The sequence below is a fragment of the Saccopteryx bilineata genome, chromosome 8 (assembly GCF_036850765.1).
Source record: "Saccopteryx bilineata isolate mSacBil1 chromosome 8, mSacBil1_pri_phased_curated, whole genome shotgun sequence".
NCBI lineage: Eukaryota > Metazoa > Chordata > Mammalia > Chiroptera > Emballonuridae > Saccopteryx > Saccopteryx bilineata.
The window spans coordinates 4024238-4168416 of NC_089497.1; the positions used below are offsets into that span (position 1 = coordinate 4024238).

Below are 144179 nucleotides of genomic sequence, written 5' to 3' on the forward strand. Positions count from 1 at the left end.
TAAGCATTTCTAGAATGTGTTGGTTACTTTCTGTTTAGCCACCACCATCACCCGATCCTAGCACCTACCCCACCTCCACCACATAGACCTGTGAACACTCACCACCCACCCATTCTGAACAGCTGGGAGAATGGGGCAGGGTGTCTCCCGGTAGCCTGGCCAGACTCCGGTGGGAACCGGGACACTGGGCGGCTCTATAGGCTCTCGCATCAGCTGAATTCCACCTGTTCTGTTCTCCCTCTTCCAACGGCTTCCGTATTTCTCACCTCGTATCCAACCCTTCAGTTTCCCATCATCACAATTACAGCTAGAGGAAAAAATTCCTCAGCATCCCATCTGCTTCTTACTATAACTTTTTCTTTTTTGAGAGAGAGACAGACAGAAAGAGAGATGAGAAGCATCAACTCATAGTTGCGACACGTTAGTTGTTCATTGATTGCTTTCTCATATGTGCCTTGACAAGGAGGCTCCAGCCGAGCCAGTGACCCCTTGCTCAAGTCAGCAACCTTGGGGTCATGTCTATGACCCCACACTCAAGCTGGCGACACCACACTTAAGCTGGATGAGCCTGCGCTCAAGCCAGCGACCTCAGGGTTTTGAAGTTGGGTCCTCAGCATCCCAGGTCAATGATCTATCCCCTGCACCACTGACTGGTCAGGTGCTTCTTATTATACCTTCTTTATGAAGTTTGTTTCTTCCTTTAAAAAATGGTACTGATGGTTATCTCGAGATGTGGTTGGGGGAGGTAAGTAACATATTTTCAAGCAAAAATAATTTTTATTTTATGCAATGTTTAGCTTTGTGCTACAGTGACATACTTGCTTTATCCTTGCTGAGGGACAGAGGACTGCCTTTCCACTTGTCTTCTTGAACACCTAGCACAGTGACAGACACACGTTAGGACTCCTGTCATTCCGTCAGCAAATATCTGTTGCACGTTGTTAACCTACCACTCTCCTGGGCTCCCTGTCTACTGTCATAAACAACCAATCCCGAGGTCACTTGATAAAATTTGGCTAAATTGACCTTCCAGTTGTATTTACCATGCCTTCAGCTTTCAGACAAGACTGGAAAATGCATCTTATACACCGTCAGCCATGCCGGGAAGTACACCCAGGCACGTGATACAACGAGCCAACGTAAACTGTCTGATTCAACGGGACAGAAATATATCATAACGCACCTGAGATGGCGCTAGTGACACGGCCTCTACTGAATGTGCTGACACCTCCCTGAGCACACGTGTCTATCATGGACCTCCACGATGTGAATTTTGTTTGTTTACACATCTGCCTCATTCATTAGCCTGTGAGCCCGAGATGTGCAAGTTTGTATTTTTAAATTCAGTGTCGGAATTCAGTGGCTGCTCAATAATGTAATTATTGATGGAGTGGGCTGGTGGAGAAGACAGTAAACATTTAAACTGGCTGCTATAACAAATATTGCAAAAATGTATCTGTAGACCATATTGTTCTTCACCAGGTGGAAGAGACAGAGCAAATGAATGCCTGCCATGCGATCCTATCCACCCTGCTCAGTACATGGTTACATTCATCATGTAACAAACCTACTAGGCTACCTCGCTTGACATGACATATGCTTGTGTTTCTCTTTTCTGGGATTAGGGACAAATGGGAAATGCGCTTCTGTGTAGGTAAATCAAGTTAAGTAATATTTTTCAAATTCTTATTTATTGATTTTAAAGAGAGAGGGAGGGAGAGAAACATTGGTTTGCCCTTCCACTTACTTATGTCTTCACAGGTGGATTCTTGTTCGTGCCCTGACTTGGGATCGAACCTGCAACCTTGGTGTATCAGGTTGATGCTCCACGCAACTACTCAGCCACTCAGCCGCAGGGCTGGGCAGGATGGCCCCACAGCTCTCCAGGGCCGGGGTTCTGAACCCCGAGGCTCTCACATAGAGTCCTGTGTGTTTTTTTTAAATCCAGGCAGCAGCAGCCGTGACCCCCTTCTCTTTGCACGCTGCCCACAGTGGAGAAAGGGCCACAGGGACACAGCCGAAGTCTGCTGCTTGCAGCTTGGAGTAGCGGCTGAAGCCTGTGCCACATCAGGGCCCAGCACAGCCCATCTAGGGTGGTGGAACAGCCTGGTGCTCGAGTGCAGAGAGCAGAAACCCCCCCCCCCGCCGTGATGCAGCTCCAGGCAGCATGCAGGGGGCCCCTGGATGCTGGTGGCCCCGCCACGAACTGCCCTGACTGCCAGACCCCTGCACTGGGGCCTGCAATGTGAGTGGCAGCTCTGTTGGTTACTATGTTGCCTTCTGGGTCATTTTTCCATCGTCTTGCAGAAGAGAGCGCCTGGCTTCCCTGGAGAACACTGATCTACACTAATTGTCTCGGCCACACCCTCAGCGTTGTCACGATTTACAAACAAGATAGTCTGAGTGTTTACCAAATCATTTATTTATTTGTTTGTTTGGTTATTTATTTATTTTTTGAGATTGATAAGAGAGAGAGAGACGGGAAGGGAGATGAGAAGCATCAACTTGCAGTTGCATCACTTTAGTCGTTCATTAATTGGTTCTCATATGTGCCTTGATGGGGGTCGGCGGGTCTGAAGCCCAGCCAGTGACCCCTTGCTCAAGCCGGTGACCTTGGGCTTCAAGCCAGCAACCTCTGTGTTCAAGCCAGCGACCTAAGGTTCTGAACCTGTAACTTCAGCTTTCCAGGTTGATGTTCTTTCCACTGGGCCACCACCAGTCAGGCGAATTTGCCAAATCTTTAAATTCTGCTTCCTTTTTGCTTAGCCCCGTCTGTAAGCCACTTCTCTCTGCTTGCATTTTACTAGGAGCAGTCAGGGGAGCCAAGCAGCACCCCCAACATTTTGCTAAGAAGTTGCTTCAGCTAAATATCTAGTTTCACTACTTGCAAGTTTGAACTGGCACAAAAGAATAGAACACGAGCACAACTCAGCCAAGTTCTTTGCTACTTAATAACAAGGACTGCATCTCCTCCCATTTCCAATACTCTGTTTCTTTTTATTTTTCTAAGACTTTACTTATTGATTTTTTTAGAGGGGAGAAAGAGAGAGAGAGAAGCAGGAAGCATGAACTAGTAGTTGCTTCTCGTATATGGCTTGACCGGGTAAGCCCGGGGATTCCAACCAGCGACCTCAGTGTTCCAGGTCAACGCTTTATCCACTGCGCCAGCACAGGCCAGGCCAGTAACCTGTTTCTCATTTCCACCTGAGCCCTCATCAGAATAGCCCTCACCGCCCACATTCCTACCTGCCGAGACCAGCTCAGCGTGGGCGTGCACGACAGGAAGGCGTCGCAGGACTTAAGAAAACACACACACAAGACACAACATACAGAAAAGATGGGTCCAGGGGACTCTGGGCCTCTAGGACTGAGAGCCCAGATCTCTGCAGCCTCGTCATGTTTATTGGTCTCTCTGCTCATTAACCAATTTAGCAGAGCCTGGGTTCAGGTGCAGAGAAGGGTCATTAACTAATATTTTTCAGGAATGTAAGGAAAAGGCCATAGGGATCAGCTGTTTTCCTTTAAACAATCTCACCAGCGCTTGCCGGGCAGCGTTCTGCCCTCGCAGGACTTGGCGTCCAAAGTCCGTACCAAAGACTTGTCTCAGGACCCCAGTCTAACTCCTAGCCGTTTCCCCACACTGACCCGCCTCCTGTTCTCGGTGACTCAGGTGCGCTCTCAGAAGACAGGATCCAGCGAGGGCTCTCTTCTTTCTGAGGTCTCACCGGAATCATCCTTAAAAGTCTGCTCGCGGCCACCTAGGCCTCCTGCAGAACGCACCTGCGAGCTCTTCCATTCTCCGCCCGTCCCCCAGCTCCACAGCCACGCCCACACGGGAGGTGTTTGTTCCAGCAGAACCTCCCTTCTCAGCAGGTACCAACTTCTGTCTTAATCACCCTGGGGCCACTCTAAGGAAAAGACCATCGACCGGTGGCTCAGCCCACAGACTTCTATTTCTCACAGTTCTGGAGGCCGGTGAAGTCCAAGGTCAAGGTGCTGGCAGGATATCAGGGCACTAATCTCATTCACGAGGGCCCCACTCACCTGACCAATTACTCCCCCCGAGGGCCTACCTCCGAACACCATCATGTCGGGCTCATTCATGCATTTTGGAGGGAATGCAGACATTCGGTCCACGGCACAGACTCAGCAACCAGTCAAAGAATAAAACAGCATTTTATTATAAGCCATAGTATATTTATCTAAAAGCCAAAAGCAATATGATGAAGCATGAAAACACACAGATTTCAGAGAACTCTTTATTTTTTTAAATTAAGCTGAACTATTTTACGCAATCAAACACTACTAGTAAGAGATATAAAAGGTATCCTATGAACTGCAGTATAAAAATATGGCACATGGTATGGTTGTTAAAGAAAGAGAAGTTGTAACTGTAAGAGACATGTTAATACCACAAAAGACTTTATAAATGAAAATTTAAACTATCATAGGCTAGCAATAATTTTGTCTTCGTTTAATGCAGCAGCAGGTCACGGAATGGGAACACGGGCAAGCAAGAGTGAAAAGTTTATATAAATTTTCCAAAAACTCTTTGTCTGAACCACAAACAGTCAGACGCCGTGAGAAGGAATAATAGCATATATATGCCTAAGAGTGCGAATGCAATTTGAAACATAAGGTAATTAGGATTTTAGAAAGCAGCCGCTTTTACACTTTATTTAAAAAGAGAAAAAAAGCTAGTCGTCGTGCATAAAAATGAGCGTTACAAGAAACTAAGTCAACAGCTTTTGCCGCACAAAGATGGCTGTGACTAAAACAGCGAGGAACCTTTCACTTCCACAGGAACGGTGGCGGAAGGCCCTCACGTCAGAACAGCCGCATCTAAGAACGCTCAGGCATGCTTCTTTTAATAAGGAGCAGAAGAACAAACACTATGTTCTACTCTTCATACCTGGCTGTAGCCAAAGAACACAGTCCGTGTCCACACAGAAGCAAGGCGGCTCTATCAGAATGCAGTCCCTAACGCACTACGCTGTGAACTAGTCAACAGAAACCAGTACAGTGCATGCTTTCGCTACGTTGAGCCTATATAATCCGTACTGATGCTGTATGATCTGTAGAATGATAACCTTTGCAGAGACACCGATTTATCTGTTATTTAAAAAGAGGCAGAGCAATAATACTAAGCAGGGTCAGAAATTGAAGCACTTGCTTTTCCAAAGTGCTACACAGACGGGTCACGTTGCAAAACTCGAGAACAGACACCCAGCTCTCGCCATGACAACAGCACAGCAATGATCAGGGATCCTCTCGAAAGAAAAAAGCATTTTCTCCTCTGCGTCACATCACACGAGACCCGAAGGTTCGGAGGTTACATGCATTAAATGCAAGCTTTTGATAAGGGCACCGATGTCCCTAACTTTCTAAGACATCTAGAGTGTCTGTGGCCCTGGTCATTTTTTTTCTCCTGACCGTCTCACCCAGAAGGGGACAGGCACGAACATCTTCTAAACCGATCAAAAAAAGAAAGTTTTACTTTCTTGATTTTGTAATAAAATCGAGTTTTCCATGGAAACCTTTAGAGATTTTGCAAAATGACGCTTTGACACAGGTGCACAAGTGACACGTTCCTTGTGCAATAAAATGTCATCGTTCTGCCTGCTTTCTTTAAAAAAAAAAAAAAAGATGAAAAGCCTCATTCTTTTCCCCTTGCATCAAATGCGTCTTTGGTAAGAGGCGATGTGGAGGGACGTGACCTATTAAAATGCGAACGCTCTGGGGACCCGTGTGGCCCTCTCTCAGGGTCAGGTGCCTGCATGCTCTCTCTCTCTCTCCCCCCCCCCTCTCTCTCTCCACTTGATTAGTGAATGAGTCAGAGCATGTCCAGGATGCACTGCGGGACCACCAGGCGGCCCAGGAGACGGATCCTCAGTTGACATGCTCGTTAGACTGTGTTCTCGCACGCTCGGCCTCCCTGTCAAAGTGAACATCAGGGGAAAATAATCTGCAAAAGCAGATCAAGATATTTTCAAATAATGAAGGGCTGACTGTAAACCCAACTTTTCAACAACAAAAAAATTTTTTTAAACCGTATGGCCGATTTGCTGGATTCCTTCCTCTAGCTGGATGCACGCTGGGGTGGAGCTCTTTCAAAGTACATGAAGTCCTGAAATTGGAAAAGGAATTTATATGTGTGTATATATATATATATATGGAGAGAGACAGAGAATGTATGCATGTACATAGCTAAGTAATTTGCTGTCAGGCATAAAATATTATCCTTTACAATTTATCTGGCAATCCTCCCGTGCCTGTTAAGAATAAAGCAATCTAATAAATCCTTATGTAGAGGACCTAATATATAGAGTGCTGTTACCAACTTGGGAACATTGGTAGCCAAGGCGTCGTCTATTGGGGATATGAATTAACTAAGTTTTTATTACTAAAAGGAAGAAAAACATGATAATCTATATACACTAGGTTAACTATACCATTGCAATGTGTTAATTCAGTTATTAGGGTAAATAGTATCAGTTTTATTTCTATACTTCACTTATGGCTATTAACCAGTAATCAGTCAGCAGCACAGCAGCGGGGGTGGCACCTGACAACTGTAAGGATGGAGTGATATTCGGAGTACAGGGGAGAAGGGGCAAGAAGACAGGGGGGAAGGGCAGCAATGTCTAAGTTACTTCATTTCTTTTTGTGTGTGACAGAGACAGAGAGAGACAGAGAGAGGGACAGACAGACAGGAAGGGAGAGAGATGAGAAGCATCAATTTTTTTTTTTTGTATTTTTCTGAAGCTGGAAATGGGGAGAGACAGTCAGACAGACTCCCGCATGCGCCCGACCAGGACCCACCCAGCACGCCCACCAGGGGGCGACACTCTGCCCACCACGGGGCGATGCTCTGCCCCTCTGGGGCATTGCTCTGTTGCGACCAGAGCCACTCTAGCGCCTGGGGCAGAGGCCAAGGAGCCATCCCCAGCACCCGGGCCATCTTTGCTCCAATGGATCCTAGGCTGTGGGAGGGGAAGAGACAGAGAGGAAGGAGAGGGGGAGGGATGGAGAAGCAGATGGGCGCTTCTCCTGTGTGCCCTGGCTGGGAATTGAACCCGGGACTTCTGCACGCCAGGCCGATGCTCTACCACTGAGCCAACAGGCCAGGGCCAAGAAGCATCAATTTTTGTTGCGGCACCTTAGTTGTTCATTGATTGCTTCCTCATAGGTGCCTTGATGCAGGGGTGGGGGGGCTACAGCAGACATAGTAACCCCTTGCTCAACCAGCGACCTTGGGTCCAAGCTGGTGAGCTTTGCTCAAACCAGATGAGCCCACGCTCAAAGCCGGCGACCTTGGGGTTTCGAACCTGGGTCCTCCACGTCCCAGTCCGATGCTCCATCCACTGCGCCACCGCCTGGTCAGGCAAGTTACTTCATTTCATTAAGAGGTCATCAGACAGGCATTATTTAAGCAGTGAGAGTAATCAGCAACACGTAAGGATGACAATTACACCCATTGGACGCCTAATACTCTTCCGGGCACCCTTCTGCCCCTTTGTTATTCATGGGATAGTTAATATTTACATTTATAACCTTAAAGTATCAGTATTTTTGTCTCTATTTATGGATGAGGAGGCTGAGGCTGGCAAGTGTTAAAACACTTGACAAAACATGTGAAAACTAGTCAGTGGCAGAGGCAGGCATTGGTCTAGCTGCAGTCGTTACGGCCCTTCGACTACACTGCTTCTCATCAGGGAGGGCAGTTCTCCCAAGATCACGCAACATCAAACGGCTTACCAGGAGGAAGCAGGCTCCGAAAATCATGGCTTTCATCTTCACATCCAGGTCCAGTGGGAAGCGAATGTCAAAGTGGTCAGCGTCGCCCATGGCCGACATCACACCGTTCCACTTCCGGATCACACGGCCGACGCTGGACACACCATCGAGGGCTGTGACCTGGGAAGGTGAGAGTCTGACCTTAGGGTGACTGGAACCTATGATCATCCGTGTTTTAGTCTTCCAGTTAGAAACAGGTTCTCTGAGCATAAATACAGCGCAGAAAATGAATGTATTAACAACACAGTTTCACGTAGGGAATTATGGCCGGGGAGGATTAAACGCCTTGCAACCTGTGAATAACTGAACCGGAACACTGGATATCTTACACGGTGCTGGCCAGTACTGCTTCTCCATCCTCAAATGAGCCATTAGGGAGGGGTGATTCGAAATGATCCAGAAGTTCTCCTCCAGAGAGCAAAGGGTGGGAACTGGGGATTGGAGGGGAATTTCTTCTCGTCTAGGGAAACACATCAGCAAACGCAAGGAGGCCCGGTTCTGTGCACGTCACGTGTGCCGTACAACCATGTGAGCTCTGATGTGCCCAACAGATCCACCCTGTCTTTCTAGATTATGCCAGGATCCCAAAGGACTTCGGTTTCTCCAGGGGGGAACCCTGGCACTTGTCAGAGGGAAAATGCTGGGATACAGATGTGGGGATCACAATGATCCCACACATCACCTGGCCTGTGGTGATGCCGGAGAAAGACCTGGAACACTGAGGCCGCCGGTTCAAAACCTTGGGCTTGCCTGGTCACTACTATGACCCCACATACCCTGTCCTTGAAATTTGGCTTATCCATAATTTCTGTTTGTCTACGCGGTCTTTTTTTGTATAAAAGTAAGCCACGCTCGATGACATGGGGATGTACCAGAAGAACTAAGGTAAGTTTATTGGGCGTCACGGGAAACACTGGAATGAGCAACAGTAGATGACCAGCCTTGCGAATCACAAGGTGCTCAGGAGGGGCGCTAAGGAGCGCAGGAAGTACACCTAGGACTCTCCTCTGTCCGAGTCCGAGAGATTATAAGCAACCATGTTGTATCCCTTGAGAAAATGGCACAACAGTTTTTATTTTCCTGGGAAAATACACTGCTCATGAAACGAGGGGACCAGGGAACGGGCAGATACTCCAGGACTCTCAGCCTTGTGTAGGGCGCATGTGCACCAATGAAATCAAAGTTGGTTTTGCATCTCATCTGCATAATCAAACCACTTTTTTTTGACTTGTTGTTTGCTTTTCTGATGGTCTTGTTTAATAAAAAGAAATCAAATGCTTCTCTTTTTCATCACTTCATGTTCATTTTGAAAAATCCCCTAATTTTTGTGAGCAATATATTATAATCTATTGTGTTATCCACATTATCAATATTGTTTTTGTTTTTGTTTTTTTTGTTTTTGTTTTTTTTTTGAGGGTTTTTTTGCCAGAGAGAGAGAGGGAGGAAAGGGAGGAAGGGAGAGAGCTGAAAAGCATCAACTTGTACTTGTGACACTTTAGCTGTTCATTGATTGCTTCTCATATGTGCCTTGACCAGGGGCTGAGCCACTGACCCCTTGCTCAAGGCAGTGACCTTGGGCTCAAGCCAGTGACCTTGGGCTCATGCCAGCAACCATGGGATCATGTGGAATGATCCCACGCTCAAGCCGGCGACTTCCAGGTTTCGACTCTGGGTTCTCAGTGTCCCAGGTCGACGCTTTATCCACTGCACCACCACAGGTCAGGCAGTTGTCCTATTTCTTGAGGACACAGACTTCTACCTGCACACGAGCAACGTGCACACCTGGTTCTGCCAGGCGGTGGGCCCGTGCCATGCTCCGGACTTATTCTGAACCTGGAAGTGGTTCATGAAATGCAACCCAAAATACAATGAATAGTTTAGGCCAGGCTGCTTACTTATTCTCAGGACTCATATTTTACTGGTTTCTCTTATTTTTGTCCAACACTAAAATCATTAAAAAAAAAAAAAGAGCTCACTGATTGGAAAACAGTGAGCAGCAAGCACCCCACTAACAGCAGTTTGAAGGCCCTATGACGTCAACCAGGTCAACCCCTCAGACGACTCCATTCACTGATGGGAAAAATCATCTCAACCAAATCCTTCTCATTCTGATGTCTGTCCATCCATGAAGAAGAGAAAGAGAGAGAGAGAAAAGAAGGAGGAGGAGGAGGAGGAGGAGGAGGAGGAGGAGGAGGAGGAAGGAAGGAAGGAAGAAGGAAGAGAAGGAGAGAAAAAGAGGAAGAAGGAAGGAGGAAGGGGAGGAGGGAAAGAAGGAGGAGGAGGAGGAGAAGGAGGAAGGGGAGGAAGAGGAGGAGGAGGAGGAGGAGGAGGAGGAGGAGGGGGAGGGGGAGGAGGAGGAGGAGGAGGAGGGAAAAAGGAAGAAGGAAGAAGAAACGTTCTTTTTTACATGAGTTCACCTCGAACACAGAGTCCGCCCCGCAGCCGTAGGTGGAGCACGGCCCGCGCATGCGCAGCACGTTCTCTTTCCTCTCGTTCTGGATGCTGTACACGGCCCGGCAGAGGTTCCAGTGGTCCCTGACAAAGCCGATGGGGACGCCCGGGGGACACTGCACCTGCATCTGCAAGTGAAGCAGGACAGAGGGGCGGGGGTGGGGCGCGTTGCAGACACCCCCCCACACACACACCCCCACACACCGCCTGGACGGGCCGCTCCTCCCGTGGAAAACGGGGGAGTTGTTCCCGGCCGTGGCTCAGAGACCTGTGTGTTTCAGAGGCAAATGAAGTCCTGCTTGTCCCTCTGGGGACAAAGTGACTACGTGTGATGGAACGGCCACTTCTCCAAGCTGCCGGTGTTCCTCGGCTGTCCCTGCAGCATCTCTGGGCTCCTCCAAGTCAACCCAGGAGAGCTTGGGGGGGGGGGGGGGGGGGCGAGGGGACCCACATACACATGCGTGGGGTTGGGCGGCTTTCTGTGCCGCAGCCACGATCCCCATGTGTGCTAGCTAGGTGTCTCCCATCTCCCCGCGCAGCCCACAACAACCATAACAAACAGACTTCCTCCATTTAAATCCCGGGCGTGACAGCTCTGACAGAACACAGAACAGGAGAGCAACGTTCTGAAAACCGCATGTGGGGAAACTCAACGGAATGTGTTTGACACTATGGTCCACTGCGCTCTTTCCACTCGTAATCTCTACAGCAGGCCTTTGGGAAGAAACTAAGATCTTCATGGGTCATAGTAACGAACAACTCACCAAATTATTTGGGAAAAGACCAAACTAAAAGTTCTAGTGACGATTCTCCTGGTGTCATCTATACGTTCCTAAGAATTTTGGGTCCCCTGAATCTCATCATGGGGCAAGGCTACACAGTTTCATGAATTATTATTCATAGATATTGTTCATAGATGTACCACCACACACATACACCGACATGGACATTTGATAGTTTCCTAGGACCAGGGTTTCGGGTAAGTTTTGGCTTGAAATTAAAAAAAAAGTCAAAACTGTATACAAATAAATTAGTTTTAAAAGAATTCAGTCATATCATTCATCATATTTATATTATCATATTCATATCATTCAGTCATAAAAAGAAATGAACTATTGATACGTGTCACAACTTTTGTTGCATCTCAAGGTCAAGTAGATTGAAAAACTGAAAAAAAAAAAAAAAAAAGCCAGTGCTGAAATGTCCCATACTATCTGTCTCTGTTTCTGTGCATTCTTGAAATGACAGTTACAGAGATGGAGAATGAGTGAGTAGTTGCTAGGGTTAGAGATGAAGAGAGAGGCGGGAGGGACATATGGTTATAAAAGAGGGGTTTTATTGTGGTGATGAAACTGGTGTTTGAGTTGTGGTGGTGGACACAGGAGTCTGCACGCTGATAGAACAGCATAGAACTAAGTACATGCCCCCCACACACACACAAAACAAACACAAACACAAGTCAAACTGGAGAAATCAGAGAAACATCCGGACAATGTTGTGGAACAGGAGTTCTGTGCACTGGACTAAGGCTGTAATATTGATTTGCTTTACTCTGCCCTGGATAACTGACCTTGGAAGGCTGCACTTCCAGCCTTTGATTTACGAAGCCCAATTCATAAATACAAAAAAATAAAAATGCTTCCTAAACAAAAGCATCAAGGATACGATTTGAAAACTCACCTCCAATATAAGGGTGCACATCCTCTCCCCCCCACACACAAAGAACAATAAAGGAGTGAGATGTCTGACCATAGCTAGTATCCACTGAACGCCGTACTGTGTGACGGGCACTCTGCTAGATGGAAGTGATTTCCTCCTTCATCCTCAACACAGTCGTCCTAGGAGACGGGGCTGTGAACACCTCCTTTCCACGGGGGAATAGATGAAGGTGCAGGAAGGGCTATGCGTGAGCTTACGACGGCACATGCCGCGCTTGTCAACCCAACACCCGGTCATCGAGGGGGCACTGCTCTGCTCGGTGTGCCACCCTGAGGCTCGAGGACCTTAAATACATTGTCCAAATGTAAGCAGGTGGCCTATCAGGAATTCAGATTCCCTCGGGCCTCTCTCGAAGCTGCTTTTCCTGTCCCTGTAGCGAGTGGCTTTCCTGGGGCTACGCAGCCTGGGACACGGTAACAAGACTGTCACTCAGAGCATCTGCTCCCCGGGCCCAGCACTGCCCTCGGCCAGGGGTCACACCTTCAGCAGAGGGCAGTGCACCTGCTGTCTTTGTCTGTAGCAAAGGTGTGAGCAGCAATGGGCAGAGCACAGGCATCTCAGGTCCCTGTCCATTCTAACCATGTTTACATTCAGCACACCTGACGGGGGGGGGGGGCGATTGGATAAATGCCTATGACTCCTGTTCTATGTGATAGGTACCATAATTTTCGCTCCATAAAATGCACTTTTCCCCCCCTCTCAAAAGTGGAGGAGAAAATGCCCGTGCATCTTATAGAGCAAAAAAATATGGTATTTTATTAACTATTTTGACACACACCATTTGGTTTAGAATATTTTTTTTTCTTATTTTTCTCCTTAAAACCCTAGGTGTGTCTTATGGTCAGGTGCGTCTTATGGAGCAAAAGATATGGTAAATTTCTAACCCAGTAGCACAACTCATAGAATTCTGGTCACTGAATTCATGCTTTGGCTCGATCCACCCATTATCAACTGAAGAACACAACAGTGTGGCCACTAGCTTGTTGCATTCTGACCGGCAGCACCTGGGAGAACCCCCCCCCCATGTCGTTTGGGAAAAGGTGCGCAGCCACGTGTGAAGAGTGGGGTCCGGAAGAAACAAGGGTGCAGACCCCCACCCTCTGACCTCTTGCCGGGTGGAGGGGCAGCAGAGGCAACAGCAGGTGCATCTGAAGGGCCGGTGCATCGTCATGACTTCTCGGCCCCGGAAGTCGGTGACCCGGAGGACGAAGGGCCTCAGCGTCCGGTAAGCATTCTTGGTGAAGTCGCCTGCGTCTTCCGTTACCGTGTAAACCATCTGGTCCAGGTTGTTCTTGATGTCGTACTTGTTATGAGTGTCCACGCCTGTCATCACAAAAAAGTAAAGCAAGAAACTCGTCTTCAATTAGAAGGAGTGAAAGTGGGCCCCTAACTGGGGAACGACAGGTGTATACCTCCAGTTATTAAACATGGAAAAAAGTGGCCTTGGCCAGCTGGCTCAGCGGTAGAGCATTAACCCAGCGTGTGGAAGTCCCGGGTTCATCTCCCCACCAGGACACACAGGAGAAGCGCCCATCTGCTTCTCTACCCTTCCCCCTCTCCTTTTTCTCTCTCTCTTCCCCTCCCACAACCAAGGCTCCATTGGAGCAAAGTTGGCCCCGGGCGCTGAGGATGGCTCTATGGCCTCCACCTCAGGTGCTAGAATGGCTCCGGTTACAACAGAGCGATGCCCCAGATGGGCAGAGCATCGCCCCCTGGTGGGCATGCCGGGTGGAACCCAGTTGGGCACATGTGGGAGTCTGTTTCTCTGCCTCCCTGCTACTCACTTCAAAAAAGGCCAACAAAAACCCCCCAAAAAACAAAAACGGAAAAAGTCACGGGCATGTAGGCTACAGCGTAAGGAAAGTAGTTAACATAGCATAACTTTGTGGGAGGACAGAAGGTTACTAGGCTTATTCTCGTGTTCACATCATAAAGGATATAAAGGTTGCCTCACTATGTTATCCAGTTGAAACTAATATAACATTGTATGTCAACTGTACTTGAATAAATAATAAAAAGTAGGTAAAAAAAAAGTCCTTCCGGGGGCTTAAATCAAAATAACTTTTATAAAATTTCATGAAAATATATACAATTGATTAGAATATTAAAATAATTTGTTTGCCTTATAAGTATTTAATCAGTTGAAATTTTTTAAAACCTTTCTTTCAAGAAGTTGAGTGTAAAATGAGTCTTAAAACTCTTCAGCATAAAAGCCAAGACTGGAACCACCTTTCCTAGACTACCTGAACTCCGAAAGCAGCTCTACAAACCACAGAAATGAAACTACGTAACCGACCGTAAGTTAATCGGCTCCAGAAGTATGCTGGGACGACTAGGGTCCGTACTCACTGCAAATAAGAAAAAGAACAGAGACGAGGCCAAGGCCCTAGGGGCTGGTTAAAGGAATGTGCAGGTCCGGCACAGTGAGGGTCAGGCATCTTGGGAGAACGGAATGAGAGAGAGCACACAGGTGTTCCTACTACGGGATTTCCTCCTCATTCCGAAACACGGGCTCTGGACCCGAGCTCAGCAGACGTCCGTCTCTGCCACAGATGAGCCAGCTGTGGGTCTCCTGACTGACTGGTCTAGACCCTGAGTACTCCTGTTTCTCACCCACGAGAAGTTCCTACGAAGGGGGCGGGGTGGGCAAAGGGTGGGGCAGTTCTCCCAATACAGTGTCCATCTTTTTCACATCTCAGAGTTTCTATCTGATGTCAAAACAGATGAAATTATACAAAATCTTTCCCCTTACTAACTGTCCTGAAAAGAGGACCCCATGTTTTTCTCTTTGAACCACTAAGAAGCGATCGATCCGAACAAGGAACGAGGTATTGGATAGGGCGGATTTCCACCTGGTTTCCAACCCTGCTGCGAGCTACCCAGTGAGACACGTACTCTCCAGAGGCTCAAAGTGCTGCAGAACATGGATGTTGTCCAACTGTTGGGGATAAAACAACATAATTAGGAGAGAGAGAAGGAACAGAATGAAACCAAGTCCGCATCAAGAAAAGGAACCGATCCGACTGGGTATGGAAATGTATCCATGAATACCAACGTATCTTTTTGAAACTGAATGGAATGAAAACATTTTTTTGACCAAGTGGAATCAGCTTTCCCTGCACCTGATTGGTCTGCTTATCAGAGCTGTCAAGATAGAGTAAACAGACGTTCCCCCAGTTCCACTGCAGAAGAGTAAAACGCCTGTCGACAGTGTCAGAAAACCATAGCCTCCACAGTTTACAGCCTCTAGAAGCGGCTGGGCTGACGCGGGCTCTCCCTCCCTCGCTTGGTCCCTGTCTCTGAAATGTCACCCACAGCCTGCAGGTGCGCAGGAACTGCTGGTCAGTTTCACAGGGACCAGCCCCAGAGGAAGGAGTCTTCTCTCAGTGTCTAGGGAGAGTGAATCGGCTCCGGGGGTGGGGTGGGGGGATTCTACGCGGGAGTGTCCAACTCTGTATCATTTCCCAGGCGCTTCTGAGAGGTTCACATACTGACTTCCATTCGCTTGAGCTGCCCATCGCCAAAACCTTCCTGAGGGGCACACTGAGTGGGCGGGAAGCAGAAAAACAGGATGAGGGCAAAGAGGGCAGCACCTTCTGGGGGGGACCCCTTCCAAAGGGAGGTTGGGGATACCGTTCGAGCACGTCTGACTCCCCTTAGGAACCGCTCTAGAGAGCCGGTTCAACGGGCCCGTTACCTGTGACACTGAGAATGTTCTAGCGGAAGAGGACGCCCTCGCTGAGGACAGAGGACCATGTCTGCATCATGTTAGGTCACAGAGATTAGATCACTCCTACCCCCTGAGCCCAGAGACACTGCCTGCAATGCCACATTTCACCAATGACTTGCTGAATGCGTTAATTAATGAAAAATACACGAATGCGTGTTAACGCTGCCCCGAAGCAACGGCACCCTGATTAGCATCTCTGATAGCTTTTCCTACATCCGTATTCTTATTTCTAAATGGCCTCCGACAGGGCAGCGTGAATGTCTTAAAATTCAGCGTGTGCACCCTTTATAAAAACCATGCCCCTGCCACCAAACACACGCCCCCTGCCCTTCGACCTCCTCCCGCATTTCTGTCAGTAGTACCATCGCCCTCACACTCCCACAGGCCAGCTCTCTGTCCTCCCTGACCCATCGCCGTGTCCACCCCGTTCAGCCCTCTATCTCCTGCTGGACGGCCAGTTGTCCTTCCTCGGAAAACAGACCCGGGCCCCGGGCGACGTACCTGGGTTAAGTACTCCAGCCCCGGAGGGCAGTTCGGCACGGGAGCCGGCACTGGCATCCATGTTATCGGAGCAGACTGATCCGGCACTGGGAGTTTGCCGGGCTGGCACTGGATGGGATGGGTGCCACCCAGCGGCGGGCCGGAGGGGAAGGGACCGGGCTGCTGTGGACCACAGTCCCCCACGGGTGAGCCTCCGGGGTGGCTGGCAGGCGGAGGGACAGCCGTCACGGGGGGTCCTGTGTTCAAGGACAAATGGAAGCGTTATCAATGATTAACACGGCAGTGGCGTGGGAAGCGGCACGATTTTTTTTTTTTAATTTTTTTTGTGTTATTATTTTTTTTTTCTGAAGCTGGAAACGGGGAGAGACAGTCAGACAGACTCCCGCATGCAACCGACCGGGAACCACCCGGCACGCCCACCAGAGGCGACGCTCTGCCCACCAGGGGGCGATGCTCTGCCCCTCTGGGGCATCGCTCTGCCGCGACCAGAGCCACTCTAGCGCCTGGGGCAGAGACCAAGGAGCCATCCTCAGTGCCCGGGCCATCTTTGCTCCAGTGGAGCCTTGGCTGCCGGAGGGAAAGAGACAGAGAGGAAGGAGAGGGGGAGGGGTGGAGAAGCAGATGGGCACTTCTCCTGTGTGCCCTGGCCGGGAATTGAACCCAGGCCCCCACACGCCAGGCCGACGCTCTACCGCTAAGCCAACCGGCCAGGGCATGGCACGATTTTTTACAGGAAGAGGACAGGGGTCACGTGACACCCATTTAACAGCAATGAGGTGCTCCAGTGTCTGAGCGTGTACCGCCTCCCGACACTGGACGCCCGGCTCTGCACACCTGCTCACCTCGTCCTCTCCAGCTTTATAGTCCCGTTTCCAGAGGCGGGGAAACAAGGTTTGAACACGAAGCGACTCGCTCCATGCTCCGCGCATTCGGTCTGTTTCTCTTTCGGAGAAACAATGTATCTACTTACCTCAGGTGCCTCTGGGATTAACACAAGGCCAGCACATAATGTAGTACTGTCAATTTCTGTCCAAAGCTCACAAAACTAGTCAAGTCTGCTTAACTTTCAGGTTTTATTTAGGGAGAGAGGGAGAGAATGAGATTTTAGGGAGAGAGGGAGAGACTGAGAGAGGGAGTGAGGTTGTAGCTGCTCCGTTTTAGTTTTTCACTGATTGCCTCTCATATGTGCCTTGAACAGTTGAGCCTAGGGTTTCAAACTGGCGACCTCAGAGTTCCCTGTCGACGCTCTATCCACTGCACCACCACAGGTTGGGCAAGGTCTATTTAACTTTAAAAGAGAGCTTTCTCCTTGGCCAGTTGGCTCAGTGGTAGAGCATCGGCCCAGCGTGTGAAAGTCCAGGGTTCAATTCCCGGCCAGGGCACACAGGAGAAGCGTCCATCTGCTTTTCCACCCTTCCTCCTCTCCTTCCTCTCTGTCTCTCTCTTCCCCTCTCATAGCCAAGGCTCCATTGGAGCAAAGTTGGCTTGGGCACTGAGGACGGCTCCATGGCCTCTGCCTCAGGCGCTAGAATGGCTCTGGTTGCAACAGAGCAACGCCCCAGATGGGCAGAGCATCGCCCCCTGGTGGGCATGCCGGGTGGATCCCGGTCAGGCGCATGCGGGAGACTGTCTGACTGCCTCCCTGTTTCCAACTTCAGAAAAAAACAAGGAGAGAGAGAGAGAGAGAGAGAGAGAGAGAAAGAGAGAGAGAGAGCGCTTTTAATGATGGCTATCTAATTCCAGAAAGTTTTCATCGCCCCGTCCATAAGCACTCATTCTCCGTCCCTTGTCCCCACCTCAGTCCCTGGAAACAGCTGTCCCTACATACAGACTTTCCTGATACAGGTATTTCCTATAAATGAAATAAGATATCCAGTTGCCTTCATGTCTGGTTTCTTTCACTTAGCAAAATTTATAAAGTACTTACAAAATTCAACAACAAAAAACCATCGAACTTTGAAAATGGGCAAAAGACCTGCATAGACAATTCTCTAAAGAAGACAGGCAGATGGCCAATAGCCATATAAAAAGATGTTCAACATCACTAACTACCAGAAAATTGAAAATTGCAACCGCATTGAAATATCACCTCACAGCTGTCAGCGTGGCTGTCATCAGTAACTCAGCAAACAGCAGGTGTAGATGAGGGTGTAAAGAAAAGGGAACCCTCCTGCACTGCTGGTGGGAATGCAGACTGGTGCAGCCACTGTGGAAAGCAGTATGGAGTTACCTCAAAAAATTCGAATTGAAAGTGCTTTATGACCTAGTGATTCTACGTCTGGGAATATATCTAAGGAAACCCGAAACACTAATTTGAAAGAATCTATGGGCTCTGTGTGTTCACTGCAGCGTCATTTACAACAGCCGCAATCTGGAAGCAGCCCAAGCGCCCGTCAGCAGGTGAGTGGATAAAAGAGCTGTGGTCCAGTCACACCGTGGAATACCACTTGGCCATAAAAAAGAAGGAAATCTTACTCTTTGTGACAGCACGGATGGACCTGGAGAGCATTATGCTGAGTGAAATAGGCCGGTCAGACAAAGACCAGCACCACATAATTTCACTCACATGTGGAATCTAATGAACAAAATGAACTAACAAGCAAAATAGTGGCAGACTCAGAGATAGACTAGGCTGACAGCTGTCAGGCAAGGGTGGAGGGATGGGAGGATACAGGGACTGAGCAGAAAAGGAAGAAAACGCTCACGGATGTGGACAGGAGTGTGGTGATGGCCGGGGGAGGGGCAGGGACAGGGAGACGAGAGTATAGATTGGATAAACGGGGAGAGACGGAGACTTGCGTTGGGGCGGTGAACACACAATACACCATACAGACGCTGTTCCATAGGATCGTGCACCTGAAACCTCTATAATTATATCGACCCGTGTCGCCCCGATAAATTCAATAAAAAGGAAACTAAAGGATCAGAAACGGCAAGATGATCATCTGGGATTTTGCAATCCTTGGATTTAGCCAGCTATGGGGGTTGCCATGGACCGGACCTACACAATATGCGGCTCATGAGGGAAAGGAAAAAGGGAGCCCTGCTGTTTCCAGAAATCACTTCAGGGCAAAGGCTACCGGAGCCACGCAGATCATGCGGCTGGGGCCGAAGCAACACTCTGCCACCATCCTGTGAGTACTGGGGTTTCTTCTGTCCTTCACAGCCTAACTCATTGGTTTCCACCTCTCAAGTCAACATAAATATATATTTTAAGAAATATTGCTACAACCTTATCCATCATTTTCCAAGTCATTAAAATGTGTTATTTTTTTTAAGTGAGAAGAGGGGAGATAGACAGACTGCCACATGTGCCCTGACCAGGATCCACCTAGCAACCCCATCTGGGGCTAATGCTCAAGTACCAAGCTATTTTTAGCACCTGAGGCTGGTGTGCTCTAACAGGGTCATCCTCAGAGTCCAGGGCCACATTTGAAACAATTGAGCCACTAGTTGAGAGACAGGAAGAGACAGAGAATGGGGAGACGGAGTGGCAGAGAAGCAGATGATCACTTCTCCTGTGTTCCCTGACTGGGAATTGAACCTCGGACGTCCATATGCCAGGCCAATGCTCTATCAATAGAGCCACGGCCAGGGCCTGATATTAATCCTGATAATAACTATTTCCTTAGAAGTACATTTTTAACTTTAAAAACTTGACTCGTTGCAGAATTTCTTTCTAAAGAGACTAGAATAGCTCAAATGTCCACTCGCACAGTGAGCGTCCATGTTCCTGAGTCACCACCAGCAGTGTGTTCAGACTTACCAAAACATCTGTAGCACTACAAGCTCCTTACTGGGCAGTCAAGGCCGCCCGCCTCCATTTCTCACGCCGTTTGTCCCACGCACGTGTCCTACCAGACCTTCGTGACCTGTGCTTTTGGACATAGTGCTCTTTCGAGCAGCCCTGGTCCCTTTTCCCCTTTTTTTGCTTGACTGAGAAAGTCTTTATCCTGCCAGCAAAACGTGACTTCCATGGTGAGGGCTTCCCTCACGTCCCTGGTGCTCGGGGACTGTCCTCTGTGCCCCTCACACACTGTCTTCACCTTCCCATAATCGAGCAAAGAGAACGCCATCAATGTGTGTGTGGCTTCCCGCCTCCGTGGCCCATCCAGCCTCAGAGGAGACGTGTGTGTCCTTCACTGCACCCAGTCGGCTGCTTGGCACCCTGGGGGCATTGCATATTCACCCAACCGCTCAGTGAATGACCGGTGTTTGAAAGCGACCTTAACTATGACCATGGCTGTCCAGAGAGAGGAGGGGTCCTTTCTGAGTGCTGAACGTACCTGGCACAACGTGGGAATTGTAGTCAGGCGGGGCCTCGGGCCTCGGGTCGGTTGGTCTTGTTTGATTTTCCATTTCATTCGCAGTTTGCTCGGGAGCCGTGGGGACTACACCTTTGGGGGTGAGACAGGGGGCATGATTTACAATAGGAAAGATAATACGGTACCAGAATAGATCCATTATTATCTCATGAAGAAATGTAATTCGTTATGTATACCAGACATAAACCTAATGATACACTTGATGACTTCTCCAACCGGATATGGGTTACCACATAAAACAGCGTGGGACCACTGTGCTGTGATCCGAGCCAGCGCGCCCCACGCCGGCAGCTTCAGCCGACCCAGGGTGGATGCCGACCTGCAGACATCCCTTCCGTGGTGTTGAGAATCAATCCTTTCTCCTGATACAGACAGCCATATACAGAGCTAATCTGATTTCTCCCCGATTCCGCTTCGTGCTCCAATAAATTCAAAACGTTAACACGATGCGTACTTAGTTCGAATCAGAGCACCGTGAACACCCCACGGTTCAGAAACCGGCGGTGCCCCCCCCCCAGCGTTCAGGTCCAGGCGGGTCAGGCCCCCCCCCCGCCAGGGAGCCGCTGGGCTACACCTCCGCAGAGCCACAGCCACCCCCTCTTCCCGGAGGACCTCACCACCCCACCTGCGTCAAGGAGGTACGGAAGTCACTTTCCATGACGTCACAACTTGTCCTCCTGTTGGAATCAGAGAACCTTCTCCTTGGGCTCAGTATCAGGAGAAGTTCTGAACCTCTTAGCTGATGGACTTTGATCTACAGTGTGAGCGCACATGAATCCCCTGCGTGGGGGTTCCTCTCCTTCGCTCACTTCCCGCGTAGCTTGAGAAATGCGGGGCCACCTCGGAGCCCGCCGCTGAAGCCTGGCTTCCATGGCGGGCGTTTTGTTACCGACACCTCTTTGCAGACTGCCTTTTCTACCCGCATTTCTCCTCACCCCAGTTTCCCCACCGACTTTAGAAATCTTTCAGGTACGAACATGCCGACATAAATCCCTCTTACACCTTCCTCTCTGTTAAAGACAGAAAGGAATGTTCAGACGCACATATGACGACATACGCATGAATACCTATATTGTCCAAATACTGAATAATAAAAAAAAAGCTTCCAAAGGATAAGACACTCCAATTTTTAAGGCAAGCCATCACACAATTCCAATAGAAAATAAAGCGTCTGAACACTTGGTCACAAAAAACTTACCCGACATGTTGAAGAAGTCCAATTGGTCCTGAAAAATAAAACATTTTCATATCTTAAAAAGATACAGTTACTATCATTCCTTAGTGATACATGTAACGAGTCCATGACTGTGGCAGGGGAAGAGAGAGAAAGAGAGAGAGAGAAGGAGAGGGGGAGGGGTGGAGAAGCAGATGGGCGCTTCTCCTGTGTGCCCTGACCAGGAATCGAACCCGGAACCTCCACATGCCACCTTCTAACTCAACACCCGTTCCTTTTTACATTAAGCCTGGGATTGCACTCTGTCAGGGAAATGTGAAGGAGGCTGATTAGAACAGATAATTAGCCTGACCAGGTGGTGGCGCAGTGGATAGAGCGTCGGACTGGGATGCGGAAGGACCCAGGTTCGAGACCCCGAGGTCGCCAGCTTGAGCGCGGGCTCATCTGGTTTGAGCAAAGAGCTCACCAGCTTAGACCCAAGGTGGCTGGCTCCAGCAGGGGGTTACTCGGTCTGCTGAAGGCCCGCGGTCAAGGCACATGTGAGAAAGCAATCAATGAACAACTAAGAAGTCGCAACGCGCAACGAAAAAAAACTAATGATTGATGCTTCTCATCTCTCTCCGTTCCTGTCTGTCTGTCCCTGTCTATCTCTGCCTCTGTAAAAAAAAAAAAAAAAAAAAAAAGAACAAAAAAAAAAAAAGAACAGATAATTACGTGCCTTAGAGAAAGGGGCCAATCAATGACTCCACCCACCCAGCCACCCATTCATCCATCCATCTGTTCAACTATCAGCAGTGGCACATTCTAACAATCGCCTAAATTGGGGTGAAGATCAAGACTGGAATATTTTTATTTTCCAAATAAATGCTTGAAGGGAACAGTCCCAAATTCACGCGACCGCACATGGGGCCCAGGCCTGGAAATCTGTTCCGGTACCCCCGTCCCTGAGGAGCCCGGTGATCAGGGTATCTGAGAACGGCCGGAGCACACGGAAAAGTGCCCGTTCTCCACAGCGTTGGGCAGAAATTAGGGCTCAGGTTTGACTCAAGGGACTGACGAACAACCATTTGAAAACAATAAACCAATCTTCAAACTTTCTTTTTTTATAATGATGCGAAATGGCTTTTTAAAAGCAAGTCCTGTCCGTGGATTTCAACAGAGGCTTGTCCGGCTACAGGGGGCTTCACCTCAGGAGCAGCAGGTGCGAAAAGAACTCGTCTCCTCTTCCCTGTGGAGCGCGAGGCTTTCTTCCTTCCCCCACACCAGAACCTCTTCCCTTCCTGGTAAGATGTTACAAGATAGCACTGCCCAGCCTGTTACATTTATAGAAGGCAGAACCGTCTCCGGTCCGCACCGCCTGCACGTTGTTCACTTGATCCTTCCTTCGGTCGGTGAACGGTTCTCAGACTTCCCAGTCACCCGTGGGAAGCGCCCCGCGGCCCGGGCTGGAGCGGGGCTGACGTCTGCTGTGTCTCAGAGGTTAAGCAGGGCAGACGACAAGGACACCGCATCCCCGTCCCAGGTGAGCACTGCTCGGTCCAGAGCGCTCTTCCTGGCAGAGACCTCCGGTCTGCAGGGCCTAGGCTGCCGGCAGGGGCGGGCGGGACGCTATAAACAGGGAAAGAAGGGAGCCCCGGGCTGGACGGCTCCGTCTGCCGCTCTGCAAAGCGGCCCCGACACCATGAACGGCGACTGTCAGCAGGACAGGACGCGTGTGCCGGCCGCCTGACGCCACGACCCTGCATCCGGGTCAGGGGCTCACTTCGCAGCGTCACCTCCGTAAACACCGACGTGCTCGCAGACCTGGACACCCACGCGGGCTCTCTGGCCACTCCGTGGGCGTTTGAAACGTCGCTCACGAAACAGGGAACGGTGGCCGGCTTCTAGCGGTTGATGGGAATCTGTCCTGACCTCTCGGCAAGGCAGCTTCTGGGTGCGAGCATCCTGTCACTCCCCGGGCCCCAGGCTGAGTTAGAAACCCGCAGGTGCTGTTGAAAACCATGGGCTCTGCCTGTCTCCCACATCCTCGTCCGCTGACCACGGCCCTCCACCTGGCATCCACATGTAACTCCGGAGAGGGCACCCTGTGAGCTTGGAGGAGGGCAGAAGACGTGGGCCGTGGTGTGTGCCAACACCCTCAGGACAGCGGGTGCACAGGGAGTCGTTCCCATAGACAGGGAGGCCCCCCGGGTCCCTCACAGCTGTGTGACCTTCAGTGACCATTCTCTTCTTGGGTTATCTCATGTCACCGGCAGGACACTGGCATGCACCACGTGGAACCAAAGGAGACTCAACTGGTTACGCTTTTTTTGTTTTTTTAATTTATTTATTTTGTATTTTTCTGAAGCTGGAAACGGGGAGAGACAGTCAGACAGACTCCTGCATGCGCCCGACCGGGATCCACCCGGCACGCCCACCAGGGGTAACGCTCTGCCCACCAGGGGGCGATGCTCTGCCCCTCTGGGGCGTCGCTCTGCCGCGACCAGAGCCACTCTAGCGCCTGGGGCAGAGGCCAAGGATCCATCCCCAGTGCCCGGGCCATCTTTGCTCCAATGGAGCCTTGGCTACAGGAGGGGAAGAGAGAGACAGAGAGGAAGGAGGGGTGGGGTGGAGAAGCAGATGGGCGCTTCTCCTGTGTGCCCTGGCCGGGAATCGAACCCGGGTCCCCCGCACTCCAGGCCGACGCTCTACCGCTGAGCCAACTGGCCGGGGCCTGGTTACACTTTTTAGATAGCACTGAAGACAGTGCCTGGCACACAGCACATCCTCAACAAACAGGCATCACTGCGGTTTCACTGGGTCAAGTTAACGGACTGGGGGCGGAGCCGGGCAGAAATGTCTGCAGGAGGAGTCTAATGGGGGCTGCCTGCATCTGCCCAGCGAGCGGGATTCCTGAGCACAGGCGCAGAGGACTTGACACTGTACTGGGTTCCAAGCTGGCACGGGCAGGCCCGTCTCACCTGCCACCAGTGAGTTCAGGAGCCTTGTTTGCAAACTAGTAAGTGCCAAGAGAAAGAAGATGGAGCCCTCGCTGGAGGGCTTCCTCTTATTTTGCAGCTAAACGAAAGACAAACGAGTTTAGAGGACACCTTCAGTGTCGACAGGATTTGCATGTGGTTCAGGATAGTGCTAGTAATTGTTATACTGTTCAGGTGTATTTATCTACTCATAGGCTTTAAACAGTGCGGACAACTGACATTACACAAAAGCACGGACAATTGACATTACACGAAAGCCATCTTCTCAGAATTAGAAGAATATAACGTTTGTTACGTCCCCAAGATATACATACAAGCAGACCTTCAAGATTTTGCAGGTTCCGGCCACTGCAATAAAGTGAGTATTGCAACAAAGCCAATCACATGAATTTTTGGGTTTCCCACTGCCGATAAAAGGTATGTTTATACTGTAGCATAGACTGTAAACTGTGCAATAGCATTGGGTCAAAAAGCAAACAAACCCTTAAACATAGACCCCATAATTTAAAAATATTTTATTGCTAAAAAATACTAACCCTCATCCGAACCTTCACTGAGTTGTAACCCTTTCATAAAAACATAGTATCTGGGCCCTGGCCGGTTGGCTCAGCGGTAGAGCGTCGGCCTGGCGTGCAGGGGACCCGGGTTTGATTCCCGGCCAGGGCACATAGGAGAGGCGCCCATTTGCTTCTCCACCCCCCCCCCTTCCTCTCTGTCTCTCTCTTCCCCTCCCGCAGCCAAGGCTCCATTGGAGCAAAGATGGCCCGGGCCCTGGGGATGGCTCCTTGACCTCTGCCCCAGGTGCTAGAGTGGCTCTGGTTGTGGCAGAGCGACGCCCCGGAGGGGCAGAGCATCGCCCCCTGGTGGGCAGAGCATCGCCCCTGGCGGGCGTGCCGGGTGGATCCCGGTCCAGTGCATGCGGGAGTCTGTCTGACTGTCTCTCCCCGTTTCCAGCTTCAGAAAAATACAAAAAAAACAAAACAAAAAAAACCCCAACCAAACAAAAAAAACATAGTATCTGCAATGCACAATAAGGTGAAGTGTAATACAGTGAGGTAGACCTGTACTGAAGTGTGTATTTTTTAATTACCCTGTACTATGAGAAATGGAATGTTTAAGTTTAAATTAGTGTAGTAACTCATGTATAAAATTCAAATGAGATCATATGTATGTATCTGATTAGAAGTGATACTGGACAACGTTTGATTTCAAAGGCTTGATAAAACTCTCAATCAGTGTAAATGTTGGTATTCTTTCCCATGCTCAGATTTGATAGACCTCTCATTTCACAAGGATCCATCCTGGGTGAATATAAGTGAATGTGATAGTAATCCTGGAAAGGTATCCAAGCCTTGCTGAAGGAAGAAATAACTACTAAGCTTTGCAAATCGTCTCAGGTATTCTTTTCTTCCATCTCCACAGGAAGTGACGGCTACTCAGTTTTAGTTGTTTTATGTGACAGAATGTTGTAAAACAGAGACTTTGCCAGGCCTTTGCCCCATGTTCCGTGGGGAGGAACTTTTAAAGCTTTGGAATTTTCTGCGTGACAAGGAGTGTCTTTCTTCATCATGGTGGGCCCTTGGATCCCACCTGGGTCTCTGCTAAGGAGATGTCACGGGATGGAAGCTCATCACGTCAGAATCATCGCCACAGAACTGAGAGGGTTCAGGCGTTACGCCATGTGCTGTCTGACTGTTCTCCTGACCTCTGAGAATGAGGGGTTCTGGCGTTTCAGTTCAGCCGCGTGGCCAGTGATCCAAGTAACCGTGCCTATGTAATGAAAGCCCAATAAAAAGTCTGGCCTCCGAGCCCTGGCTGGTTGGCTCAATGGTAGAGCATCAGCCCAGTGTGTGGAAGTTCCGGGTTCGATTCCCGGCCAGGGCACACAGGAGAAGCACCCATCTGCTTCTCCATCCTTCCCTGTCTCCTTCCTCTCTGTCTCTCTCTTTCCCTCCCGCAGCCAAGGCTCCATTGGAGCAAAGTTGGCCCTGGCACTGAGGATGGCTCCATGGCCTCCACCTCAGGCTCTAGAATGGCTCCAGTTGCAGCAGAGCAACACCCCAGATGGGCAGAGCATCACCCCCTGGTGGACATGCCGGGTGGACCCCAGTCGGGCGCATGCAGGAGTCTGTCTGCCTGCTTCCCCGCTTCTCACTTCAGAAAAATTAAAAAAAATAAAATAAAGAAAACAGAAAAACAACAACTCTGGCCTCTGAGAGGAGTGAGTTTCTGGTAGGTGAACACATCAGTGTGTTAGGAGGGTGATGCATCCTGACTCCACAGGAAGGAGGAGGCATGAAGATTGTAAAGTGGGGACCCTATTAGACCTCACCCTGTGTGTCTCTTCACCTGGTGGATGCTGACTTACTGTACCCTTCGTAAGAAAGCTTTAATCATAAACAGAAGGCTTTTCGGAGTTCTGTGAATCCATCCTAGCTCAGGATCAAATCTGAAGGGATGATGGGAACCCCCCAATTTTTAGCCAGTTGCTCAAGAGTGCGGATGACCTGGGGACACCTGAACTTATGGCCGGTGTCTGAAGCACTGGCAGTCTTTTTGGGGACTGTGCCCTTACACTTGTGGAGTCTGTGCTAACTCGGGGGGTTAATATCAGAATCACATTGTACTTAAGCGGTTGGGGAAGTGGCTAAACTATTACAAACACACCCACACATATTTCTTTTTTTTTTTTTTTTCTGAAGCTAGAAACGGGGAGAGACAGTCAGACAGACTCCCGCATGCGCCCGACCGGGATCCACCCGGCACGCCCACCAGGGGGCGACGCTCTGCCCACCAGGGGGCGATGCTCTGCCCCTCCGGGGCTTCACTCTACCACAGCCACTCTAGCGCCTGGGGCAGAGGCCAAGGAGCCATCCCCAGCGCCTGGGCCATCTTTTGCTCCAATGGAGCCTTGGCTGCGGGAGGGGAAGAGAGAGACAGAGAGGAAGGAGAAGGGGAGGGGTGGAGAAGCAAATGGGTGCTTCTCCTGTGTGCCCTGGCCAGGAATCGAACCCGGGACTTCTGCACGCCAGGCCGACGCTCTACCACTGAGCCAACTAGCCAGGGCCATATTTCTGATTATGAAAGTAATACACCATAATTTGAAAAAAAATATCAAGAAATGAAGTATGAAGAAATGAACATAACCCTTAATCCAACCACCCAAAATAACGACTCTTAAAATGCTGGTGCCTGACTTGTGCTGGCACAGTGGATAGTGTCGACCTACAATGCGGAGGTTGCTGGTTCGAAACCCTGGGCTTGCCCGGTCAAGGCACATGTGAGAAGCAACTACAAGTTGATATTTACAGTTCCTCCCCTCTTTCTCTCTCTCTCTCTCAAATCAATAAATAAAACCTAAAATAAAAGTGTTGATGAATAACTTCTGTGTCTGTGTGTTTATGCTTCTGTGTATATGCACAGGGGTTATAATAAATATTAGAAATACTGTACAACAAATATATTTGTTTACATCTAAGTTGCCATCTAAGTTTACATCTATGACTGTATCTTAATTAACTCAATTTATTCCACTTTTATTCTTCACACCTTATTGGTATTACAATAGTTATAAAATTTCCATTTCCATAAATATTTGTGTATGCATCTGGCTATTCCCTCATGATAAACTAATTTAAGGAATCATGTCCTATTGGTGAATATTTTTACAACTTAAGGAACATTTAACCAAATTTTCTTTTTCTCTTTTTTTCTTTTTTTTTAGGTGAGAGGAGGGGAGATAGTGAGGCAGACTCCCGCATGTGCCCGGACCAGGATCCACCTGGCAACCCTGTCTTTGGCCGATGCTTGAGTACCAAGCTATTTTTAGCACCTGAGGCTGATACGATCCAACTAACCAAGCTATCCTCAGCACCTGGGCCATGCTCAAACTGAGCCACTGGTTGTGGGAGGCTTAGAGGGAGAGAAAGAGGTAATGAGGGAAGAAGCCGATGGTTGCTTCTTTGTGCCCTGACCGGAAATCGAACCCAGGACGTCCATATGCTGGGCTGATGCTCTGTTCACTGAGCCAACCAGCCAGGGCTGGAACCATTAATTTTAATACTATCTTACAGCTGAATCTGTTTTGCCAGTCCCAGGGACGTGGACAGTTTCCATACATCCAGGTCTTTATGGCTCTCAGTGATTACCCTAAACCATGCAGATCTCTCCGTAATTGCTACAGAGCCTGAAAGGCAGATGTACCCAGATGGAAAGAAACATCCCCCCAAATGGGTGAACGAACCTGTCAGTCCTTTGCTGACATTTGGGTGGCAACCCAATCCTTGAGGTATTAAAAACAACTGTCCTTGTTTTATAAGTGAAGTCTTTACAGAGTCAGAGGTGTGGCTCCGAAAGCAATTCAAAGCCCACTAATTCCTTCTCTCTTCCCCAAACCTTCAGTATTTATCTCAAAAGGCTTATTATGCAGGGGTCCTCGGGTTACAACAGTCTACATAGATAACGTTTCGAGTTTACAATGCTCACTCCCATAAAAAACTTTAAAAAATTGCCATTAGGATCCTAATTACAAACTATGTGGGTGAAGGATCCAGTTTGCGCATGGCAGAAGAATACGCGGCCACGCAGGGGAGGCTGCGTCCGGAACAGCTTACATACACCATTTTGGACTGTTAGAAGCGCAAGAGTTCTGTGTTAGGTGGGTGCGTTTTAACATACACCAAAATTCAGGCTACGTCATAGGGACGGAACTGTGTCATAACCTAAAGACCCTCTGTAAGTCTATCCCTTTGCCGATTGAATTTTCATCACTATAGCTTTATAATACCTTCATTATATAGTCAAGTCCCCACGTATATGTGCGTTTTTCTATTAATGGAAATCTCCCTGACAAGTTATTTGTTTTTCCACGTAAGCTAAACAAAGGCTTTAAAACAAACAAAAATTCAGTTAGAAATTTAATTTATACAGCTTGTAGGGAAAGGATATCTTTATCTATGAGTATATATTTTATGGTATTTGTATCTATATACTCTCCTATATACACTTAAGGTGTTTTCATATGTCCCTAGAGTTTGATATACTAAAATAGATTTTTCAGTTTCCTGCCAGTTCATGCCAAAGTTAATGGTTTATTTGTTCTATTGTATCTTTTAGTTTAAAAACATCATATCTAGTGAGATGTTACAGTTAGGTGCAATTCAACACTGGTTACTAAATTCTCTTACTTCTTTCTATGAGAGTTTCAGTTGTTTCAGGTATACAATCATGTTATGTGTAAAAAGCAACAATTCTTTTTTTTTTGCTAATCAGAATGTTAATGCACTCTTTGGCCTAATGTCACTGGTGTATACAATTCACAACATTGTCAGTCTGATGAGGAGCAGTTTGGCTTTTCCAGATTTAAGGGAAATGGCGCTACTGTTTCAAGATAACATGTGCGATACATAGATAGAGGTTATCTTTCTTTTCCAGTTGCTGCAACATGCAGGCTGGGAAATCAACCTTACTGAATTACACTTTTAGCAGTTACTGTGGCAAATGTGCAATGGAAAATAAAAGTTCAGTTACATTGTACATCCTAAGAGAAGACAAACAAGACCAGAAAATAAAGAGAAATTTAAAGTCTTGTAATAGATACGTTTTATTTTATAGAAACAACGCCAGTCCCTCTCCCCCGTCTGCCTGCACTACCAACGTCAGACTGGAGGCTCTCCCCGTAACGCCAACCCTCGTCCCCGCGCGTAAAGCAGGGACTGGGAACTGTTTTACCTGCCCGCCCGCCTGGCCCCGCGGCTCCCGGGGAGGTCCGCCAGACGCAGGCCCAGCCCCTCGGGCAGGAGCGGCCCGCGCGCTCCCCCGCCGGCGACGCCAGCCGAGGCTCGGAGGCCGGGCGCGCGGCCAGCTCTCTAGGGCACAACCCTCCCGGGCCCCAGGGCTCCCCAGGGCACGGCCTCGTCCCGGGCCCCGGTCCTCGATCCCCGCCCGGGCTGCGCTCGGCGCGCGGCGGGCCCCCGGGACGCCGGCGGCCACCTGAGGATACGGCGCCTCGCGGTCCCCGTGGCCGCCCGCCCCGGTTGATCCCCGCGTCGCCGCCCCCCGGCCCCACTCACCGCCCGGCTGCCGGCCGCTGGGCACCCGCGCCTCCAGGCCTGGGGTCCACTGTTCCGCGGAGGAAAGGGAGAGAGGGGCGGGGAAAGCGAGAGGCGGAGGAGGGTGTCTCCCTGAGACACAAACAGGGCGCGGAGCGGAGGGGGCGCGCCGCCTCGGGTGGACGCCCCCGCCCCCGCTCGGCTCCGCCCCGCGCGGGGCCCCGCGCTGAGCCCACGGGCAGGGGCACCCGAGGGGGCGGGGCCCAGGCGGCTCCAAATCCCGGGGGAGGGCGAGCCGTGTGAACCGGGAACGAGCTGTCTGCGCTCCCGCGCGCGGGGACAGGGAGAGGGGAGCGCGCGTCGACGGTGGCGTCTGATCGGGGACGGGCAGGTCCGGAACCCGGAGCGAGGGCTCGGCCCTGGGCCGCCGGAGCTCGTACCGGACCGGGAGAATCCACTGTCGCCAGAGCCCCCCGTCGGTGGCCTCTGCTCCCACCGTTCGCCCTTGGCTGGAAACTGGCCTTGGCCGCGCGGAGTTCGGCGGGGAACACTGGGGCGGGCGGCTCAGGCTTTCTGTTTTCTTTTCCAGGGAATTGGAGGCGGCAAGTTGGCGGAGGAAGGGAGGCCCGGGAAGAGGGGCGGGGCGCAGGGTGCCTGTTGTTTTCTGACTCGGGTGAAAAAGGCCACGTTCATTGCCCTTGTTAGACGCAAAACCTCTTTTTACTCTAATGGGGTCAGGTCTGTGGTGGTTCACGGGAGGCGCCCAGGAACCAGGACACTCTAAATGTCCCTGACCTTGTAAAAAATCGGAACTGGACGGAAGTCAATTACATTAAGTTCTGAGGAGTACTTGGTTTGGATAGGGGAAGGCTTGAGGGATTGGAGTTCTGGAATTTTCCCTTTCCTTTGTGTGTATGCCATTTGTTAGCCTGACTGAGAATCGTTTGTTGTTTTTCTTTTTTTAATTCATAGTGTATTTTTTTTAGTAATAATTGCACAAGACATTACCCAAGTACAGAGAGAGTGGATACAGGGATAGAGAGAGGAAGGAAGAGAGAAAAGGAGACAGGAACATTGATCCGTTCCTGTGTGTGCCCCGACTGGGGATCGAACCCTCAACCTGGGAGCGTTGGGAGGATGTGCTAAGCAACGGAGCTATCCCGCCAGGGCCAGGGTCCAGCCAGGACCAGAGAGGGTGTCCTGTTGAAAGCATAACACAAGCCCCTGTCAAAATGACTAGAAAATATGATACTATTCATTAACTTTGTTTTAAATTTGTAAGATTAAGAATTTGAGCTCATAAAAGAAAACATCAATAGAGGCCACGTGACAGATGACAAAGTTTCAGAGCAGAATAGGTCCTGTGAAACATACTGCTGGGATCAAGGAATACTTGAAAGGGTGTCCTGTGCCCCACAGAATAGGTCCTGTGAAACATACTGCTGGGATCAGGGAATACTTGAAAAGGTGTCCTGTGCCCCACATTACTAGTTTGAGGGCTGTAAGGGGAGCCCCCAAAGTGAGGAGTTTGGCTTCGGAAATGGTAGCCTTGTAGTGTCATGAACAGGAGATATGTAAAGGTTAGAAAATAGTTACATCTGCTTGCTGTTCTCTCTCTCTGAATGGCTCCCTGGCCTTTACTTTGAAATGTAGCAGAAAGTTTACCTTTGCAGGGTGTAGAAGAAAGCTTACCTTGGAGTGGGGGTGGGGGTGGGAGGAACCTGACAAATTAGGGGAGTTTAAATCCCAATCATTTATAAAAGTCTACCCACAGGATTTACTGTGAAAAGTCAAGGCCTACAAATTAACTAGAAACTTAGTTCACCCATCTTCATCTTTACTTTGTAATCCTGAGAAAATAGGGAGTCTTTCCACAGACGATTCAGAGGCTCCAGGACTGGGCTCTTCCTGGGAGACACCTGCCCCCTCTGCCTTGAAGATTTACCGAGGACTCCAGAGAGAATGGGGCTGACCAGGCCTGTGCTGCATCAGAAGAACTTGCAGAGGAGACGGAAGTTCCTCCTGCTCGTTGTTACTAAGAGCAGGGACTCTCTCCTTCTGTTTCTTTTGCCCCCCCCCCCCACCTCTGTACCGACCGGCAACACCAGGAGAGTGTTAAGGCAGCTCTGTGGACAGAATTCCCCTGCCTTCTCAGGCTGCTGGTTTCTCTGCTTAAAGACACTTACATCCCACTAAGACCAGGTTGTGTTTGATGGGCTGAGCTTCCCAGAACCCGGGCTTGTTCCAGTAACAGAAGTAGAGTGGTTGAAACTCATGTCGCTTTCTGAAACTCCTGGTCAGATATTTCAACTTAAATGCTCCGGGGATGACAAAATTCACTATTTCTGTACTAATCCTATTTTTATTTGCTCTGACATTCCTTAGTTACCTCTCTTTGCATTGATTTCTTTTTACTTGTTTTTCTTATATTACTACAGTCTGCTTAAGAGTTAACCTTGTACCACTTTACATAAAATTGAGCTTTTGTACTTACCTACATAAATACAATGTTATGTGCTCTTCATTTTGTTGTTGTAGATAACGGCTTATCTATTGTCACATCTCTTCAGGTTTGGAGAATTTTCTTTAGCCATTTATTTCCGTACAGGCTGTTCCTGCAGGAACAAATGATAGGTTCCTGCAGGTTTGAAAGTGTTTAAGCATTTGTATGCACAGAGAGGTAAAAATAAATACCTTATTAAGACAAACATCTGCCTAAGTTCCATTTAATAGGTAAATGTAGCTGTTCTAATTTAAATACAAATTCAACTTAAGAACAAAATTACAGAGCCTGTCCCATTTGTGACCCAGGGACTGCCTATTCTGCCTTACAACTGGAAACAAATTCAGCTATTTGTATATCTGGGGAAAGATATAAAACAAGTTTCGACACGTAAGCACATGTTTATTTGGCGCATGTGTACCTCTATTTGTATCACTTAATGTATACATACTGACGTAGCAAATTAACTAAATCAAAGTTGACCCACGTTAGTCTTATGTGTGAAGCGATAGTGTACCCATGGCTACTGATAAAGTTCATTTACGCCACTGTAATTTTTACGAATTTCAACAAGGAAGAAATGCTACAGAAGCATGTCTGTCGCATCCACCATATTCCCCGGACTTAGCGCCCTCCGACTATCGCTTGTTTTTGTCCTTACAAAATTTTTTGAAGGGCAAAAAATTCAAAAATGAAGAAGATATCAAATAAACACTGGTTCAATTTTTCACATCAAAAGATAAAACATTTTTCAAAAATGGGATATACAAATTGCTCTCATGCTGGCAAGAAATCATTAATAATAATGCCAATTATATTATTTAATAAGGTTTATTGACAGTAAGAAAAATTTGTATTTTGTTTTATTCCAAAAATGGACAGAACTTTCCGGTAGACCATATATATATATATATATATATGTATATACACACATATATATATTGTATAGATTTTTTTAATAGGATCTTCACTGGGTATAGAATTCTGCGTGGAAAGATCTTTTTTCCCCTATAAGTTTTGATTTCCATTTTTATCGTATTTATGTTTCTGCTTTTAAGTTTATTTATTTATTCTGCATTTAGTCTATTTGTGGTTTTCTTTGTATTTTTTGTACTTGGCCTTCTGTGAGCACCATAATATGTAAGTTACATTTTTCATCAATTTGGGAAACTTTCAATTATTACTTTTTAAAATTACCTTCCTAATCCATTCTGTCTTTCCCTTCTGTGAGTTGAACTGAAAGGACGTTAAACCACATAATGTTACTTCAGAAGTCACCTAGACTTTGCTTACTTTTTTCCATTTTTTCTCTTTAAATTGAATAATTTTTATGGATCATTCTTCAGAATTTATTGGCCTTATTTCAGTCTTGCGTTAAGCCATTACAGATCTTACTTCTCAGTTCTAGTATTTCTTTTTGTTTCTTTTCACAGTTTCCATGTCTCTGCGGAGAGTCCACATCTGTTCATTCATTATGACCATTATTTTCTTTAAATTCTTGGACACATTTATATTCCCTGTTCTACTCTAATCCAGTATTTGTTTCACTTTGAAATCTGTTTCTACAGGCTGTTTCTTTTTTTTTGGCAATGAGTCACACAATTTACTGTTTTGTAGGCTCTATATTGATTTTATTTCTTTATTTTTTGTACAGGATGTTGTAGATAATATATTGTAAAAACTTGACTCTGATTCTGTTTCCATTCTCTGTAAAGGATTGATTCTTCTCTGGCAAACAAGACTGATCATACTGAACTTCTGGAGGCTTTGATACATGCTTTTGAAAGGCTAAGCCGATGAGATGCCTGGAAGTTTTACCAAGCCTCTCTAGCACTCAGACCCCAAACTCTACTTCCTTACAGCGCACAGCCACTGGGGTCTCTGTCCTCCAGTTTCGGCTGCTGGCATAACGGGAGTCTCCTGATACACGTACAGTTCAGTGGTCATGGTCCTTCATGGAGTGGAGGGCTGTTTACAGGTAGGTATCAATGTTCTTCCCGCTGTGTCCCCTACTTCCTGAGGTTACCGTCAATGGAAAGCCACTCGGGGAGCCTGAGAACTCCTCACTGTCATCACACATCAGTAAGACGGGAGCATTCTGTTTGACATCTCACTGTCCCGCACCCGGGTCTCTAGAACGCCCACAGGGAGAAGGAAAAGCTGTGTCAACTTGGGTCTCACTCAGTTACTGTAGTTCCTTTCTCTAACTGGTCACATTCCCCTGTGGTTTTTGGTTTGCTTTGGACTGCTCTGCAATGTCTTCAAATAGTTGTTTTCATAAATTTTTCAAGGGTCTATTATTGTTTTCTCTGGGAGAGTTATTCCAATACAAGCTAACTGATCATTATTGGAACTCTCTCACAGACTCGTAACATTTTAAAGTGGTTCATTGCTAGGAGAAGCTGAGTTGTTAGGAAGCTCTTTTTATTAAAAAAAATCTATATCCACAACACATGCTTTGTTGTTTCTTGATTTTATTCTTTGTTTCAAAAGAGAATATATTTCTCCCTTTAATGTTGTAAATGTAAGCAATGCTTTATTTTTTTTTTTTTAGTTTTTAGTGAGAGGAGGGGAGGCAGAGACAAACTCCAGCATGCACCCCAACTGGGATCCACCCGGCAAGCCCATTAGGTGGCGATGCTCTGATGATCTGGGGCCCTTGCTCTGTTGCAACCAGAGCTATTTTTTGGTACCTGAGGTGGAGGCCATGGAGCTGTCCTCAGCACCCAGGGTCAAGTCACTCCAATCGATCCATGGCTGCGGGAGGGGAAGAGAGAGAGAGAGAGAAGCAAGAGGGGGACAGGTGGAGAAGCAGATGGGCACTTCTCCTGTGTGCCCTGACTGGGAATTGAACCTGGGACGTCCACATGCTGGGCTGATGCTCTACCACTGAGCCAACAGGCCAGGGCCTATAAGCAATGCTTTTGATTAGAAGAGTCAAAATTTTTAAAATCAATACATTCAACTTAGTACACAAAAATTTATAACAACAACAACAAAAAACTAGCTAAAATGATCTTTAAAAAAATAGAGAGGAAAATAAATGCCAGAACTACACACAGAAATTGTTAAAAGTGCAATTTGATACTTAGTTCTCAGAAACAAGGCCATTGAATTTGTTCTGTTTTGTTTTTTTACAATGGCTTAATACAAAACATATAAAAAAGTCATCTATTTTCTCCACTTCTTCCTCTATCTGCTACGGAGTCTCTTTTCTCCTCATAACTGAAAAGAATATTGACTGTCTTTTTTTTTTTTTTAATTTTATGAACAATCGGATTTATTCCAACTATGTAATTTTGAATTTTGGCCTAGTGTTAAAAAAATTAATCAGTGTCACTCACTACATTAATAGAAAGAGAAAAAAAATCACAGTGTGTCACTCCTTGCAGGAAAACCATGCGGCAGCATTCAATATCCATTCATGATAAACAACAACAACAACATCAATACTCCTGAGTGAAGAAAAAAGGAAAAACACACACACACAACAAAGGCTTCTAGCATACTTGCGCTGTGAGGGAACTTTCCTAACCGAATAAAGGCTATTTACAAACCAGCCTCGGAAGAAAGTCATGCTTCATTGTACAATGTGGAAAGTTTTTTTTGTTTTGTTTTGTTTTTTGAGCCTTCAGACACTTTCATGACTTTTATATATTATATAAAAAAAAAATGCTTCTCTGGCTTCAGCTAGAAGAAGAACTTGCAGAAAGACTGGACCTAAAGCCGAGGAGGGAGTCCCCGCAGTGCAGCGTGCGGGGTGGGAGGAGCCTGCGTGCGGGGTGGGAGGAGCCTGCCGCCGAATGTCTTTCTAGGGCTCCCTGTCCAGACAGGGTTGACGGAGGGCCCCCACGAGGCTGCTTTCAGTCTCCAGTCTCCAGTCCTTCCGGACTTCCTCCTGTCTTACTTCCCCAGGCAGGTCGCAACGACCCGCAATCTGGCTTGGTTCTCCGTGCTCCGTGGAAATAATTTTGGCACAGGTCACCCGTGACCTCTGGGTTTCCAAATTCAGTGGAAACAATGCGGTCTTTCTTTACGACCCTTGAAGGCTCTCCGCTCCCTGACACCCCACACACACCCTCCCGGTTCTCATATTTTTTGCAGTTCATTGACTCTTTTGCAACTCGGGTCATATTTTTTGTTTTCTTTTTTTTTTATTTTTATTTTATTAAATTTAATGCAGTGACATTGATAAATCAGGGTACATATGTTGAGAGAAAATATCTCTAGATTATTTTGACATTTGATTGTGCTGTATACCCCTCCCCCAAAGTTAAATTGTCTTCTGTCATCTTCTATCTGGTGTTCTCTGTGCCCCTCCCCTCCCCTAACCCCTCTCTCCTTCTTCACCCCCTCCCCCCTCCCCCAACCTCCCTGTTCTCTTCTTTTTTAATTAAAAAAAAAAAAGTTTACTTGTTGATTTTAGCCAGAGAGGAAGGGAGAGAGAGGAGAGAGAGGGGCAGCAACATCAATCCGTACCTGTCTGTGCCCTGACCAGGGATGGAACTGGCAACATCTTAGCTTCCCCGCTGACTCTCTAACCCAGGGGTCGGGAACCTGTGGCTCGTGAGCCAGATGTGGCTCTTTTGATGGCTGCATCTGGCTCGCAGACAAATCTTTAATTAAAAAATAATAACGTTAAAAATATCATATAAAACATTCCCATGTATTACAATCCATTCATTTCCTACCGCTCATGTTGCGGGTGGCAGGAGCCAATCACAGCTGTCCTCCGGGACACCACCAAATTTTTATTGGATAATGTATAACGTACACGGGTCCTTGTATGGCTCTCACGGAATTACATTTTAAAATATGTGGCGTTTATGGCTCTCTCAGCCAAAAAGTTTCCTGACCCCTGCTCTAACCGACTGAGCTATCCCGTCAGGGCTTGATTAATTTTTTTAAATTTTTAAAATTTTTTATTTATTGAACTCAGATCATATTTTCTATATAAACTATCTTTTTTTGTTTTTTTCTGAAGTGAGAAGTGGGGAGGCAGACAGAGAGACTCTCGCATGTGCCAGACTGGGATCCACCTGGCATGCCCACCAGGGGGCGACGCTCAACCCATCTGGGGCGTTGCTCCGCTGCAGTTGAAGCCATTCTAGCACCTGAGGCAGAGGCCATGGAGCCATCCTCAGCACCCGGGGCCAACTTTGCTCCAATGGAGCCTTGGCTATGGGAGGGGGAGAGAGAGAGAGAGAGAGAGAGAGAGAGAGAGAGAGAGAGAGAAAGGAGAGGAAGAAGGGTGGAGAAGCAGATGGGTGATTCTCCTATGTGCCCTGGCGGGGAATCAAACCCGGGACTTCCACACGCAAGGCTGATGCTCTACTGCTGAGTCAACTGTCCAGGGCCTCTACATAAACTTTAAATGGCTATGTGCCCTTGGCTACATTACTTGGCAAGTCCTTTTTAGATAATCTCATCTTTTAAAATGTTTTAAATGACTGTCCATGTATTCAAAATTCCCAAACCTCTCTTTCCAGAGCTCACTGCCCTCAGCTAGAGACTTTTGGATGCTGTCAACTGGGTATCACAATGGCATTCCACATTCAGAACAAAGCTCATTTTAGCCCAGGCATATTTGTGTATGTTCCCTGTTTTGATTGGTAGTGCCACAATCTACTTACATTGAAACCAGGAGTTTTTCTCAAAAATTTTCTTCCTGTAACCCACTTCTAATCCATCTTGTCTCTTAAATATTTCTCCAGGAATTTTATTCTTTTTATTCCTTAATATCTGTAAGATATTCAAACTCTTCATTTTTTTCTTTTTTTTCTTCTTTTCCAAGTGAGAAGAGTGGAGATAGAGAGACAGACTGTTGCATGAGCCCCAGCCAGATCCACCCAGCAGCCCCCATCTGGGGCGGATACTCTGTCCATCTGGGGCCACTCCCAACCAAGCTATTTTTAGCACCTGAGGTGGAGGCTCCTTGGAGCCATCCTCAGGTCCTGGGGCTGATGCACTCGAACCAATCAAGCCATGGCTGTGGGAGGGGAAGAAAGAGAAAGAGAGAGAGAGAGAGACAAAGGGAAGGGAGAGAAATAGAGAAGCAGATCATTGCTTCTCCTGTGTGCCCTGACCAGGAATCAAACCCAGGACATACACATGCTGGGCCAACACTCTACCACTGAGCAACCCAGCCAGGGCCAAACTCTTCATTTTATACAGTCATCATGAAGTAACCAAAATACAATTTAAACCACATTCATCCCTTGCTTAAATTCTTCAGTGCCTCATTTTCACGTGCAGGAGGAAGCCCAGCCCTTTAGAACACACACGTGGCCCACCTGCCTCTTACTGTAGCCTTTTCTTCTGTCACTTCCCAACACAAAGTTCATCGGGACCCAGTTACTAGCAAACTCCCCATGTACAGCGGTATCTGTCCGTTCTGTGCCTTGTTTTCATACGCCCCCTTGTTCTGGAATCGTCTTCTACTTCCAGCGCCCACTTCTGCCCTTGACCCGGGTAACTCCTATTAAAGGGAGGTAGGAAGAAGCCAGCAAATAGATTTCCATTTGTTTCACTCATCTTTTTGTACCAGAACTGTGCAATTTCCTCATCTGAAAACCTTCAATAAGGAATTATATCTGCAGCTTAAAAAAGTGGAACAAGCATTTATTTTATTTTAGATTTCTCGCACCCCCACATAGAAAGAAAGGTCATGTATTTGTGTGCTTATGGATCCGTAGGTGTGTCTGTCCTTACAAAATGGACCACTAGATGGCGGTAGTGCACCTTTGCCAGTTGAACAGCTGCAGTACGTACACCAGGGGCGGGCGTGATCCCATCTTCAGAGGACCATTCTGTTTCTATGTCAATATTTTAACAAAGGATAAGGAAGCCGCGTTCACAGCACTTCAAGCCCCAGAGCTTCCACCTTCTGCACTGAAGCATTGTTTGAAAGGTACGTGTTAGGTCACCCTCACAAGATAGACTAAATAAGGCATGCTTTCTTTTTTTTTTTTTTTAATTTAACTTTTATTTATTAAACATTATTTTTTTTTTATTGATTGATTTTAGAGAGAGAAGAGAGACAGAGAGACAGACAGACAGAGGAACAGCGATCTGTTCCCCATCGGGTATCAAACTGACAACCTCTGAGCTTCAGGGACGATGCTCTAAACAACTGAGTTATCTGACCAGGGTATTTCATTTATTTATAAATAAATTGAATTTATTGGGGTGACACTAGTTAACAAACTGATGCAAGTTTCAGGTGCCCAATTCAACGACACATCTTTGTACACCGTATTGGGTGCTCACCCAGAGGTGGATTTAACGGCAGGCGCACCAGGATCGCGCCCTGGGCCCCGACTTCTGAAGGGCCCCTCACAAAATCCCAACTTGACACGTTTTTCTAATGACACTAAGTTTGGCTTCATATGTGCAATTTTAACATTAATAGTACATAATATTTTTTATTTATTTAAAACTATGGTTAACATGTATTTTTATTTCTCTCTCTCTCTCTCTCTCTCTCTTGTATTTTTCTGAAGTGAGAAGCAGGGAGGCAGAGAGACAGACTCCTGCATGTGCTGACCAGGATCCACCTGGCATGTCCACTAGGGGGCGATGCTCTGCCCATCTGGGGCCATTGCTCCATTGCCACCGGAGCCATTCTAGTGCCTGAGGTGGAGGCCATGGAGCCATCCTCAGTGCCTGGACCAACTTTGCTCCCATGGAGCCTTGGCTGCGGGAGGGGAAGAGAGAGATAGAGAAAAAGGAGAGAGGGAAGGGTGGAGAAGCAGATGGGTGCTTCCCCTGTGTGCCCTGGCTGGGAATCGAACCAGGGACTTCCACACACTGGGCCTATGCTCTACCACTGAGCCAATCGGCCAGGGCTTTCTCTCTCTTTAAGAAGCCCAATATTTTCTTCTGCGGCCAGGGCCTTAATCCCCCTTAATCCGACCTTAATCCCCCTCTGTGCTCACCCCCCCCCTTAGCCAAGTCTCCGTCTGTCCATCACCAGTTACACCCTCGGTCCCCTCCCCCCTCCTGCAATCACCACCCAGTTGTCTGTGCCCATGAATCCTCGCTCTTCTCCCTCTCTCTCGTTTTATTTTTTATTTTTTGTCTTTTTTTTTTTTTTTTTTGCTAAATGAGGCATGCATTAGACCAGGGGTTCCCAAACTTTTTACACAGGGGGCCAGTTCACTGCCCCTCAGACCATTGGAGGGCCGGACTATAAAAAAAAAAAAACTATGAACAAATCCCTATGCATACTGCACAGATCTTATTTTAAAGTAAAAAACAAAACGGGAACAAATACAATATTTAAAATAAAGAACAAGTAAATTTAAATCAACAAACTGACCAGTATTTCAATGGGAACTATGCTCCCCTCACTGACCACCAATGAAAGAGGTGCCCCTTCCTGAAGTGCTGCAAGGGCCAGATAAATGGCCTCAGGGGGCCGCATGTGGCCCGCGGGCCATAGTTTGGGGACCCCGGCATTAGACAGTCACTGAGATGCTGCTCCCTTAAAGGGGAGGGAACCGAAGAGGTCCAAGCGGGAAACTGACCAGTTTCGGGAGCCTTAAGGTATTACATGTGGTTCTTAATTGCTTCGTTCATGTTTCTGTAGCATGCGTTTCTGTCTCGGTGATTGCAGGCAGAGCGGGTTTTCATTGGCCCGTCAGCGGCTTCATTCCCGCCCCCTTCTCCTGCACAAGGACCACGGGAGGATGCTGATCAGACAGAACTCATTCCCAGGACAGGCTGCGTGGGGCCAGGTGGCTCGTACCCTGCGGGTGGTGACCACGGAGACAGAGCCCATGCTGTTTGTGGCATTACATTCCTACCCGCCAGGGTCCTCTGTGACCTGCAGGTTCGTGGTGCTCAGCTCCGCGTGGTTGCCCTGGTGGAGGATGAAGAAGCATCTGGAGTGAGTGACAGTGTTCCCGAGTGGACCCGCGTGGACCGGCCTCCCTGCCCAGGACAGGGGTGGGGACAGCCTACTGACTCTCAGTAAACGACGGAATCTACCCTTCCTTCTTGCTGTCGCTCGTTCTATTGCCGGTGACACCGGGGGCAGCACGCGTTTCCGTGGTGGCATTTGCTCAGCGCGCACCATGAGAGCCTCCGGGCATTGGTGGCACGCGCTGGAATGCTCCGCCCTGGGCGTGTTTATCCCGCACTCGTGTGGTTGTCTCTCGCCTGGAGGTGGTCAGTCCCACCCCATTCTTTGTCCAGCAGCTGCGGGGAAGGGTGTGAGGGCGGGAGGTGAGGTGGCACTGCAGGGGACAGGGAGAGCAGGGCTGTCTCCACTAATGACCTCGTCACTAGTGACAGTCGTTGGATCATTGGAGGCGCACCTGCTTTCGGAGGAGACCAGCCCCAGCCGGAGAGCAGGGCGCTGGGAACAAGGATCAGCAGCTGGACGAGGGTGGGCGGGCCCAGCAGGGGTGGGAGGGGTCAGGAACGCGTGGGACACCGTGGGCCAGGGAGCGAGGAGGCCCTGCTTCTGGAGTTAAAAAAAAATCTATTTCAATCATATACTTAAAAATATATATATTTACTTGGATACAATTTTCTTTTTTTTTCTTTTTTTTTGTATTTTTCTGAAGTGAAAAGCAGGAGGCAGACAGATTCTCGCATGCACCATTCTGGGATCCACCAGGCATGCCCACTAGGGGGCGATACTCTGCCCATCTGGGCCGTTGCTCTGTTGCAACCAGAGCCATTTTAGCGCTGAAGGTGGAGGCCATAAAGCCATCCTCAGCATCTGGGCAGACTTTGCTCCAATGGAGCCTTGGCTGCGGGAGGGGAAGAGAGAGACAGAGAGGAAGGAGAGGGGGAGGGGTGGAGAAGCAGATGGGCACTTCTCCTGTGTGCCCTGGCCGGGAATCCAACCCAGGACTTCCACACACTGGGCTGACACACTATTATTACTGAGCCAACCTGCCAGGGCCGGGATACAATTCTTCTTCCATAAAATTTACTCTTTCAAAGTGACTTCAGAAAGTTGTGCAACCATCACCACCCAGCAAGAATAATAAATAATGAGCCCAAATGCACAACAGTCTGGCTGTCATGGCAGACCATCCTTAGGCTAATGTTCCTGGCTTCCTAACACTTTTTTAAAATTGTTTTTATTTATTGATTTAAGAGAGAAAGAGAGAGAAATATCGATTTGATGTTCCACTTATTCATGCACTCCTTAGTTGATTCTTGTATGTGCCCTGACTGGGGATCAAACCTATAACCTTGATGTCCTGGGACAACGCTCTAAGCAACAAAGCTACAGGACCAGGGCCCCCTGGTCTCCTAACTCTTCAAATCCACCTCCGTCTGCTTCATGACTTTCCATCCTCTTTCTCACTCACTGGAAACTTCTGCCCTAGAGGCCTGGCGGCATTAGCATTTTGTCTGTGCTTTCTGACAGTCTGGAAGGACGTGGGCTCAGAATTGCTCACCAGCTCTCTCTCCTTTGGGTTACATCCTGGGGGTTTCTCCTGCTTTAGTTCTTTAAAACCCTACCCGTGGGTACAGCCCACCCTTGCCATGCCAGCCAGGTGACTCTGTTTCCCAGAAGAGCGTCATGGAAACATTTCGCTTCTTCAAGGACTTGGACCTTGATGAGGGTTTATCAACCAGAGTGAGCTCAGAATCTCTCTCTAGTACGTGGCTTGTGAAGCAGGAGGTGAAGGAAAAATAGAGATCTTGTCCAGGAGAAATTTAAGGTATATCCCCAGGAACTGGGAGCTGCTCCAAGACCAGGTACCCAGCCACCTGGGGACGGGCAGGTGAATTGCCCGTGGCTCCTGGTTTTAGATCGCCCCTCAAGTTTTTGCATGGATACGGACTGGAGAGTCACAGCCCAGGATGGACCGCATCTTAGAGTTGATGTTGCAGATGGGAGGGGAGCATTTTGGTGTGCCACTTGGTTAGGGACATTGCTGGCCCTGGAGGGACAGGGGCCACAGATGCCTGACCTCCTTCCATGCGTCGGGCAGCCCTGCTCAGAGAACGGAAGTTGGAACCTGTGACTTTGAACGCTCAAGGCGGAACCCACCAAGCGCTTAGTGAGTCTGATCGTGTGAGGACTGCTGACTTCTGCCATCCGTTGTCTGCACTCTGCCACCTTTGACCTTTCACCCTGCCCTAACCAGTGACATGAGCCACAACCCCCGCTGACCCTTGTGGGGATGTCCCGACCGTCAGCACAACCTTTTATGGGGTGATCCTTCTTTTCCTTTTCTTCCGAATAACCCAGTTACGTGGCCCAGGAATCGCTGTGGTCGTGTGGTGGGCAGTTAGACAGACACGAGCAGAGCAAGGGCGATGGACCAGGGACAGAAGGCCACCAGGGCGGAAAGTCCTGGATGCCTAGCGACGGGCAAAACTGGGAAAAGAAGGACCTTACTCCCAGGGTGATCTTTCTTCCCCTAGCATGTCGCTGGTTTAGACCCCCTGACCTTTCATATAGCTGGTGGTGGGGCTGCCACCCTCCCCTGACCTCTCCTCCCCGGCATGTGGCTAGTCATGTGGTCTTATACCCCCTTAGAAGGGGAACAGGAGTCCAGAGAATAGCTTCCTATGACTCCCATGCAAGCCCTTGCATGACCACTCCCTTAAGCCGTGGTCCTTCAGGGTCATGAGGATCTGACCAGCAACAGATAATCCGTAGGAACAAAGCCTCGAGTTTGTTGACCATGGAGACAGCTCTGGTCAAACTGAGGATGATATTGAGGCTTCAGTTGTGATTCAGCTCCAGGCCCAGAAAAGCAGCAAAAGCAGACGGAGCCAGCCAGGCTACGCTGACCTCAGGTCCAGCGGCTGTGACTCATGCCCCCCCTGCCCCCCCCCCCGCTAGGACTGACCAATCAGTGAAGACCGTGACCCTGCGAGGACACGCAGGAAGCGCCGAGATTCTGCGCTGAGACCTCCGCTGAAGTTCCCGCCTTAAGAAAACAGAATACACCCTGAAGAAGAGGGGAGTCAGCTCGGGGTCCTTCCGGAGCATAACCTCTCCTGCCCCCTTCTTCCCCAGTGTGGGTCACTTCTCTCCCGTGACATGTCTAGGGGGCCAGAGCAGAGCGCCGCCCGGGCTCTCTCCTGTTGCTCCTTCTATTCCAGCCCGTCCTTTGTGGCACTGGCCCCCAGCTTTAACAAACGTACTGGCAACGTCACCTGGACTCGTGCGCTGAAATCTTTCCTGTCCGAAGTCAAGAACCCACACACTACAGGCCGGCCAGAGGCAGACCCGCTCTGGGCTCAGTTTCTTCCTGGTGACAGTTGGACAGCTCTCCCCGGGATAGGGGGGTGGGGGGAAGGGTCCCTGAGAACAGCTAGAGAATAAAAATGTGTCATGGGGACCCAGACCACCTAGATGTGAACTTCAGCTTTGTAACCGACTAACAGCGAGACCTTGAGGAAATCAGCAAACCTCTTCCTGCCTCAGTTTCTCCCCCTGTAACAAGGGGGTGATGTTCACATTGGTACTTATCTCACAGGTGTGCTGGAGGGTTAAATGGGTCAGTAAGTAGAAAGGGTTCATTAGAGAGTAAGTGACATGTTAGCTATTGTCTGTATCACATGACGGTTGATCCTGCAATAGGAGGGTCAAACGCCACGGGAATTTTGATTGGTGACCTTGGGTATTTCACTTCGTCCCTCTGACTTGGTGTTTCTCATTGATGAAACAGGATGACTAATTCCTGCCCTGCTACCTCACAGTGATGGATGGGTTATCTGGCAAAGGCTCCGGGCATGCAGCCACTACCATCACGGAAATGCAGAGGCAAACTCACAGACAGAAGTGTCAGCAGGAGCGTGAGTTTCCTGTGGTTTTGATTTCCTAAACAATATACTTGGCCTGACCAGGCAGTGGTGCAGTGGATAGAGCGTTGGCCTGGGATGCTGAGGGCCCAGGTTTGAAACCCCAAGGTTGCCAGCTTGATTGTGGGATCATAGACATGACCCTGCGGTCGCTGACTTGAGCAGGGGGTCACTGGCTCTGCTGGATCTCCCCCTGTCAAGGCACATATGAAAAGCAATCAGTGAACAATTAAATAAAGTGCTGCCACTACAAGTTGATGCTTTTCATCTCTCTCCCTTCCTCACTAAAAAAAAAAAAAAAAAGAATATAGTATGTGGAATGTATTATGCCCAAGATACGTTTTTAATCCTATATACATAACTGTATTTACATGGCAAATGCTTGTGACCTTAAAATGATCTGGTGGTGAATCCAGCTTGTGATGAGTGGCTCACAGCAGGGATGACAGATGAAACTGATGGCCACAGGGGTGGGGGAGGGGGAAGGAAACAAAGATTCCTTGATGGTGACTCTTGTTCTAACACCAAGAGCAAGATTTTAAAATCACTAATTTTCATTATTCTTATTTGAAAATTCTTTTCATTACCGGTCAACTCACCAGAACAAAATGCACATGTGTAATCTCTATATGATGCTGAACGTAACCATTGGGAGTTTAGTCGTTTAATCGGCATGGTCACATTTCAATGAGGAAACTGAAAACGACTTGTCCCCAAATGCAATCGTTGACATGTGACTTGATGGAGCTGGGACTCAGGTCTGCACGTGCTGCCTTCTAAAGCCTCTGATGTCCCCTGCCGGACAGAAATGAGGAATATTTCACTTGCTCAATATGTTGAGAGTAATCCTGCCCTCTGGCCAGGGCTGGCTTCAGGGACCTCCGAGTAGACTACAAGCATTCAGTCTACAGCAAATACCAATAAAAGAAAATTCACCTTTAAACAATCACCTTTAAATTGGTATTTAAACAAATACCAATAAAAGAAAAGTCGCCTTTAAACCTCCGAATAGAGGTTTCGATGTGTTTCCGCCTCTACTGGGCGACTCAAGTCGTACAATATTACTGCCTTGTTCGTTTCTGTGTGTGTGTGTGTGTGTGTGTGTGTGTGTGTGTGTGTTTGTTTTTAATCTTTGGAGCACCTAGGAAAAATTCGATGAGGTTTAGTAAAAAAAAAAAAATAAATGAATTGCCAAAGGTCCCCTTGTATTTCATGAGTTTGGCAATTTTATTCTTCCATCGCCATCTCACGTGTTTTAGGGGAGTTACATGAAAACTTCCTCAAACTAAAACTTAATGAATCCCCACAATGGAGGTGTAAGTGCGTCATTACCTAAAAGCAATGTTTCCAATTAGCTTCTGCCTCTGGGTTTTATTGTCCCAACGTGATTTCGCCAATGTTTTAGCTAAAGAGAAAGTGAGCCACTGATTAAAACTAACGTCTTAGCATAAGATGGAGTGAGTCATTAATTAGCATAAATCTTTCTTCAGTAGCATGGACAAACACCTCTGCTAATTATTTAGCTAACTACAAAGGCACTGCCAGGTAGTGGAATCGCGAGGCTCTTTCTGACTCTTTCTTTCTTGGATGCTCTTTTTTTCCTGGAATATGGCAGCACAGTCCTTCCATATGAAACAAGAGCTTCTCTTGAAAAACACAGTGCGGTTATGGGCCTGCTGTTTGTGGAAGGGGAAGTAATTTTGCACGAGGAAAAACGGGAACATATGTAGCTATTTTAGGAGTGACAGGATGAATGTTCAAACTCAATTAAGACCCTGTGAATGCTAACAAAGATTTAAAGAGGAAAGAGAAATACCAATATTATGCCAATCCTTTCAGAGTATAAAGCATGATGGAACAATTCCCAAATGTTTTATTTTACTTAATTTTATTGTGAGAGGGAGAGAGTGAGAGAGAGAGACAGACAGACAGGCACAGAAAGACAGACTGGAAGGAGAGAGAAGAGAAACATTAACTTGTAGTTGCGGCCTTTAGGTGTTCATTGATTGCCTTGACCTGGGGGCTCTAGCTGAGCCAGTGACCAAGTCTGCGACCTTGGACTCCAAGCCAGCGACCTTGGGCTCAAACCAGCAACCATGGTGTCATGTCTATGATCCCGTGTTCAAGCTGGTGAGCCCACACTCAAGCAGAATGAGCCCACACTCAAGCAAGATGAGCCCACACTCAAGCAGGTGACCTCAGCGTTTCGAACCTGGGTCCTCAGTGTCCCAGGCCAACGCTCTATCTATTGTGACACTGCCTGGTCAGGCAAAGATGTCTGCTGTCACTACTTTCATTCATTATAATGGATCTCCTCTCCAATTCAAAAGAAAAACAAGAAAAAGAAAGAAAACCCATAAAGATTGGGAAGTGTGAAGTATAATTACTTTTAGTGGCAAATAAGGATTGTGTGCACAGCCACCCGCTGGCTCTGACTGGCTGATGAGAAGGAAAGGCAGCCTCTTTGGTAAGGGCACTCATCCCATTCCTGAGGGCTCCCTCTCATGACCTCATCACCTTTTAAAAGCCCCGCCTTCAGATATGATCACATGACAGAGTACATTTAAACACATGAATTTGGGGGTGACTAGGAACATTCAGTCTACAGCAAATACCAATAAAAGAAAAATCACCTTTCAACAATCTGGTACACTGTGAAAATGAAAATGTCCACAATATTTTACAGCACCTCCTGTCAAGCAATGAGATCTCTTTCAATATCCCTTGGGTGTGGATTTGGCATGTGACCTGAGCTGTCCAATGGGATGTTCAGAACCTGCCGCAGCAGAGGACTGAGAGTGCCTGTGCATGTGGGTGCATCTTCTGGCTGCTTCTGGAGCCCAGCCTTCCTATAAACCAGCTACGAGGAAGTCCAAAGACAGAAGCCTGTCTCAAAAACAGGTGTGGATGTGGCTTTGCTATTTTTTTTCTCTTTTTTTAATGGAGGGAACTCAATCTGATACATTAAAAAGCACACAGTTTTTATGGGAATTAATACCAGCTTAGACTGAAAACAGACTGAGATAGCTTAAAGGGAAAATGAACTTCTGCCTTCAACTTTAAGTGACACAGCTAAAAATATGGCCACTTACTTTAGAAAGTGTGAGAGGCCTCAGAAGGCGGAGCTAAGATCCCAGAAGGCACAGCCATGGAGGGCAATGGACTAGTAGAGAGCCGCTGGCAGAGGGCAGGACACCCTCGGTGCCCAGAGTACGCGGACCTGGGCAACTCGTGCCCATCTCAGTTCTGAAAGGTCTGTTGACCTGGAACTGCAGGAGGATTCCACGTGTTGACTGTGGGTACTGTGACTCTGGCTGACGATGGAACATCGGACATGTCCTTTTCATTCTGACATCTCTGAGTCAGGAGGAACTTCATCCAAGATATGCTAACTTGCATTCACAAAAGGTGAAGACCGTGGGACACTGGACTTGAGCCTAAAGCCATAGCTGATCAAGAGATTCTGGGGAGTCCTGAGAGGCTGGAAGATGTTTTGCATGTGGGGAGAGTGAAATAATTCTGAGCAGAGGGGGACAATGGTTGAGTAAGGTAAGAGGGGGGAAAAAAAAGATCTTCCTATTTTCTAGCAAATTCCTATAAAGAAACGGAGTCTGTCTTTCTGCTCTTTGTACCTGGTCTTGGCCACGTGACTTGCTCTGGCCGACGGAACATCCCTAGGTATGAGAGAAGCACGTTGAGCTTGCCAGCTTGCTGCTTTTGTTACATAGTCATCCTGTGTCAGCGTTCCGGCGAGCCTCCTCCACAAGGAAAGATATGTGGCCCGTGGCCCCCAATGCCTGAAAACAACAGTTGTCTAGGACCGAGGCCACCTGGGGTGAGACTGTCCCCAGCAAACCTCTTCACTGACAGCGCATGCGTGCGTAAGTGAGCCAGGAGACCAGGAAAACTGCACCGCGGATCCCGTAGCCAAATAAAATGATCACTTTCGGTTCCCAAAGGTTGGTGTGCTTTCTCATGCAGGGGGAGAAAAAAAATCACACAAATTATTTGAGTGGCATAAGACTTTATTTAGATCTTCTCAGAGAAAGTTGTTTAATTTTGCGTAGAGCTGGCAGGACGTACTGCCCTGCCGGTTAAATCCCGGCAAAGTCTTCCAGGCTGATTTTTATCACCAGAGTTCAAACTACACGGAAGCCCTAGAACGGAAGTTGGAAAATAAATGCAATTAGGTGGGCCTGAAAGTAGCGACAAAGATACACCTTAGTTGTGAGAGTGGGTTTTGGGTTTTTTTTGCATCTTGTTTATAATAACATGCTTATAAAACACTACACCAGAATTCTGAGGATCAGCTCTATAAACATCCAACTTTTTTTTTCTTTTTTTTTTCATTTTTCTGAAGCTGGAAACAGGGAGAGACAGTCAGACAGACTCCCGCATGCGCCCGACCGGGATCCAACCAGCATGCCCACCAGGGGCGACGCTCTGCCCACCAGGGGGCGATGCTCTGCCCATCCTGGGCGTCGCCATGTTGTGACCAGAGCCACTCTAGCGCCTGAGGCAGAGGCCACAGAGCCATCCCCAGCGCCCGGGCCATTTTTGCTCCATTGGAGCCTTGGCTGTGGGAGGGGAAGAGAGAGACAGAGAGGAAAGCGCGGCAGAGGGGTGGAGAAGCAAATGGGCGCTTCTCCTATGTGCCCTGGCCGGGAATCGAACCTGGGTCCTCTGCACACTAGGCCGATGCTCTACCGCTGAGCCAACCGGCCAGGGCCAACATCCAACTTTTTAAGGACACAAGAATGAGTGTTTGACTACCCTTATCCTCACCCAAATAATACTTTTGAATATAGAGGCCCTTAGAGAAAAGAAACTAAATTCTACCTCATTTTATTTCTCTCTATTTATATTTTATTCATATATGCAATATAGAGACATGTAGGAATAGAGAAGAGGGGAAAGGTCTATTTTAAATCCTGCCCAAATCTACTATTAATATTTTAGTTCAAATTTCTTCCGTGTCCACAAAATTGACATTCTAACATGCCTGTATCCTGCTGTTTTCCCCTGCATAATAGGTTCTAAGTATCCATTTCTTGAAAGTTCACTTCTTAAACACTTGAGTCTTCAACACTCTTTTTTAGATATATCTTATAACATGTTGAATCTATTTCATACTTTAAATTTTGGGTGGCTCTTTCTATTAGGGTAAATAGACTATACATTGCTATTTACTAGAGTATACACAATTATTTCTCCGCATCTCTGTTAATTTTTTTTTGGAAGAAACTAACAAAACTATGAACATTTAATTTAAAAAAATTTTTATTGAATTTATTGGGGTGAAATAGGTTAGTCAAATAATATTAGGTTTTAGGTATACAATTCTATGCTACATCAACTGGACCTTGTATTTACTGTGTGTTCAGACCCCAACTCAAGTCTCCATCCACTACCATTTACGCCCCCTGTACCTTCTTCTAACTTCACCCAACCCCCTTCTCTCCGGTCATCATCGTAGTGTCTGTGTCCGTGAAGTTTCTTTTTTTCTTTGCTTAATCCCCTCACCCTTTTCATTCAGTCCCCCAGCCCACCTGCCCATCTGACAGCTGTCAGTCCTTTCTCTGCATCTGTGAGTCTGTTTTCATTTTGTTTGTTATATTATCCTGTTCGTTCGATTCCACATATAAGTGAGATCACGTGGTACTTATTTTTCTCAGACTGGCTTCAGTGACTCAGCGTCATACTCCCCAGGCTCCAGCCACGCTGTCGCCGAAGCTGAGAGGTCCTTCTCTGGTAAGGCTGAGTCGTCGTCCATCGTGTGCATGTAACATGGCTTTTTCATTCACTCATCTACTGATGGGCACGTGGGTGGCTTCCGAATACTGGCTCTGGTAAGTCTGCAATGAACATAGCAGGGCATATATTTGTTCTGAATTCATGTTTCATGTTTCTCTGCATAAATTCCTAAAAGTTGAAACGCTGGATTATAAGGCAGTCCCATTTTTTATTTTTTTCAGGAAACTCCATACGGTTTTACCACAGAGGCTGCACCAGTCTGCATTCCCACCAATAGTGAGCAATACTCATTGTTTGTTGATTTATTGAGTGACAGCCATTCAGACAGGTGTGAGGTGATACGTCATTATCATTCTGATTTGTATTTTTTTGATGATTAGTGGCATTGAGCATCTTTTCATATGGCTATTGGTCATCTGTATGGCCTCCTTGAAAAATTGTCTATTCAGGTCTTTGCCCCTTTTTTAATTGGATTGTTTGGGTTTCTTTTATGTTTTCTTTTTTTTCTTTCTTTTTTTTTTTTTTTTTGGTGTTAGCAAATATATTCTCCCACAATACAGTGTACAGATATTGTGTCTTGGAATTGTGCACCTGAAACTTGTATAATTTTTTAAACCAGTGTTATCCCAATAAATACAATAAAAAGGAAAAAGGGAAATCATATATACAAATAAATATGTCAACATTTTATTTCAGTTATTTGATTATTGGCATAAATAATAGTCTGCTATTGATGTTTTACTCTGAGAGGAATTTCCTTTTTTTAGCAAGAGATGGAAAGAGATAGAGTGATAGAAAGACAGAGACAGGAAGGGAAAAAGATGAGAAGCATCAACGCATAGTTGCTTCACTTTAGTTGTTCATTGATTGTTTCTCATATATGCCTTGACCAGGGGGCTCCAGCCAAGCCATTGACCCCTTGTTCAAGCCAGAGGCCTTTGGGCTCAAGCCAGTGACCACGGGGTCATGTCAATGATCCCACACCCGAGCTGGCAACCCCATGGCTCTGTGCTCAAGCTGGATGAGACTGCACTCACACCGGTGACATTAGAGTTTTGAACCTGGGACCTCAGTGTTCTAGGTTGATGGTCTATCCACTGCACCATCACCAGTCAGGCATGAGAAGAAATTTGTATATCTATTAACATCTAGAATGATTTCATGTTCAAAGAATGACTGTAGGCGCTAATCATTCCATATTAAAAATTACTTTAAAAATTATAGTAATACCCCAGTTTTAGAAGGAGTCTTTAAAATCTGTTCTTCTTTGGGACAGAATTATGCCTTTCTTTGTTAACTAAAAATCATCAAAAATTTGTAACGTATTTTCTTGTCAGTACAGAAATCTTATTTGTAGTAGCAGGTTAGATTATAAGAGAAGTGAAATCTAGCCTGACCGGGCGGTGGCATAGTTATTGGGGTGTCGAACTGGGATGCGGAGGACCCAAGTTCGAGACCCCAAGGTCGTCAGCTTGAGTGCGGGCTCATCTGGTTTGGGCAAAGCTCACCAGATTGGACCCAAGGTCACTGGCTTGAGCAAGGGGTTACTTGGTCTGCTGAAAACCCATGGTCAAGGCACATATGAGAAAGCAATCAATGAACAACTAAGGTGTCCCAACAAAAAACTGATGATTGATGCTTCTCATCTCTCTCTGTTCCTGTCTGTCTGTCCCTATCTATCCCTCTCTCTGACTCTTTGTCTCTGTAAAAAAAAAAAAAAAAAAAGAGAGAGAGAAGTGAAATCTAGGAAAAATTCCTGAATATAGAATAAATACAAATTTTACTTTTCCTTTATAACATATGCATATTATTTAAACATCATTGTAAAGGAGACTGAAATTATGCTAATATTTCTATTTTGAATATGCAAAGTAGCAGTTGTTACAAAGGGTTAAATTACAACTAGATTTAATAAGGTACAATTTTCTTATTATAATTACATGACAGTTTGTTTTTTGTTATAAAGATGGAAAATAAGTTAGACGTTAATTCAAAGCAACTTTGCACAAGACGTTTCATGTCTAAAAATAAAATACTCTATGTCATTTCTCCACAATACACAATGGACATTCAAATAAAATGTATAAGAGCATTTATAAGCAGTGACCCAGAAATAAACTATATAATTTGGAAGTGAGGTCACCTACCAGGACTGCAGGTATCACCATGTAATTCACACGTGGTGTAATCATTTTCAAGAACAACTCCATTGATTTTCCTTTTAGACACTCCTAATCAGTATAGACACTTCAAATTTGGAGACATTTGTTAATCCACTAACAAGGGTTTATTTGCAGGAATGTACAGAATATATAGGGACATGACTTATTTTCAAAAAACATAAAATCCTAAGGGGGAAAAGAAAAGCAACAGAAATAAGTTTTCAATGTCAAAATAGATAATTTTCTGATGTAGAAAGACTAAGAGTTCTGAGGAAAAACAGTCATAGATCTGTTACACAAGAAAATACAACTGGAATACACCAATCTGGTCAAGTCTACTGCTGTACATAAGCTCTGCCTTCAGCTTCCCATCTGATTAGCAACTGAATCCTCTCAGCATATCCCAGGGGTCAGGGACCTGTGGCTCGCGAGCCAGATGTGGCTCTTTTGATGGCTGCATCTGGCTCGCAGACAAATCTTTAATTAAAAAATAGTAATGTTAAAATATAAAACATTCTCATCTATTACAATCCATTCATTTCCTACCACTCATGTTCATGGTTGCGGATGGCTGGAGCCAATCACAGCTGTCCTCCGGGACAATACCACATTTTTATTGGATAATGTGTAACATACACTGGAAGCACCTGGGTCGCATCTCCAGAGATTCTGGTGCACGATCTGGGTGCAGCCTGGACCCGGGGGCTCTGAACAGTGACCAGGCATTTCTCCTGTGCAGCGAGGCTGAGCGTCGTGGCTCTGTCCCAGGGACCTGACGTGGCTGCACGCGGAATCCCCCGGGGGAAGCTATACATACAATCTTCCCACCGGGAGATTCCGGTGTAGTTGAACGGAGGTAGGATTTGCACTTGAGGTTTCTGAAATCTCCCCAAAGTGACTTCATGGAAGACAAGCCCAGAATCACCTGCTCAGTCCCTTGTGTTCTCTCTGAATGGGCCATTCCATCTGGTGGCTTGATTGGACTCACACGCTAATCACACAGTTCACACGCCTGTGTTAGAGGACTGAATTGACACAGTCCGGAATCTCCCTGCTTCACTGAGTTCTACTCTAGGTAAGCCCATAGCGGAAGCCTTGACCAAAGCGCCTAGTTCAATTCTTACACCAGAATCTCCCGCACACCGTGACACACAAAGCCCTTCTATCATCGTGGGAAGCGGAGTAGAGGTAGGTGCCAGAGAAACTCGTCACTTGTAAATCCAGGGCTAGCAGGAGAAGACGGAATTTCAGAGCTGGGATTCCACGGGACCCCCTTTGGATAAAACCTCTGCATCTAAGCGGGTCACGTAAAGACGCACAACTCACTTAATCTTTTTAGAATGATGCCAAAGAAATACCCGAGATTGGCCGGAACAGAGACTCACAATGAGGAAACAGGCTCCGAGTATCACAGCCTTCATTTTCACATCAACGTCTACCAGGAAACTGACGTCAAATTGAGTGTAATCTGTAAATACCTCTCTCACAAAACCAGTCCACTGCTTGGAAATCTTGCCAACCACATTTTCTTCATCAAGAGATTTAATCTAAATTGAAAATAAATGACAGTCTGAAAGAATTTTAGAAAATAATAGATCAACTTTCAAAGTTGGAATAGAATGAAACAAAGACACTGTTAAACATGCACGCAATACATAGCTCTGATCAGTGTATCACTCAGTGGATGCATATAAATCCTTGTGTATAAATTGTAGATACGTGAAAAGAAAGTGATTCTTTACTACAGAATACTTATACGAAAGTACAGTGGTCCCTTGTCTACTGTGGGGGGGGGGGGGGGGAGGGGTTGGCTCCAGAACCTCACCCTCAGTGATAGGCGAAAATCCACAAAGTAGAGACCTTACATTTATTTTGTTATTTATATATGTATATTAAGGCTTTATAAACCCTCCCCACACTCTTATAAACCTTTTCCACACTGTTATTAACATTTCCCACACTCTTATAAATACTTCCTCTGCAAAAATAATTAAAACAATGAATATATAGAAAAATACCTATATACTGCCAAATCCCGCGATATAGCGAAAACTCCGCGATACAAAATTAGATCTCTACAATTTAAAAATCCGCCATACCGTGAGACCGCGGGAAGCGAACCGCGAGATGGCGAGGGACGGCTGTCGTGGTCTCACTAAAATGTCTAATATTTATATTGTCCGTTAAGACAGACAGGAATAGATCATCTGAAGGGCTCTAACACAAAACTCAAGCGGGAAAAATAGAAAGGTGAAAAGTGTCTTTGGTGAAATTTCTAGAAGCCGTCGGAACGAGCCGCAAGCTAAAACCCCTGTGACAGACGTGCTGTAAGACAAGCTGGGAGAGAATCTGCAGGCGGAGTGTTTCCGGGCGAGGGCAGGGCCGTCCCCCTCACTGTCACCAGGCAGACGGAAGTGCTCCGTCAGGGTCTGGAAAGCTGACCGGCAGTTCTGAGTGACGGGCCGCGTCCAGTAAGTAACTTGCTGTGACGTCTGCACGCTGGGTCAGCGCTCTTTCCCCTGAGCCAGCCAGCGGGCCCGGGGCCACACAGCCCCTTGTTAAATGCCCTTGTAAAGGCTGTTTACTTGATGTGCGTTGTCTTAGAACTGTTCATTGGCGTCATTCGTGTACTGAGTCCATGAAGGACATGGCCCCTCTCTATATAACCAGGGTCGAACAGAGGAATTGAAAGTCATATCACACATTATAAGGAGTGAAATAAGCAAATCAGAAAAAAACAAGAACTACATGATTCCATACATTGGTGGAACATAAAAATGAGACTAAGAGACATGGACAAGAGTGTGGTGGTTACCAAGGGTGGGGGGGGAGGGAGAACATGGGAGGGAGGGAGGGAGAGAGTTAGGGGGAGGGGGAGGGGCACAGAGAACTAGATAGAGGGTGACGGAGGACAATCTGACTTTGGGCGAGGGGTTTGCAACATAATTTGATGACAAAATAACCTAGACATGTTTTCTTTGAATATATGTACCCTGATTTATTAATGTCATCCCATTACCATTAATAAAAATTTATTAAAAAAAAAAAAAAAAAAAAAAAAAAAAGAAAGTCATATCACTATAGGGAAGTCGAAGGGACAGTATAAAACACGAAGGGGACAGCGGGAGTCCTGCGGACGTCGGGAAACCCGGGGACGTCGGAAAGGTGGCTGAATCCCCGTTTCGTGTTAGAAGAGGGCACCCCTTCTCAGCGGGAGATTTTTGTCCCTTCTGTGGAAATGTGGGCCCAGTTGAACAGATTTTATAATTTTCCAAGAGAATCAGTGTATTATTAAGATGAAGTTATAAAAATCTCCTGATTTTTTTAAACATTTGCAATGAAATAATTTGGGCTTCCGGCGAGGAAAACTGCTGTAATGATATTGCTCAGGGTAGTAAGGGCACAGATACACTGTGGTGTCTAATAACCCAGTTCAACAGAAAGCCCCAGGAGAGACCACAGAGGGTGACAACTGGGTTGTCTGTCTGACGCCACCCTCCTGAAAACTCGCTTTGCTTAGTGGTCTGTTTGCAGCACTCACGGGGTCAGAGCTCCGGTAGAGGAGAGAGCCCGGCAGCCTGCGTCTCAGACTAGGGGGGACCCCAGGCTTTGGCAGTCAGACGGACGGGACAAGGTCAGTGTTGTGTTCGAAATGGATGACACAGAGGGTGTCTCCCAAACAGAACCGGCAGCGTTGACACGTTGATGCTTTGCTTCTGCGGGTGTGACTGCCCGGCTCTGCCTCACCTTTTCCATTCGCATGGTCAACAGTGACACTCAGAGAGAGTGGGAAGCACCTTTCTGACGGGAGTTAAATACACGAGCACACTGTCCCCCTCTTGAGATAATAGGGTACCCAAACTTATTTCATATACTTATAACCTCCTACTAAATTATGTTTTCCTCATATTTAGAAAGCAGATCCTATAAAACCACCGCATCCCTTACCTCAAAATCAACATCTGCACAGCAGCTGCACACAAGACACGGACCGGTAATTTTTAGCACATCCTCTCTCTTCTCATTCTGAACCATAAACTCGGACAGATACGGGTTCCTGGTCTGGATAACATAGCCTACTGGTGGCCCAGGAGGAATGTAGATTCTCATCTACAGAAACAAAATAGAACAAACTATATATGTAATACATAATCATCATCATGACCGTCATCATCATTGTCATCATGGCTAATAAGAGTTTTCGTTTACCGAAAAAAAATTCTTTTTGCAATGGGAACTATTCATTCGATGATTTGATGTAACATGAATTGCGGAATGACCACCCCAACCCAGTCAGCTAGCTCATCTATCGCCTCGTATGCTGATGCTTGAAATCTACTCTCTTAGCTAATTTCAAGTATACAGCACAGTCTTAACAACTATCATCCCCACTCTGTGCATTGATCCTGAGAATTTATTCATCTTATAAGTGAAAGTGTGTGCAGTTTGACCAACATTCTCCTGGTCTCCCTTCCTAGCGACCACATTCAAACCTCTGCTTCGAGGAGTCAGATTTTTTATTGTTTTGGGTTCCTTATACAATATAAGTAATACCATATTAAATCCATTCGTTTCTGACCTATTTACATAGAGTAACACCCTCTAGATCAGGGGTCCCCAAACTTTTTTCACAGGGGGCCAGTTCACTGTGCCTCAGACTGTTGGAGGGCCAGACTATAAAAAAAACTATGGACAAATCCCTATGCACACTGCACATATCTTATTTTAAAGTAAAAAGACAAAACTGAAATAAATACAATATTTAAAATAAAGAACAAGTAAATTTAAATCAACAAACTGACCAGTATTTCAATGGGAACTATGCTCCTCTCACTGACCACCAATGAAAGAGGTGCCCCTTCCAGAAGTGCGGCGGGGGCCGGATATATGGCCTCAGGGGGCTGCATGCGGCCCGCAGGCCGTAGTTTGGGGACCCCTGCTCTAGATGCATTCATCTTGTATGGAGGACAGGGTTTCCTTGTTTTATTTGACCAAATAAGAGCACATTGTACATATAATTACATGTACATGTATATATATATCACATTTCTCTTATCCATTCATCCATCAGCAGAAACATAAGTTGTTTCCATATCTTAGTTACTGTGAATAACACTGCAAGTAACACGGGGATGTAAATAACTCTTTAAAACCCAATGTCGTTTCCTTTGCATACATACCCAGAAGTTGGGCCATATGAACCTGTGTGCTATTTTCCATAATGGCTGCAAAAATTTATATTTATTTATTTATTTATTTATTTACAGAGACAGAGAGAGGGATAGACAGGGACAGACAGAAAGGAAGGGAAAGCTATTAGAAGCATCAGTTCTGGCTCCTTAGTTGTTCATTGATTGCTTTCTCACATGTGCCTTGACCAGGGGGCTACAGCAGAGCGAGTGACCCCTTGCTCAAGCCAGCGACCTTGGGCTCAAGCCAGCAACCATGTGGTCATGTCTATGATCCCACGCTCAAACCAGTGACCCCGTGCTCAAGCTGGTGAGCCCCCACTCAAGCCAGATGAACCCGTGCTCAAGCTGGCAACCTCGAGGTTTTGAACCTGGGTCCTCTGCCTCCCAGTCCGACGCTCCCTCCACTGCGCCACCACCTGGTCAGGCTGCAACAATTTATATTCCCATCAACAGTGTACAAGTGTTCTTTTTCTCTCTTCCCTTGCCAAATTACATCATTTTTTAAATTAACAGCTATATCTCACTGTGGTGTTGATTTTAATTTCCCTAATAATTAGTTAGGTTGAGCACCTTTTCACATATCTGTGGGCCATTGGCATGCCTTCTTTGGAAAAATGTCTATTCAGCTCCTTTGCCCACCAAGATATTGTCCTATGCAATACTTAATTGACAACAGACACCAGGTTAATGCTGTTACTCTTTTTTATAGAGACAGTAACTGGAGAACAGAGACACGAACCAACGTGTACCCAATGCCCCGGCTATAAAGTGGCAATGAGGAGAGGCTAGCCAGGCAGGCTGCAGGCATGGACTCTGCCCTAAGATCTGCTCTGCTGACCACCGACATTTTTTTTTTTTGGTATTTTTCCAAAGTTAGAAGCAGGGAGGCAGTCAGACAGACTCCCGCATACGCCTGACCGAGATCTACCCAGCATGCCCACCAGGAGATGATGCTCTGCCCATCTGGGGCGTCACTCCCTTGCAGCTAGAGCCATTCTAGTGCCTGAGGCAGAGGCCATAGAGCCATCCTCAGCACTCAGGCCAACTTTGCTCCAATGCAGCCTCGGCTGCGGGGGGGGGGGGGGGGGGGGGATACAGAGAGGAAGGGAGGAGAAAGGGTAGAGAAGCAGATGGCACTTCTCGTGTGTGCCCTGGCCGGGAATCGAACCTGGGACTTCCACACGCCAGACCAATGCTCTACCACTGAGCCAGTTGGCCAGGGACTTCCTATATTTTTAAATGTCCATACTTGTGAAACGTGTCTCAATCATTAAGGAACTCTTTTCTCAATCTCCTTTAAAGGCAGTGGTTTAGATGTGTGAACAGAGCCCAGACCACAGGTGCAATGATCCAATGTGAGGGCCACGGTTCTATAGTATACCGGGACGACAGTGGGCCTGGCACCGGGGCTGTGCTATGAGCTGGGGGACCCAGGGAGAGCCCCAGTCTGCTCACATGGGGATGACGTCATCCCAGTGGTAGTCAACCTGGTTCCTACCGCCCACTAGTGGGCGTTCCAGCTCTCATGGTGGGCAGTAGCGGAGCAACCAAAGTATAAAAAAAAGATGGATTTAACTATAGTAAGTTGTTTTATAAAGATTTATTCTGCCAAACTTAGCAAAAATCTGACATAAAGTACTTGGTAAGTAATGATTATTATATGTTTTAACTTGCTGTCACTCTGCTTTATACATTTTATAAAGTAAAGTTACTTCCCTACTTTATAAAGCACCATGACTGTGGAACCGGTGGGGAGTTAGAAAATTTTATTACTAACAGAGATACAAAAGTGGGCGGTAGGTATAAGAAGGTTGACTACCCCTGTACTGTGCCCTCAGATCAATGGTTTGCTAATGGCTCTTTCCTTCAGAGCACATTCCAGCCCACTCTCTGTGTTTCCTCAGATGCTCCTGTGGAGAGACGACATTACACCTAACCTAAATGACACACACGCACAATCCAAAATAATTCAGCGGGGATAACTTCAGATACCTTTTAAAAATAACTGCGCTATTACACTTCAAATACCCATGCACCTGTGCCTCTGTCTGGGCCGTGGTCTCATCGCTGCCTGTCTGGAGGGACTGACCAGGCCGGGCTGCTCTCAGGCCGGTGGGGATACAGACCAAGGCCAAGTTCCCTAGAAACTCTTCGTGGCTGGAGGGGGGAGGGGTGGTCTCCGCTGAGATCCACACTCTTTATCAGTGGACTTGTAAAGGGTTAAATCACAGTAATTGCTTGTAAGGGCTCAGTCACAGAATCCCCTGTAAAGAGTTAAGGCAGCATGGAGCACTAAGAGCGAATTTACAATCACAGTTTTTACTTTGTTTCCTAAAGAATACAGGGAGTCTGTCTCGCAGAAGTTTCCCAGGGGTCCTGCCAGACCCCAGCCATTCCGGAGAAGTGTCACGGTCACCAGACAGACCTGTCAACAAAAAGACACTCCAGAAAGGAGCCCCTGCAAACCAGAGTCCCACCTCCCTCACACTGCCACGTGACTAACCACGTGCTCTATCCTGAGTCACTAACCTCCCAGACGGTATCTAAACTGGCCAGTCAGTGGAGACTGTTAAGGCAGTGTTTCTGATCTGAGTCCCCAACCTTCTCAAGTGGCTGGCATTTGAATTAAAGACGCTCTTATACCTACTTGGTCCCCGTCTCTCGTGAACAGGCTGAAAGGGAGACAAGCAGCAAGATTCTGGGCTTGTCCCCACAAGAGGCTGACTTGGAATGTGGTCCCCCTGGAGCAGAGGGTACCCACACCGGGCCCATCCCTGTGACAGGGACTCAAATATACCCATTTTAAAAACCCAGAGGCTGAGAGTCCTCAGAGGTGGTCTCTCCGTGGTGTGTTTCACGATAGGTGGGCCAAAATGTTGAGATGTCTGTCTGTTCTCTTCCTCAGTCTCCTCTCCTGGAGCTGTACTCTAGGACAGTGTCTGCGGGCCCCTCCTCTGGCTGTGGCCAGGTCTGCTGGACCTTTCAAGTAAGGGACTTCACCCGGCTGCCTTATCTTTTCACTCAGAGATCAAGAAGACAGGTCTCTGAGCAGATGCTCAATCCCAGGGGACAAATTTCTCAGGGACGTGGGATTAACTGGTCACTGATTTCCGCCTGCCCTCCTTCCTGTGCAAAGTATTTTCAAGCATAAAACCAAGCCCCCTGGTCCTGGTCCGATTCTTAGAAAATCTCATTTGATTGTATGGGCTCAACGAAAGGATGAAAATTCTTGACCCGCTTCACAAGTGAGCCGGGTCTTGCTGACTCACCTCGTATGGGCTCAACGAAAGGATGGAAATTCTTGACCCGCTTCACAAGGGAGCCGGGTCTCGCTGACTCACCTCCTGCTGGTAGAAGTTGCAGCAACAGGTGGCACATCTGTAGGGTCTCTTCAGAGTGATGACCTCTCGGCCCAGGAGGTCCAGAATCCTGAGCGTGAAAGGTCTACAAGGCCCGCAGCAGTTTTGGGTACAGAGATTAGAATCCTCCAATGCTACGTAAATCTTCTGTCCCAGGCTGTTCTTAATTTCGTATTTGTTATTTGTTCCAATATGTATGAGGACTGAAAACAAAGAGGAGGGAATTTTTATCAGCATGATGTTTAAAAATGAATACTTAAAATCAAATTGTTTAAGGCTGATATTTCTTTATTAATTTTTTGTGTGTGTTGGTGATCTAACCAGAGCTATCACTGGGATATTTCGGTTCCCTCCTATAATTATGTTTTTGTCAGCTTCTGCCTGTAGTTCTGTTCATAGTGGCTTTACATATATCAGGGCTTCTGATTGGGTGCTTATATAATGGGAAGTGTATGTCTTCTTGTTGTGTCCACTGTATGATTATAAAATGCTCATCTTTTCTCATTACCTTTGTTATCTTGACATTTATTTTCTCAGATAAAAGTATGGCGATACCTGCTTTCCTGTGGGTGCCATTTGCTTGAAGAAGAATTATTCACCCTTTCACCTTGAGTATATATGTATATTTGTCCTTGCTGCTTAGATATGTCTCCTGAAGGCATCATATGGTTGTTGTTGTTGGTTTTTTTTATTTTATTTTATTTTTTTATCTAACCTGCTACTCTGTTTCTCTTTATTGGTAAATTCAGTACATTTACATTGAGGGTAATTATTGCTGTATGAGAATTTCCTATAGCCATTTTATCTATTGTTATCTGGTAGCTCTATGCATTTATTTTCCTTTCCCTTTGTGCTTCTGTCTATTGTCTTTGGTGATAATCAATACTTTTTTCCTTTTTTTTTGTTTTAGTTATGTGTCTCAGTTTTTGTGCGTGCATACATGCATGCGTGTGTGTGGTTACCATTAAGGTCATGTAAAGAAAGTTTCACATATACAGTATATATATTTTTTACTGCATTTCATTTCACTTTACAAATTTAGATATTTGCCTCCCCTCTTTAGTTTTTGTTGTCACAAATTATCGCTATTTACAATGTAAGTTTGCTGGTAATCTTACTCATAATTTTGTGACCTTTTGTTCTTGTGTCAGGTAGGACAGCCCCCTTGAGTATTTCCTTCAATGGAGATCTTTTTTATTTTCTTTGTGACAGCGACAGAGAGAGGGACAGATAGGGACAGACAGAAAGGAAGGGAGAGAGATGAGAAGCATCGATTCTTTGTTGCGGCACCTTAGTTGCTCATTGATTGCTTTCTCATATGTGCCTTGATGGGGGGGGGGCTGCAGCAGAGCAAGTGACCCCTTGCTCAAGCCAGCAACCTTGGGCTCAAGCTGGTGAGCCTTGCTCAAACCAGAGGAGCCTGCGCTCAAACGGGCGAGCTTGGGGTCTCGAACCTGGGTCCTCTACATCCCAGTCCAACACTCTATCCACTGTGCCACCGCCTGGTCAGGCTCCTTCAATGGAAATCTTTAGGTGTTAAATTGCCTCAGCTTCCATGTGTCTGGGAAAGTTTTTATTTCTCTTTCATATCTAAAGGATGACTTTGGATATATGGTTCTTGGCTGGTAACTTTTCTCTTTCCCTAGTTCAAACATTCGGTCCCACTGTCTTCTAGCTCGTAGGGTTTCTGCTGAGACGTCTGATCAGAACCTGATGGGTTTTCTTTGTCAGTTCCTTTCTTCCTTTTCTTGGCTGTCTTGAGAATTCTCTTTTTTGTCATTAACTTTTGACAGTTTTATTATAGTGTGCCTTGGAGCAGCTCTTTTTAGTTGAGGTAATTATGACGAGTTCTGTTTGTTTCCTGAATTCAAGGATCTCGCTCTTCCACAGGTTTGGAATGTTCTCGTTCATTACTAGTTTTCATAGGCTCTCCATTCCCTTCCTCCTCTCTTCTTATCCTGGTATGCCTATTATTCTTATATTGCTCTTTCTGGTAAAGACAGATAGTGCTGATAGATTTCTTCAATTTTTAAATGCTCAAGTCTCTCTCTTCTTTTTTCTGCATCAGTCCTAGATTTCCATTTCTTCTATCACTAAATCTTTCCTCCATCTGCTCAGTGCTATTTCCTATGCTCACTAGTTTATTCTTTCTCTTATTGATTTCTTCTTTTCCAGAATTTCTATTTGATTTATTTTTCTTTTTATGTTTCAATCTCTTTGGTAAAATATTCATTTTTAGAAAAGATTTTATTTATTGATTTTTGAGGGGGGGAAGAGAGAGAGAAAGGCAGGGGGAGGAGCAGGAAGCATCAACTCAGTTCTATGTTCCTTGACAGGGCAAGCCCAGGGCTTAATTAAACCAGTGACTTCAGCGTTCCAGGTTGATGCCTTAGCAACTGCATAGTTTAGACCAGGGGTCTCAAACTCAACTCAGCATGTGGGCCGCAAAGCAAGATCACAGCCATTCGGCGGGCCGCACTAGGTCTACAAAAGACAACTGTTACGCAACACTTTCCAGTGTCACAAAACGACCAGAAACTGTAGTTCGTGGATTAGTCTGTGGGCTGCACAAAATTGTTCGGCGGGCCGCATGTGGCCCGCGGGCCGCGAATTTGAGACCCCTGGAAACACTATGATTTTTGTTTCTTTGTTTGTTTCTGACTTCATTAAACTCCCTATCCATGTTTTCTTTCCTATCATTGAGTTTTTTTCCAGAATTTCAATCCTGAATTCTCTTCCATTTATATCACCTATTTCCATGTTTTTAGTTTTATTTTATGTGAGTTTTAATTTTCTTTCTGAGATGCCCCATTACCTTGGTTATTCATGGTATTTGTGGGACTCCTTCTCTGTGCATGCATCTATGAAATGAGTGACCATTCACTAACAGATTGATGAAAACTCCTTCTATTGTTTTTCCAGTGGGTGGCAGTGATTCTTGCTCTCTTCACTGCCCTGGCCTTTAGGAGGCTGGGGAGGGGAGGCTGGGGTAGGAGAGATGGAAATTGGCTTGTGTTCCCTAAGGTGGATGTCTCATTTATGTTCTGCTAGTGTGGGTCTCAGGGTTACAATGCCACTAAGGAATATGGTGGAAGATTGGGTTCAAAATCTGTGGAATACCAGTGCTTCCCCCTGCGGGTTGACAGTGCTGCTGATGTCATGGCCACTGCCACAGGCAGGGCAGCTATGGTGTGTGGGGGTGGGTAAGCTGAGGGAACGTGGCTGCCATTTTTGTTGCTTTGCTCTCCCAGTAATGATAAGTGGCAGACCCCTGCTGCACCCCCTTGAGGACTCCCCCGGAACTGCGGACCAGCTGCAGAGCGTGCCTGTGGCTCAGGGAAAAAGGGCTCTGTAGGAGCGGATCTCAGGTTTGCACACAGTGTGCTCTGCAACCCGAAACTCACTGCTACTGCCTCTTCTGGGGACTCCTTTGAGCTCTGGGTAAAGGAAGGTGACCTCGGGGTGACTGAGGGGAGGGGCCAGGTTCCATGGCATTATTTCTTCTTCTGGAATGCTGGTTTCCAGGAGACCCTGGCCCTCCCTCTGGGCTCTGTCCCTGCCCTAGTCACTGGGCTCAGCCACAGCTCACTGCCCACGTCTGCAGGAAGGCTCACTGAACCCCTGTGCTCGTCCCGCTGAAGGGAGTCCTGCAGCCACAGGCTTCCTCTGCTCTCTGGCAAGGTCCACACTGAGCTCCAGGCTCCACTGGGCCCCAGGGCTCTGTCTGAGGCCGTCTCAGCTCTTTTGCCTTCTCTGGTCCCCGGTTCCTCCCACCTGTCCACTCCCAGATGTTTTAGCCTGGCCTGTGGTGATGCAGTGGATCAAGTGTCGACCGAGAACGCTGAGGTCACTGGTTTGAAACCATGGACTTTCTCAGTCAAGGCACATAGAAGCATTGATGCTTCCTGCTCCTCCACTGTTGGGCAGATAGAGTATATTATGTTCACTTTGTTAAATATGACACTGCCCACGAAGAGGCCATCGCCCAGGTGATATTAATGTGTGTTGAGAATCCTTGTAGCCTGGGGCTTGGTTTTGGGATTAAGCCTTTCCCACCCTTTTTGATGTGGGTGGTACAATCCAATCATGCCTCAGAGAAGTGACTTTGTATTAGAGACTTCCCTATTTTGTATATTGGATTAGAGATTGTGAAGCTACAATATAAAATGGGGACGGAACAAGAGTTTGGGCGCTTGGTTCCTGAGATTATCATTAGAAGAGAGAGCAGAGGAGAGCAGAGAAAAGGCCATGTGGAGGAGGCCAGGAGAAGCAGCCAAGCTGGCGGAGTGTTGAGTGAGATGCCAGTTTGTGTAGAGTTTGTATCTGGGATAAGGAAAGAGATGGGGAACAGAGGTGAATAAGTCTGGTGAGCTAGAAACCTTTGATTCTAGGAAACTCGGATAAGTCAGTGGCTTTGTGAGCACTGAATGTGAGTGGGTTTTGGAGCCCAGTGTGTATTTTTACTTGCCCGCTGGGTACAAGCTAGAATTAAAGACTATGGCCCATCAGTTTTTGGCTCCGTTGTTTCTTTACCGACTGTCCGAATCCAATGCGAACCAGCATAGGCCAGAAGGCTGCTGTGATAGTGGCCCTGCCTGCTGGCTTTACATCCACCCCTTCTCTCTCTCTCTCTGTCTCTAAAATGAATAAAGTCTTAAAAGTATTTTTAAAAAAAGATGTTTCAATGTGTGTATCTCATAGATATGGTTTATGCATTGAACAGGGAACCCTTTGTTGAATTTTTGCTGTTTAAATTGTTGCCACTTCAAAAGGAGAACCCAGGGGACCTCTCATACCACCATTTCTCTGATGTCATCTCCAGAGATTTATGGTGTATTAAATTTTCAATAGGGTAAAGGTATAAGTCCCTGCCATTGTCTCGTAGTAGTATAAATACAAGCCTAGTAGTATGAATAACCCTTTATACTACTCACTGACCTCCTGAAGGCAGCCAAGCTACCTTCATCACTGTATACTGAGTACACAGTATAAAGAGCAATATTCCTCACTTTCTGCTCGTCATAATGCTCAAATAGGATATAGGCTTTCATGTAGATATAAATGAAAGTAAAATATTTAAAGACATCCTTGGGTGTTTGTTGGGCAGATAAGATGTATTATGCTCACTTTGTTAAAGATGGCGCTGCCCATGAGGAGGCTGTCGCCCAGGTGATATTAATGTGTTGGGGGCGGGCTGTGGGCAGGCAGAATCCTTGTAGCCTGGGGCTTGGTTTTGGGATCAAGCCTTTCCTACCCTTTTTGATGTGGGGTGGTGCAATCCTATCATGCCTCAGATAAGTGACTTTGTATTAGAGACTTCCCTATTTTGTATATTGGATTAAAGGTTTGGATTTCTACACTATAAAATGGGGGCAGAACAGGAGCTTGCTCTCTTGGTTCCTGAGATTAGCGTTAGAGAACAGAAAGCAGAGAGAGGCCACGTGGAGGAGGCCAGGAGAAGCAGCCAAGATGGCGGAGTGTTGAGTGAGAAGCCAGTTTGTGCAGTTTGTGCAGGGAGAAGGAAGGAGATAGGGAACAGAGGTGAATAAATCTGGTGAGCTAGAAACCTTTGATTCTAGGAAACTCGGATAAGTCAGTAGCTTTGTGAGCACTGAATGTGAGTGGGTTTTGGAGCCCAGTGTGTGTTTTTACTTGCCCACCGGGTAAGTAGAATTAAAGGTGATGGCCTACCAGTTTTGGCTCCATTGTTTCTTTACCGACTGTCTGAATCCAATGCGAACCTGCATGGGCCAGGCGGCTATGATGGTAGCCCTGGCTACTGGCTTTACACTGTTTATTTACATTACATGATGATCAGTTGAGCAGATTTATGTATCTTTTGGCCATCTGTATGACTTCTTTAGAAAAACATCTATTCAGATCCTCTGGTCTTTTTAGAAAGTTCTCTTCCTATTGAATTGTATATGTTCTTTATATAATTTGCATATTAACCCCTTATCACAGTGGTCCCCAACCCCCGGGCCACAGACTGGTACAGGTCTGTGGGCCATTTGGTACCAGTCCGCAGAGAAAGAATAAATAACTTACATTATTTCTATTTTATTTATATTTAAGTCTGAACAATGTTTTATTTTAAAAAAATAACCAGATTCCCTCTGTTACATCCATCTAAGACTCACTCTTGACGCTTGTCTCGGTCACATGATTAATTTATCCATCCCACCCTAAAGGCCAGTCCATGAAAATATTTTCTGACATTAAACCAGTCCGTGGCCCTTAAAAAGGTTGGGGACCACTGCCTTATCAGATATATGATTGCAAATGTTTTCTCCCATTTCATAGGTTGATTTTTCATTTTTTATGTTCCTTTTGTTCAGACAATTTACCTTTGGAATTGTAACAGGGATTGCACTGAATCTGTAGATTCATTGTGTAGTATGGACATTTGAACAATATGAAGTCTTTTAATCCATGAGGAAATATTTTGTGTCTACTTTAATTTTTTTCATTAATGTCATAGTTTTTAGTGTGTAGATCTTTCTCCTTCTGAGTTAAATATATTGCTAGGGATTGTTTCCTGGAGAAGGTGTGGTAAGGTGCCAGAGAACTGTAAAACTTAGCATTGGCAATGCCATTTTAAAAGGAAAAGTCAGGCTTTCTGTTCTGTCCTTTCCTTGGAAAATGGAGGGAGAAGGATATAAAAGTCTCTTAACTTACAAGGACAACTAGGTCATTCACTTTTGGTTCTCTGAAAGGATTAGGTTATCTGAAGATCTTCCTTTCCCTTTCAGTAAGAGACAGAATTTACATGCCACCCTACACTGATTTTAGCTCTCCCTCCCTTCCTGGAATCCTGAGATTAGCACGTACCTCTAGGCAAAGGAGGAGAGATAGACACTGAAAGGTTTATGAATGTATTTTGATATGTAAAATGACATCACCATGAAAGTTTAACATTTTTTAAATCCCTAGACAAATGTTATAATCTTGTTAATGATTGTGTCATGCTGTCATACCCCCCCTCCCAACCTGTGTATGGTCAAAGGGTATATAACCAGCCTCTGAGATACATTTGGGGCTGCACAATTTGGGTCAGATATGCCCCATGTCAGTCATATGCGGCCTGCATATTAATAAATCTCCTCCTTTTAATAAAACCCTTCAAAATTCATCTGGACTCGGTGTCTCTACGTAAACCTGTGGAAGTGAGGTACGGTACTTTACAACATTTGGGGGTACAGTACTTTACAACAAAGGCTTCATGTGTTTGAAAAGAATGTGTATTGCATTTCTTTTGGATGAAATGTTCTGTAACTATCCTGTATGTATGTATGTATGTATGTACGTATTTTTTGGTGACAGTGTGGGGGATGGGCAGTAGGCTGGCGGGGTCATTGTAGCTGAAGGGTTGGTCTGGGACTGAGCCTTTCTCACTCTTTTAATACTAAGATCTTTTCAACACTAAGCTTTTCTCCACACCCTTGACTGTTGGGTGATGTAGGGGGATGTGCTCTTATGAGGAATCCAATCTGCACCTCAGATGAGTGGCTTTGTGTCACAGACTTTCCTCTTTGTATACTGGATTAAAGGCTTTAATTGTCTCTGCTATATAATAAAGCAAAGACCGGGGGCTCCATCTCTCTGATCTTGCCATCAGCATTGAAGAGGCCTCCCGATCCCATCCTCTTTTCTCAGTGAGTCTGTTTTCTTAATTCCGCACCAATTCTCCCTCAGGACCCAGAATTACTAGCCACACTGATCCATGGCAACAGAGACAGAGGGAGAGACAGAGAGATGTTCAGACAGGAACAGACAGACAGGAAGGGAAAGAGATGAGAAGCATAAATTCTTCATTGCCTGTTCTTAGTTGTTCATTGATTGCTTTCTCATATGTGCCTTGACAGGGGGGCTACAGCAGACTGAGTGACCCCTTGCTCGTGCCAGCGACCTTTTGGCTCAAGCTAGTGACTATGGGGTCATGTCTCTGATCCCACACTAAAGCAAGCAAGCCTGCACTCAAGCCCAATGAGCCCGTGCTCAAGCTGGCGACCTCGGGGTTCTGCACCTGGGTCCTCCGCATCCCAGTCTGACGCTCTATCCACTGCGCCACCTCCTGGTCAAGCTCTGTAACTATCTTTTACATTCATCTGATCTGAAGTATCAATTAGGTCCAAAGCTTTCTTCTTGATTTTCTATAAGGAAGATCAAGCAACTGATGAAATAAGATACTGAAGTCTTCTACTATTACTAAATTTTTATCTATTTGCTTTTGGTTTTTAAGTATGTGTTTTATATATTTAGGAGCTCTTATGTTAGGTGTACAAATATTTGCAAATAGTATATCCTCTTGTTTGATTGACTCCTTCACCATTATATAATGGCTTTCCTTGACTCTTAGCATGGGCTTTTTCTTAAATTCTGTTTGCCTGGTATAATTATAGCTAGCCCTGCTTTCTTTGGTTTCCATTTGCTTAAACTATCTTTTTTTATACCTCTGCTTTCAGTTGAAGGTGCTGTTAAAGTTGAAGTGAGCCCCTTTGGGGTGGCATATAATTAGATCTTGGTTTTTTATCCATTTAGCCAGTCTAGGATATTTTGTGAGAGAAGTTAGTCTATTTACATATAAAGTAATTTTTGATGGGTATGAAATTAACTCCTATTTTCAAAAAATGATGATAAATGATGAAAATCTTTTTCATTTCACTATCAGGAAATGAGACATTTGTAAATAATAAGACATAAAAAATACATCAAGAAAATTGTTATATTTGTGGTGTTGATGTGTCTTTATCTGTAAAAATGTCTTCTCTCTATAAAAAAATATGATAAATACATACCTTCCAGAAGATCAATTTGCTGATGAATCTGTATCTTATCTACCTAATATAGAAAAAAATAACAATAAAAATAATTGAGATGTAAGTGCACATTTTTTTAAGTAAACCAAATTAAGAATCATTCTTACACTTTACCAATGCATGTAAGTATCAATATTTGTCAACAGTCTCAATATTTAATAATAGTTTATATTAATTTTAAGTATAACCTTAGTTAAAATAATTTATAACTTAAAAAGGATATTACTATGTTCATTATAAAGATGGGAAGTGACCAAGGAATCCTGATAAAAATTAGGAAACACTATTTCATCCAGAAGATGTTTCGGAAATAGTAAGACCTTTTTATTTAAGAAATATTTTTCTATAAATCTGTAAATTATTTTAAATATATTTAATATTATTTTTTGGCATTTTGATGCTGAGCATTTCGTGTAACTTCTCCAGACCTCAGACACTTCTTTTGTAAAATGGTGATAATTATAGCATCTATATATCATAGGGTTTTTGAAAGGAGCAAGTGAGTTAATATTTGTATTGTACTTGGGAACAAAGCCTGGAAAATGATGCTTAATAAATGCTTGCTATCAAATATTGTCACAGATTATATTCAAAATCATAGAAAAAAAAAAAGTAAACCTGATCCAGAGAAATTAGAGAAACTTATTGGCTAAAAAAATTTTTGCTTGACCATCTCAGACTTGTGAATTAGTTACTTATTAGTAAGTAAAGAGGATACAAGTTTTATTTTTTATGACTGTTTTATATATTATTTGAAATTACCTGACTTAAGCATTCCAGTCCTGGTGGACAGCCTGCTGGAGGTGGTAATGGCACCCATGGCACCCCTGCAGGTGCACATGGCTGATTCTGCACTGGCAGGGGTTGGGCGGGAACGCGCACAGGGTCAGCACATGAACACCCGCGCGGTGGGACTGAGTGGTCAGAACAGGCGTCCTGGAGGCTAGGCTGGCCGTTGTAACTTACAGTTCCTGAAAGGTGAACTGGTAAAGTAGTTTGTACTGAAACAGAAAAATTAAAATATCAATACACTTAGAATTATCCTACTTACCTACAGAGTGAAATTTTAGCTCAAGAATACTGTTTGGACCAAACGAAAAGTTTGTGTTTAAACAAGTGTTCTATTAAATATCTGTGGGGTTCACATAACCTCTATTCAGAGTGTGGAGGTGTGTGAATCAAGTCAGCATACAGCCTTACATTTGGGTTGAACATTTAGATGTAAATATTTAAAACCTAAGAGAGAGAAATCCATACTACTCTAGGGTTACCTAGGTAAAGATTCTATAGTTTCTTCATGGAAAGAGAGATGACATTTGGGAAGAGGGTCCTTTATAGAGACTGTGAACCAGTATTCCCAGGACCAAAGCACTCTCAAAAATCAGGATGTTTTGGAATGCGAACAAATAGCATCTCCAGTATGCCCTCTCAGGAGATATTTGACAAGGTCTGGACAGGTGTCTGGTTGTCACAGGGAAGCAGAGGATGATACTGAACAGGAATGCCCAATATTCTAAAATGCCCAAAGCTGAATCCTGAAGAAAAAGAATTACCCAGTTCAAAATATTATAGTGTCACTGTGCTGGTAGCGAGGTAAAGGCATGTCATTTCATCTAGTACTGTCCAGACATGTGTCTGGGTTTATATCTTTAAGAAATTATAATTCTTGTGGTAGTTCATTCCTGAGATCCTCTACGTGAAAAAAAAAATTCCACTTTGATATTAAGGTTACAAATGTAAATTTCTCTATTTAGCAACCTGAGATATTGGGAAATGCAATATGAGAATCAAGGTAGGTAAAAGAATTGTAGTGAGCAAAACAGTCCTCAATACTTATTGAACACAGTGTATACTGTATATGTAATCTATACTCCATGGGAATGCCGAACCCATATACTCTATATTCCATGTGAATTTCACAAAAGAATGGTCTATATTACATGCGAATGTCACAAGCATGTACTCTATACTGCATGAGAATGCCACAGGCGTATATTCTATATCCTGTGTGAGTTTCACAAGTGTATACGGTATAATCCAAGTGCATTTTGACCACAATGAACCTTCATATGCTTCTTTGTATTGTGCACAGAGCAGTAATTCCATAGTAATGGAATATAACTTGAAAAGACTGTGTTACACAATATATTCACCATAAACACTATGCAAACTATAACTTAGAATACACAATTGGTTAGAACTTCTAGCCAGAGCAAGTTCTAGCCAGAGCAATCAGAAGTTCTAGCCAGAGCAATCAGACAAGAGAAAGAAATAAAAGGCATTCATATTGCAAAAGAAGAAGTAAAGGTTTCACTTTTTGCAGATGATATGATCCTGTACATCGAAAACCCCAAAGACTCCACAAAAAGACTACTAGAAACAATAAATCAATACAGTAAGGTCGCATACAAAATTAATATACGAAAATTCACTACCTTCCTATATGCTAACAATGAAATACCAGAAAACGAGCTCAAAAAAACAATCCCGTTCATGGTTGCAACAACAACAACAAAAACACCTAGGAATAAACATAACAAAGAATGTAAAGGACCTATATAATGAAAACTACAAAGCACTATTAAGGAAAAATCAAAAAAGATATAATGAAATGGAAAAATATTCCTAGTTCTTGGATAGGAAGAATAAATATAGTCAAAATGACTATATTACCCAAAGTGATATACAAATTCAATGCACTTCCCATCAAAATTCCAATGATATTTTTTAAAGAAATGGAACAAAAAATCATCAGGTTTATATGGAACTGTAAAAATCCCCAAATAGCCAAAGCAATCCTAAGGAAAAAGAATGAAGCTGGGGGCATTATAATACCTGACTTCAAATTATATTATAGAGACATGACAATCAAAACAGCATGGTATTGGCAGAAAAATAGACACTCAGACCAATGGAACAGAATAGAAAGCCCAAAAATAAAACCACCTGTATATGGTCAAATAATCTTTGATAAAGGGGCCAACAACACACAATGGAGAAAAGAAAGCCTCTTCAACAAATGAGCTGGGAAAACTGGAAAGCCACATGCAAAAGAATGAAACTCAACTACAGTTTGTCCCCTTGTACTAAAATTAATTCAAAATGGATCAAAGACTTAAATATGAGATCTGAAACAATAAAGTACATAGAAGAAGACATAGCTGCTAAATTCATGGACCTTGGTTACAAACAGCACTTTATGAATTTGACTCCAAAGCAAGGGAAGTGAAGGCAAAAATAAATGAATGGGACTACATCAGACTAAGAAGCTTTTGCTCAGCAAGAGAAACTGACAACAAAATAAACAGACAGCCAACTAAATGGGAGATGATATTTTCAAACAACAGCTCAGGTAAGGGCCTAATATCCAAAATATACAAAGAACTCATAAAACTCAACAACAAGCAAGCAAACAATCCAATAAAAAAATGGGAAAAGAACATGAACAGACACTTCTCCCAGGAAGAAATACAAATGGCCAACAGATATATGAAAAGATGTTCATCTTCATTAGTTATTAGAGAAATGCAAATCAAAACTACAATGAGTTACCACCTCACACCTGTTAGATTAGCCATTACCAACAAGACAGGTAATATAACAAGTGTTGGAGAGGCTGTGGAGAAAAAGGAACCCTCATACACTGTTGGTGGGAATGTAAAGTAGTACAACCACTATAGAAGAAAGTATGGTGGTTCCTCAATAAACTAAAAATAGAACTACCATATGACCCAGCAATCCCTCTACTGGGAATATACCCTCAAAACTCAAAAACACTGGTATGTAAAGACACATGCAGCCCTATGTTCATTGCAGCATTGTTCACAGTGGCCAAGACATGAAAACAATCAAAAAGCCCTTCAATAGAAGACTGGATAAAGAAGATGTGGCACATATACACTATGAAATACTACTCAGCCATAAGAAATGGTGACATCGGATCATTTACAACAACAGGGATGGACCTTGATAACACTATATGTGATGAAATAAGTAAATCAGAAAAAACTAAGAACTATATGACTCCATACATAGGTGGGACATAAAAATGAGACACAGGGACATGGTCAAGAGTGTGGTGGTTACCAGGGGTGGGAAGGGGAAGGGACAGGGTGGGAGTTGGGGGAGAGGGAGGAGGGGATGGACACAAAGAAAACCAGATAGAAGGTGACAGAAGACTATATGACTTTGGGTGATGGGTATGCAACATAATCAAATGTCAAAATAACCTGGAGATGTTTTCTCTGAACCTATGTACCCTGATTGATGTCACCCCATTAAAATTAATAATAATAAAAATACACAATTGGTGACCTGACCAGGTGCTGGTACAGTGGGTAAAGCATCGACCTAGGTTGCTGAGGACCCAGGTTCAAAACCCCAAGGTTGCCAGCTTGAGCACAGACTCATCTGGCTTGAGCGTGGGATCATAGACATGACCACATGGTTGCAGGCTTGAGCCCAAATGTCACTGGCTTGAAGACCAAAGATCGCCGGCTTGAGGGCCAACGTCGCTGGCCTGAGCAAGGGGTCACAGGCTGGAGCTCTCCCTTCCCTGGTCAAGTCACATATGAGAAGCAGTCAATGAACAACTGAAAGTGCCACAAGTACAAGTTGATGCTTCTTATTTTTCTCCCCTCCTGTCTGTCTATCTGTCTGTCTGTCTGTCTGTCTCCTTATCCCTCTGTCTCTGTCTATACCCTCTCACTTTGCTCATGCTAAAAAAATTAAGAACTCACAATTTGTAAATATTCTTAACGTGACACTGATAAAGAACATACTATTAAAAAGACTGAAAAGAAAGCTTAAGACTCATACTCATATGATATCATTTACATACTATAGCTTTTATAGTTCTTTCCTTCTATAGTGAAGACACATTTACAGAGGATCTATACTCAGACTGTTCTAGAGTCAGACGCTACAGCTACTAGGAAGGCCAACATCTGTCACGGGGCTTACAAGCTACTTCTGGGAGTCAGAAAATAAATTTTTTATAACAGATTTCAGGTAGAATTAATGGAAAAAATACCTGGGGAGAGGGAAAGGCATCAGCTAGTTATTTTTTTAAATAGGTAAAAATTAAGTTGAAAAAAAGAGAAAAGCTTAGAGTGTGATCTGGTGAGCGATGCTCTCAGAGGAAGGAGCACTAAATGCAAAAATGCCCGATGCAGGGCTGAGCTGGCATGTCTGAGAGAGAGAGGAACATCGTAGGGAGAGAGAGAATAGAGAGCTGTCAGTAAAGAAACAGACTCATCTAGGGAGCCCCTAGTAAGTTTGGATTTTACTCCATGTGACTGAAGGCAGGAGAGGATTTCAGCAGAAGAGGGAGTTAGTTCCTGGATCTGATTCCTATCTGAACAAGCTGAAGGAGTGCCCAGCACTGGGACTTAAAATGAGAATCACAGAATAAATCCCTGCCCTCCTGCCTCATGGGAGAGGGAACTGGATACTCACTGACTGTAAGGAGATGCTCCACCACTGTGATGAGTGGACTGGTTAGAATTGGAGAGAAGCCATTTGAAGGGAGGGACCCTGTTGTGAGTGTATTTGCAAAGGCAGGTGTGTGGCTGAGGAGGGAGGAAGGGAAGGATCAGGGCAGCTTCCCTGAGGACCAGGGGATAAAGAAGAGGAGCAGGCCAGTGGCACAGAAAGAGCATCTCAGAGAGTACCCTGCTCAGTCACAAACAGGGGCCTGTCACAGCAGAGAAGAAGGCTGTCCCCTCACAGTAGAGAGCCAGGATTAAGAGGCCCTGGAGGGAAGGGGGGGATGCCCCAGGACCTGGGCACAAGTGAGACATTGTGGCTCCAGCTGTAAAGTGAGGGGAAGCCAATAGAGGCTGACCCTGTCTGTAGTGTGAAGAGATGTGTGTTTTTGAAGAGCCAATGGGAAGTGGAGATGGTAAGATTAATGGCATCGATCTGATCATCTCAGGGCTTGAGAGGAGGATAATTCATTATTTCCAAAATCAATGGATGAGCACACAGAATTACATGAAATAGGGATATTTTCATTTATCGAATGCCTAGCTGATGTAACATAGTAATAACAGTCAGTGAATATTTACCATGTATTACTTGCAAAGCGTTGTGCTACCTGTTTTACAATAACGTCCACTTATCTCTAATTGCAAAATGTTATCCCCATTTTATGCATAAAAACTGAGGCTTGGAGGGACAGCAACTTGTTTAAAACCATCAACAACTATGAAGTACAGAAGCCAGTATCTGAAGACTGATCAAGCCTCTCTATACTTGTTTTGGTCATATCGTTTAAAAAAATTACATTTTTTGGTGTGCCACAGAATTTTAGTAATTATTTTACGTGTGCCACAAGAGGGAAATCGTGGGAAGTCGCTCATCCGGACTTTCTTGTACGTTATCACGAAGAGTGTGAGTTTCACATTTTACATTTATGTCTGTGATTTACTCTGAGTTAATTTTTGTGAAAGGTGGAAGGTCTGCATCCAGATTCCTTCTCTTTCTTTTTGTATGTGCGTGTCTGCTTGTGCTAGCATCATTTCTGAAAGACTCTTTGTTCCATTTCATTGCTTTTGCTTCTTTGTCAAAGGTCAGTTAGCTATTGTTATGGGGTTTAATTATGGGCTCTCTATTGTGTTCCACTGGTTTATTCATCTGTTCTTTCACCAATACCACATACCTTTTTTTTTTTTTTTTTTTTGCAAGGACAAGTTCCCTCTCCCATGAGGCAGGAGGGCAGGGATTTATTCTGTGTCTCATTTTAAGTCCCAGTGCTGGGCACTCCTACAGCTTGTTCTCAGAGACAGAGAGAGTTCAAAGAGAGAGAGAGTCAGAGAGAGAGAGAGAGAGAGAGAGATAATCAGGAAGAAAGAGAGATGAGAGCATCAACTTGCATTTGCAGCATTTTAGTTGTTCATGGATGGCTTCTCCTATGTGCCTTGATCGGGGGTGGGGACCTCCTCCTGAGCCAGTGACCCCCTTCCTCAAGCCCGTAATATTGGGCTCAAGCCACAGACCTTGGGCTTCAAGCCAGTGATCTCTGGGCTCAAGCCAACGACCATGGGATCATGTCCATGACTCGGTGATCAAGCTGGTGAGCCTGTACTCAAGCCAGCCAACTTGGGGTTTCCACTTGGGACCTCAGCATCTCAGGTCAGCACTCTGTCCACTGTGTCACCCCTGGTCAGGCACCACACCGGCTTCATTACTGTGACGGTGAAAGTACATCTTCTTGTGAGGTCAACATCAGTTCTTTAACACTGCATTTCTCAGGATTTTGTTCTTGACATTTTCCCTAATGTGTATTGTTTCTTTTCTTTAGAATGTCAATGTTTAAAAAAAGATAATTTATTATATACTTAATTAATATCTATCTTATTTAGAATTGTCTTGATAGAGAAAAATCTAGAGCATAATGATCAGTAATTTATTTAAACCTATACATTTATGTATGTTAGCAATTACAAACCAGGACGTTTGAGAATCTTATTACAATGAACTGACCTATTAAGTTTATTGGCTGAGAAGTGTGATTTGAATAATCTCTATGTATATGCAATGCAGTAGAACAAGGAAGAAATGATCTGGATGTAATATAACATAAATTATGTATTTCTCATTAGGCCTAATATATTTCTCTTAAGATTTAACTTTTTACTTTTGAAGTGGATATTTGTGTCCATCTTCTCAAATACTGAGCTAGACTTTGGATTTGGAAGCATAAACAACACAAAGCAAATGATATCCTTTTAGAAATTGAATAAAATATAAATATATGATGAACTATATAGGATCAACAGATTTGGACATTATAGGAGAAAAGTACATACTTAACTTACTTACCTTGTTTGTCCATGATTTAAAGAGTTCTGAAAAAGAAGAGCTGATATTAATAGATTCATTACAATTTTAAGGGCAAATATGACTGTTAAGACAAGATCATGGCCCTGGCCGGTCGGCTCAGGGGTGGAGCGTCAGCCTGGCGTGCAGGAGTCCCAGGTTCGATTCCCGGCCAGGACACACAGGAGAAGCACCCATCTGCTTCTCCACCCCTCCCCCTCTCCTTCCTCTCTGTCTCTCTCTTCCCCTCCTGCAGCCAAGGCTCCATTGGAGCAAAGATGGCCCGGGCGCTGGGGATGGCTCCTTGGCCTCTGCCCCAGGCGCTAGAGTGGCTCTGGTCGCGGCAGAGCGACGCCCCGGAGGGGCAGAGCATCACCCCCTGGAGGGGCAGAGCATCGCCCTCTGGTGGGCGTGCCAGGTGGATCCCGGTCGGGCGCATGTGGGAGTCTGTCTGACTGTCTCTCCCCGTTTCCAGCTTCAGAAAAATACAAAAAAAAACCCCCAAAAACAAACAAACAAACAAACAAACAAACAAACAAACAAAAGACAAGATCACTGAAAGTATACATGCACATAAGATACTCCTTTATTCATCTACCTCACCCGAATCTGGTCATTTCAGCCCTTTGGTCTGCCCAGTGCTATGTTTCTGAGTAGGACCTCAGAAGTTGTGGGTCCACCCAGGTGGTGGACAGCTCAGGGCGGGGCTTCAGTCGGGGTCCCACGTGAGAGGGAGAGTAGTTAGCTGTCAGTCACACACGGCCAAATAGCTCTGGAAATTCCAAGTTCTAGGCCCGTGTTCTATCGACCTTGTAATGGTAAATTTGAAAAAAATTGACCTTTTGCTCTTGGCCAGCCGTCAGCAAACTCATTAGTCAACAGAGCCAGATAGCAACAGGCAACGATTACAATTTTTGAGAGCCAAATTTTTTAAACTTAAACAATATAAGCAGGTACGTTCCTTATCAAGGTAGCGCCCGCACGTGATAGTTTGTGAAAGAGCCTCACTCAAGGAACCAAAGAGCCACATGTGGCTTGCGAGTCATGGTTTGCAAACCAGGGCTCTAGGCTTTACAACATGGTGTGAGCCACAGAACCACACTCCGGGTTGCCACAGTTGTAGTACCATGACAATCCAGCTGAAATTGTGATTGGTAATTTATACGGAAAAATAATAATCAGTAACAGTAGTCGTGATACAGAATGCACTCAGTGCTCCTGCCTCCAGCGCCTGGATCCAGTGCTCGTCTCTCCCTGCTCTCTGCTCTCTACTCTCCCCGTCTCTTTACTTGAAAACCAAGCCCAATGTGCCTGTTAATTACAGCAGACACAGAGACTGAAACGCTGTCACCTGGGTTGTTTATCTTGGACCCACACACTCATGTTAATCAGTCTGACCCCTTTTCAGGCCCTCCCTGCCCTGACTGCCCTTCACTAACACCTCCTACTGTGTCATCATAAGAGGTAAATAAGTCACCAATCTCTGCACATCCTCAGCTAGTTTCTGCTGTTCCCAAAAGGAAACCACTTCCTGCCCCAGCATTTCAAATTATTAGCATGCAAGGCCCTATACCAAGCAAAAGTACTATATGGGAGATGGAAAATGAAACAAATTTATGGTAATATAATATTACCAGCACTCTATGAATTATAAATAAACATAACAGTGCCCTAATAGAGTTATGGGGCACCAGGCTGGATGGTGGGTGAGGGTAAGGCAGAGTGTTGGAAGAGTGGGTGTCTGGAGGCATCATAGACAGAGGGAACGTAGGTGTTAGTCCAGCGACAAAGGGAGCGTGTCTCATTCAGGGAAAGGAAAGGTCTGTGGGTTACAGACAAAGTGGGAGAGACTGTTACACTCGAGGATGGAGAGGTGACAGGAGACAGTTCCCACACGGTCACTCTTGCTAGCCAAGGCCAGAGCAGAGCCAGTCCAGGACAAGGCACTCAGCGGGTGCTGGCTGACTCAACAATGGGGGTGCCGTCCTATTCCATTCCTTTCCCTCAGAAAAGGAGAGTTTCCTCACAGGCTTGAAGGCTGCTTAATCTATGACCTCGCTCTTTCAAATGCCTCCTTTCCACCAAGTGCAGAAGTCCACTCATTTCATAAACAGCCCTGTGTGAGGTCATCATTGCAAGTCCTCCTAGTGTCATACTTGCCCGGTGGTATGAGGAGAAACTTCTGCTGTAACCCAAGTTCAAGGGAGGAAAAGGGGGTCCCGAGTCCTCTGACCCTTCATTCTAAGCAAGTGACACCTGTATAGTACTATATTTTTGCTAAATAGTACTATATTTTTTTGCTAATTTTGCTAAAACAGGAGAAACAGCAGTGTCCTGCCTGTTCCCGGAACTGGGAAGTGACCATGCCAGACTTCCAGGAGTAAAGGTATAAATAAATAAAACCGCATGAGAACCAGCTAGGAAACCTGAAGAAGCAGGGACTTTGTCAACTGTTACAAAACAATAACAACACTTTCATTGAGGACTATTACACAAATACACGCCAGACTCTAACTCTTATACTTTCAACCGCTGCACAATTTCAGAGGTGAGGTCTGAAGGAAGGTCTAAGACAGAACTGACTCGGGGTCCCCAGATGTAAGTAGCAGGGGCAGGATTCAAGTCAGGCAGGCGGAGACCTGAGGTAATGCCTCGGCCTCCGGGCTATGAACCTCCTCTTATCTTTCCCATTCTGGGGTTCTGAGGAACCACACTCCTACTTAGTATTTACTGAGAAGTAACAGCCTGGGGTCTGTACCTATCAGTCATCCTCTCTAATTCTCTCAAAACACGGGCAGATCTCCAGGGGTCCAGTCACCGACCAGGATTCACGGTTCAAGGTGCCACCAGGGCTGTGAGGACACCCAGCTAGGGGAAGCCAGCCTGCGGGCGGTTTCAGGGAGGGGATTCCTTGTCCTGGGCAAGGTCCCTAGTGGCCTGGGCACCACCTGGCCGGCGGGGGCCCCCAGATGTGCCCTACCTCCACTTCCAGATGGCGTTCCCAGGCCACTGGGTACCCCGTTACCAGCCCCCACCTTCCAACGGTAAACATGCCCCGCCCACGCCCCTCCCCCCAGCACTGTGTCTGTTCAGGCCTCTGCGGGTCTCTGGGGCAGCCAGGATGCATTGGTCGGAGTCCTGCTGTTCTGGCTCCAGTGGGGACAGGTCAGGTGGTCTGTGTTCCCTCTAGTTCATGGTCTTTTCCTCTTTCTTTCTATCAATCACGTTTTAACTTGCTTTAGAGACAATAAGTTGATTAGAGGCAAAACGACACAGGTACAAAGATTATTTCCATTTCCATACCTACTCAATAAATTTTACTATTCATTGATACGTTCCTTAATTTTTTTTTTTATTCTTTATTTATTTATTCATTTTTAGAGAGGAGAGAGAGAGAGACAGAGAGAGACAGAGAGGAGAGAGAGATAGGGAGGAGGAGCTGGAAGCATCAACTCCCATATGTGCCTTGACCAGGCAAGCCCAGGGTTTCGAACCGGCGACCTCAGCATTTCCAGGTCGACGCTTTATCCACTGCGCCACCACAGGTCAGGCCGTTCCTTAATTTTTTAAAATAATTTACACACATAACACTGAATCTTCCAAATAATAAAGCCTAATATGGAGAAAATAATTGAAATATGTCCTTTTTCTCCCCTTTATTCTCACCACTAAAGTGTTAACCCCGGTTAAGGGACATTTGAAGATTAAACTGACAGAGGGAAGGAGGGAGGAGAGGAGGGAGCGGAAGGGAGAGAAGAGAGAGAGAAACAGCAGAGTCAGATTTTTGGAAAGAGGAGGAAGAAAACCAGCCCACGTGGGTTCACACGCTCTCATCACCTGTGCCCTGTGAGAGGGACCGACACCTGTGCGGTCCAGGGCGGGAAGTGACAGTGTCTCCCTCACAGGGTTCCCCGAGGACTGAGGAAGGTTCAGTATGGAAAGGTTTTAGACGCTGCTGCCACAGAACAGGACCCAGTCATGTCATTATACTGCCAGACTCCAGAAGGATCAATTAAGTCTAATGCTTTCTTCTTGATTTTCTGGCAGATGGACCAAACAATTGATGAAATGAGGTACTGAAGTTCTCTACTATTATTAAATTTTTATTTATTTTCTTTTGGTTTTTCAGTATTTGTTTTATATATTTAGGAGCTCCTATGTTTGGTATATAAATATTTGCAAATATTGCCTGTATCTTCTGTTTGACCCCTTCACCGTTATATAATAACCTTTTTTTAATGATCTTGGTCTTAAATTATATTTGTCTGATATATGTATAGCTAGCCTATTTTTTTTTAAATTTGGTTTCTATTTGCTTAAACTGTCCTTTTTATACCTGTTTTTAGTTGGAGATGTTGTTAAAGCTGAAGTGAGTCACTTCTGGGGCAGCATCTAATTGGAATTTGTTGTGTGTTTTTTTTTTAATCCATTAAGCTAGTCTAGGTTATTTTGGGTCAGAATTTAGTCCATTTTTATTTAAAGTTATTAATGATGGGTATGGACTTGACACCTACTTTCAGAAATTAACTGGTGAATATTTTTATCATTTTGTTAAATCATTTTATCTTTTCACTAATAATGAGGCTTAACCAATGTATCAGAAGAAGTGATAATATTTGTGGTATTTATGTGCCTTTATCTGCATAAATGTCTTCTCTCTATAAAAATGTGATGGTAGAATAAATACACACCTTCCAGAAGATCAATTTGCCAATCAACCAGTATCTTATCTACTACAATAAAAAAATTAAGATGTAAGTATACATCATGTTTTCTAAGCAAACCAAATGAAGAATCATTTCTATACTTTTAAGAAAGTCAATAGTCTCAATATTTAACAATAGTTTATAGTACTGTTAGGTGTAAAACTAAATTTAAATAATTTATAATTTAAAAAGGATCTCCTTATGGTCAGTATTAAGGTGGGCAAATGACTTAGGAATCCCTGTAAAAATGAGAAAACACTCTTGTTTAGAAGATGTTAAGGAAATAGTAAGATTTTTTTATTTGTTTAAGGAACTGTTATCTATAAATCTCAAAATTATTTTTAAGTATATTTGATATCGTTATTTGTAATAAACAATAACTTGCACGGCATATTTTGTGAGCCCCCAATTTAAAAAAAAATTACTTAGGATATTTCTTGAATAGTGAACTAAAATTTTTATACACTGCGCTACTCAAAAGCATAATGGAAAATTAAATAGTAAATAGAGTAGAAAAGAGATGATTCATTTATTGAAAGGTGATGGGTTACTATAACAACATTTGTGTATTACTTATTCATCAAGTAAACACAACATAAGTTAATTTTCTATTTTATTTGAGATTCCTGAAACCAAACAAATATGAAACCTTGCATAGCTGAGAAACTACCATGCAGTACATTGAAATACGTAATGTTATTTTAGTTTTATTGGTGGTGTTGATGCTGAGAAAGAGAAGTATCAAGATGAGTTCCTTGTGGCTAACTGAGCTCAACTTTTCTTTATTCAAGTTTTAATTATTCACTTCAGCAAGAGAGGGTGAGGGAGAGGGACAACAGGGGAGAGAGGAGACAGAGAAAGAGAGACAGGAACATTGGGTGGTTCCTGCATGTGCCCTCAAAAGGATTGAACCAGCAACCTCTGCACTTCAGGACAACACTCCAACCAAGCTATCCAGCCAAATTTGGGCTCAAATTTTAAAAGAGAGCCTAGTAATCATTTATACACACCGGTCTCCTATGCAAGCTACACTTCAGGGGGAAGCCAGCCCTGCACTAAGCTTCCTGCCGCCTGCACTGAACCACGTCCTGCACTGAACCACGTCCTGCACTGCTCCTATCACCAGAGCCGCCCTGTATGAAGAAATCAAGGGATTCCTGGAATCATGTCTTGTCCAGTCAGAGCTGCACAGCTAGATTCTTATCAATCTCCTTACTGACCAATCAGAGCAGCTCTATTCTGAGCAATTTGGACAGGACAGCTTTTAGGACCAATCACACTGCGGGGATTTGGAGTCCTCATTTGCATGAGGCTAGACCAATAGGCGATAGGGGCAGAGACTTCTTTCTATATAAGCCAGGCCCCTGTGGCTGTGGGAGAGCCGCTTCCCTTCCCACCAAACACTGAGACTGGTTCCCTGGCTGAACAGGGAAGATGTCTCCGCAGAGCAGACGGAGCAGACTGGAGGAGAGGGGGACAGAAGAGAGCAGGTGAAGCACACGGGACCGGAGAGGACTGGGGTGGAGCAGAGCTGTCTCCCCGGAGAGAGGCTCACCTTTGGGGAGTCTCACCTAAGGTCCCCTCACAGCCACACGGCCCACAGCTGCGCTACTTCAGGATTAGTCGTAACCCCACTGAGCTGCTCACAGCCCTGCGGAATCTCAGCTGAGCTGTCTGCACTGACTCAAGGTTCCTCCTTCACTGCAGCGTAAATAGAGGGACTCCTGATGGCACTGAAATAGCGCTAAGGACTCTCCGTTGACAGAAGTATTTATAAAATTGGATTTTCCAAAATAGAAAAGCATCAGAATGGTGCAGTTGTATTAATTATACTTAAAAGGGAAACATAGTATCTAAAATTTTGTTAACTCTTTTCTTCGTAATACTTATTGAAACTCGACCCTAAGCTTTGTTTATTTCATACTTGCATAAAATTATTCAGCATTAGATGAAATAGCCCGGCATAGGAAACCAAGGATGCAGAAACCAATAGCACTTCCTTGACATTTTGACGCTGAGCATATTATGTAATTTCTCCGGACCTCAGACTCCTCTTGTGTAAAATGGTGATAATTAGAGCACCTATATACTATACAGTATTTGAAGGATCAAATAAGTTAATACTTGTATTATACTTAGGAAAAAGGCCTGGAAAATAATGCTTCATAAATTGAATATTGTCACAGATGAAATTCAAAATCAGAAAACACAATTTCCTAAGCCATATTTGTAGTTTGCTTTAAAAGTACACCTGATCCAGATAAATTAATTTATTAGCAAAAAATACTGCTTGACCACTTCAATTTTGTGACTTAGTCATTTGTTAATAAGTAAACTGTCACACAATTTAATGTATTTGAAATTACATGACTCAAATATTTCGATCCTGGTGGACAGCCTGCTGGAGGTGGTACTGCTGGCAGCCGTGGCTCCCCTGCAGGTGCACGTGGCTGATTCTGCACTGGCTGCTGTTGGGCGGGAACGTGCACAGGGTCAGCACATGAATACCCGCGTGCTGGGACTGAGTGGTCAGGACAGGCATCCTGGAGGCTCGTCTGGCCGTCATAACTTGGAGGTCCTAAAAAATGAACCAGTAAAATAACTTGAACCAAGACAAAAAAAAACACACACACAAATGTCAACACATTTAGAATTGCCCCACTATCTACAATCTGCAATTTCAGCTCAAGAATACTGCTCGAACCAAATTACAGGTTTGAGTTTTTGAGTTTCAACAAAATATTTGTGGGTTCACGTAACATCTATTCAGAGTGTGGAGGAGTGTGAATCAAGTCAGCAAACAGTCTCACTATTAAGATTGAAAATTTAGATGTAAATATTTGAAACCTAAGAGAAAGAAACAAAATCAACACTGATCTAGAGTCACTTACATAAAGATTCTGGAATTTCTTCATGAAAAGAATGATGACATTGTGAATAAGGTACACTATAGAGACTTTCAGCCAGTGTTTCCAAGACCAAACTGCCCTGAAATACAATGATGTTTTTACAATTATAATAAATGGCATCTGTGAAATGATTAGAATTGGGGCCAATATACCCTCTCAGGGGATGTTTTACTAGGTCTGGAGATGTATTTGGTTGTCATTATGGAAACAAAGGATGATAATGAAGAGGAATGCTGCCCAATATCCTAAAATGCCCAAAGCTGAATCCTGAACAAGTAGAATTCCCCATTTTATCAGCTATTATTTGTAATCCACTTTTGGATTTGGGCAGTTTTGAAGTTTTGTTTGTTTTCTTAACAGGTGATAGTCTTGTTTACTGATCGCAGCAGGGGGCTTCCTTGAAACTGTATCTAGGAATGCAATGGGTGTAACCTGAGACTCTGAAGGCCTCTTCCACCAACTAATCTCTCTGGGGGCAGGGTGTTTTCTCAGCTTCAGTAGGGAGAGGTGTATCTCAGATCTCCATGGAGACCTGAGTTGCTGCCCCTCCTCCCCACTTCTTGTTTTCAGCTGTGTCTTGTTGCACTGATTGGAGCTGGAGAGATGTCTGGAGATCTCTGATCCGGAAGCAATTCAGTACTGTTTTGTGGAAGGATCAGCCCCTCCCCCAGCTATGGCCGCCTCCAGCACGGATGAGTCAGCTTTTTTAGGTCATCTCCTGCATTCCTTAGCCCCTCACAGTCTGTCCCTCTCTCTGTCCTTTCCACTTGAAAGATAAGCTGGTCTTTTCAACACACTTCGCTCCCTGGTCGCCAGGCACGAGGCTGTGAGCAGTATTTTATGCTCCTTTCCCTGGAGTGAGATCCCCTCTGGGCTTTCAGCCTCCCCACCCCCTCCGTTCCTGTCAGCAGAGGAGATTCAAGCGCTCCCTACCAGGTTTGTTGTGGCTTCCTCTTTGCTCCTTGGTTTTTGAGAGCTGTTCTTATAGTCCAGAGTTGGTTTTTCATGCTGATTTTTCCTAAATTGATTTGTATTCCAGTTTGGTGGTGAGAGCTGGGCAACTGTGCGTCCACCTACTCCACTGCCATCTTCAGGTCTAGAATTCCCCATTTTAAATACTATAGTGTCACTGTGTAAACATGCTGTTCGAGAGCTAAAGGCATGTCATTCCATCTAGTACTGTCCAGACACGAGTTTTGGTTGATATTTGTGAGAAATATTAATCCTGATGCAAATCCACTCCAGAGATCTTGTACATTAAAATGTACTGTGATATTAAGGCTACAAACATAAATCTCACAATTTAGCAACACGAAGTAGCTAGAAATGCAATATAAGAAACCAAAGTATAGGCCCTCGCCGGTTGGCTCAGAGGTAGACTGTTAGCGGTGTGTGGAGGTCCTGGGTTGGATTCTGAACCAGGGAACACAGGGGAAACACCCATCTCCTTCTCCACCCCTCCCCCTCTCCTTCCTCTCTGTCTCTCTCTTCCCCTCCTGCAGCCAAGGCTCCATTGAAGCAAAGTAGGCCTGGGTGCTGAGGACAGCTCTGTGGCCTCCACCTCAGGCACTAGAATGGCTCCAGTCACATCTGAGCAATGGCCCAGATGGTCAAAGCATCACCCCCTGGTGAGCATCCAGGTGGATCCTGGTCAGGTGCATGCAGGAATCTGTCTGTCTACCTCCCCACTTCTCAGTTCAGGAAAAAAAAAAAAAGAAAGAAACCTAGGTATAAAAGAATTGTAATGAGCAAAACTTCCCTAAGTACTTACTGAACACAGTGTATACCATGTATACGCCAGATTCCATGTGAATTTCAAAGTGGATACTCCATACTGCACGTGTATGCCACCAGCGGATGCCCTGGATCCTGGTGAGGGCCGAATGCCACCAGCGGGTTTCCGGAACTCTACGTGAAGTCTGAACATGACCGAGGGATGACCTGAACTCCTCACAAAGGCAGGACACCACCATGATTGCCCCGAACTGCATGTATTGGCCAATAGCCATGAGTGGCTGCCCCGTACTCACGTGAGAAGGCCGAATGCCACCAGCCTATGACCTGTTCTCCACGTGCATGCCACAAACGAATGAATGCCCCCTACTCCACGTGAAGGCCAGTTGTCACTGGCGTCAGGTCAGATGCCACAGGCTGAGGCTCCATACAGGACGTGAATACCACACACAGATGCTCCGTATTCCACATGAATACCAGAAGCGGACGCTCTGCACTCCACGTGGAGGCCGAATGCCACTAATGGATGATGCGTGCTCCATGCAAATGACACCAACCGGTGCTCTGTGCTCCACCTGAATGCAAAATGCCACAAGCGGTGGCCCCATACTTACCTGAATGTCACACATAGACACTGCATACTCCACCTGAATGTAAAGTCCACAGAGGGAAGCTCCACACTCCACATGAATTCCGACTGCCACAGCCATGCTCTGTACTCCACGTGTAGGGCAAATACCACAGAGATGCTCCAAACCCCAGGTGAAGGCAAAGTAACACAAGAGACTGTCCATGGTCCACATCAGTGCTACAGTGGGTGCTTGTATACAACTGAACGCCCAATGCCGTAAGAAGATGCTCCGCACTCCACAGGAGGGCTGAAAGCCACAAGCATGGGCTCCTAACTCCACGTGAAACCCAACTGCCCCAAGCAGCTGCTCTGGACTCCACGTGACAGCCGACTGCCACAATGGACACCCAGTATTCCACATGAATGCCACAAGCGGATGCTCCGTGTTCCTCATCATACCGAATTCCACAAGGGGATGCCTATTTTCCTCGTAATACCAAATTACACAAGTAGTAGCTCCTTCTCCAGAAGAATGACACAAATGGATGCTCCACCTGAAGGCCGACTGCCACAAGCAGATGCTCCATACTCCACGTAAAAGCTGACTGTCACATGCAGATGGTTTCTACTCCAAAGGAATGCTAAAAGCACATGCTCTGTATTCCTCTTAATGCCAATTCCACAAGTGGACACTCCCTACCCCCTGAGAATGACAGAAACGGATGCTCCATGCTCCACGTGAAGGCCGACTGCCACAAGCAGACTCTTCGTATTCCACATGGATGCTACAAGAGGACGCTCTGTATTCCACATGATGCCAAATTCCACACATGGATGATTTTTATTCCACGAGAAAGACACAAGCGATAGCTCCTTAGTCCACATGACTACAGAATACCATCAGTGGGTGCTCCGTACTTACCTGAATGCCACAAGCAGATGCTCCGAACTCCATGAAGGGCAACACCACAAAGAGATGCTCCGAACTCCGACTGACGGCCAACAGCCACAATGGACACCTGTATTGCACATGAATCCTACAAGCACATGCTCTGTATTCCTAATAATACCAAATAACACAAGTAGACGCTCCTTATAGATACTTCTTACTCCAAGTGAAAGCCGATTATCACAAGCGGATGCTCCGTACACCACGTGAAGGCTGATTGCCACAAGCAGACTCTTTGTATTCCACATGGATGCTACAAGCGATGCTCTGTATTCCTCATACTAATAAACTCCAGAAGTGATGCTCCATAAAACCGAAGAATGACACCAATGGATGTTCTGTGCTCCAAGTAAAGGCTGATTAACACAAGCAGATGCTTAGTACAACACGAAAGCCAATTACCAGAAGCAGATGCTCCTTCCTGCAAGTGAAGGCCGATTGTAACACTGGATACTTGTATTCCACAAAAATTTCACAAGTGGATACTCCAAACTCCGGGTGAACACACAAGTGGACGCTCCTTACTATGTGTGAAGACACAAGTGGACGCTCCTTACTCTGTGTGAAGACACAAGTGGACGCTCCTTACTCCATGTGAAGACACACTGCCACAAGCTGACACTCCTTACACCGTGTGAAGACACAAGTGGACGCCCCATACTCCATGTGAAGACACAAGTGGACGCTCCTTACTCCGTGTGAACACACACTGCCACAAGGTGACACTCCTTACTCCATGTGAAGACACAAGTGGATGCTCTGTACTCAGTGTGAAGACAAGCTGATGCTCCTTACTCCGAGTGAAGACACAAGGGAACGCTCCTTACTCCATGTGAAGACACACTGCGACAAGGTGACGCTCCTTACTCTGTGTGAAGACACAAGAGGACGCTCCTTACTCCGTGTGAAGACACAAGTGGATGCTCCGTACTCCGTAAGAAGACACAACTGGACACCCATTACTCCGTATGAAGACACAAGTGGACGCTCCTTACTCCATGTGAAGACACACTGACAGAAGTTGACTCTCCGTACTCCGTGTGAAGACATAAGTGGATGCACCGTGCTCCGTGTGAAGACACAAGTGGACGCTCCTTACTCCGAGTAAAGACACACTGCCACAAGCTGACGCTCCCTACTCCCTGGGAAGACACAAGTGGACGCTCCTTACTCCATGTGAAGACACACTGCCACAAGGTGACGCTCCTTACGCCGTGTGAAGACACAAGTGGACGCTCCGTATTCCATGTGAAGACAGAGGGGGACGCTCTGTACTCCGTGTGAAGACACAATTGGACGCTCCTTACTCCTTGTGAAGACACAAGTGGACGCTCCATACTCCGTATGAAGACATACTGCCAAAAGCTGACACTCCTCACTCCGTGTGAAGACACAAGTGGACGCTCCTTACTCCGTGTGAAGACACACTGCCACAAACTAACGGTCCTTAATCTGTGTGAAGACACAAGTGGATGCTCCTTCCTCCATATGAAGACACACTGCCACAAGCTGACCCTCCTTACTCCGTGTGAAGACACAAGTGGACGCTCGTACTCCGTGTGAAGACACAAGTGGACGCTCTGTACTCCGTGTGAAGACACAAGGGGACGCTCTGTACTCCGTGTGAAGACAAAAGTGGATGCTCCTTACTCCGTGTGAAGACATACTGCTACAAGATGACGCTCCTTAATCCATGTAAAGAAACAAGTGGATGCTCCTTACTCCATGTGAAGACACTGCCACAAGCTGACTCGCCGTACTCCATGTGAAGACCCAAGTGCACGCCTCTTTCTCCATGTGAAGACACAAGTGGACGCTCCTTACTTCGAGTGAAGACACACTGCCACAAGCTGACACTCCTTACTCTGTGTGTAGACATAAGGGGACACTCCTTACTCCATGTGAAGACACACTGCCAGAAGCTGACTCTCCTTACTCCGTGTGAAGAAAAAGGGGACATTCCTTACTCCATGTGAAGACACACTGCCACAAGCTGACGGTCCTTACTCCGTGTGAAGACACAAGTGGACGCTCCGTACTCCGTGTGAAGACACAAGGGGACGCTCCGTACTCCGTGTGAAGACACAAGTGGCCGCTCCTTACTCCATGTGAAGACACAAGTGGACGCACCTTACTCCCTGTGAAGACACACTGCCACAAGCTGACGCACCTCACTCCATGTGAAGACACACTCCCACAAGCTGACTCTCCGTATTCTTTTCGAAGACAAACGTGGATGCTCCTTAATCCGTATAAAGACACACTGCCACAAGCTGACGCTCCTTACTCTGTGTGAAAACAAAAGAGGATGCTCCTTACTCTGTGTGAAGACAAAAGGGGATGCTCCTTACTCTGTGTGAAGACAAAAGAGGACGCTCCTTACTCTGTGTGAAGAAACAAGTGGACGCTCTGTACTCCATATGAAGACACAACTGGACACCCCTTACTCCATGTGAAGACTCAAGTGGACACACCATACTCCGTGTGAAGACACACTGCGACAAGGTGACGCTCCTTACTCCGTGTGATGACACACTGCCACAAGCTGACGCTCCTTACTCCGTGTGAAGACTCAAGTGGACGCTCCTTACTCAAGTGAAGACACACTGCCACTAGCTGACGCTCCTTACTCCGTGTGAAGACACAAGTAGAAGTTCGTACTCCGTGTGAGTACACAAGTGGAGGCTCCGTATTCCGTGAGAAGACACAAGGGGACGCTCCGTACTCCGTGCGAAGACACAAGTGGACGCTCCTTACTCAAGTGAACACACACTGCCACTAGCTGACGCTCCTTACTCGGTGTGAAGACACAAGTGGAAGCTCGTACTCCGTGTGAGGACACAAGTGGAAGCTCCGAATTCCGTGAGAAGACACAAGGGGACGCTCCGTACTCCGTGTGAAGACACAAGTGTACGATCCTTACTCCGTGTGAAGACACAAGTGGACGCTCCATACTCCGTGTGAAGACATACTTCAACAAGCTAACTCTCCGTACTCCCTGTGAAGACACAAGTGAACGCTCCTTACTCCGTGTTAAGACACACTGCCAGAAACTAACGCCCCTTACTCCATGTGAAGACACACTGCCACAAGGTGACCCTACTTACGCCGTGTCAAGACACAGGGGGACGCTCCTTACTCCATGTGAAGACAAACTGCCACAAGGTGACGCTCCTTATTCCGTGTGAAGACACAAGGGGATGCTCCTTACTCAATGTGAAGAAACACTACCACAAGCTGACCCTCCTTACTCCGAGTGAAGACACACTGCCAGAAACTAACGCCCCTTACTCTGTGTGAAGACACAAGTGGACGCTCCTCACTCTGTGTGAAGACACAAGTGGATGCTCCTTAATGAATGTGAAGACACACTGCTAAAAGCTGACTCTCTGTTCCGTGTGAAGACTCAAGTGGACGCTCCTTACTCCATGGGAAGACACAAGTGGACGCTCCATACTCTGTATAAAGACACAAGGGGACGCACCTTACTCCGTGTGAAGACACAAGTGGACGCTCCTTACTGCGAGTGAAGACACACTGCCACAAGGTGATGCTCCTTACGCCGTGTGAAGACACAAGTGGACGCTCCGTATTCCGAGTGAAGACAGAGGGGGACGCTCTGTACTCCGTGTGAAGACACAAGTGGTTGCTCCTTTTCCGTGTGAAGACACAAGTGGATGCTCCTGAGTGCATGTGAACACACACTGCCACAAGCTGACTCTCCGTACTCCGAGTAAAGACACAATTGGACGCTCCTTACTCCTTGTGAAGACACAAGTGGACGCTCCATACTCCGTGTGAAGACATACTGCCAAAAGCTGACACTCCTCACTCTGTGTAAAGACACAAGCTGACGCACCTTACTCCGTGTGAAGACACAAGTGGACGCTCCTTACTCCGTGTGAAGACACACTGCCACAAACTAACGCTCCTTAATCTGTGTGAAGACACAAGTGGATGCTCCTTACTCCGAGTGAAGACACACTGCCACAAGCTGACGCTCCCTACTCCCTGGGAAGACACACGTGGACGCTCCGAATTCCATGTAAAGACACACTGCCACAAGCTGACCCTCCTTACTCCGTGTGAAGACACACTGCCACAAGCTGACCCTCCTTACTCCGTGTAAAGACACACTGCCACAAGCTGACCCTCCTTACTCCGTGTGAAGACACACTGCCACAAGCTGACCCTCCTTACTCCGTGTGAAGATACAAGTGGACGCTGCGTACTCCCAGTGAAGACACAAGGGGACGCTCTTTACTCCATGTGAAGATACAAGTGGACGCTCCTTAAAAAAGTGAAGACACACTGCCACAAGCAAACGCTCCCTATTCCATGTGAAGATACAAGTGGACGCTCGTACTCCGAATGAAGACACAAGTGGACGCTCCTTACTCCGTGTGAAGACATACTGCCACAAGCTGACTCTCCGTACTCCATGTGAAGACCCAAGTGGACGCCTCTTTCTCCATGTGAAGACACAAGTGGACACACCATACTCCGTGTGAAGACACAAGTGGACGCTCCTTACTCCGTGTGAAGACACACTGCCACAAGCTGACTCTCCGGACTCCGTGTGAAGACCCAAGTGGACGCCTCTTTCTCCATGTGAAGACACAAGTGGACGCTCCTTACTTCGAGTGAAGACACACTGCCACAAGCTGACGCTCCTTACTCTGTGTGTAGACACAAGGGGACACTCCTTACTCCATGTGAAGACACACTGCCAGAAGCTGACTCTCCTTACTCCGTGGGAAGAAAAAGGGGACATTCCTTACTCCATGTGAAGACACACTGCCACAAACTGACTCCGTACTCCGGGTGAAGACACAATTGGACGCTCCTTACTCTGTGTGAAGACACAAGTAGACGCTCCTTCCTCCGAGTGAAGACACACTGCCACAAGCTGACGCTCCTTACTCCATGTAAAGACACACTGCCACAAGCTGATACTCGAACTCTGCGTGAAAACACAAGGGGACGCTCGTACTCCGTGTGAGGACACAAGTGGAAGCTCTATACTCCGTGTGAAGACACAAGTGGACGATCCTTACTCCGTGTGAAGACACAAGTGGATGCTCCTTACTCCATGTGAAGACACACTGCCAAAAGCTGACTCTCCGTACTCCGTGTGAAGACACAAGTGGACGCTCTGTACTCCGTGTGAAGACACAAGGGGACGCTCCTTCTCCGTGTGAAGGGACAAGTGAACACTCCATACTCCGTGTGAAGAATACTGCCACAAGCTGACGCTCCTCACTCTTGTGAAGACACAAGTGGATGCTCCTTACTCAAGTGAAGACACACTGCCACTAGCTGACGCTACTTACCCCGTGTGAAGACACAAGTGGACGCTCGTACTCCGCGTGAGGACACAAGTGGACGCTCTGTACTCCGTGTGAAAACACAAGGGGATGCTCTGTACTCCGTGTGAAGAGACAAGTGGACGCTCCTTACTCCATGTGAAGACACTGCCACAAGCTGACTCTCCGTACTCCATGTGAAGACCCAAGTGGATGCCTCTTTCTCCATGTGAAGACACAAGTGGACACACCATACTCCGTGTGAAGACACACTGCCACAAGCTGACCCTCCTTACTCCGTGTGAAGATACAAGTGGACGCTGCGTACTCCGAGTGAAGACACAAGCTGACGCTCTTTTGTCCATGTGAAGACACAAGTGGACGCTCCTTACACAAGTGAAGACACACTGCCACAAGCTGACGCTCCTTATTCCAAGTGAAGACACAAGTGGACGCTCGTACTCCGTGTAAAGACACAAGTGGACGCTCTGTACTCCGTGTGAAGACACAAGGGTACGCTCCGTACTCCGTGTGAAGACACAAGGGGACGCTCCGTATTCCGTGTGAAGACACAAGTGGACGCTCCTTACTCCGTGTGAAGACACAAGGAGACGCTCCTTACTCGTGTGAAGACACAAGGGGACGCTCCGTACTCCGTGTGAAGACACATGTGGACGCTCCTTACTCCGTGTGAAGACACAAGGGGTCGCTCCATACTCCATGTGAACACACACTGCCACAAGCAGATGCTCCTCACGCTGTGTGAAGACAAAAGTGGACGCTCCTTACCGCACGTGAACACACACTGCCACAAGCTGACTCTCTGTACTCCGTGTGAAGACACAAGTGGACGCTCCTTACTCCATGTGAAGACATACTGCCACAAGGTGACGCTCCTTACTCCGAGTGAAGACACAAGGGAACGCTCCTTACTCCATGTGAAGACACACTGCGACAAGGTGACGCTCCTTACTCCATGTGAAGACACACTGCTACAAGCTGAGGCTCCTTACTCCGTATGAAGACACACAACCACAAGCTGACACTCCTTACTCTGTGTGAAGACACAAGTGGATGCTCCGTACTCCGTAAGAAGACAAAACTGGACACCCATTACTCAGTATAAAGACACAAGTGGACGCTCCTTACTCAATGTGAAGACACACTGACAGAAGTTGACTCTCCGTACTCCGTGTGAAGATATAAGTGGATGCACCGTGCTCCATGTGAAGACACAAGTCGACGTTCCTTATTACGAGTGAAGACACACTGCCACAAGCTGACGCTCCCTTCTCCCTGGGAAGACACAAGTGGACGCTCCGAATTCCATGTGAAGACACACTGCCACAAGGTGACGCTCCTCACGCCGAGTGAAGACACAAGTGGACGCTCCGTATTTCGTGTGAAGACAGAGGGGGACGCTCTGTACTCCATGTGAAGACACAAGTGGTCGCTCCTTACTCCGTGTGAAGACACAAGTGGATGCTCCTGAGTGCATGTGAAGACACATTGCCACAAGCTGACGCTCCGTACTCCGTGTAAAGACACAATTGGACGCTCCTTACTCCTTGTGAAGACACAAGTGGACGCTCCATACTCCGTGTGAAGACACACTGCCACAAACTAACGCTCCTTAATCTGTGTGAAGACACAAGTGGATGCTCCTTACTCCGTGTGAAGACACACTGCCACAAGCTGACGCTCCCTACTCCCTGGGAAGACACAAGTGGACGCTCCGAATTCCATGTGAAGACACACTGCCACAAGGTGACGCTCCTTACTCCGTGTGAAGACACAAGGGAACGATCCTTACTCCATGTGAAGATACACTGCCAAAAGCTGACCCTCCTTACTCCGTGTGAAGATACAAGTGGACGCTCCTTAAAAAAGTGAAGACACACTGCCACAAGCAAACGCTCCTTATTCCATGTGAAGACACAAGTGGACGCTCGTACTCCGAATGAAGACACAAGTGGACGCTCTGTACTCCGTGTGAAAACACAAGGGGACGCTCCGTACTCCGTGTGCAGACACAAGTGGACGCTCCTTACTCCGTGTGAAGACATACTGCCACAAGATGATGCTCCTTACTCCATGTGAAGAAACAAGTGGACGCTCCTTACTCCATGTGAAGACACTGCCACAAGCTGACTCTCCGAACTCCATGTGAAGACCCAAGTGGACGCCTCTTTCTCCATGTGAAGACACAAGTGGACGCTCCTTACTTCGAGTGAAGACACACTGCCACAAGCTGACGCTCCTTACTCCATGTGAAGACACACTGCCACAAGCTGACGCTCCTCACTCTGTGTGAAGACACAAGTGGACGCTCGTACTCCGATTAAAGACACAAGTGGATGTTCCGTACTCCGTGTGAAGACACAAGTGTACGCTCCTTACTCCATGTGAAAACACACTGCCACAAAGTGACGCTCCTTACTCTGTGTGAAGCCCCAAGTGGACGTTCCTACTCATGTGAAGACACACTGCCACAAGGTGACACTCCTTACTCCGTGTGAAGACTCAAGTGGACGCTCCTTACTCAAGTGAAGACACACTGCCACTAGCTGACGCTCCTTACTCCGTGTGAAGACACAAGTGGAAGCTCGTACTCCGTGTGAGTACACAAGTGGACGCTCCGTATTCCGTGAGAACACACAAGGGGACGCTCCGTACTCCGTGTGAAGACACACTGCCACTAGCTGACGCTCCTTACTCCGTGTGAAGACACAAGTAGAAGCTCGTACTCCGTGTGAGTACACAAGTGGACGCTCCGTATTCCGTGAGAAGACACAAGGGGACGCTCCGTACTCCGTGGGAAGACACAAGTGGACGCTCCTTACTCAAGTGAAGACACACTGCCACTAGCTGACGCTCCTTACTCCATGTGAAGACACAAGTGGAAGCTCGTACTCCGTGTGAGGACACAAGTGGAAGCTCCGTATTCCGTGAGAAGACACAAGGGGACGCTCCGTACTCCGTGTGAAGACACAAGTGGACGCTCCTTACTCCGTGTGAAGACACAAGTGGACGCTCCATACTCCGTGTGAAGACATACTTCAACAAGCTAACTCTCCGTACTCCGGGTGAAGACACAAGTGAACGCTCCTTACTCCGTGTTAAGACACACTGCCAGAAACTAACGCCCCTTACTCTGTGTGAAGACACAAGTGGACGCACCTTACTCCATGTGAAGACACACTGCCACAAGGTGACGCTCCTTACGCCGTGTCAAGACACAGGGGGACGCTCCGTACTCCATGTGAAGACACACTGCCACAAGGTGACGCTCCTTACGCCGTGTCAAGACACAGGGGGACGCTCCTTACTCCATGTGAAGACAAACTGCCACTAGGTGACGCTCCTTATTCCGTGTGAAGACACAAGGGGATGCTCCTTACTCAATGTGAAGAAACACTACCACAAGCTGACCCTCCTTACTCCGTGTGAAGACACAAGTGGACGCTCCTTACTCCGAGTGAAGACACACTGTCAGAAACTAACGCCCCTTACTCTGTGTGAAGACACAAGTGGACGTTCCTCACTCTGTGTGAAGACACAAGTGGATGCTCCTTAATGAATGTGAAGACACACTGCTACAAGCTGACTCTCTGTTCCGTGTGAAGACACAAGTGGATGCTCCATACTCCGTATAAAGACACAAGGGGACGCTCCGTACTCCATGTGAAGACATACTGCCAAAAGCTGACACTCCTCACTCTGTGTAAAGACACAAGCTGACGCACCTTACTCCGTGTGAAGACACAAGTGGACGCTCCTTACTGCGAGTGAAGACACACTGCCACAAGGTGACGCTCCTTATGCCGTGTGAAGACACAAGTGGACGCTCCATATTCCGTGTGAAGACAGAGGGGGACGCTCTGTACTCCGTGTGAAGACACAAGTGGTTGCTCCTTACTCCGTGTGAAGACACAAGTGGATGCTCCTGAGTGCATGTGAAGACACACTGCCACAAAGTGACTCTCCGTACTCCGAGTAAAGACACAATTGGACGCTCCTTACTCCTCGTGAAGACACAAGTGGACGCTCCATACTCCGTGTGAAGACATACTGCCAAAAGCTGACACTCCTCACTCTGTGTAAAGACACAAGCTGACGCACCTTAGTCCGTGTGAAGACACAAGTGGACGCTCCTTACTCCGTGTGAAGACACACTGCCACAAACTAACGCTCCTTAATCTGTGTGAAGACACAAGTGGATGCTCCTTACTCAGAGTGAAGACACACTGCCACAAGCTGACGCTCCCTACTCCCTGGGAAGACACAAGTGGACGCTCCGAATTCCATGTAAAGACACACTGCCACAAGCTGACCCTCCTTACTCCGTGTGAAGACACACTGCCACAAGCTGACCCTCCTTACTCCGTGTGAAGATACAAGTGGACGCTCCTTATACAAGTGAAGACACACTGTCACAAGCAAACGCTCCTTATTCCATGTGAAGGTACAAGTGGACGCTCGTACTCCGAATGAAGACACAAGTGGACGCTCTGTACTCCGTGTGAAAACACAAGGGGACGCTCTGTACTCCGTGTGAAGACACAAGTGGACGCTCCTTACTCCGTGTGAAGACATACTGCCACAAGCTGACTCTCCGTACTCCATGTGAAGACCCAAGTGGACGCCTCTTTCTCCATGTGAAGACACAAGTGGACACACCATACTCCGTGTGAAGACACACTGCCACAAGCTGACTCTCCGGACTCCGTGTGAAGACCCAAGTGGACGCCTCTTTCTCCATGTGAAGACACAAGTGGACGCTCCTTACTTCGAGTGAAGACACACTGCCACAAGCTGACGCTCCTTACTCTGTGTGTAGACACAAGGGGACACTCCTTACTCCATGTGAAGACACACTGCCAGAAGCTGACTCTCCTTACTCCGTGGGAAGAAAAAGGGGACATTCCTTACTCCATGTGAAGACACACTGCCACAAACTGACTCCGTACTCCGGGTGAAGACACAATTGGACGCTCCTTACTCTGTGTGAAGACATACTGCCACAAACTAACGCACCTTACTCTGTGTGAAGACACAAGTGGACGCTCTTCACTCCATGTTAGGACACACTGCCTAAAGGTGACGCTCCTTACTCCGTATGAAGACACACTGCCACAAGCTGGATTTCCGTACTCCATGTGAAGAAAAAAGTGGACGCTCTGTATTCCTTGTGAAGATACAAGCTGACGCTCCTTGCTCCATGTGAAGACACAAGTAGACGCTCCTTCCTCCGAGTGAAGACACACTGCCACAAGCTGACGCTCCTTACTCCATGTAAAGACACACTGCCACAAGCTGATACTCGAACTCTGTGTGAAGACACAAGGGGACGCTCGTACTCCATGTGAGGACACAAGTGGAAGCTCTATACTCCGTGTGAAGACACAAGTGGACGATCCTTACTCCGTGTGAAGACACAAGTGGATGCTCCTTACTCCATGTGAAGACACACTGCCAAAAACTGACTCTCCGTACTCCGTGTGAAGACACAAGTGGACGCTCTGTACTCTGTGTGAAGACACAAGGGGACGCTCCTTCTCCGTGTGAAGGGACAAGTGAACACTCCATACTCCGTTGAAGAATACTGCCACAAGCTGACGCTCCTCACTCTTGTGAAGACACAAGTGGACGCTCCTTACTCAAGTGAAGACACACTGCCACTAGCTGACGCTACTTACCCCGTGTGAAGACACAAGTGGACGCTCGTACTCCGCGTGAGGACACAAGTGGACGCTCTGTACTCCGTGTGAAAACACAAGGGGATGCTCTGTACTCCGTGTGAAGACACAAGTGGATGCTCCTTACTCCGTGTGAAGACACACTGCCACAAGCTGACCCTCCTTACTCCGTGTGAAGATACAAGTGGACGCTGCGTACTCCGAGTGAAGACACAAGCTGACGCTCTTTTTTCCGTGTGAAGACACAAGTGGACGCTCCTTACACAAGTGAAGACACACTGCCACAAGCAGACGCTCCTTATTCCAAGTGAAGACACAAGTGGACGCTCGTACTCCGTGTAAAGACACAAGTGGACGCTCTGTACTCCGTGTGAAGACACAAGGGTACGCTCCGTACTCCGTGTGAAGACACAAGGGGACGCTCCGTACTCCGTGTGAAGACACAAGTGGACGCTCCTTACTCCGTGTGAAGACACAAGGGGACGCTCCTTACTCGTGTGAAGACACAAGGGGACGCTCCGTACTCCGTGTGAAGACACAGGTGGACGCTCCTTACTCCGTGTGAAGACACAAGGGGTCGCTCCATACTCCATGTGAACACACACTGCCACAAGCAGATGCTCCTCACGCTGTGTGAAGACAAAAGTGGACGCTCCTTACCGCACGTGAACACACACTGCCACAAGCTGACTCTCTGTACTCCGTGTAAAGACACAAGTGGACGCTCCTTACTCCATGTGAAGACATACTGCCACAAGGTGACGCTCCTTACTCCGAGTGAAGACACAAGGGAACGCTCCTTACTCCATGTGAAGACATACTGCGACAAGGTGACGCTCCTTACTCCATGTGAAGACACACTGCTACAAGCTGAGGCTCCTTCCTCCGTATGAAGACACACAACCACAAGCTGACACTCCTTACTCTGTGTGAAGACACAAGTGGATGCTCCGTACTCCGTAAGAAGACACAACTGGACACCCATTACTCCGTATAAAGACACAAGTGGACGCTCCTTACTCAATGTGAAGACACACTGACAGAAGTTGACTCTCCGTACTCCGTGTGAAGATATAAGTGGATGCACCGTGCTCCATGTGAAGACACAAGTCGACGTTCCTTATTACGAGTGACGACACACTGCCACAAGCTGACGCTCCCTTCTCCCTGGGAAGACACAAGTGGACGCTCCGAATTCCATGTGAAGACACACTGCCACAAGGTGACGCTCCTCACGCCGAGTGAAGACACAAGTGGACGCTCCGTATTCCGTGTGAAGACAGAGGGGGACGCTCTGTACTCCGTGTGAAGACACAAGTGGTCGCTCCTTACTCCGTGTGAAGACACAAGTGGATGCTCCTGAGTGCATGTGAAGACACACTGCCACAAGCTGACGCTCCGTACTCCGTGTAAAGACACAATTGGACGCTCCTTACTCCTTGTGAAGACACAAGTGGACGCTCCATACTCCGTGTGAAGACACACTGCCACAAACTAACGCTCCTTAATCTGTGTGAAGACACAAGTGGATGCTCCTTACTCCGAGTGAAGACACACTGCCACAAGCTGACGCTCCCTACTCCCTGGGAAGACACAAGTGGACGCTCCGAATTCCATGTGAAGACACACTGCCACAAGGTGACGCTCCTTACTCCGTGTGAAGACACAAGGGAACGATCCTTACTCCATGTGAAGATACACTGCCAAAAGCTGACCCTCCTAACTCCGTGTGAAGATACAAGTGGACGCTCCTTACTCCGTGTGAAGACACTGCCACAAGCTGACTCTCCGAACTCCATGTGAAGACCCAAGTGGACGCCTCTTTCTCCATGTGAAGACACAAGTGGACGTTCCTACACATGTGAAGACACACTGCCACAAGGTGACACTCCTTACTCCGTGTGAAGACTCAAGTGGACGCTCCTTACTCAAGTGAAGACACACTGCCACTAGCTGACGCTCCTTACTCCGTGTGAAGACACAAGTGGAAGCTCGTACTCCGTGTGAGTACACAAGTGGACGCTCCGTATTCCGTAAGAACACACAAGGGGACGCTCCGTACTCCGTGTGAAGACACACTGCCACTAGCTGACGCTCCTTACTCCGTGTGAAGACACAAGTAGAAGCTCGTACTCCGTGTGAGTACACAAGTGGACGCTCCGTATTCCGTGAGAAGACACAAGGGGACGCTCCGTACTCCGTGGGAAGACACAAGTGGACGCTCCTTACTCAAGTGAAGACACACTGCCACTAGCTGACGCTCCTTACTCCATGTGAAGACACAAGTGGAAGCTCGTACTCCGTGTGAGGACACAAGTGGAAGCTCCGTATTCCGTGAGAAGACACAAGGGGACGCTCCGTACTCCGTGTGAAGACACAAGTGGACGCTCCTTACTCCGTGTTAAGACACACTGCCAGAAACTAACGCCCCTTACTCTGTGTGAAGACACAAGTGAACGCACCTTACTCCATGTGAAGACACACTGCCACAAGGTGACGCTCCTTACGCCGTGTCAAGACACAGGGGGACGCTCCGTACTCCATGTGAAGACACACTGCCACAAGGTGACGCTCCTTACGCCGTGTCAAGACACAGGGGGACGCTCCTTACTCCATGTGAAGACAAACTGCCACTAGGTGACGCTCCTTATTCCGTGTGAAGACACAAGGGGATGCTCCTTACTCAATGTGAAGAAACACTACCACAAGCTGACCCTCCTTACTCCGTGTGAAGACACAAGTGGACGCTCCTTACTCCGAGTGAAGACACACTGTCAGAAACTAACGCCCCTTACTCTGTGTGAAGACACAAGTGGACGTTCCTCACTCTGTGTGAAGACACAAGTGGATGTTCCTTAATGAATGTGAAGACACACTGCTACAAGCTGACTCTCTGTTCCGTGTGAAGACTCAAGTGGACGCTCCTTACTCCATGTGAAGACACAAGTGGATGCTCCATACTCCGTATAAAGACACAAGGGGACGTTCCGTACTCCATGTGAAGACATACTGCCAAAAGCTGACACTCCTCACTCTGTGTAAAGACACAAGCTGACGCACCTTACTCCGTGTGAAGACACAAGTGGACGCTCCTTACTGCGAGTGAAGACACACTGCCACAAGGTGACGCTCCTTATGCCGTGTGAAGACACAAGTGGACGCTCCATATTCCGTGTGAAGACAGAGGGGGACGCTCTGTACTCCGTGTGAAGACACAAGTGGTTGCTCCTTACTCCATGTGAAGACACAAGTGGATGCTCCTGAGTGCATGTGAAGACACACTGCCACAAACTGACTCTCCGTACTCCGAGTAAAGACACAATTGGACGCTCCTTACTCCTTGTGAAGACACAAGTGGACGCTCCATACTCCGTGTGAAGACATACTGCCAAAAGCTGACACTCCTCACTCTGTGTAAAGACACAAGCTGACGCACCTTAGTCCGTGTGAAGACACAAGTGGACGCTCCTTACTCCGTGTGAAGACACACTGCCACAAACTAACGCTCCTTAATCTGTGTGAAGACACAAGTGGATGCTCCTTACTCCGAGTGAAGACACACTGCCACAAGCTGACGCTCCATACTCCCTGGGAAGACACAAGTGGACGCTCCGAATTCCATGTAAAGACACACTGCCACAAGCTGACCCTCCTTACTCCGTGTGAAGACACACTGCCACAAGCTGACCCTCCTTACTCCGTGTGAAGATACAAGTGGACGCTGCGTACTCCCAGTGAAGACACAAGCTGACGCTCTTTACTCCATGTGAAGACACAAGTGGACGCTCCTTATACAAGTGAAGACACACTGTCACAAGCAAACGCTCCTTATTCCATGTGAAGATACAAGTGGACGCTCGTACTCCGAATGAAGACACAAGTGGACGCTCTGTACTCCGTGTGAAAACATAAGGGGACGCTCTGTACTCCGTGTGAAGACACAAGTGGACGCTCCTTACTCCGTGTGAAGACATACTGCCACAAGCTGACTCTCCGTACTCCATGTGAAGACCCAAGTGGACGCCTCTTTCTCCATGTGAAGACACAAGTGGACACACCATACTCCGTGTGAAGACACACTGCCACAAGCTGACTCTCCGGACTCCGTGTGAAGACCCAAGTGGACGCCTCTTTCTCCATGTGAAGACACAAGTGGACGCTCCTTACTTCGAGTGAAGACACAAGGGGACACTCCTTACTCCATGTGAAGACACACTGCCAGAAGCTGACTCTCCTTACTCCGTGGGAAGAAAAAGGGGACATTCCTTACTCCATGTGAAGACACACTGCCACAAACTGACTCCGTACTCCGGGTGAAGACACAATTGGACGCTCCTTACTCTGTGTGAAGACATACTGCCACAAACTAACGCACCTTACTCTGTGTGAAGACACAAGTGGACGCTCTTCACTCCATGTTAGGACACACTGCCTAAAGGTGACGCTCCTTACTCCGTATGAAGACACACTGCCACAAGCTGGATTTCCGTACTCCATGTGAAGAAACAAGTGGACGCTCTGTATTCCTTGTGAAGATACAAGCTGACGCTCCTTGCTCCATGTGAAGACACAAGTAGACGCTCCTTCCTCCGAGTGAAGACACACTGCCACAAGCTGACGCTCCTTACTCCATGTAAAGACACACTGCCACAAGCTGGATTTCCGTACTCCATGTGAAGAAACAAGTGGACGCTCTGTATTCCTTGTGAAGATACAAGCTGACGCTCCTTGCTCCATGTGAAGACACAAGTAGACGCTCCTTCCTCCGAGTGAAGACACACTGCCACAAGCTGACGCTCCTTACTCCATGTAAAGACACACTGCCACAAGCTGATACTCGAACTCTGCGTGAAGACACAAGGGGACGCTCGTACTCCGTGTGAGGACACAAGTGGAAGCTCTATACTCCGTGTGAAGACACAAGTGGACGATCCTTACTCCGTGTGAAGACACAAGTGGACGCTCTGTACTCTGTGTGAAGACACAAGGGGACGCTCCTTCTCCGTGTGAAGGGACAAGTGAACACTCCATACTCCGAGTGAAGAATACTGCCACAAGCTGACGCTCTTCACTCTTGTGAAGACACAAGTGGACGCTCCTTACACAAGTGAAGACACACTGCCACTAGCTGACGCTACTTACCCCGTGTGAAGACACAAGTGGACGCTCGTACTCCGCGTGAGGACACAAGTGGACGCTCTGTACTCCGTGTGAAAACACAAGGGGATGCTCTGTACTCCGTGTGAAGAGACAAGTGGACGCTCCTTACTCCATGTGAAGACATACTGCCACAAGCTGACTCTCCGTACTCCATGTGAAGACCCAAGTGGATGCCTCTTTCTCCATGTGAAGACACAAGTGGACACACCATACTCCGTGTGAAGACACACTGCCACAAGCTGACCCTCCTTACTCCGTGTGAAGATACAAGTGGACGCTGCGTACTCCGAGTGAAGACACAAGCTGACGCTCTTTTTTCCGTGTGAAGACACAAGTGGACGCTCCTTACACAAGTGAAGACACACTGCCACAAGCTGACGCTCCTTATTCCAAGTGAAGACACAAGTGGACGCTCGTACTCCGTGTAAAGACACAGGTGGACGCTCTGTACTCCGTGTGAAGACACAAGGGTACGCTCCGTAATCCGTGTGAAGACACAAGGGGACGCTCCGTACTCCGTGTGAAGACACAAGTGGACGCTCCTTACTCCGTGTGAAGACACAAGGGGACGCTCCTTACTCGTGTGAAGACGCAAGGGGACGCTCCGTACTCCGTGTGAAGACACAGGTGGACGCTCCTTACTCCGTGTGAAGACACAAGGGGTCGCTCCATACTCCATGTGAACACACACTGCCACAAGCAGATGCTCCTCACGCTGTGTGAAGACAAAAGTGGACGCTCCTTACCGCACGTGAACACACACTGCCACAAGCTGACTCTCTGTACTCCGTGTGAAGACACAAGTGGACGCTCCTTACTCCATGTGAAGACATACTGCCACAAGGTGACGCTCCTTACTCCGAGTGAAGACACAAGGGAACGCTCCTTACTCCATGTGAAGACACACTGCGACAAGGTGACGCTCCTTACTCCATGTGAAGACACACTGCTACAAGCTGAGGCTCCTTACTCCGTATGAAGACACACTGCCACAAGCTGACGCTCCTTACTCTGTGTGAAGACACAAGTGGATGCTCCGTACTCCGTAAGAAGACACAACTGGACACCCATTACTCCGTATAAAGACACAAGTGGACGCTCCTTACTCAATGTGAAGACACACTGACAGAAGTTGACTCTCCGTACTCCGTGTGAAGATATAAGTGGATGCACCGTGCTCCATGTGAAGACACAAGTCGACGTTCCTTATTACGAGTGAAGACACACTGCCACAAGCTGACGCTCCCTTCTCCCTGGGAAGACACAAGTGGACGCTCCGAATTCCATGTGAAGACACACTGCCACAAGGTGACGCTCCTCACGCCGAGTGAAGACACAAGTGGACGCTCCGTATTCCGTGTGAAGACAGAGGGGGACGCTCTGTACTCCGTGTGAAGACACAAGTGGTCGCTCCTTACTCCGTGTGAAGACACAAGTGGATGCTCCTGAGTGCATGTGAAGACACACTGCCACAAGCTGACGCTCCGTACTCCGTGTAAAGACACAATTGGACGCTCCTTACTCCGTGTGAAGACACAAGTGGACGCTCCTTACTCCGTGTGAAGACACACTGCCACAAACTAACGCTCCTTAATCTGTGTGAAGACACAAGTGGATGCTCCTTACTCCGAGTGAAGACACACTGCCACAAGCTGACGCTCCCTACTCCCTGGGAAGACACAAGTGGACGCTCCGAATTCCATGTGAAGACACACTGCCACAAGGTGACGCTCCTTACTCCGTGTGAAGACACAAGGGAACGATCCTTACTCCATGTGAAGATACACTGCCAACAGCTGACCCTCCTTACTCCGTGTGAAGATACAAGTGGACGCTCCTTAAAAAAGTGAAGACACACTGCCACAAGCAAACGCTCCTTATTCCATGTGAAGACACAAGTGGACGCTCGTACTCCGAATGAAGACACAAGTGGACGCTCTGTACTCCGTGTGAAAACACAAGGGGACGCTCCGTACTCCGTGTGCAGACACAAGTGGACGCTCCTTACTCCGTGTGAAGACATACTGCCACAAGATGACGCTCCTTACTCCATGTGAAGAAACAAGTGGACGCTCCTTACTCCATGTGAAGACACTGCCACAAGATGACTCTCCTTACTCCATGTGAAGACCCAAGTGGACGCCTCTTTCTCCATGTGAAGACACAAGTGGACGCTCCTTACTTCGAGTGAAGACACACTGCCACAAGCTGACGCTCCTTACTCCGTGTGAAGATACAAATGGACGCTGCGTACTCCGTGTGAAGACACAAGCTGACGCTCTTTACTCCGTGTGAAGGCACAAGTGGACGCTCCTTACACAAGTGAAGACACACTGCCACAAGCTGACGCTCCTCACTCTGTGTGAAGACACAAGTGGACGCTCGTACTCCGAGTAAAGACACAAGTGGATGTTCCGTACTCCGTGTGAAGACACAAGTGTACGCTCCTTACTCCATGTGAAAACACACTGCCACAAAGTGACGCTCCTTACTCTGTGTGAAGCCCCAAGTGGACGTTCCTACTCATGTGAAGACACACTGCCACAAGGTGACACTCCTTACTCCGTGTGAAGACTCAAGTGGACGCTCCTTACTCAAGTGAAGACACACTGCCACTAGCTGACGCTCCTTACTCCGTGTGAAGACACAAGTGGAAGCTCGTACTCCGTGTGAGTACACAAGTGGACGCTCCGTATTCCGTGAGAACACACAAGGGGACGCTCCGTACTCCGTGTGAAGACACACTGCCACTAGCTGACGCTCCTTACTCCGTGTGAAGACACAAGTAGAAGCTCGTACTCCGTGTGAGTACACAAGTGGACGCTCCGTATTCCGTGAGAAGACACAAGGGGACGCTCCGTACTCCGTGGGAAGACACAAGTGGACGCTCCTTACTCAAGTGAAGACACACTGCCACTAGCTGACGCTCCTTACTCCATGTGAAGACACAAGTGGAAGCTCGTACTCCGTGTGAGGACACAAGTGGAAGCTCCGTATTCCGTGAGAAGACACAAGGGGACGCTCCGTACTCCGTGTGAAGACACAAGTGGACGCTCCTTACTCCGTGTGAAGACACAAGTGGACGCTCCATACTCCGTGTGAAGACATACTTCAACAAGCTAACTCTCCGTACTCCGGGTGAAGACACAAGTGAACGCTCCTTACTCCGTGTTAAGACACACTGCCAGAAACTAACGCCCCTTTCTCTGTGTGAAGACACAAGTGGACGCACCTTACTCCATGTGAAGACACACTGCCACAAGGTGACGCTCCTTACGCCGTGTCAAGACACAGGGGGACGCTCCGTACTCCATGTAAAGACACACTGCCACAAGGTGACGCTCCTTACGCCGTGTCAAGACACAGGGGGACGCTCCGTACTCCATGTAAAGACACACTGCCACAAGGTGACGCTCCTTACGCCGTGTCAAGACACAGGGGGACGCTCCTTACTCCATGTGAAGACAAACTGCCACTAGGTGACGCTCCTTATTCCGTGTGAAGACACAAGGGGATGCTCCTTACTCAATGTGAAGAAACACTACCACAAGCTGACACTCCTTACTCCGTGTGAAGACACAAGTGGACGCTCCTTACTCCGAGTGAAGACACACTGTCAGAAACTAACGCCCCTTACTCTGTGTGAAGACACAAGTGGACGTTCCTCACTCTGTGTGAAGACACAAGTGGATGCTCCTTAATGAATGTGAAGACACACTGCTACAAGCTGACTCTCTGTTCCGTGTGAAGACTCAAGTGGACGCTCCTTACTCCATGTGAAGACACAAGTGGATGCTCCATACTCCGTATAAAGACACAAGGGGACGCTCCGTACTCCATGTGAAGACATACTGCCAAAAGCTGACACTCCTCACTCTGTGTAAAGACACAAGCTGACGCACCTTACTCCGTGTGAAGACACAAGTGGACGCTCCTTACTGCGAGTGAAGACACACTGCCACAAGGTGACGCTCCTTATGCCGTGTGAAGACACAAGTGGACGCTCCATATTCCGTGTGAACACAGAGGGGGACGCTCTGTACTCCGTGTGAAGACACAAGTGGTTGCTCCTTACTCCGTGTGAAGACACAAGTGGATGCTCCTGAGTGCATGTGAAGACACACTGCCACAACTGACTCTCCGTACTCCGAGTAAAGACACAATTGGACGCTCCTTACTCCTTGTGAAGACACAAGTGGACGCTCCATACTCCGTGTGAAGACATACTGCCAAAAGCTGACACTCCTCACTCTGTGTAAAGACACAAGCTGACGCACCTTAGTCCGTGTGAAGACACAAGTGGACGCTCCTTACTCCGTGTGAAGACACACTGCCACAAACTAACGCTCCTTAATCTGTGTGAAGACACAAGTGGATGCTCCTTACTCCGAGTGAAGACACACCGCCACAAGCTGACGCTCCCTACTCCCTGGGAAGACACAAGTGGACGCTCCGAATTCCATGTAAAGACACACTGCCACAAGCTGACCCTCCTTACTCCGTGTGAAGACACACTGCCACAAGCTGACCCTCCTTACTCCGTGTGAAGATACAAGTGGACGCTGCGTACTCCCAGTGAAGACACAAGCTGACGCTCTTTACTCCATGTGAAGACACAAGTGGACGCTCCTTATACAAGTGAAGACACACTGCCACAAGCAAACGCTCCTTATTCCATGTGAAGATACAAGTGGACGCTCGTACTCCGAATGAAGACACAAGTGGACGCTCTGTACTCCGTGTGAAAACACAAGGGGACGCTCTGTACTCCGTGTGAAGACACAAGTGGACGCTCCTTACTCCGTGTGAAGACATACTGCCACAAGCTGACTCTCCGTACTCCATGTGAAGACCCAAGTGGACGCCTCTTTCTCCATGTGAAGACACAAGTGGACACACCATACTCCGTGTGAAGACACACTGCCACAAGCTGACGCTCCTTACTCTGTGTGTAGACACAAGGGGACACTCCTTACTCCATGTGAAGACACACTGCCAGAAGCTGACTCTCCTTACTCCGTGGGAAGAAAAAGGGGACATTCCTTACTCCATGTGAAGACACACTGCCACAAACTGACTCCGTACTCCGGGTGAAGACACAATTGGACGCTCCTTACTCTGTGTGAAGACATACTGCCACAAACTAACGCACCTTACTCTGTGTGAAGACACAAGTGGACGCTCTTCACTCCATGTTAGGACACACTGCCTAAAGGTGACGCTCCTTACTCCGTATGAAGACACACTGCCACAAGCTGGATTTCCGTACTCCATGTGAAGAAACAAGTGGACGCTCTGTATTCCTTGTGAAGATACAAGCTGACGCTCCTTGCTCCATGTGAAGACACAAGTAGACGCTCCTTCCTCCGAGTGAAGACACACTGCCACAAGCTGACGCTCCTTACTCCATGTAAAGACACACTGCCACAAGCTGATACTCGAACTCTGCGTGAAGACACAAGGGGACGCTCGTACTCCGTGTGAGGACACAAGTGGAAGCTCTATACTCCGTGTGAAGACACAAGTGGACGATCCTTACTCCGTGTGAAGACACAAGTGGATGCTCCTTACTCCATGTGAAGACACACTGCCAAAAGCTGACTCTCCGTACTCCGTGCGAAGACACAAGTGGACGCTCTGTACTCCGTGTGAAGACACAAGGGGACGCTCCTTCTCCGTGTGAAGGGACAAGTGAACACTCCATACTCCGTGTGAAGAATACTGCCACAAGCTGACGCTCCTCACTCTTGTGAAGACACAAGTGGACGCTCCTTACTCAAGTGAAGACACACTGCCACTAGCTGACGCTACTTACCCCGTGTGAAGACACAAGTGGACGCTCGTACTCCGCGTGAGGACACAAGTGGACGCTCTGTACTCCGTGTGAAAACACAAGGGGATGCTCTGTACTCCGTGTGAAGAGACAAGTGGACGCTCCTTACTCCATGTGAAGACATACTGCCACAAGCTGACTCTCCGTACTCCATGTGAAGACCCAAGTGGATGCCTCTTTCTCCATGTGAAGACACAAGTGGATGCTCCTTACTCCGTGTGAAGACACACTGCCACAAGCTGACCCTCCTTACTCCGTGTGAAGATACAAGTGGACGCTGCGTACTCCGAGTGAAGACACAAGCTGACGCTCTTTTGTCCGTGTGAAGACACAAGTGGACGCTCCTTACACAAGTGAAGACACACTGCCACAAGCTGACGCTCCTTATTCCAAGTGAAGACACAAGTGGACGCTCGTACTCCGTGTAAAGACACAAGTGGACGCTCTGTACTCCGTGTGAAGACACAAGGGTACACTCCGTAATCCGTGTGAAGACACAAGGGGACGCTCCGTACTCCGTGTGAAGACACAAGTGGACGCTCCTTACTCCGTGTGAAGACACAAGGGGACGCTCCTTACTCGTGTGAAGACACAAGGGGACGCTCCGTACTCCGTGTGAAGACACAGGTGGACGCTCCTTACTCCATGTGAAGACACAAGGGGTCGCTCCATACTCCATGTGAACACACACTGCCACAAGCAGATGCTCCTCACGCTGTGTGAAGACAAAAGTGGACGCTCCTTACCGCACGTGAACACACACTGCCACAAGCTGACTCTCTGTACTGCGTGTGAAGACACAAGTGGACGCTCCTTACTCCATGTGAAGACATACTGCCACAAGGTGACGCTCCTTACTCCGAGTGAAGACACAAGGGAACGCTCCTTACTCCATGTGAAGACACACTGCGACAAGGTGACGCTCCTTACTCCATGTGAAGACACACTGCTACAAGCTGAGGCTCCTTACTCCGTATGAAGACACACAACCACAAGCTGACACTCCTTACTCTGTGTGAAGACACAAGTGGATGCTCCGTACTCCGTAAGAAGACACAACTGCACACCCATTACTCCGTATAAAGACACAAGTGGACGCTCCTTACTCAATGTGAAGACACACTGACAGAAGTTGACTCTCCGTACTCCGTGTGAAGATATAAGTGGATGCACCGTGCTCCATGTGAAGACACAAGTCGACGTTCCTTATTACGAGTGAAGACACACTGCCACAAGCTGACGCTCCCTTCTCCCTGGGAAGACACAAGTGGACGCTCCGAATTCCATGTGAAGACACACTGCCACAAGGTGACGCTCCTCACGCCGAGTGAAGACACAAGTGGACGCTCCGTATTCCGTGTGAAGACAGAGGGGGACGCTCTGTACTCCGTGTGAAGACACAAGTGGTCGCTCCTTACTCCGTGTGAAGACACAAGTGGATGCTCCTGAGTGCATGTGAAGACACACTGCCACAAACTGACGCTTCGTACTCCGAGTAAAGACACAATTGGACGCTCCTTACTCCGTGTGAAGACACAAGTGGACACTCCTTACTCCGTGTGAAGACACACTGCCACAAACTAACGCTCCTTAATCTGTGTGAAGACACAAGTGGATGCTCCGTACTCCGTGTGAAGACACACTGCCACAAACTAACGCTCCTTAATCTGTGTGAAGACACAAGTGGATGCTCCTTACTCCGAGTGAAGACACACTGCCACAAGCTGACGCTCCCTACTCCCTGGGAAGACACAAGTGGACGCTCCGAATTCCATGTGAAGACACACTGCCACAAGGTGACGCTCCTTACTCCGTGTGAAGACACAAGGGAACGATCCTTACTCCATGTGAAGATACACTGCCAAAAGCTGACCCTCCTTACTCCGTGTGAAGATACAAGTGGACGCTCCTTAAAAAAGTGAAGACACACTGCCACAAGCAAACGCTCCTTATTCCATGTGAAGACACAAGTGGACGCTCGTACTCCGAATGAAGACACAAGTGGACGCTCTGTACTCCGTTGTGAAAACACAAGGGGACGCTCTGTACTCCGAGTAAAGAACACAATTGGACGCTCCTTACTCCTTGTGAAGACACAAGTGGACGCTCCATACTCCGTGTGAAGACACACTGCCACAAACTAACGCTCCTTAATCTGTGTGAAGACACAAGTGGATGCTCCTTACTCCGAGTGAAGACACACTGCCACAAGCTGACGCTCCTTACTCCCTGTGAAGACACAAGTGGACGCTCCAAATTCCATGTGAAGAAACACTGCCACAAGGTGACGCTCCTTACTCCGTGTGAAGACACAAGGGAACGATCCTTACTCCATGTGAAGACACACTGCCAAAAGCTGACCCTCCTTACTCCGTGTGAAGATACAAGTGGACGCTCCTTAAAAAAGTGAAGACACACTGCCACAAGCAAACGCTCCTTATTCCATGTGAAGACACAAGTGGACGCTCGTACTCCGAATGAAGACACAAGTGGACGCTCTGTACTCCGTGTGAAAACACAAGGGGACGCTCTGTACTCCGAGTAAAGACACAATTGGACGCTCCTTACTCCTTGTGAAGACACAAGTGGACGCTCCATACTCCGTGTGAAGACACACTGCCACAAACTAACGCTCCTTAATCTGTGTGAAGACACAAGTGGATGCTCCTTACTCCGAGTGAAGACACACTGCCACAAGCTGACGCTCCCTACTCCCTGGGAAGACACAAGTGGACGCTCCGAATTCCATGTGAAGACACACTGCCACAAGGTGACGCTCCTTACTCCGTGTGAAGACACAAGGGAACGATCCTTACTCCATGTGAAGACACACTGCCAAAAGCTGACCCTCCTTACTCCGTGTGAAGATACAAGTGGACGCTCCTTAAAAAAGTGAAGACACACTGCCACAAGCAAACGCTCCTTATTCCATGTGAAGACACAAGTGGACGCTCGTACTCCGAATGAAGACACAAGTGGACGCTCTGTACTCCGTGTGAAAACACAAGGGGACGCTCTGTACTCCGTGTGAAGACACAAGTGGACGCTCCTTCCTCTGTGTGAAGACATACTGCCACAAGATGACGCTCCTTACTCCATGTGAAGACACAAGGGGACGCTCCTTACTCCATGTGAAGACACAAGGGGACGCTCCGTACTCCGTGTGAAGACACAGGTGGACGCTCCTTACTCCGAGTGAAGACACAAGGGGTCGCTCCATACTCCATGTGAACACACACTGCCACAAGCAGATGCTCCTCACGCTGTGTGAAGACAAAAGTGGACGCTCCTTACCGCACGTGAACACACACTGCCACAAGCTGACTCTCTGTACTCCGTGTGAAGACACAAGTGGACGCTCCTTACTCCATGTGAAGACATACTGCCACAAGGTGACGCTCCTTACTCCGAGTGAAGACACAAGGGAACGCTCCTTACTCCATGTGAAGACACACTGCGACAAGGTGACGCTCCTTACTCCATGTGAAGACACACTGCTACAAGCTGAGGCTCCTTACTCCGTATGAAGACACACAACCACAAGCTGACACTCCTTACTCTGTGTGAAGACACAAGTGGATGCTCCGTACTCCGTAAGAAGACACAACTGGACACCCATTACTCCGTATAAAGACACAAGTGGACGCTCCTTACTCAATGTGAAGACACACTGACAGAAGTTGACTCTCCGTACTCCGTGTGAAGATATAAGTGGATGCACCGTGCTCCATGTGAAGACACAAGTCGACGTTCCTTATTACGAGTGAAGACACACTGCCACAAGCTGACGCTCCTTATTCCATGTGAAGACACAAGTGGACGCTCGTACTCCGAATGAAAGAAACAAGTGGACGCTCTGTACTCCGTGTGAAAACACAAGGGGACGCTCTGTACTCCGTGTGAAGACACAAGTGGACGCTCCTTACACAAGTGAAGACACACTGCCACAAGCTGACGCTCCTTATTCCAAGTGAAGACACAAGTGGACGCTCGTACTCCGTGTAAAGACACAAGTGGACGCTCTGTACTCCGTGTGAAGACACAAGGGTACGCTCCGTACTCCGTGTGAAGACACAAGGGGACGCTCCGTACTCCGTGTGAAGACACAAGTGGACGCTCCTTACTCCGTGTGAAGACACAAGGGGACGCTCCTTACTCGTGTGAAGACACAAGGGGACGCTCCGTACTCCGTGTGAAGACACAGATGGACGCTCCTTACTCCGTGTGAAGACACAAGGGGTCGCTCCATACTCCATGTGAACACACACTGCCACAAGCAGATGCTCCTCACGCTGTGTGAAGACAAAAGTGGACGCTCCTTACCGCACGTGAACACACACTGCCACAAGCTGACTCTCTGTACTCCGTGTGAAGACACAAGTGGACGCTCCTTACTCCATGTGAAGACATACTGCCACAAGGTGACGCTCCTTACTCCGAGTGAAGACACAAGGGAACGCTCCTTACTCCATGTGAAGACACACTGCGACAAGGTGACGCTCCTTACTCCATGTGAAGACACACTGCTACAAGCTGAGGCTCCTTACTCCGTATGAAGACACACAACCACAAGCTGACACTCCTTACTCTGTGTGAAGACACAAGTGGATGCTCCGTACTCCGTAAGAAGACACAACTGGACACCCATTACTCCGTATAAAGACACAAGTGGACGCTCCTTACTCAGTGTGAAGACACACTGACAGAAGTTGACTCTCCGTACTCCGTGTGAAGATATAAGTGGATGCACCGTGCTCCATGTGAAGACACAAGTCGACGTTCCTTATTACGAGTGACGACACACTGCCACAAGCTGACGCTCCCTTCTCCCTGGGAAGACACAAGTGGACGCTCCGAATTCCATGTGAAGACACACTGCCACAAGGTGACGCTCCTCACGCCGAGTGAAGACACAAGTGGACGCTCCGTATTCCGTGTGAAGACAGAGGGGGACGCTCTGTACTCCGTGTGAAGACACAAGTGGTCGCTCCTTACTCCGTGTGAAGACACAAGTGGATGCTCCTGAGTGCATGTGAAGACACACTGCCACAAACTGACGCTCCGTACTCCGAGTAAAGACACAATTGGACGCTCCTTACTCCGTGTGAAGACACAAGTGGACGCTCCTTACTCCGTGTGAAGACACACTGCCACAAACTAACGCTCCTTAATTTGTGTGAAGACACAAGTGGATGCTCCTTACTCCGTGTGAAGACACACTGCCACAAACTAACGCTCCTTAATCTGTGTGAAGACACAAGTGGATGCTCCTTACTCCGAGTGAAGACACACTGCCACAAGCTGACGCTCCCTACTCCCTGGGAAGACACAAGTGGACGCTCCGAATTCCATGTGAAGACACACTGCCACAAGGTGACGCTCCTTACTCCGTGTGAAGACACAAGGGAACGATCCTTACTCCATGTGAAGATACACTGCCAAAAGCTGACCCTCCTTACTCCGTGTGAAGATACAAGTGGACGCTCCTTAAAAAAGTGAAGACACACTGCCACAAGCAAACGCTCCTTATTCCATGTGAAGACACAAGTGGACTCTCGTACTCCGAATGAAGACACAAGTGGACGCTCTGTACTCCGTGTGAAAACACAAGGGGACGCTCTGTACTCCGAGTAAAGACACAATTGGACGCTCCTTACTCCTTGTGAAGACACAAGTGGACGCTCCATACTCCGTGTGAAGACACACTGCCACAAACTAACGCTCCTTAATCTGTGTGAAGACACAAGTGGATGCTCCTTACTCCGAGTGAAGACACACTGCCACAAGCTGACGCTCCCTACTCCCTGGGAAGACACAAGTGGACGCTCCGAATTCCATGTGAAGACACACTGCCACAAGGTGACGCTCCTTACTCCGTGTGAAGACACAAGGGAACGATCCTTACTCCATGTGAAGACACACTGCCAAAAGCTGACCCTCCTTACTCCGTGTGAAGATACAAGTGGACGCTCCTTAAAAAAGTGAAGACACACTGCCACAAGCAAACGCTCCTTATTCCATGTGAAGACACAAGTGGACGCTCGTACTCCGAATGAAGACACAAGTGGACGCTCTGTACTCCGTGTGAAGACACAAGTGGACGCTCCTTACTCCGTGTGAAGACATACTGCCACAAGATGACGCTCCTTACTCCATGTGAAGAAACAAGTGGACGCTCCTTACTCCATGTGAAGACACTGCCACAAGCTGACTCTCCGAACTCCATGTGAAGACCCAAGTGGACGCCTCTTTCTCCATGTGAAGACACAAGTGGACACACCATACTCCGTGTGAAGACACACTGCCACAAGCTGACTCTCCGGACTCCGTGTGAAGATACAAGTGGACGCTGCGTACTCCCAGTGAAGACACAAGCTGATGCTCTTTACTCCATGTGAAGACATACTGCCACAAGATGACGCTCCTTACTCCATGTGAAGAAACAAGTGGACGCTCCTTACTCCTTGTGAAGACACAAGTGGACGCTCCATACTCCGTGTGAAGACATACTGCCAAAAGCTGACACTCCTCACTCTGTGTAAAGACACAAGCTGACGCACCTTACTCCGTGTGAAGACACAAGTGGACGCTCCTTACTCCGTGTGAAGACACACTGCCACAAACTAACGCTCCTTAATCTGTGTGAAGACAGAAGTGGATGCTCCTTACTCCGAGTGAAGACACACTGCCACAAGCTGACGCTCCCTACTCCCTGGGAAGACACAAGTGGACGCTCCGAATTCCATGTAAAGACACACTGCCACAAGCTGACCCTCCCATACTCCGTGTGAAGACACACTGCCACAAGCTGACTCTCCGGACTCCGTGTGAAGATACAAGTGGACGCTGCGTACTCCCAGTGAAGACACAAGCTGATGCTCTTTACTCCATGTGAAGATACAAGTGGACGCTCCTTACTCCGTGTGAAGACACACTGCCACAAACTAACGCTCCTTAATCTGTGTGAAGACACAAGTGGATGCTCCTTACTCCGAGTGAAGACACAAGGGGACGCTCCGTACTCCGTGTGAAGACACACTGCCACAAGCAGATGCTCCTCATGCTGTGTGAAGACAAAAGTGGACGCTCCTTACCGCTACGTGAACACACACTGCCACAAGCTGACTCTCTGTACTCCGTGTGAAGACACAAGTGGACGCTCCTTACTCCATGTGAAGACATACTGCCACAAGGTGACGCTCCTTACTCCGAGTGAAGACACAAGGGAACGCTCCTTACTCCATGTGAAGACACACTGCCGACAAGGTGACGCTCCTTACTCCATGTGAAGACACACTGCTACAAGCTGAGGCTCCTTACTCCGTATGAAGACACACAACCACAAGCTGACACTCCTTACTCTGTGTGAAGACACAAGTGGATGCTCCGTACTCCGTAAGAAGACACAACTGGACACCCATTACTCCGTATAAAGACACAAGTGGACGCTCCTTACTCAATGTGAAGACACACTGACAGAAGTTGACTCTCCGTACTCCGTGTGAAGATATAAGTGGATGCACCGGTGCTCCATGTGAAGACACAAGTCGACGTTCCTTATTACGAGTGAAGACACACTGCCACAAGCTGACGCTCCCTTCTCCCTGGGAAGACACAAGTGGACGCTCCGCAATTCCATGTGAAGACACACTGCCACAAGGTGACGCTCCTCACGCCGAGTGAAGACACAAGTGGACGCTCCGTATTTCGTGTGGAAGACAGAGGGGGACGCCCTGTACTCCATGTGAAGACACAAGTGGTCGCTCCTTACTCCGTGTGAAGACACAAGTGGATGCTCCTGAGTGCATGTGAAGACACACTGCCACAAGCTGACGCTCCCTACTCCGTGTAAAGACACAATTGGACGCTCCTTACTCCTTGTGAAGACACAAGTGGACGCTCCATACTCCGTGTGAAGACACACTGCCACAAACTAACGCTCCTTAATCTGTGTGAAGACACAAGTGGATGCTCCTTACTCCGAGTGAAGACACACTGCCACAAGCTGACGCTCCCCTACTCCCTGGGAAGACACAAGTGGACGCTCCGAATTCCATGTGAAGACACACTGCCACAAGGTGACGCTCCTTACTCCGTGTGAAGACACAAGGGAACGATCCTTACTCCATGTGAAGATACACTGCCAAAAGCTGACCCTCCTTACTCCGTGTGAAGATACAAGTGGACGCTCCTTAAAAAAGTGAAGACACACTGCACAAGCAAACGCTCCTTATTCCATGTGAAGACACAAGTGGACGCTCGTACTCCAAATGAAGACACAAGTGGACGCTCTGTACTCCGTGTGAAGACACAAGGGGACGCTCTGTACTCCTTGTGAAGAAACAAGTGGACGCTCCTTACTCCGTGTGAAGACATACTGCCACAAGATGACGCTCCTTACTCCATGTGAAGAAACAAGTGGACGCTCCTTACTCCATGTGAAGACACTGCCACAAGATGACGCTCCTTACTCCATGTGAAGAAACAAGTGGACGCCTCTTTCTCCCATGTGAAGACACAAGTGGACGCTCCTTACTTCGAGTGAAGACACACTGCCACAAGCTGACGCTCCTTACTCCATGTGAAGACACACTGCCACAAGCTGACCCTCCTTACTCCGTGTGAAGATACAAATGGACGCTGCGTACTCCGTGTGAAGACACAAGCTGACGCTCTTTACTCCGTGTGAAGGCACAAGTGGACGCTCCTTACACAAGTGAAGACACACTGCCACAAGCTGACGCTCTTCACTCTGTGTGAAGACACAAGTGGACGCTCGTACTCCGAGTAAAGACACAAGTGGATGTTCCGTACTCCGTGTGAAGACACAAGTGTACGCTCCTTACTCCATTGTGAAAACACACTGCCACAAAGTGACGCTCCTTACTCTGTGTGAAGCCCGAAGTGGACGTTCCTACTCATGTGAAGACACACTGCCACAAGGTGACACTCCTTACTCCGTGTGAAGACTCAAGTGGACGCTCCTTACTCAAGTGAAGACACACTGCCACTAGCTGACGCTCCTTACTCCGTGTGAAGACACAAGTGGAAGCTCGTACTCCGTGTGAGTACACAAGTGGACGCTCCGTATTCCGTGAGAACACACAAGGGGACGCTCCGTACTCCGTGTGAAGACACACTGCCACTAGCTGACGCTCCTTACTCCGTGTGAAGACACAAGTAGAAAGCTCGTACTCCGTGTGAGTACACAAGTGGACGCTCCGTATTCCGTGAGAAGACACAAGGGGACGCTCCGTACTCCGTGGGAAGACACAAGTGGACGCTCCTTACTCAAGTGAAGACACACTGCCACTAGCTGACGCTCCTTACTCCATGTGAAGACACAAGTGGAAGCTCGTACTCCGTGTGAGTACACAAGTGGACGCTCCGTATTCCGTGAGAAGACACAAGGGGACGCTCCGTACTCCGTGTGAAGACACAAGTGGACGCTCCTTACTCCGTGTGAAGACACAAGTGGACGCTCCATACTCCGTGTGAAGACATACTTCAACAAGCTAACTCTCCGTACTCTGGGTGAAGACACAAGTGAACGCTCCTTACTCCGTGTTAAGACACACTGCCAGAAACTAACGCCCCTTACTCTGTGTGAAGACACAAGTGGACGCACCTTACTCCATGTGAAGACACACTGCCACAAGGTGACGCTCCTTACGCCGTGTCAAGACACAGGGGGACGCTCCGTACTCCATGTGAAGACACACTGCCACAAGGTGACGCTCCTTACGCCGTGTCAAGACACAGGGGGACGCTCCTTACTCCATGTGAAGACAAACTGCCACTAGGTGACGCTCCTTATTCCGTGTGAAGACACAAGGGGATGCTCCTTACTCAATGTGAAGAAAACACTACCACAAGCTGACACTCCTTACTCCGTGTGAAGACACAAGTGGACGCTCCTTACTCCGAGTGAAGACACACTGTCAGAAACTAACGCCCCTTACTCTGTGTGAAGACACAAGTGGACGTTCCTCACTCTGTGTGAAGACACAAGTGGATGCTCCTTAATGAATGTGAAGACACACTGCTACAAGCTGACTCTCTGTTCCGTGTGAAGACTCAAGTGGACGCTCCTTACTCCATGTGAAGACACAAGTGGATGCTCCATACTCCGTATAAAGACACAAGGGGACGCTCCGTACTCCATGTGAAGACATACTGCCAAAAGCTGACACTCCTCACTCTGTGTAAAGACACAAGCTGACGCACCTTACTCCGTGTGAAGACACAAGTGGACGCTCCTTACTGCGAGTGAAGACCACACTGCCACAAGGTGACGCTCCTTATGCCGTGTGAAGACACAAGTGGACGCTCCATATTCCGTGTGAAAGACAGAGGGGGGACGCTCTGTACTCCGTGTGAAGACACAAGTGGTTGCTCCTTACTCCGTGTGAAGACACAAGTGGATGCTCCTGAGTGCATGTGAAGACACACTGCCACAACTGACTCTCCGTACTCCGAGTAAAGACACAATTGGACGCTCCTTACTCCTTGTGAAGACACAAGTGGACGCTCCATACTCCGTGTGAAGACATACTGCCAAAAGCTGACACTCCTCACTCTGTGTAAAGACACAAGCTGACGCACCTTAGTCCGTGTGAAGACACAAGTGGACGCTCCTTACTCCGTGTGAAGACACACTGCCACAAACTAACGCTCCTTAATCTGTGTGAAGACACAAGTGGATGCTCCTTACTCCGAGTGAAGACACACCGCCACAAGCTGACGCTCCCTACTCCCTGGGAAGACACAAGTGGACGCTCCGAATTCCATGTAAAGACACACTGCCACAAGCTGACCCTCCTTACTCCGTGTGAAGACACACTGCCACAAGCTGACCCTCCTTACTCCGTGTGAAGATACAAGTGGACGCTGCGTACTCCCAGTGAAGACACAAGCTGACGCTCTTTACTCCATGTGAAGACACAAGTGGACGCTCCTTATACAAGTGAAGACACACTGCCACAAGCAAACGCTCCTTATTCCATGTGAAGATACAAGTGGACGCTCGTACTCCGAATGAAGACACAAGTGGACGCTCTGTACTCCGTGTGAAAACACAAGGGGACGCTCTGTACTCCGTGTGAAGACACAAGTGGACGCTCCTTACTCCGTGTGAAGACATACTGCCACAAGCTGACTCTCCGTACTCCGTGTGAAGACCCAAGTGGACGCCTCTTTCTCCATGTGAAGACACAAGTGGACACACCATACTCCGTGTGAAGACACACTGCCACAAGCTGACTCTCCGTACTCCGTGTGAAGACACAAGGGGACGCTCCTTACTCCATGTGAAGACACACTGCCAGAAGCTGACTCTCCTTACTCCGTGGGAAGAAAAAGGGGACATTCCTTACTCCATGTGAAGACACACTGCCACAAACTGACTCCGTACTCCGGGTGAAGACACAATTGGACGCTCCTTACTCTGTGTGAAGACATACTGCCACAAACTAACGCACCTTACTCTGTGTGAAGACACAAGTGGACGCTCTTCACTCCATGTTAGGACACACTGCCTAAAGGTGACGCTCCTTACTCCGTATGAAGACACACTGCCACAAGCTGGATTTCCGTACTCCATGTGAAGAAACAAAGTGGACGCTCTGTATTCCTTGTGAAGATACAAGCTGACGCTCCTTGCTCCATGTGAAGACACAAGTAGACGCTCCTTCCTCCGAGTGAAGACACACTGCCACAAGCTGACGCTCCTTACTCCGTGTGAAGACCACACTGCCACAAGCTGATACTCGAACTCTGCGTGAAGACACAAGGGGACGCTCGTACTCCGTGTGAGGGACACAAGTGGAAGCTCTATACTCCGTGTGAAGACACAAGTGGACGATCCTTACTCCGTGTGAAGACACAAGTGGATGCTCCTTACTCCATGTGAAGACACACTGCCAAAAGCTGACTCTCCGTACTCCGTGCGAAGACACAAGTGGACGCTCTGTACTCCGTGTGAAGACACAAGGGGACGCTCCTTCTCCGTGTGAAGGGACAAGTGAACACTCCATACTCCGTGTGAAGAATACTGCCACAAGCTGACGCTCCTCACTCTTGTGAAGACACAAGTGGACGCTCCTTACTCAAGTGAAGACACACTGCCACTAGCTGACGCTACTTACCCCGTGTGAAGACACAAGTGGACGCTCGTACTCCGCGTGAGGACACAAGTGGACGCTCTGTACTCCGTGTGAAAACACAAGGGTATGCTCTGTACTCCGTGTGAAGAGACAAGTGGACGCTCCTTACTCCATGTGAAGACATACTGCCACAAGCTGACTCTCCGTACTCCATGTGAAGACCCAAGTGGATGCCTCTTTCTCCATGTGAAGACACAAGTGGATGCTCCTTACTCCGTGTGAAGACACACTGCCACAAGCTGACCCTCCTTACTCCGTGTGAAGATACAAGTGGACGCTGCGTACTCCGAGTGAAGACACAAGCTGACGCTCTTTTTTTCCGTGTGAAGACACAAGTGGACGCTCCTTACACAAGTGAAGACACACTGCCACAAGCTGACGCTCCTTATTCCAAGTGAAGACACAAGTGGACGCTCGTACTCCGTGTAAAGACACAAGTGGACGCTCTGTACTCCGTGTGAAGACACAAGGGTACACTCCGTAATCCGTGTGAAGACACAAGGGGACGCTCCGTACTCCGTGTGAAGACACAAGTGGACGCTCCTTACTCCGTGTGAAGACACAAGGGGACGCTCCTTACTCGTGTGAAGACACAAGGGGACGCTCCGTACTCCGTGTGAAGACACAGGTGGACGCTCCTTACTCCGTGTGAAGACACAAGGGGTCGCTCCATACTCCATGTGAACACACACTGCCACAAGCAGATGCTCCTCACGCTGTGTGAAGACAAAAGTGGACGCTCCTTACCGCACGTGAACACACACTGCCACAAGCTGACTCTCTGTACTGCGTGTGAAGACACAAGTGGACGCTCCTTACTCCATGTGAAGACATACTGCCACAAGGTGACGCTCCTTACTCCGAGTGAAGACACAAGGGAACGCTCCTTACTCCATGTGAAGACACACTGCGACAAGGTGACGCTCCTTACTCCATGTGAAGACACACTGCTACAAGCTGAGGCTCCTTACTCCGTATGAAGACACACAACCACAAGCTGACACTCCTTACTCTGTGTGAAGACACAAGTGGATGCTCCGTACTCCGTAAGAAGACACAACTGCACACCCATTACTCCGTATAAAGACACAAGTGGACGCTCCTTACTCAATGTGAAGACACACTGACAGAAGTTGACTCTCCGTACTCCGTGTGAAGATATAAGTGGATGCACCGTGCTCCATGTGAAGACACAAGTCGACGTTCCTTATTACGAGTGAAGACACACTGCCACAAGCTGACGCTCCCTTCTCCCTGGGAAGACACAAGTGGACGCTCCGAATTCCATGTGAAGACACTGCCACAAGGTGACGCTCCTCACGCCGAGTGAAGACACAAGTGGACGCTCCGTATTCCGTGTGAAGACAGAGGGGGACGCTCTGTACTCCGTGTGAAGACACAAGTGGTCGCTCCTTACTCCGTGTGAAGACACAAGTGGATGCTCCTGAGTGCATGTGAAGACACACTGCCACAAACTGACGCTCCGTACTCCGAGTAAAGACACAATTGGACGCTCCTTACTCCGTGTGAAGACACAAGTGGACACTCCTTACTCCGTGTGAAGACACACTGCCACAAACTAACGCTCCTTAATCTGTGTGAAGACACAAGTGGATGCTCCTTACTCCGTGTGAAGACATACTGCCACAAACTAACGCTCCTTAATCTGTGTGAAGACACAAGTGGATGCTCCTTACTCCGAGTGAAGACACACTGCCACAAGCTGACGCTCCCTACTCCCTGGGAAGACACAAGTGGACGCTCCGAATTCCATGTGAAGACACACTGCCACAAGGTGACGCTCCTTACTCCGTGTGAAGACACAAGGGAACGATCCTTACTCCATGTGAAGATACACTGCCAAAAGCTGACCCTCCTTACTCCGTGTGAAGATACAAGTGGACGCTCCTTAAAAAAGTGAAGACACACTGCCACAAGATGACGCTCCTTACTCCATGTGAAGACACAAGTGGACGCTCGTACTCCGAATGAAGACACAAGTGGACGCTCTGTACTCCGTGTGAAAACACAAGGGGACGCTCTGTACTCCGAGTAAAGACACAATTGGACGCTCCTTACTCCTTGTGAAGACACAAGTGGACGCTCCATACTCCGTGTGAAGACACACTGCCACAAACTAACGCTCCTTAATCTGTGTGAAGACACAAGTGGATGCTCCTTACTCCGAGTGAAGACACACTGCCACAAGCTGACGCTCCCTACTCCCTGGGAAGACACAAGTGGACGCTCCGAATTCCATGTGAAGAAAACACTGCCACAAGGTGACGCTCCTTACTCCGTGTGAAGACACAAGGGAACGATCCTTACTCCATGTGAAGACACACTGCCAAAAGCTGACCCTCCTTACTCCGTGTGAAGATACAAGTGGACGCTCCTTAAAAAAGTGAAGACACACTGCCACAAGCAAACGCTCCTTATTCCATGTGAAGACACAAGTGGACGCTCGTACTCCGTATGAAGACACAAGTGGACGCTCTGTACTCCGTGTGAAAACACAAGGGGACGCTCTGTACTCCGAGTAAGACACAATTGGACGCTCCTTACTCCTTGTGAAGACACAAGTGGACGCTCCATACTCCGTGTGAAGACACACTGCCACAAACTAACGCTCCTTAATCTGTGTGAAGACACAAGTGGATGCTCCTTACTCCGAGTGAAGACACACTGCCACAAGCTGACGCTCCCTACTCCCTGGGAAGACACAAGTGGACGCTCCGAATTCCATGTGAAGACACACTGCCACAAGGTGACGCTCCTTACTCCGTGTGAAGACACAAGGGAACGATCCTTACTCCATGTGAAGACACACTGCCACAAGCTGACGCTCCTTACTCCGTGTGAAGATACAAGTGGACGCTCCTTAAAAAAGTGAAGACACACTGCCACAAGCAAACGCTCCTTATTCCATGTGAAGACACAAGTGGACGCTCGTACTCCGAATGAAGACACAAGTGGACGCTCTGTACTCCGTGTGAAAACACAAGGGGACGCTCTGTACTCCGTGTGAAGACACAAGTGGACGCTCCTTACTCTGTGTGAAGACATACTGCCACAAGATGACGCTCCTTACTCCATGTGAAGACACAAGGGGACGCTCCTTACTCCATGTGAAGACACAAGGGGACGCTCCGTACTCCGTGTGAAGACACAGGTGGACGCTCCTTACTCCGAGTGAAGACACAAGGGGTCGCTCCATACTCCATGTGAACACACACTGCCACAAGCAGATGCTCCTCACGCCTGTGTGAAGACAAAAGTGGACGCTCCTTACCGCACGTGAACACACACTGCCACAAGCTGACTCTCTGTACTCCGTGTGAAGACACAAGTGGACGCTCCTTACTCCATGTGAAGACATACTGCCACAAGGTGACGCTCCTTACTCCGAGTGAAGACACAAGGGGAACGCTCCTTACTCCATGTGAAGACACACTGCGACAAGGTGACGCTCCTTACTCCATGTGAAGACACACTGCTACAAGCTGAGGCTCCTTACTCCGTATGAAGACACACAACCACAAGCTGACACTCCTTACTCTGTGTGAAGACACAAGTGGATGCTCCGTACTCCGTAAGAAGACACAACTGGACACCCATTACTCCGTATAAAGACACAAGTGGACGCTCCTTACTCAATGTGAAGACACACTGACAGAAGTTGACTCTCCGTACTCCGTGTGAAGATATAAGTGGATGCACCGTGCTCCATGTGAAGACACAAGTCGACGTTCCTTATTACGAGTGAAGACACACTGCCACAAGCTGACGCTCCTTATTCCATGTGAAGACACAAGTGGACGCTCGTACTCCGAATGAAGACACAAGTGGACGCTCTGTACTCCGTGTGAAAACACAAGGGGACGCTCTGTACTCCGTGTGAAGACACAAGTAGACGCTCCTTACACAAGTGAAGACACACTGCCACAAGCTGACGCTCCTTATTCCAAGTGAAGACACAAGTGGACGCTCGTACTCCGTGTAAAGACACAAGTGGACGCTCTGTACTCCGTGTGAAGACACAAGGGTACGCTCCGTACTCCGTGTGAAGACACAAGGGGACGCTCCGTACTCCGTGTGAAGACACAAGTGGACGCTCCTTACTCCGTGTGAAGACACAAGGGGACGCTCCTTACTCGTGTGAAGACACAAGGGGACGCTCCGTACTCCGTGTGAAGACACAGGTGGACGCTCCTTACTCCGTGTGAAGACACAAGGGGTCGCTCCATACTCCATGTGAACACACACTGCCACAAGCAGATGCTCCTCACTCTGTGTGAAGACAAAAGTGGACGCTCCTTACCGCACGTGAACACACACTGCCACAAGCTGACTCTCTGTACTCCGTGTGAAGACACAAGTGGACGCTCCTTACTCCATGTGAAGACACACTGCCACAAGGTGACGCTCCTTACTCCGAGTGAAGACACAAGGGAACGCTCCTTACTCCATGTGAAGACACACTGCGACAAGGTGACGCTCCTTACTCCATGTGAAGACACACTGCTACAAGCTGAGGCTCCTTACTCCGTATGAAGACACACAACCACAAGCTGACACTCCTTACTCTGTGTGAAGACACAAGTGGATGCTCCGTACTCCGTAAGAAGACACAACTGGACACCCATTACTCCGTATAAAGACACAAGTGGACGATCCTTACTCAATGTGAAGACACACTGACAGAAGTTGACTCTCCGTACTCCGTGTGAAGATATAAGTGGATGCACCGTGCTCCATGTGAAGACACAAGTCGACGTTCCTTATTACGAGTGACGACACACTGCCACAAGCTGACGCTCCCGTCTCCCTGGGAAGACACAAGTGGACGCTCCGAATTCCATGTGAAGACACACTGCCACAAGGTGACGCTCCTCACACCGAGTGAAGACACAAGTGGACGCTCCGTATTCCGTGTGAAGACAGAGGGGGACGCTCTGTACTCCGTGTGAAGACACAAGTGGTCGCTCCTTACTCCGTGTGAAGACACAAGTGGATGCTCCTGAGTGCATGTGAAGACACACTGCCACAAACTGACGCTCCGTACTCCGAGGTAAAGACACAATTGGACGCTCCTTACTCCGTGTGAAGACACAAGTGGACGCTCCTTACTCCGTGTGAAGACACACTGCCACAAACTAACGCTCCTTAATTTGTGTGAAGACACAAGTGGATGCTCCTTACTCCGTGTGAAGACACACTGCCACAAACTAACGCTCCTTAATCTGTGTGAAGACACAAGTGGATGCTCCTTACTCCGAGTGAAGACACACTGCCACAAGCTGACGCTCCCTACTCCCTGGGAAGACACAAGTGGACGCTCCGAATTCCATGTGAAGACACACTGCCACAAGGTGACGCTCCTTACTCCGTGTGAAGACACAAGGGAACGATCCTTACTCCATGTGAAGATACACTGCCAAAGCTGACCCTCCTTACTCCGTGTGAAGATACAAGTGGACGCTCCTTAAAAATGTGAAGACACACTGCCACAAGCAAACGCTCCTTATTCCATGTGAAGACACAAGTGGACTCTCGTACTCCGAATGAAGACACAAGTGGACGCTCTGTACTCCGTGTGAAAACACAAGGGACGCTCTGTACTCCGAGTAAAGACACAATTGGACGCTCCTTACTCCTTGTGAAGACACAAGTGGACGCTCCATACTCCGTGTGAAGACACACTGCCACAAACTAACGCTCCTTAATCTGTGTGAAGACACAAGTGGATGCTCCTTACTCCGAGTGAAGACACACTGCCACAAGCTGACGCTCCCTACTCCCTGGGAAGACACAAGTGGACGCTCCGAATTCCATGTGAAGACACACTGCCACAAGGTGACGCTCCTTACTCCGTGTGAAGACACAAGGGAACGATCCTTACTCCATGTGAAGACACACTGCCAAAAGCTGACCCTCCTTACTCCGTGTGAAGATACAAGTGGACGCTCCTTAAAAAAGTGAAGACACACTGCCACAAGCAAACGCTCCTTATTCCATGTGAAGACACAAGTGGACGCTCGTACTCCGAATGAAGACACAAGTGGACGCTCTGTACTCCGTGTGAAGACACAAGTGGACGCTCCTTACTCTGTGTGAAGACATACTGCCACAAGATGACGCTCCTTACTCCATGTGAAGAAACAAGTGGACGCTCCTTACTCCATGTAAAGACACTGCCACAAGCTGACTCTCCGAACTCCATGTGAAGACCCAAGTAGACGCCTCTTTCTCCATGTGAAGACACAAGTGGACACACCATACTCCGTGTGAATACACACTGCCACAAGCTGACACTCCTCACTCCATGTGAAGATACAAGTGGACGCTCCTTACTTCGAGTGAAGACAAACTGCCACAAGCTGACGCTCCTTACTCCATGTGAAGATACAAGTGGACGCTCCTTACTTCGAGTGAAGACACACTGCCACAAGCTGACCCTCCTTACTCCGTGTGAAGACATACTGCCACAAGATGACACTCCTCACTCTGTGTAAAGACACAAGCTGACGCACCTTACTCCGTGTGAAGACACAAGTGGACGCTCCTTACTCCGTGTGAAGACACACTGCCACAAACTAACGCTCCTTAATCTGTGTGAAGACAGAAGTGGATGCTCCTTACTCCGAGTGAAGACACACTGCCACAAGCTGACGCTCCCCTACTCCCTGGGAAGACACAAGTGGACGCTCCGAATTCCATGTAAAGACACACTGCCACAAGCTGACCCTCCTTACTCCGTGTGAAGACACACTGCCACAAGCTGACCCTCCTTACTCCGTGTGAAGATACAAGTGGACGCTGCGTACTCCCAGTGAAGACACAAGCTGACGCTCTTTACTCCATGTGAAGACACAAGTGGATGCTCCTTACTCCGTGTGAAGACACACTGCCACAAACTAACGCTCCTTAATCTGTGTGAAGACACAAGTGGATGCTCCTTACTCCGAGTGAAGACACAAGGGGTCGCTCCATACTCCATGTGAACACACACTGCCACAAGCAGATGCTCCTCATGCTGTGTGAAGACAAAAGTGGACGCTCCTTACCGCACGTGAACACACACTGCCACAAGCTGACTCTCTGTACTCCGTGTGAAGACACAAGTGGACGCTCCTTACTCCATGTGAAGACATACTGCCACAAGGTGACGCTCCTTACTCCGAGTGAAGACACAAGGGAACGCTCCTTACTCCATGTGAAGACACACTGCGACAAGGTGACGCTCCTTACTCCATGTGAAGACACACTGCTACAAGCTGAGGCTCCTTACTCCGTATGAAGACACACAACCACAAGCTGACACTCCTTACTCTGTGTGAAGACACAAGTGGATGCTCCGTACTCCGTAAGAAGACACAACTGGGACACCCATTACTCCGTATAAAGACACAAGTGGACGCTCCTTACTCAATGTGAAGACACACTGACAGAAGTTGACTCTCCGTACTCCGTGTGAAGATATAAGTGGATGCACCGTGCTCCATGTGAAGACACAAGTCGACGTTCCTTATTACGAGTGAAGACACACTGCCACAAGCTGACGCTCCCTTCTCCCTGGGAAGACACAAGTGGACGCTCCTAACTCCATGTGAAGACACACTGCCACAAGGTGACGCTCCTCACGCCGAGTGAAGACACAAGTGGACGCTCCGTATTTCGTGTGAAGACAGAGGGGGACGCTCTGTACTCCGTGTGAAGACACAAGTGGTCGCTCCTTACTCCGTGTGAAGACACAAGTGGATGCTCCTGAGTGCATGTGAAGACACACTGCCACAAGCTGACGCTCCGTACTCCGTGTAAAGACACAATTGGACGCTCCTTACTCCTGTGAAGACACAAGTGGACGCTCCATACTCCGTGTGAAGACACACTGCAACAAACTAACGCTCCTTAATCTGTGTGAAGACACAAGTGGATGACTCCTTACTCCGAGTGAAAGACACACTGCCACAAGCTGACGCTCCCCTACTCCCTGGGAAGACACAAGTGGACGCTCCGAATTCCATGTGAAGACACACTGCCACAAGGTGACGCCTCCTTACTCCGTGTGAAGACACAAGGGAACGATCCTTACTCCATGTGAAGATACACTGCCAAAAGCTGACCCTCCTTACTCCCTGTGAAGATACAAGTGGACGCTCCTTAAAAAAGTGAAGACACACTGCCACAAGCAAACGCTCCTTATTCCATGTGAAGACACAAGTGGACGCTCGTACTCCGAATGAAGACACAAGTGGACGCTCTGTACTCCGTGTGAAAACACAAGGGGACGCTCCGTACTCCGTGTGCAGACACAAGTGGACGCTCCTTACTCCGTGTGAAGACATACTGCCACAAGATGACGCTCCCTTACTCCATGTGAAGAAACAAGTGGACGCTCCTTACTCCATGTGAAGACACTGCCACAAGCTGACTCTCCGAACTCCATGTGAAGACCCAAGTGGACGCCTCTTTCTCCATGTGAAGACACAAGTGGACGCTCCTTACTTCGAGTGAAGACACACTGCCACAAGCTGACGCTCCTTACTCCGTGTGAAGATACAAATGGACGCTGCGTACTCCGTGTGAAGACACAAGCTGACGCTCTTTACTCCGTGTGAAGGCCACAAGTGGACGCTCCTTACACAATGTGAAGACACACTGCCACAAGCTGACGCTCTTCACTCTGTGTGAAGACACAAGTGGACGCTCGTACTCCGAGTAAAGACACAAGTGGATGTTCCGTACTCCGTGTGAAGACACAAGTGTACGCTCCTTACTCCATGTGAAAACACACTGCCACAAAGTGACGCTCCTTACTCTGTGTGAAGCCCCAAGGTGGACGTTCCTACTCATGTGAAGACACACTGCCACAAGGTGACACTCCTTACTCCGTGTGAAGACTCAAGTGGACGCTCCTTACTCAAGTGAAGACACACTGCCACTAGCTGACGCTCCTTACTCCGTGTGAAGACACAAGTGGAAGCTCGTACTCCGTGTGAGTACACAAGTGGACGCTCCGTATTCCGTGAGAACACACAAGGGGACGCTCCGTACTCCGTGTGAAGACACCACTGCCACTAGCTGACGCTCCTTACTCCGTGTGAAGACACAAGTAGAAGCTCGTACTCCGTGTGAGTACACAAGTGGATGCTCCGTATTCCGTGAGAAGACACAAGGGGACGCTCCGTACTCCGTGGGAAGACACAAGTGGACGCTCCTTACTCAAGTGAAGACACACTGCCACTAGCTGACGCTCCTTACTCCATGTGAAGACACAAGTGGAAGCTTGTACTCCGTGTGAGGACACAAGTGGAAGCTCCGTATTCCGTGAGAAGACACAAGGGGACGCTCCGTACTCCGTGTGAAGACACAACGTGGACGCTCCTTACTCCGTGTGAAGACACAAGTGGACGCTCCATACTCCGTGTGAAGACATACTTCAACAAGCTAACTCTCCGTACTCCGGGTGAAGACACAAGTGAACGCTCCTTACTCCGTGTTAAGACACACTGCCAGAAACTAACGCCCTTACTCTGTGTGAAGACACAAGTGGACGCATCCTTACTCCATGTGAAGACACACTGCCACAAGGTGACGCTCCTTACGCCGTGTCAAGACACAGGGGGACGCTCCGTACTCCCATGTGAAGACACACTGCCACAAGGTGACGCTCCTTACGCGTGTCAAGACACAGGGGGACGCTCCTTACTCCATGTGAAGACAAACTGCCACTAGGTGACGCTCCTTATTCCGTGTGAAGACACAAGGGGATGCTCCTTACTCAATGTGAAGAAAACACTACCACAAGCTGACACTCCTTACTCCGTGTGAAGACACAAGTGGACGCTCCTTACTCCGAGTGAAGACACACTGTCAGAAACTAACGCCCCTTACTCTGTGTGAAGACACAAGTGGACGTTCCTCACTCTGTGTGAAGACACAAGTGGATGCTCCTTAATGAATGTGAAGACACACTGCTACAAGCTGACTCTCTGTTCCGTGTGAAGACTCAAGTGGACGCTCCTTACTCCATGTGAAGACACAAGTGGATGCTCCATACTCCGTATAAAGACACAAGGGGACGCTCCGTACTCCATGTGAAGACATACTGCCAAAAGCTGACACTCCTCACTCTGTGTAAAGACACAAGCTGACGCACCTTACTCCGTGTGAAGACACAAGTGGACGCTCCTTACTGCGAGTGAAGACACACTGCCACAGGTGACGCTCCTTATGCCGTGTGAAGACACAAGTGGACGCTCCATATTCCGTGTGAAGACAGAGGGGGACGCTCTGTACTCCGTGTGAAGACACAAGTGGTTGCTCCTTACTCCGTGTGAAGACACAAGTGGATGCTCCTGAGTGCATGTGAAGACACACTGCCACAAACTGACTCTCCGTACTCCGAGTAAAGGACACAATTGGACGCTCCTTACTCCTTGTGAAGACACAAGTGGACGCTCCATACTCCGTGTGAAGACATACTGCCAAAAGCTGACACTCCTCACTCTGTGTAAAGACACAAGCTGACGCACCTTAGTCCGTGTGAAGACACAAGTGGACGCTCCTTACTCCGTGTGAAGACACACTGCCACAAACTAACGCTCCTTAATCTGTGTGAAGACACAAGTGGATGCTCCTTACTCCGAGTGAAGACACACCTGCCACAAGCTGACGCTCCCTACTCCCTGGGAAGACACAAGTGGATGCTCCGAATTCCATGTAAAGACACACTGCCACAAGCTGACCCCTCCTTACTCCGTGTGAAGACACACTGCCACAAGCTGACCCTCATTACTCCGTGTGAAGATACAAGTGGACGCTGCGTACTCCCAGTTGAAGACACAAGCTGACGCTCTTTACTCCATGTGAAGAAACAAGTGGACGCTCCTTATACAAGTGAAGACACACTGCCACAAGCAAACGCTCCTTATTTCCATGTGAAGATACAAGTGGACGCTCGTACTCCGAATGAAGACACAAGTGGACGCTCTGTACTCCGTGTGAAAACACAAGGGGACGCTCTGTACTCCGTGTGAAGACACAAGTGGACGCTCCTTACTCCGTGTGAAGACCATACCTGCCACAAGCTGACTCTCCGTACTCCATGTGAAGACCCAAGTGGACGCCTCTTTCTCCATGTGAAGACACAAGTGGACACACCATACTCGTGTGAAGACACACTGCCACAAGCTGACGCTCCTTACTCTGTGTGTAGACACAAGGGGACACTCCTTACTCCATGTGAAGACACACTGCCAGAAGCTGACTCTCCTTACTCCGTGGGAAGAAAAAGGGGACATTCCTTACTCCATGTGAAGACACACTGCCACAAACTGACTCCGTACTCCGGGTGAAGACACAATTGGACGCTCCTTACTCTGTGTGAAGACATACTGCCACAAACTAACGCACCTTACTCTGTGTGAAGACACAAGTGGACGCTCTTCACTCCATGTTAGGACACACTGCCTAAAGGTGACGCTCCTTACTCCGTATGAAGACACACTGCCACAAGCTGGATTTCCGTACTCCATGTGAAGAAAACAAGTGGACGCTCTGTATTCCTTGTGAAGATACAAGCTGACGCTCCTTGCTCCATGTGAAGACACAAGTAGACGCTCCTTCCTCCGAGTGAAGACACACTGCCACAAGCTGACGCTCCTTACTCCATGTAAAGACACACTGCCACAAGCTGATACTCGAACTCTGCGTGAAGACACAAGGGGACGCTCGTACTCCGTGTGAGGACACAAGTGGAAGCTCTATACTCCGTGTGAAGACACAAGTGGACGATCCTTACTCCGTGTGAAGACACAAGTGGATGCTCCTTACTCCCATGTGAAGACACACTGCCAAAAGCTTGACTCTCCGTACTCCGTGCGAAGACACAAGTGGACGCTCTGTACTCCGTGTGAAGACACAAGGGGACGCTCCTTCTCCGTGTGAAGGGACAAGTGAACACTCCATACTCCGTGTGAAGAATACTGCCACAAGCTGACGCTCCTCACTCTTGTGAAGACACAAGTGGACGCTCCTTACTCAAGTGAAGACACACTGCCACTAGCTGACGCTACTTACCCCGTGTGAAGACACAAGTGGACGCTCGTACTCCGCGTGAGGACACAAGTGGACGCTCTGTACTCCGTGTGAAAACACAAGGGGATGCTCTGTACTCCGTGTGAAGAGACAAGTGGACGCTCCTTACTCCATGTGAAGACATACTGCCACAAGCTGACTCTCCGTACTCCATGTGAAGACCCAAGTGGATGCCTCTTTCTCCATGTGAAGACACAAGTGGATGCTCCTTACTCCGTGTGAAGACACACTGCCACAAGCTGACCCTCCTTACTCCGTGTGAAGATACAAGTGGACGCTGCGTACTCCGAGTGAAGACACAAGCTGACGCTCTTTTTTTCCGTGTGAAGACACAAGTGGACGCTCCTTACACAAGTGAAGACACACTGCCACAAGCTGACGCTCCTTATTCCAAGTGAAGACACAAGTGGACGCTCGTACTCCGTGTAAAGACACAAGTGGACGCTCTGTACTCCGTGTGAAGACACAAGGGTACACTCCGTAATCCGTGTGAAGACACAAGGGGACGCTCCGTACTACCGTGTGAAGACACAAGTGGACGCTCCTTACTCCGTGTGAAGACACACGGGGACGCTCCTTACTCGTGTGAAGACACAAGGGGACGCTCCGTACTCCGTGTGAAGACACAGGTGGACGCTCCTTACTCCGATGTGAAGACACAAGGGGTCGCTCCATACCTCCATGTGAACACACCACTGCCACAAGCAGATGCTCCTCACGCTGTGTGAAGACAAAAGTGGACGCTCCTTACCGCACGTGAACACACACTGCCACAAGCTGACTCTCTGTACTGCGTGTGAAGACACAAGTGGACGCTCCTTACTCCATGTGAAGACATACTGCCACAAGGTGACGCTCCTTACTCCGAGTGAAGACACAAGGGAACGCTCCTTACTCCATGTGAAGAACCACTGCGACAAGGTGACGCTCCTTACTCCATGTGAAGACACACTGGCTACAAGCTGAGGCTCCTTACTCCGTATGAAGACACACAACCACAGCTGACACTCCTTACTCTGTGTGAAGACACAAGTGGATGCTCCGTACTCCGTAAGAAGACACAACTGCACACCCATTACTCCGTATAAAGACACAAGTGGACGCTCCTTACTCAATGTGAAGACACACTGACAGAAGTTGACTCTCCGTACTCCGTGTGAAGATATAAGTGGATGCCACCGTGCTCCATGTGAAGACACAAGTCGACGTTCCTTATTACGAGTGAAGACACACTGCCACAAGCTGACGCTCCCTTCTCCCTGGGAAGACACAAGTGGACGCTCCGAATTCCATGTGAAGACACACTGCCACAAGGTGACGCTCCTCACGCCAAGTGAAGACACAAGAGGACGCTCCGTATTCCGTGTGAAGACAGAGGGGGACGCTCTGTACCTCCGTGTGAAGACACAAGTGGTCGCTCCTTACTCCGTGTGAAGACACAAGTGGATGCTCCTGAGTGCATGTGAAGACACACTGCCACAAACTGACGCTTCGTACTCCGAGTAAAGACACAATTGGACGCTCCTTACTCCGTGTGAAGACACAAGTGGACACTCCTTTACTCAGTGTGAAGACACACTAGCCACAAACTAACGCTCCTTAATCTGTGTTGAAGACACAAGTGGATGCTCCGTACTCCGTGTGAAGACACACTGCCACAAACTAACGCTCCTTAATCTGTGTGAAGACACAAGTGGATGCTCCTTACTCCGAGTGAAGACACACTTGCCACAAGCGACGCTCCCTACTCCCTGTGAAGGACACAAGTGGACGCTCCGAATTCCATGTGAAGACACACTGCCACAAGGTGACGCTCCTTACCTCCGTGTGAAGACACAAGGGAACGATCCTTACTCCATGTGAAGATACACTGCCAAAAGCTGACCCTCCTTACTCCGTGTGAAGATACAAGTGACGCTCCTTAAAAAAGTGAAGACACACTGCCACAAGCAAACGCTCCTTATTCCATGTGAAGACACAAGTGGACGCTCTGTACTCCGAATGAAGACACAAGTGGACGCTCTGTCTTATTCTCCGTGTGAAAACACAAGGGGACGCTCTGTACTCCGAGGTAAAGACACAATTGGACGCTCCTTACTCCTTGTGAAGACACAAGTGGACGCTCCATACTCCGTGTGAAGACACACTGCCACAAACTAACGCTCCTTAATCTGTGTGAGACACAAGTGGATGCTCCTTACTCCGAGTGAAGACACACTGCCACAAGCTGACGCTCCCTACTCCCTGGGAAGACACAAGTGGACGCTCCAAATTCCATGTGAAGAAACACTGCCACAAGGTGACGCTCCTTACTCCGTGTGAAGACACAAGGGAACGATCCTTACTCCATGTGAAGACACACTGCCAAAAGCTGACCCTCCTTACTCCGTGTGAAGATACAAGTGGACGCTCCTTAAAAAAGTGAAGACACACTGCCACAAGCAAACGCTCCTTATTCCATGTGAAGACACAAGTGGACGCTCGTACTCCGAATGAAGACACAAGTGGACGCTCTGTACTCCGTGTGAAAACACAAGGGGACGCTCTGTACTCCGAGTAAAGACACAATTGGACGCTCCTTACTCCTTGTGAAGACACAAGTGGACGCTCCATACTCCGTGTGAAGACACACTGCCACAAACTAACGCTCCTTAATCTGTGTGAAGACACAAGTGGATGCTCCTTACTCCGAGTGAAGACACACTGCCACAAGCTGACGCTCCCTACTCCCTGGGAAGACCACAAGTGGACGCTCCGAATTCCATGTGAAGACACACTGCCACAAGGTGACGCTCCTTACTCCTTGTGAGACACAAGGAACGATCCTTACTCCAATGATGAAGACACACTGCCAAAGCTGACCCTCCTTACTCCGTGTGAAGATACAAGTGAGACGCTCCTTAAAAAAGTGAAGACACACTGCCACAAGCAAACGCTCCTTATTCCATGTGAAGACACAAGTGGACGCTCGTACTCCGAATGAAGACACAAGTGGACGCTCTGTACTCCGTGTGAAAACACAAGGGGACGCTCTGTACTCCGTGTGAAGACACAAAGTGGACGCTCCTTCCTCTGTGTGAAGACATACTGCCACAAGATGACGCTCCTTACTCCATGTGAAGACACAAGGGGACGCTCCTTACTCCATGTGAAGACACAAGGGGACGCTCCGTACTCCGTGTGAAGACACAGGTGGGACGCTCCTTACTCCGAGTGAAGACACAAGGGGTCGCTCCATACTCCATGTGAAGACACACTGCCACAAGCAGATGCTCCTCACGCTGTGTGAAGACAAAAGTGGACGCTCCTTACCGCACGTGAACACACACTGCCACAAGCTGACTCTCTGGTACTCCGTGTGAAGGACACAAGTGGACGCTCCTTACTCCATGTGAAGACATACTGCCACAAGGTGACGCTCCTTACTCCGAGTGAAGACACAAGGGAACGCTCCTTACTCCATGTGAAGACACACTGCGACAAGGTGACGCTCCTTACTCCATGTGAAGACACACTGCTACAAGCTGAGGCTCCTTACTCCGTATGAAGACACACAACCACAAGCTGACACTCCTTACTCTGTGTGAAGACACAAGTGGATGCTCCGTACTCCGTAAGAAGACACAACTGGACACCCATTACTCCGTATAAAGACACAAGTGGACGACTCCTTACTCAATGTGAAGACACAACTGACAGAAGTTGACTCTCCGTACTCCGTGTGAAGATATAAGTGGATGCACCGTGCTCCATGTGAAGGACACAAGTCGGACGTTCCTTATTACGAGTGAAGACACACTGCCACAAGCTGACGCTCCTTATTCCATGTGAAGACACAAGTGGGACGCTCGTACTCCGAATGAAGACACAAGTGGACGCTCTGTACTCCGTGTGAAAACACAAGGGGACGCTCTGTACTCCGTGTGAAGACACAAGTGGACGCTCCTTACACAAGTGAAGACACACTGCCACAAGCTGACGCTCCTTATTCCAAGTGAAGACACAAGTGGACGCTCGTACTCCGTGTAAAGACACAAGTGGACGCTCTGTACTCCGTGTGAAGACACAAGGGTACGCTCCTTACTCCGTGTGAAGACACAAGGGGACGCTCCGTACTCCGTGTGAAGACACAAGTGGACCGCTCCCTTACTCCGTGTGAAAGACACAAGGGGACGCTCCTTACTCGTGTGAAGACACAAGGGGACGCTCCGTACTCCGTGTGAAGACACAGATGGACGCTCCTTACTCCGTGTGAAGACACAAGGGGTCGCTCCATACTCCATGTGAACACACACTGCCACAAGCAGATGCTCCTCACGCTGTGTGAAGACAAAAGTGGACGCTCCTTACCGCACGTGAACACACACTGCCACAAGCTGACTCTCTGTACTCCGTGTGAAGACACAAGTGGACGCTCCTTACTCCATGTGAAGACATACTGCCACAAGGTGACGCTCCTTACTCCGAGTGAAGACACAAGGGAACGCTCCTTACTCCATGTGAAGACACACTGCGACAAGGTGACGCTTCCTTACTCCATGTGAAGACACACTGCTACAAGCTGAGGCTCCTTACTCCGTATGAAGACACACAACCACAAGAAGCTGACACTCCTTACTCTGTGTGAAGACACAAGTGGATGCTCCGTACTCCGTAAGAAGACACAACTGGACACCCATTACTCCGTATAAAGACACAAGTGGACGCTCCTTACTCAATGTGGAAGACACACTGACAGAAGTTGACTCTCCGTACTCCGTGTGAAGATATAGTGGATGCACCGTGCTCCATGTGGAAGACACAAAGTCGACGTTCCTTATTACGAGTGACGACACACTGCCACAAGCTGACGCTCCCTTCTCCCTGGGAAGACACAACGTGGACGCTCCGAATTCCATGTGAAGACACACTGCCACAAGGGTGACGCTCCTCACGCCGAGTGAAGACACAAGTGGAACGCTCCGTATTCCGTGTGAGAAGACAGAGGGGGACGCTCTGTACTCCGTGTGAAGACACAAGTGGTCGCTCCTTACTCCGTGTGAAGACACAAGTGGATGCTCCTGAGTGCATGTGAAGACACACTGCCACAAGCTGACTCTCCGTACTCCGAGTAAAGACACAATTGGACGCTCCTTACTCCTTGTGAAGACACAAGTGGACGCTCCTTACTCCGTGTGAAGACACAATGCCACGAACTAACGCTACTTAATCTGTGTGAAGACACAAGTGGATGCTCCTTACTCCGTGTGAAGACACACTGCCACAAACTAACGCTCCTTAATCTGTGTGAAGACACAAGTGGATGCTCCTTACTCCGAGTGAAGACACACTGCCACAAGCTGACGCTCCCCTACTCCCTGGGAAGACACAAGTGGACGCTCCGAATTCCATGTGAAGACACACTGCCACAAAGGTGACGCTCCTTACTCCGTGTGAAGACACAAGGGAACGATCCTTACTCCATGTGAAGATACACTGCCAAAAGCTGACCCTCCTTACTCCGTGTGAAGATACAAGTGGACGCTCCTTAAAAAAGTGAAGACACACTGCCACAAGCAAACGCTCCTTATTCCATGTGAAGAAACAAGTGGACTCTCGTACTCCGAATGAGAGACACAAGTGGACGCTCTGTACTCCGTGTGAAAACACAAGGGGACGCTCTGTACTCCGAGTAAAGACACAATTGGACGCTCCTTACTCCTTGTGAAGACACAATGTGGACGCTCCATACTCCGTGTGAAGACACACTGCCACAAACTAACGCTCCTTAATCTGTGTGAAGACACAAGTGGATGCTCCTTACTCCGAGTGAAGACACACTGCCACAAGCTGACGCTCCCTACTCCCTGGGAAGACACAGTGGACGCTCCGAATTCCATGTGAAGACACACTGCACAAGGTGACGCTCCTTACTCCGTGTGAAGACACAAGGAACGATCCTTACTCCATGTGAAGACACACTGCCAAAAGCTGACCCCTCCTTACTCCGTGTGAAGATACAAGTGGACGCTCCTTAAAAAAGTGAAGACACACTGCCACAAGCAAACGCTCCTTATTCCAGGTGAAGACACAAGTGGACGCTCGTACTCCGAATGAAGACACAAGTGGACGCTCTGTACTCCGTGTGAAGACACAAGTGGACGCTCCTTACTCTGTGTGAAGACATACTGCCACAAGATGACGCTCCTTACTCCATGTGAAGAAACAAGTGGACGCTCCTTACTCCATGTGAAGACACTGCCACAAGCTGACTCTCCGAACTCCATGTGAAGACCCAAGTGGACGCCTCTTTCTCCATGTGAAGACACAAGTGGACACACCATACTCCGTGTGAAGACACACTGCCACAAGCTGACACTCCTCACTCCATGTGAAGATACAAGTGGACGCTCCGTACTCCGTGTGAAGACACAAGCTGATGCTCTTTACTCCGTGTGAAGACATACTGCCACAAGATGACGCTCCTTACTCCATGTGAAGAAACAAGTGGACGCTCCTTACTCCTTGTGAAGACACAAGTGGACGCTCCATACTCCGTGTGAAGACATACTGCCAAAAGCTGACACTCCTCACTCTGTGTAAAGACACAAGCTGACGCACCTTACTCCGTGTGAAGACACAAGTGGACGCTCCTTACTCCGTGTGAAGACACACTGCCACAAACTAACGCTCCTTAATCTGTGGAAGACAGAAGTGGATGCTCCTTACTCCGAGTGAAGACACACTGCCACAAGCTGACGCTCCCTACTCCCCTGGGAAGACACAAGTGGACGCTCCGAATTCCATGTAAAGACACACTGCCACAAGCTGACCCTCCTTACTCCGTGTGAAGACACACTGCCACAAGCTGACCCTCCTTACTCCGTGTGAAGATACAAGTGGACGCTGCGTACTCCCCAGTGAAGACACAAGCTGACGCTCTTTACTCCATGTGAAGACACAAGTGGATGCTCCTTACTCCGTGTGAAGACACACTGCCACAAACTAACGCTCCTTAATCTGTGTGAAGACACAAGTGGATGCTCCTTACTCCGAGTGAAGACACAAGGGGTCGCTCCATACTCCATGTGAACACACACTGCCACAAGCAGATGCTCCTCATGCTGTGTGAAGACAAAAGTGGACGCTCCTTACCGCACGTGAACACACACTGCCACAAGCTGACTCTCTGTACTCCGTGTGAAGACACAAGTGGACGCTCCTTACTCCATGTGAAGACATACTGCCACAAGGTGACGCTCCTTACTCCGAGTGAAGACACAAGGGAACGCTCCTTACTCCATGTGAAGACACACTGCGACAAGGTGACGCTCCTTACTCCCATGTGAAGACACACTGCTACAAGCTGAGGCTCCTTACTCCGTATGAAGACACACAACCACAAGCTGACACTCCTTACTCTGTGTGAAGACACAAGTGGATGCTCCGTACTCCGTAAGAAGACACAACTGGACACCCATTACTCCGTATAAAGACACAAGTGGACGCTCCTTACTCAATGTGAAGACACACTGACAGAAGTTGACTCTCCGTACTCCGTGTGAAGATATAAGTGGATGCACCGTGCTCCATGTGAAGACACAAGTCGACGTTCCTTATTACGAGTGAAGACACACTGCCACAAGCTGACGCTCCCTTCTCCCTGGGAAGACACAAGTGGGACGCTCCGAATTCCATGTGAAGACCACACTGCCACAATGGTGACGCTCCTCACGCCGAGTGAAGACACAAGTGGACGCTCCGTATTTCGTGTGAAGACAGAGGGGGACGCTCTGTACTCCGTGTGAAGACACAAGTGGTCGCTCCTTACTCCGTGTGAAGACACAAGTGGATGCTCTGAGTGCATGTGAAGACACACTGCACAAGCTGACGCTCCGTACTCCGTGTAAAGACACAATTGGACGCTCCTTACTCCTTGTGAAGAC

At 47.8% G+C, this 144179-nt stretch overlaps 2 protein-coding genes across 2 annotated transcripts; both read right to left on the bottom strand.

Annotated features, from left to right (window-relative positions):
- Positions 1–4157: 4157 nt before the first annotated feature.
- Positions 4158–31322, bottom strand: PLSCR4 (phospholipid scramblase 4). The gene is made up of 9 exons (XM_066241220.1): positions 30747–31322; positions 21722–21749; positions 20485–20595; positions 16199–16434; positions 14863–14905; positions 13073–13290; positions 10215–10376; positions 7759–7917; positions 4158–6127 (listed from the first exon to the last, which is right to left on the bottom strand). The coding sequence occupies exons 2-9, from the start codon at positions 21726–21728 to the stop codon at positions 6080–6082; spliced, it is 984 nt and encodes a 327-aa protein (XP_066097317.1). The 5' UTR covers positions 21729–21749; positions 30747–31322; the 3' UTR covers positions 4158–6079.
- Positions 31323–54044: 22722 nt separating this feature from the next.
- On the bottom strand, positions 54045–79137 carry LOC136312201 (phospholipid scramblase 1-like). Its single transcript, XM_066241717.1, has 7 exons — positions 79125–79137; positions 72063–72271; positions 71280–71322; positions 62464–62684; positions 57879–58040; positions 55316–55477; positions 54045–54116 (listed from the first exon to the last, which is right to left on the bottom strand). Exons 1-7 carry the CDS (start codon positions 79135–79137, stop codon positions 54045–54047), a joined length of 882 nt encoding a protein of 293 aa, XP_066097814.1.
- Between the last annotated feature and the right edge of the window lie 65042 nt (positions 79138–144179).

What these genes read in the sequence shown, in the direction of transcription:
- PLSCR4 (XM_066241220.1), bottom strand. An exon ending in GGCTGGAGTACTTAACCCAG is followed by an intron (nt 14,906 to 16,198) that starts GTACGTCGCCCG and finishes TATCCCCAACAG; the next exon opens with TTGGACAACATCCATGTTCT. An exon ending in GCCCCTCCACCCGGCAAGAG is followed by an intron (nt 10,377 to 13,072) that starts GTCAGAGGGTGG and finishes CTTCACTTGCAG; the next exon opens with ATGCAGGTGCAGTGTCCCCC.
- LOC136312201 (XM_066241717.1), bottom strand. An exon ending in GACTGGAATGCTTAAGTCAG is followed by an intron (nt 71,323 to 72,062) that starts GTAATTTCAAAT and finishes TTTCTATATTAG; the next exon opens with GTAGATAAGATACAGATTCA. An exon ending in GTGCAGATGTTGATTTTGAG is followed by an intron (nt 55,478 to 57,878) that starts GTAAGGGATGCG and finishes TTTTCAATTTAG; the next exon opens with ATTAAATCTCTTGATGAAGA.